Raw genomic sequence first — 144,179 nt, 5'->3', positions numbered from 1 at the left:
ATGCCCAGCTCAAGACTTGGGAGTCATGAGGGTCTTTATGGGAAAGCATTTCACAAAGTGAACATTGTGAAATATGAGATGCAACCCTCAGTGACGTTTTAGAGAAGAAAGAGAAAAGGACTGACCTAAAAATTAAAAGCTTAGGCAGAAAAAAGGCAAACGGATTATTCTGGGGAGGGAGGGAATAAACCTTGAGTGAGAGAAAAAAAACCACGTGCATCATGATGTTTGTCTGCAGCTGTGCGGCTGAAAGTCCCCGACCCGGCAGAGTGGGCAGTCAGCTGGATGGACACTGCCTGTGTGACCAAGCGTCCAGGAGGGCCAGGGCTGGGGATGAAACCAGAGCACATCTGAAACCAAGAAATAACATGGCTGCCCTCTGTGTGTGCCCAGCATCGGCACACGTGCCTTCAGGACCAACCTGGGCCAGAATGAGCATCAATAGCCCAGTGATAGTAATAGCGACGGTCACACCATATTTATAGATGGTAGCTCCTAGGACCATGAGTAGCCAGCAGGTGAAATGTGCTCAGCCAACCAAGATGCCGGTTATAACACCTCGCATTGTCTTTTTGGCTTTTTTTTTAAAAAATAATTTATTTATTAGAGGAAGAGTGAAAGCGGGGTGAGGGACAGTGGGAGAGGGAGAAGCAGACTCCCCGCTGAGCAAGGAGCCCGATGCGGGGCTCCATCCCAGGACTCCAGGATCACGACCCGAGCCGAAGGCAGATGCCTACGGACTCAGCCACCCAGGTGACCCTGGCTTTTGGTTTTTAATGTGATAATTCTTCCACCTCCGTTAAGAGTTGTAAGCCATACAGGAACTCCAGTGACAATTTAGGAATTCAAAGGGTATCTGGAAAATTCTGTATTGCCTTCCTGAGTCCCTGAGTTCAGTCATTTGGGTCTATAGTTGATCCTCCTTGGTGAGTTGGAGCAATGTGTCTGGAGCCCCCAAGGGAGGGAGCCCTGAGATCCCAGTGAGGCCAGTGGGTGCAGGGTTCCCGTAGCCCTTTCTGGAAGGGGTACCAGATGCGAGAGAGCTGGCCCCTGAGAGCATCTGTGCAGCCTAAGGCCACTGCCTGGCTCAAGTCCATCCAGATCAGCAAATCTGCATATTGTAGTTCAGTAGGGACTGCTGCTCTTGATTTAATTAATAGTTTGTTTGCATAATTTTCCTTAGGAAGGACTATTAGCACATCAAAAGGACATTAAAAGTATCCTTGGTAATAATAAATACAAACCTAGTTTATCACTTTGTCCACAAACACCACTCTGTTGTACTAACCTTGCCCATTGAGGCGCCCTGTTTAAGTCAACAGCCAGCCAAGTGGGAAAAGTGAACAGAGGCCCGGTCTGTGAACTGGTTGATGGTGAAAGCCAAAATAATTTTTATAAGGATATATTTCTTTTGAATTCCCAAATACCTGAAAAATGCCACAGGCATGTGTATGACTCTCCCCCACCCCCCGCCACCCCCTACTTAAATGCTTTTGTGGAGAACCTGCTGCGTGACAGCACTTTTCTTTGCATCTCAAGGGAACACTTTGTAAAAATGTTTTTAGAACACTCATTTTTATAACACCCCAGGGGAAGAAGGAAAGGTGGGTCATTTACATAAAATTAAGATTCCTGTACAGCCCATTTCTATCCTACCGCCAAAGAAGAGAGCAGGAGAACAGCCAATGTCCTTGAAACGTCAGCAGCCACAGGAGGTTTGACTCAAGAAAGAAAATGCCTCTGAAGGCAGAAGGTAGAGAAGCAGAGAATCTGACCAAGGCCCTCCATGGCTCAAGATACGCCAAAGTGGGCGGGGATGCGGAGAAAGGGGAACCCTCCTACACTGTTGGTGGGAATGCAAACTGGTGCAGCCACTCTGGAAAACTGTATGGAGGTTCCTCAAAAAGTTGAAAATAGAGCTACCATATGATCCAGCAATTGCACTACTGGGTATTTACCCCAAAGATACAAAAGTAGGGATCCGAAGGGGTACGTGCACCCCGATGTTTATAGCAGCAATGTCCACAATAGCCAAACTGTGGAAAGAGCCAAGATGTCCATCGACAGATGAATGGATAAAGAAGATGTGGTATATATATACAATGGAATATTATGCAGCCATCAAAAGGAATGAGATCTTGCCATTTGCAACGACGTGGATGGAACTGGAGGGTATTATGTTGAGTGAAATAAGTCAAACAGAGAAAGACATGTATCATATGATCTCACTGATATGAGGAATTCTTAATCTCAGGAAACAAACTGAGTGTTGTTGGAGTGGGGAGTGGGGTGGGAGGGATGGGGGGACTGGGTGATAGACACTGGGGAGTGTATGTGCTCTGGTAAGCGCTGTGAATTGTGCAAGACTGTTGAATCTCAGATCTGTACCTCTGAAACAAATAATGCAATATATGTTAAGGAAAAAAAAAAAGAAGAAGAAGAAGAAGAAGAAGAAGAAGAAGAAGAAGAAGGTAGCGGGAGGGGAAGAATGAAGCGGGGGAAATCGGAGGGGTAGACGAACCATGAGAGACGATGGACTCTGAAAAACAAACAGGGTTCTAGAGGGGAGGGGGGTGGGAGGATGGGTTAGCCTGGTGGTGGGTATTTAGGAGGGCACATTCTGCATGGAGCACTGGGTGTTGTGCACAAACAATGAATCATGGAACACTTCATCTAAAACTAATGTTGTAATGTAAGGGGATTAACATAAGAATAAAAAAATTAAAAAAAAAAAAAAAAAAGATACGCCAAAGTGCAGGTGAAACCAAACCACCTCATGAGGTACACCTCTGGGCGGAATCAAGGAAGCTTGGGTCTGTGTGGTAAGTCTACCCCATAAAATCTCTCCAGGCTCTCCTTGGAAACTCTGGCGGTTAAAGCCTGTGGACTATTTTCAAAAAACTAAAATTCAACTCCTTTGACTAAAAATGAAGTGTATATTTTAGTCATGTAGGTACTACACCCCACCTCATTCTCTCCAACAAAAGATACTGAACATAGTGAACTTTTTTTACAGTCATCACCTGGCATGTCCAAGCCTGATCTTACTAACTGAAAACTGGAGGAATAAGTCCAGAAATTAACAAAATCTCACCAAGGCCATGAGCGTGACATCCAAAATGGCAGGGCGGTATTGCTCTTTGCCTGCATCTGTTCCTGTTCCTCCTTGCTGCTCGGAACTCTGGCGCTGTCTGGCATTTCCCTCTTTGCCAACGAGCCCCTGGGCCTCCAGGGAAGTGGATCCAAACCCAGTTCCTCACCTCCACTCGCTCCAGGGGAGGATCTGATCTGGTCAAGGGCAATCTCAACCCACTGGCTGTGGTTGGTTCAGAAGTGAGCGTGTAATCACTTGGGCCAATGAGGAAAAGAAGAGATTTTCTGAGACCCTCTGGGGAAAATATCCTTGTTCTTCAGAGGCTGCCTTGGTGAGAGTTTCTCTGAACATGGTCGTTCGTTGGATGGGAGATCTCTGCTGCAGCTGTCCTGTGGCCAGGCTGAGGATGAAGGGGTAAGTACAAGAGGGCAGAGTTATGAGAACGACAAGAGAAGGGGCAGGAGCCACAAGACCCTGTCAACCCCAAAGCCTCAAGTACCTCTAGACTTTGGTTTTGTGAGCTGTACTTTATTTTAGCTTATAAGCCAGTTTGAGTTTCCTGTTGCTTGCAGTAAAGGAATCGTAACTACTATGAGTTGTCAAAAACTAAAAACTTCTAAGTAGTACTAATGAGAAAGACAAAACATGTTGCTTGTGTAGAGAAAAAATGTAATATTGACTAATGGATAAAAAGAAGAGAAACTCAATGTAATAGAACTGAGATAAGATGGCTGCCTCCTCCACTCAAAGGGTTTAAACTATCAATTAATTTAGCACTGAACCTAAAGCACTGTCATCACTCAGGATGGTTTGAATATGACCAGGTAAAGGGAACAATCTTAGCTACCTACCAGGGTTGTACTCAACCTCAGCATTAAGACCTGTTGTAGAGCATGAAGTAGATACAACCTAACGTAAAATTTAAAATGGCCCTCAAACACTCTGGTCAAGAGACCAGAGACTGTTCTGGAGGCTTTGATGATAACCATACAGTTCCCAGTGGAAGGGCACGGACTGGAGGAAAGTCACTTAACTTTGTGGAAGCCAAAGTCCGTTTTGTGCATAAATGAAAATGGAAGCCTTTAAGGAGGTGGAAAGAAAAATGGAAGGCTTCATGGACTTGGAGAAGTGTTCCCTCCCCATCTGAAATACACCCCCCAAATCCCTGCTGTTTGCAATTGTTACCTCAGGAGTAAAGATAGAGATAAAGGACCTCAAATGCAAATTTCCTGAGAGCATGAATATAGTACTAAAAACTTGGCCACCCAAAAGTCTGTCTCGCTAGCTCTAGAAAGGAAGCTTTTCGAGGCCAGAGATATTTTTGTCTTGTTCATTATTTTATCCCTTCTATCCCTTATAAAAGGGTGTCTAATCCACAACACATGCAAAATAAACAGTTGCGACTAAATGAATGACTGATATCTGAGTCTTACCAAGAGCAAACTTTTCTAGGAGAGGAGAAAATCTCCAGAGGTGGATTTTATTAATGACCCTCAGTTTGCTAGGAGGAACCCTACCAGTGCATTCACTTGTCACATGTTTTTGCAAAATTTGTAAAAGTTAGATAGTTTAGTCTCAACAGGTCAGACTTCTGTCTCTTTCTAATCCAACCTGCTCTCCTCCAGGTTGCATCAGTCACTGTGGGCATGGATTGGGGGAGAGGGGCAGCTAAGGCAAGTGGATTTGGAAATACTTTAGCTTTGGTGTAGCAGGATATATTTATGTGATTCCCAATCACTTGTACATATGATATTTCTAGCCTTCCTCTTGTGGGAATGGATTTCCACAGCCTACTGTGGAAACACAGCTGATGTCTTCACATAAAGTGGCAGATCTAAATGTTGTATCACAATATGATTGTGTTCTATGACCTTAGTGGAGGAAAAGAAATGTTTGAAATGGAGCCAGAAGCAAGTCTGTGGAAAATTCTTTCCAATCAATTGTAAACAAAGCATTCGGGTTTCATTGACACATAGTCAACATGAAGTTTTCTCTTATTGGGGATACACATGAAGATGCAGTGTATACTTTTGTGGTTTTGTACCATAGAATAAAATCATTTTTCCTATATTTGCAAATGATGTTAATAGAAATTATTCTGACATTTAGACATGAATTGTAACAAAAAAAAAAAAAGATGATTCCAAAAGTAGTAAATCATTAAGAGGAAGAGTTAAATTGCTAATGGAAATAATAAATAGGCTCTTAGATTATTTAATGATCCAATTAATGAAGAAGAGTGAGTTATGTGAACGTATTTGAAAAATATTTAAATTTCTTTAACGATTTGACAAGAACTTCATATTGACAAAGATAACATAACTCATGATACACCACTACAGTGAAGACATTGACAACAAATTTCTTCACAGTGAGCACCATTGACTCAAAATATTTAAGAATAGGCACCAAACAACAAAACCTGGAAATGCCCTGAAATCTTATAACTTATATATGACAAAATGTTTCCCCAAATTGACTATAAGCCTGAACATTTCTGTGATGGTACCAATAATGAGATAAGGAGCTCACAAACTTTTCTAAATCATGAATGAAAGACAAATTTGATCGACCATGTACAGGAAAGATTGATTCACACTCTCTAGGTAATAAATATCACAAAATCTTTGCCATATGAAGAGGTAATCCAGTGTACAGAGTTAAAAAAAAAAAAGAATGAAAAATCATACAGAGGTTTTAGATAGTCAAGTAACAAATATATTGTGGTAGAATAGTATATGTGTGTTGAGGATGGAATTCAGGAACCCTCTTAGAGTTTCTAAAGTGGAAAAATAAAAATGAGGGTCACTGCCCTGAGCAATGGTATCTAGTGGAAAGAAAACTGACTTTGGACTTCAAGTGTCTTGGGCTTAAATCCCAGTTCCTCCACTTAAATAGTTGTGTGACTGTGAGCCTTGATTTCTACATTTGTAAAAGTAGGCAGAATATTAAGTGTCTTTTAGAGCTTTTGTGAAAATTAAATGCTACTACTGAAATTAAATGAAGCTATAAAAATTAAATGAATAGGGCTGTCCTAAAGTCAATGTGCTCAGTAAGAGGTGTTCTATAAATGTTAGCTTCCTTCTGAAATATATAGAGGAGGATGTCAACTTATGCAAAGAATGTAAATTTGTTCTGGTCATAAATGTCAACGCATTTTCTGACAATGCCGGTGAATTTGTACAGACTATATGGATTATGTTTCACCTTTTTGCTTTATCCTGAAGCTAATACCAAATAGGGCAATGACATGTATGGGCAATTTATGAAAGAAGAAATAAGAATGTCTGGTAATATAGCAAAAATTGTTTAACATTCCCGGTCATCAAACACGATGTAAACAATCAAATACCATTTAATCACATTAGATTGGCAAAGAGTAAGAAGAATGGAAAAGCTTACCCGCGGTTGGCAAAGGAGGGGCACTCTCATAACATTAGGTGGCTGGAGTTCAAATTGGTACAATTGTTTGGAGGTCAATTTAAAAGTACAGTTGACCCTAGAACAATGTGGGGGTTAGAGGCTCAAGCCCCCACTTCCCACACAGTTGAAAATCATGTATAACTTTGGACTCCCCAAAAACCTAACTACTGGTAGCCTACTATTGACCAGAAGCCTTACCCATCACCCAAGGAGTCGATTAACACATCTTTTGTATGTTATTATGTCTCATCTACTGTGTTCTTACAATAGAGTAAGCTAGAGAAAGGAAATTTTATTAAGAAAACTATAAGGAAGAGAAAATACATTTACAGCGGACTCTACTGCAAAAAAATCTGTACACATGTGGGTCCGTGCAGTTCAAACCTGTGTTGTTCAAGTGTCAACTGTAGAGCAAAACAACAACAAACAAAACCCTTTAAAAAATATTTTCCCTGCATTTAAATCTAAACATGCCTACCCGATGATCTACTCATTCCACTTCTAGTTTGCTTTGAAATAATATGTACATATGTCCTCCAAAAGGCATGTACAGAAATATTCATGGCAACTTTATTCATAATGGTCAAAATGTCCATCAATAACAAAATGAATCAATTGTAGTATATCCAAAAATAAAATATTGCACAACAATATAAAGAGTGAATTACTGCTATACACTACAGCATGGATGACTATCACAGACGTTATGTTGAGTGAAAGAAGCCAGAAACAACAGAAGTACACACCCTGTCATTCCATTTCAATGAAGTTCAAGGACACGGAGTAGGTACCGATTAGGAAGGGGCATGAAGGAGCAGTCTGGGGAGCCGCAAATGTAATACATTGATCCTAGCTAGTGCTTACAGTTGTACACACATATGTAAAATTCAACTAGCTATATACCTAAGACTTATTCATTTGATGTATATATGTTATGCTTCCACTAAAAAGTTTTATGAAAACATACGCTTTGATTTAGCAATTATGTTTTTATCCTAAAGGAAAAATCAGAGGAATATTAAAAAAGGTTTACCTGGAAGAATGATCACCACAGCATTGTTTATAGTACCAAAAACCTAGAAAGCAGTTAATAAGGAAGTAGTTAAATTATGGTACCTTCCAACAGTAGAATGCTGTGTAGTCATTAAGTAAGATGAAATAGAATAGTTAAAAATATGGAAAGATGTTCATAATATATTGTTGGGAAAGGGTAGGTTAACCAAATGTTATTTAAAGTTTAATACTATATTCGGTTAAAATATGTGAGATAGACATATCTATATCTCTCTGTATAGAGATCTCTCTCTCTCTATATGTATATATAATAGATATTCCTATGGAAATGTATATACCCATAGAAAATGCCGTGTAGTATGCAAACCACACACTTATCTATAACGGGATTTTTTTCTTTCCCTTCCTTTAAACCATTCCCTACACTGAATATGTCTTATGTTTTGTAATCTGCAAAGAACTTTAACATTTTGAAAGGGAAAGAAAAAAGCAAGAGCGAACAAACTGTTAACCTCTCCCTATACAAGTAAACTGTTGCACACATTCTGCCTTCTAGGTGTGCCCTTAATGAAGGTGAGTTAACCTCTCCAAACCCAGTTCCTATCTGTAAAATGTGGATAATAACAGCACCTGTCTTATAGCATTGTTATCTGATTGCATTAAATAACCTACATAAAATAATCCCTATGGCCACAACGTCATAAACACATTCTCAATAATAGCCATTGCATTACTCTGGGCCATTGGCTAAGATGCCTGAGTTACCGGCACTGACTTAACTGTTCTGTTGACCTTGGGTATCTGCTGACCTGGTCATCACTTGCTCCTTTAAAGGGTAAGCAGAACGCTGCTGGCGATGGGGTGGCACGTCCCGTAGCATCCGGCCATCTGACAGGCCCCCGGGAGACCCCATCTGATCAGGGGCGTGCATTCTGACAGCCAGGCCTCAGCATTCTTGGGCAGATGCATCAAATCCCAACTGACAGGAGAGCCTAGAGCCGGAAGCCCGAGCTTGTGAGTGCCCCTCAAAGAGGCGTGGGGGCCCAGGTGCCACAGCGTTCTGAGCCCTATAAACACAAGCAGAAAGTTAGGAAAGCGCTCATTGCTTTCTGTCTGGTTTTTCTCCCCCTGCCCCCGCCCCCTGCTCCCCTACCCCTACCCCATCCCTAGGGACGGGGATTGCACGGTCAGCTTTAATTTCATTTTTTTCATCGTGTGTCCTCTTTCCCTTACTCCTGCTTTCCTTGTTTTCTGTTTCTGTTTCTACTTTTTTTTCTAAAATGCTCATTTCCCGGAGCTGCCCCTGTGTTTTCTTCTCCCCACACCAATCCGCCCCCACTTTGTCTCCTTTCTCCCCTCCTTCCTTCCCTTTCTCTCTCTTCCTTTGCGTCTCTCTTGAGACAGGTCTAGTGGCCTGGTTGCCATCTGCTGTCTTTTTTTTATGAGGTTGAGATCAGATGGCATCTAATCGATCGTCATGGTCTCCATGGTTACCAGGGTGACAGAGCACTTGGGAGAGACACATTCTCCAGCCTGGGGCTGTCAGACCATTCCTGTGAGGGGGAAAGAAAATAAAACCTCTTCCATCATATTCACACATTTACATCTTTCTCAAAGGCACCAAAACACAGACCCTGAGTATGTTTTACATGGCTACCTAGTGGCTTGAGGCCAGGGAATGCGGAGTGACTTTTTTCTATGAAAAAAACAAAAAACAATACACACAAGCACGGGACTTCACTTCCGGTAAAGATTTTTTTTTTTTTTTTTTAGCCCCAGAGTACCCCCTTACTTCCATATACACAGAGCTTCACCTTTTTTCTTTCCCCTTTTAATGTTTGGACATTAACTTACTAATTCTAATGAGTTGTTATTCTTACAATAAATCACAGAGTAGTTCAGCAACTAAGCATTGACACCTATTTGCTTTAGAGAAAAGGAACAGCAGCTACTCCTAGAAGGATCCACCACGTACTTGAACCTTTGAATAGCATCAGTGGTAACGTTCCTCGTGACTTGTTCTTTGGCCAAGAACCATTTGTAGTACAGGAAGCCATTTTTCCCACGAAGAGCAGTCACATATGATGAAATGTAAACAAAAATAACCCTTCCTAATGCAAAACAGTGCGGGGGCATGACTGTGGTCTGTAACGCTTTACTGTTCTGGGGCGGTGGAGGGAGGGGGGGGCGCGGGAGAGGCAGAGATGCTCCCGGGCCTTATTAGAATAGAATACGGTGGCGTCGACAGCCCAGGTCCGGTTGAAAAAGACAGGAGACATGTCTTGGTGGTCAGGATATATATAACTAATGGAACACGTGCTAGATTTTTGAAAAAACTCAGAAAAGAAAACAAACAATCTGCGTATCATTAAGTAACGGTAAAACCGCAAATAGAATCCTTTGATTTATTCACATACCTTGAATGTCAGGCACGGATGACTGGAGGCTATAGACTGTTTTACTTCCTCTCTTGGTAATATTTCATGCTTCATAATGATTCTTAGGAATTGTTCTTTTTTTGTCTTTGTCAGAAAAAAAAAAACTTAAAATTATGGCACAGGGAGAGGGCCTCTAATTCTTTGTCATTTAAGGAAACGTGTCACCCCAAAGATGGGCAGGGCCTCCTTTCTGCTTTCTTTCCTTTGTCTCTGACGTCCCCCTCAGACCTCCTCCACCTCCTTCTGTACAGTATCTTAGTAAGATTCAGATATATTCATCCGCAGTGCCTTTGGCTGTTAAGCAAATATCACACTGATATTTGAAATAGAAATGATGCCATCAATTGGAGGAGAGACTTTAATATAAAGGGAAAATAATTTCTCATGAACATGAACCCTCTTACTCACTTTGCACCTCTGCATCTTCACTAATGCTTGTCTCTCCCCTCCCTCCCCGCAGCTTTTCCACCCTCCCCTCTTCCCTGGGTCTCCCATCTCCATAGCAGGGCCTCTGGGAATTGCTTTGACTGCAAGTCCCACCTCCTCAGAGAAGCTCCTCCCCACCTCCTACTCCCCATCGCACAGAGGCTTGAACTCCTAATGTTCTTAAGGTCTACACCCATTCAGAACTTAGCTCTGCTACCTGTACCCTTGCTGATATATTTGTTATGTGTATCTCTTGCCTCCCATTTCCGTGTAAGCTCCAGAGGGGGAGAGACTGTGTCCCCTACTTCTGGGCTCTTCCCTGACTTTCCACCTAGTCAGCCCACACCAAATGTTCGCGAGAGGCGGTAGCAGCCCGTGGTGCCTACAGTTTGCGGGCTTTCCTACTTAAGGAGTTGGTTCTTAGCATGTCTTGACCCGCAGTGGTGTTGCTTTGTGTCAGCCAGGAAGCTTTCTCTACCTCCTTGTCTCGTCTCCCCTACTCTTGCATACAAACCTGCTTTTCAGAGAAGGTGGGTTCCACCTTGGAATGAAATGAGTCATTTGCTCCCATCAGGACAACTGCCACAGCATGGTGTCAACTCAGTCTTGCCTTTGGTAAATTGAGTTTGTCAGTGCTCAGCCACACAGCTGAGTGAAGTGTTGTGTGATGCAGGCTGTCTCCTGGGAGAGAGAAACTGGCATAAACCACATCCTAATGGGATCCAGAAACAAAGAAGCGTGAATGAAGTGTTAATTGCATTCATAAAGACATTAACAAAGGAATTAAAATGGCAGAAGCTTCAGTCCCCCTCTCAAGATTCACAGGAAAACATGTTATCCAAAGAATGTTTTAACAATAATCGTCGAAGTTTATTGCTTGCCCACTGCCAGAGCTAACTCTCAATAAATATTAACTTTTCAAAGGACAAACATTTTTGTTCATTATCTCGAGGATATTAACTAACAGACAGTTTATTTTATCCCACCTCCAGTTCTTTTCTTGCTCCTTGCTGCCTTTGTATGATTTAAGTTTCCAGAGAATCAAGAGGCATTTTCAATGCTGCTTCATTAACCATAAGGATGTCTGTTAACAGTTTGAACCTAATCAATCCTACAGTTCGTATTAGAGCAAAATGCTCATTATCTGGAAGCTTTTTTGCTTTTTGAAGTAAAATTACAGGACTGGGGGTTTATTTTACAGTCCTTCTTAAATATTCCCGAGATAATCTGCAACGTGGGCAACCTGGGGCTCCCTCCCCCTGCCCTTTGGCAGGGCCCTCAGCTGCAGACAGCAGAGCTAAGCTGGTAAAAGGTCAGAAGGCTGCATTTGACTGAAGATGGGTCACAGTGATGAATATCACGCCTGCCTAATGAAGTCAAGGCCACGGATTTGGGGCGTTTATGCTTCTTCTCATTTCACTCAATTTCACCTTCACAGACCGCACCACTAATCCCAGCCACTCATTTTGCATCTATGTGCAACCGGTGACAGAGGGACAAGAAAAAAAAAAAAAAGTCAATGAATCTCATCTGGAAAACGGTGACCGGAAATCTCTGTCCCTGCAGAATGGGAACTACAAAGTGCCTCATGTAATTCACACAGCAACTCCATGAGATACACGGAGCAGACACTCCTACCCTCATTCTGCAGATAAGAAAAGGAAAACTCCAATTAGGTCAAATGCCGGGATTAGAATTCAGGTATTTTTGATCATCCGATGGCTCTTTCTATACAGCAGGAGTCTAACTCTCTTGGGATGTCATTTGATTCTCACACGAATCCTGTGAAGTAAGGCAGGCTGTATAAACAAGTGGGTTGATTTGCCAGGAGCCAAATTCACGGAACCAGAGGAGTAGGTGCTCTCGAGCTCATGCCTGGAATTTGGCGGAAGCCGCTGGTGACCTAAAAAACCACATTTTTCAGTCTAGTCTAAACCATATTCATGGATAGTGGCAGATTTAAAAGTGACAAAATGCTGGCATGTTGTGTGTGGAGGGCTGACCAACATGGGTCAGTCAGAGGAAGGGGGCTCAGGAGTGCTTACTTCCTGTCTTCAGAATCAGACCCACTGACTCGCCAGTGGCATCTACTTCGTTGCAGATAATGGGGGCACTTTCTCCCAGACATGAGCTGTGCGTTAAATTTTGGGATATTATAAAACCTAAAATAAAAATGTTTGCATTCAATGCTGCTTTGTATTAGTTGTGCTTGGTGTCCTATATCACCGTATACTCAAGAGCTGGTTGTCTTTATTTCTTCTCATTAGAACACATCGTCAACAGTACTTGACTCCATAATGTTCAAGTAATGGCAGATTTAGCTCCAGTGTAGACGTGTCACCAAGTTGTTCAAGAGTGCAATCCAAACAAATATCTAGAAGTTATTAATATTACTTGTATCTACTATATTTCTATTTTCATAATTTTTTGTCCTGGTTAGAGGACCTTAATGTTGCTTCTAAGATGGGAGACTAGTAAATTGCAATCTTACTTGTCTATGCCTAGGCGTGGGAGGCCAAGGTGCATGATGGGGGGAAAAAAGCAAGTAGTCGGTCAGTTACATATTCAATATAGACAGCTGCGGTTAAAGCTTTACTTTTTTTTTTATCAATAGCAGAAAGGCTGAATATTTTTCCTCTGAATTCCCTTGATCAGAATGCATAACTTTCAATTTTCTATAAATGCTGACTGAAGACATGAAGAAGCCTGATGCTATAATTATCTACTGATATTCCAAACACCTAGGTAATCATGGAGGAAGAAATCTAGTCTTGTAAATTATTTTCTTTTTATCTTGATATTTGGGTATTGAGGAGACCCAGCCTGAGATGCCACCTGAATACCAGGGACATAAAATCTTTCAGACACTTATTCATTCCGCTTATGTCAAAAATAAAAGAATTAGTTCATGTTCCTAAGTCAAAACTGTGTCATTGTCATAGGGTGATCATTAATTCACTTCTATTCGTGGAAATCCAAGTGGATGAAGTCATTTCATAAGGGCCGTACTGGCCATTCTGGTCGCTACTAGCCATAGGTAGCTATTTCAATTAAAATTAATTAAAAATAAATAAAATTAAGAATTCAGTTCCACATTCCCGGTGCTCCATAGCCACAAGTGGTTAGCGCCTACTGTATCAGAGGCTGAGATTTATAGACCATTTTTGTCCTGTAGAAAGTTCTGTTGAACAGAGCTGTTCTAGAGCGAGAGATCGGAATTCACACCGACCACAGCGATACATCCCATATCCGATCATATAGTTGTCTGTAAAACAATAAAGTTTCAGTGACAGTGACTTGTGGGACCAGGCTGCTGGAGCCTGGGCACCGGGGAGGGGGTGGCCTGCAGCTTTCTTTCCGAGTGTGCACTGGCCTTCTGTGTCATAGGAGAGGATGAGCCAGATCTCTGGAGAAAGGGCAGGTGCGGATGAGCCATTTCCATTTTCTACTGCTGCACTCCCAGAACCTCGAGTCCAGACCTGCCGCCAAATCACACTTGCACAGAAGCCCAAACCAAAGCGCGTTTTGGATTAATTTTCTGGCGGTTATTTCCTTGCAAAATCTATCTTGTGCCTTTGATTAAGGACTTTCTTTCTTTTTGCCATGAATTTCAATGAATCTGAACCTAGCAGTGTTTTCCACCAGCCATGACATTTAGCATAGGCACTGACCAAAAGAAATAAGGTTTCAGACAAGCCAGAATTATAACAGAAACTGAACTATACAATCCAGAACTCCTGGACTGACCATCTTTAGGTGGATGGCATTCACTGGCTCATCATCATTGCTAGTCAGCGAGCAAACATATCCATAGACTGAAGAAAGGTCTCTTCCTAAGATGGAGAAAGTGGGAACCATCTCTAGTGTTCACTGCATTAGCCACTAGAAATTTAAAAGTACTAAATCACCAATCGTATCCTTGTCTCCCATGTATCTCACTATCTCTGCTGTGTATATTCAGAGATCAAGTCATGGTGTTTCTGTAAGATTGTTCAGTCATTTGCAGCAAGCACATGAGAAATACAATGTTATTTTATCACATAATTCATCTAATTTGGCCTTATTAGGAACATGTTTTATTTTCTTAGTAGACTGTAAGCCCCTGGAGGCTGCTGATCATACATATTTGCATCCCACAAGCACCTGATACGGTGGGAGGTGCTCAGCACTTAGGTTCAACCCCATCAATAAGTAAGTGTTGAACAAATTAATGAATGAAAGATCACTGGTAACAAATGTGCCCAGCCTGTGTTAGGGTAACCTTCAGCTGACAGCTATAGAAAAGGGGGCAGGGTGCCTGGGTGGCTCAATCAGTTAAGCGTCTGACTCTTGATATCAGCTCAGGGTGGTGAGTTCAAGCCCCACGTTGGGCTCCACCCTGGGTATGGAGCCTACTTAAAAAGGGGGCGGGACAGGAAGCAGAGATGCAAAATTTGAGAAGAAACACAGAGTGTGAGCTGATTGAAAGCGTATCACTTCAAGGTTTTCAATCTCCATAGGGATGCTGTGGGACAGAAAACATCTTTTTATGGGCAACTGTGTGTTTCAGTTGTGCATTTGGTCTGTCTTCTCCTTTACAGAACTTCTTTTCTGACATTCTGCCTGAAAGAAGGGAACTTAAAGGTATCCTATTAACTTGGATTGGATTGGATTGGTTTGTATTAATGGCTGAATGGCACAATAATGGAACTGAGGGACACTGAAAACATTGACAGAGTTGAGCCCAAACCCAGGCACTTCCAGATAAACCAAAGGAAAATGAATCCTAAAACGGAAGTGACCACAGGAACATCTTGTAATCCACCCCCATATTTCAAATCATCCCTGAAAACCAAGGTCCAACCCAATCTTCGACATTTCCAAGAACAGAGAACCAGAGTAGTATGTGTAAGGCCATAAAGAGGAGTTTTAAAAAAAATGTGTGTTCAAACCTCTTTTGGGTTTTAAAAATGCCGGTCCCTAACAAATCTTTGCGATGTAACTTTTTAGGTCATGCGTCTTTAAATCCCGACGACTCCCTATTTGTCTCTTGTTCCAACTGTTTTCTGGTGTCTCTCTTGCCGAAATGGTTTCAATTAGAGCCTGGAAAGGCTTGATATCGAACTCTTGCACAGTGCTTGCCAACATGGGAATTGGTTTTAAACATTACTGTTTTTCATCCAAAAAAAAAAAATCCCCCCTTCCTGCTTTTGAGTTAGAAGAGATTATTCTCAGACAGGCGTTTAGCTGATTTTTAATGTCAAAGAAACTTAATTTGCAAACTCGTTAGAAACTCTTCAGTAAAAGCTGCCTAGTAAAACAGATGATTAATATTAGTAAGTCTTCATTTGCATATTAATTAGTCTCCATACTCAACTAATTAAAACTGCACTGCCTGTTGGAGGACTTTTCTCTAGACTGGTGGTCTTGTTTCGATGTACAAGCGTGTCTTTTAACTAAAATAAGGGTACAAATTATGTCTGTCCTTTTCTAATGTACTCATTTCCCCCTCTGACATTTAGGTCTTCTTGAGAAGTCAGAACCTTCCAAAGCAGCCATTTCATTCGCCCAAAGATCACTTTTGTCCCAGAATTTGTGTTCCTTCAGGTTTTGATGGGAAGAAAACAGTTGGATTATCCACGACTGGTAATAATTGAAGATAAGTAAGAAAGGCACTAAATAGTGTCTCAATATTTGTTTTCTTAAATCCTGTTCTATAAAGGTAGCTTTCCAGTGTGACATTTTTTTGGCATTTAATCTTAGCTACTCTAATAATTTATTCTACTTTTTAATTTTTAATAAGCAATTATTGGGTGGGGCGGGGGGCGCCTGGGTGGCTCAGTAGGTTAAGTGTCTGACTTTCAGCTCAGGTCATGATCTCAGGGTCCTGGGATCGAGCCCAGCATTGGTTGGGTTCCCAGTTCAGAGGGGAGTTTGCTTGTCCCTCTCCTTCTGCCCCTCCCCCCACTAGTGCTCTCTGTCTCTCTCTCTCATATAAATAAATAACCTAAAAAAAAAAAAAATAGGGACGCCTGGGTGGCTTAGTTGGTTAAGCAACTGCCTTCGGCTCAGGTCATGATCCTGGAGTCCTGGGATCGAGTCCCGCATCGGGCTCCCTGCTCGGCAGGGAGTCTGCTTCTCCCTCTGACCCTCCCCCTTCTCATGCTCTCTCTCTATCTCATTCTCTCTCAAATAAACAAATAAAATCTTTAAAAAAAAAAAAAGAATTATTGGGTGGGAAAGTAGCCTAATCTGTTTTAGAAAATTATGCCTGCAGAAAGCTCAGTTATTGGAACCACAAGACTCTAGTTCTTATTGGTGAGAACATACTTCCATTGTAAGCAAAACAAAACCAACTAAACAAACAAAATACCTATGTAAATAAACAACCTTTGAGTAGAGTGCCCTCAAATGAGAGTCAGCAGAAATTGTATTAGTCCCAATAATCAAGTGACATCAGTCAAATAGCTGAACTTCTCTCTCATCTACTATAACCAAAAAATAAATATGCATTGAGTGTCTACATCAGGCATTTTCCTTTGATGCTCTGTCCCCAAACTGAGTTATGTGTCACTGCTAGGATCTTAAATAGCCCCCAGAGTTTACCCTTCAGATAGCCCATATCTTGTAGTACTATAATCATACCTTTATTTTTTTCATACCCTTTACTGGATGCTTCTCTATAGCAAGGCCTTTGTCTTGTTCATTTACATCTCCCAGTGTTTACCACAGAGTCTGTGATATATAGCATGTGCTAATTAAATCATTGCTGAATGAATGAGTAAACAAGTAGTACATAGATACAATAATAAATAAGTTATGGTTCCATATCTATTACTACATAACAAGCAGCCCCAAGGCTTAGAGACTAAAAACAATAATTTATTATTTCTTATGATTCTGTGAGTTGACTGGACCGTTCTTGCTTTTATGTGGGCCCATTCACAGTGCTGCCTTCAGTTGGGGGTCTCTAAGGGTTGGGCTCAGTTGGGATGGCAGAGGGTCTGGAATTCTCTCTCTTGCCCTCAAGTTGGCTCCTTGGATTTCCTAACATGGTGGTAGCAGTGTTCCCATGCACAAATCCTTACTGAGCTTGCATCAAGTGTGCTGACATCTCACTGGCCAAAGAAAATCATGTGGCCAAGCCCAGCGTGGGTGTGGGAGGGGACTGCACAAGGGCATGACTATTTGGGAGGCCCTGAATGTAATGATCAACTACAACATGTCCCTACCTTAAGGGAGCTCCTAATCAAGGGAACTGAGTGAGTGTATAACTTTCCCAGTGTGGTAAATGATGTACCAGAGATGCCAACATCCTGCTAAGGACATAAGCATTCGGGCCAGAAGATGTTAATTTGAATCTCTTCCCTTTTATGAACTGATACGCAACCTTCCGTGGGTATGCTCGTTAACCTCTCAAAATGCTGGCTTTACAAAAATGCCTGCTTGACATTTGGTGCAACCTCCTTCCAGTATGGCTTCCTGATCTGCAAAGCCTTAAAAAGCTAAAAACTACATTCGTTAGACTCCTGGAAGCTAAAGATCTTGATGTGACTTGGCTGCATCCCATCAGGTGTACAGCGTGCAAGCCAACTTTGGGAATCGTGGGCAAACAGGCTTGGAGGGCGTCAGCCATCACTGCTGTGATCTAACAGCTACAGCACAGCCCTGGGGCCAACAGTCCTTATTGGAGTCATGTCCCAGATGCCCGGATTTGATGGAAGGCTCTTAAGAGTCTGCAGTAGGGAGGCAGCTTCCAGACTCCTGCAGTCAAAAGAGCAGTTCCCATGGCAGGTTAGTTCGACGGTGGTGTTTGGGGAGCCATTATTCCTGGAGGTCTTGTCTGAAGCTTGCTCACTGAGGCCTTCCAGTACTTTTGTAGGTACTAAATTCCCTTTCTGTTTAAAATAGCCAGAGTAGTTTCTGTTTCCTGCACTGAACCCTGATGGGTATATCTCCTTCCAGGATTATTATGGAGTTCATGTGAGATTTTTTTTTATGTAAAAATGACTGGCACTTAGTGAGTACTTAGTAAATACTGATTTTCCTTCTCTTATAATCTATATATAAAAAAATACAGATGAAACATCCGGATGCTTGAAAGATTCTGATTAACTCTTTCTTTCTCTCTCTCTTAGTTTTCAGTTGATGAGTCAATGCAATCTTTAATCAAAAGCCTAAAGTCAGGGCACCTGTGTGGCTCAGTTGGTTGGGCAACCGACTCTTGATTTCTGCTCAGGTGGTGATCTCGGGTTCGTGGGATGGAGCCCCATGCATCAGGGCTCTGCCCTCAGCACAGAGTCTTCTTGAGAGTCTCTCTCCCTCTCCCCTTATCCCTACCCCCCACGTGCGCCCCTCTCTCTCTCTCAAATAAATATCCCCCCCAAAAAAAACACCTAGAGTCATGCCAATACACAAACATAGAAATAGAGATGCAAACTACATCCTTCTTTTACACATTCGTCTAACCAAGTCTGATTGACTATGTATTAAAATTAAGTACCTGATCTTAACCTTGAGCAAATCATTTTATCTCCTGGGGCCTCAGTTTCCTCACTTAAAAAATGAAAGATTTGGGCTACATTATTTCTAATGTTTCTTCCTTCCTTTTTTCAATATCACGTGTTCTTTGTATCATTAAGCAATCAACTCCCAGTCCTGAGCTATACACAGGGAGCCCCAGTTTGTCTCGGGACACAAGGTTTCTCTGGAGGTTTGGAATTATATGAGAAGAGTTGATATGTCTTTATATACTTACTATGTCTCAAATCGGTTAGGACAGTCACTCCCTTATCAATAATAATACATTTTCTTAACCAGATGGATTGTGGACCTGACCTTCTTAAACACAATTCCTCTTTCCCTTCCCCTTTTAAGAAAGCACTACCATCATTATCATCACTGATAACATTTATTGAACAATTATTATTTATCAGGCACTTTATATTTTCTTATACACATGATTTATTGCCCATGTAACATCCACAGTGCTCTATATACTTTTTTGATATCATGAAACTGAGGCTGACAGCAGTTAAGCAAGTTGCCTGGAGTTGCAGAACTAGTAAGTGGCAGAGCTAGATCTTGACCAGGTTTATATGAACTGAAATGTTCTTTCTTAACCCCTGCATTAGATGGCCTCTCAGTAATAATAATAATAATAATAATAATAATAATAATAATAATAGCAGTAGTAGTAGTTTTGAAAGCAGTGTTATTTTAGCTCCACTTTATTGAATATTTACTATATGCCAAGCACTCTACTCTTTTATTCATGTTCTGAATTAATTCTCATAATTTACAGCTGACATTTTTTTATAATCTAAATAATTTACAATCCTATTATAACCCCCATTTTATAGATGAAGAATGGAGGCTTATTAATTTCAACAGTCTTGACTAAAGTTGTTCAACTTGTCCTTGGTGTAGCTTGGCTGAGAGCTTAGGGACTATGGAACCAGAGTGTTCTCACATGTCATGCCTTATTGCCTCCTGTTTCCTCTAGCGATGGTATTGAGGAAAAACACCTCAATCTACCTTAATTTATGGAAAAAGAAAATTATCTACGAACTTAAAAGCCATAAGTAACAAGTAAACATGTTGCTCCCCACAACCGACTCTGCCCAAAAGTGCGCCATGACTGATGCCATGACACCATGGCTGGAAAGGGAGACTTGTGAGCACAGATGGAGGGAATGAATCAGTAATCTGTGTAAGTGAGAAGAGCTGTGGTCTGGACACATTCTCCTTTTTCTCATATTGGTATGGAAGAACCATAACAACCCTTTTCATTATCTTCCCAGAGCTGGAGTTTCTAACCCTGTTTCTATCAGGGTGGTGGTGACTATAGGACACCACTTTATATTTCTGTTTTAAACATAATTTCTAATGTTATATAGATTGTGTGTTTAAAATTTATGTTGTTTGGGAAAAGAGTATGGTCATTTTAAAATCGGAATCAATCTTATAAGTGCCTATTAGATTTAATAAGGAGAAAAATTATAAATCCAAGTAATTAATTATTAAACATCTAACAGCCAAATATAGTACCTGTGGGCAGAGAGGCCCTCTCCTTTGAGGAGGTAAAAACTAATTGCAAAAACAGAGTTGCTGAGAAGTCACACTGGGAAGCATGGGGTGCCCATAGTGGTTGTCGTTTTCTGTGTGTTGAGGCACATTAGAAGAAAGGTGGATATCTAAGAAAAAAAATTTTAAAACCCCTCTGGGAATTTATTCAATAACTACACATGAAAAAGAATAGGTGATAATGAGAGCCAATGAGGAAGGCAGTAAAGGGATGTCTACTCTGGGTTGCAGGGAGCTCTGTGAGTCCTGAGGCTTTCAGTCCCTGAAAGATCGAAGGTCTGGCACTTAGTCGGTGCTCAAAGATAAAATGAAAATAACCAGGTAATCAATGAATGGACGGATGACTTTTTTCCCCCAAGTGTGAGAAAAAAGGAACAATGTTTATATTCTTAAACATTATTGAAAATGGAGCCTGTTATGTTTATGTGCCCCGCCCCCAGGTTTGTATGTTGAAGCCCTAACCCCTATTGTGATGGTATTTGAAGATGTGGCCTTTGGGAGGTCATCAGGGTTAGAGATCATGAGCATGGGCCCCTGGTCTGATGGGATTAGTGCCCTTATAAGAAGAGACCCCAGAGCACTTGGGCTCTCTCCCCGCAAGGACACAGCCAGAAATGGGTCATCTGCAAGCCAGGACAAGCGCTCTCACCAGGGACCAGAAAGGCTACCACCTTGATTTTGGACTTCTCAGCCTCCACAACTGTTATAAAACATTGTTATGGCAACCTTAACACCCAAGTCCTTATATATCTTTAAATCTTGCTCTACTTGGGAACACATATAATTATACCATACACAGACATACCTAGATAGATAGATAGATATAGATATATACACATATAATATATATACACTGTATATTATATACTGTTTTATTTTTCATTGTATTAATGTTTTATTTTTTAATAAATTGTAAACTTTGAATGTGAAATAACTTCCTAATTGGATGAAAACCACACTATTTTCTGACTTGGAGGTCCACGTCTGAGGAGAAGTTGGTGTTTAAATCATGGGGCCCAACATGTAGGCAGCATATCAAGTAAGAAATTCAGATTTCTATAGTATGGGTGAGGCACAAATCCACACTTTGCAACTCACTTTCTCTTGTTTTCTCTCTTTTTCTTTTCTCTTTGTATTGGGCCTTTGGGATATATAATAGATAGAAAAAAACAAAAAACACAGACCAGGTGGTCCCAAGATGGAGTGTGCTGGATGCACTATGGGGCTGCCGTAACAAGAGCTTTCAGAGGAGGTTCAAAGCCCTTGGGGCCTACCTCCTGAGGTCAAGTTTCTGGAGCTAGAGAACAGCAGGAGATCTATTCCTCTCTCTCTATGTCTCTCTCTCTCTCTCTCTCAATCCTCCTCACAGTGAATGCAGACCACTTCTGAACATGACACAGACAGAGTACTAACAAACCCCCAGTTAGGAGAGCTCTCCCTTCACCTGTGGGAGCAGCTCCTTCCTTGGGTATGCATCGCCAAGAGCTGATAGCTTTTTCCAAAATTTGTTGTAAAGGTGAATATCTACCTGGGAGCATGGGGAAAAAAAAAGAGTAGCAGATTCTGGAGACTAGGGTCAGATCTAATCTGTAATTCTTATTAACTGTGATCCATAGTACATTACTCGGTCCTTCTGAGACTCTCCTTCTCTGTAAAATAGGGCAAATAATTTCTTCTCTACCTGCTTCAGTGGGTTGATCTCAGAAACAAGTGAGGTACGTTTGGGTATATGAAATCCTTTTGTGAATTCTAATATCCTACACCAGTGGATGGCAACCTCTGGCCCACAGCCAAATCCGTCCCACTGTATGTTTTTGTATGACCTGCAAACTAAGAGTGATTTTTACATTTTTAAATGGCTGAGAAAGAGAATACTATTTATGATGTGAAAATTATATATGATTCAATTTTCAGTGTCCATTCAATTGAGCGTAAATGCATATTATCTACGGCTATTTTAACACTATCATGTCAAAGTGGAGTATGGCCCACAAAGCCCCAAATATTTACTCTCTGGCCCTTTACAGGAAAAGATTGCCAAACCCTGCTGTATACAATTCAAGGGATTGTTCTCTTTTTATGAAATGGATGCACCTTTATTTACGAGGTTTTCCCAAGCAACCTGGCCTGCCCATTGTTGAAGGGTGAGAGCTGACCCTCTCCTAGCCATTAAGCTGGGCATACCCAGCAGCTCCATATCATCAGGAGAAGTGGTATCATGTAGGGGCAGGCTGAAAGACCCTAAAGATACCATAGTCACAGGAGCAGAACCTTCTCTATCGCAGGTCTTTTTCAATCCACTCCTATGGTCTTGGAAGAGTGGGGAAAGAGAGAAAGTCTTGTTGAGAGATGGCTCTGCATGATACAATGACCTCAGTGGAAGTAGATGGCACAGCATGACGGCCCTACTCGGGGTGGTCCTAAAGGACAACCAGGAAAGAAAATCACTCCAGAAGGCAGAACTTCAAGAGGGGCACCAGTGCACTTTTCTTAGAAGGAGACATGGCCTGAGGTCAGGATCTATTCTGTCTCATAGACAGTAGCCAGGGACATGGTTGAATGGTCAGGGACTAAGAAAGCACAAGATTGGAGGATTGATTGCAAGAAGGTTTTGAAGAATGGATGGTAGATCCCTGAGAATGGTCCAGAAATGTGAGGCTATCAGGGTCCCATGTAAATATTTACCCCTTCTAAAGAGGAAAATTTTAATCAGGTGGCTGAAATTACTTGCTCTGTGACTGAGTCACCCTCCTCCCCCAGGTACCATAGGACTTGTTCAACAGGCTCCTGAACAACCATCACCAGCTATGATAGTAGAATCAGAAATATTCCTAGGTTTAACATCATGAACTGCCCTTCTCTCCTGCTGTTGGCTTTTGCCGTTTCTGAGTGCCCAACTTGCTCTCCGTGTTCACCAACATGGAGTCCTAATATGGTACCATATCCTCAGGAGCCCAACTGACACATCCCTGTTCCGCCCTGGTAACATTGGACTCCAGCCTCCAAGTGTCCTCTCTGGAGTAGATCTATGCTCTGAGTTCCCTGCCCACCATGATTCTAACTCCCTTGTTAGACACAAATATGCCTGACATACTTCCATGGCATCCCACAGAGCATTGGTTCTGACCAAAAAAATTGCTGTTCTCTGAAAGATGTAAAGCAATGAGACTCACAGGATTTATTTCCCATTACCCAGAAGCAGCTGGGCTGATAGAATAGTAATGACAACTAACATTTACAGATCTTCCTTGACTTACAATGGGGTTATGTCCCAATAAACCCATCGTAAGTCAAAACGATCGTAAGTCAAAAGCGCATTTAATACATGTAACCTTCAAAACCTCACAGCTTAGCCCAGCCTACCTTAAGCATGCTCAGAACACTTATATTAGTCCTCACTTGGGCAAAATCAGCTAACACACAGCTTATTTTATAGCAAAGTGCTGTATATCTCATGTAATTTATTGGCTACTCTATTGAAAATGAGAAACAGAAGTGCTGTGTGGGACAGAATGGTTGTCAGTGTGTCAGTGGTTCACCCTCAGGATCACGTGGATGACTGGGAGCTGTGGTTGCTCAGCATCACGAGAGGATCGTAGCGTACGTCCCTAGCCCAGAAAAAGATCAAAATTCAAATTTCAAAGCATGGTCTCTCCTGAATGTGTATCACTTTTGCACCATTGTAAAGTCGAAAAATTGTTAAGTTGAACCATCATAAATCAGGGACCATCTGTGTATTCCGGGCACTGTTCTCAGAACCTCACATGTGCCGGCTCATTTAACCCTTATAACAGCCCTCCAAAGTAATTACATCATTACACCAGTTTCTAAAGATGGTTAATAAATTGCTTCTGGTCACCCGGTTAGTAAAGGGGGACTGAGATTTGAATCCAGACAGTGTAGCTGCAGAGCCTGTGTTCATAACCACTACTATATACAGCCTACAACAGAGGAGTGGAACGGGGTTGTGGAGCCTCATTGGAAGCTAAAGCAGGTTAGGTTAGCATGTGGCCTTGTGAGACCAAGTTTATTCTCTAAACCAGCAGCCAATATGTGGTGCCATGTCAGCCATGGCGAGGATAAACTTATCTGGGAATCAGGAAGGTAGAAGCAGCAGTTAGACCTCACTACCACTTGTAAAATTCCGCCTATGTTTCCCATAACTTAGGGCCCCACTGATGTAGAGAACTGAGAATCCAAAGAAGAACAGTCCTGGGGGAGAAAGCAAAAGTCCCACTGAATTAGAAGCTGAGACTGTCACCTGGCCATTTTAAGGTCCTCATGCCAATGGTGAACAGGCAAAAAAGGGAGCTCTGCTGTAGGTCAGGGTGCTTGAGCCCAACTATTTAAAGGGAATATATCAGGGTTCATTTGGCTCTAAATAGCAACGACAGCAATATACTTAAAAGTGATTTAAATCGTTAACAACCTAAATCATGGGAAGGCGGGTGGGAGGCATCCAAGGGTGGATTCAGCCGCTCTACAATGTCATCTGAGAACCAGGCTCTCCCCAGCTTGCCACTCCTCCATCCTCAGCTGCTTGGCCACGTCTCTCCTCATGGCGCCAAGATGGCTGCCACCCAGCCTGAGGGAGGAAGTGAGGGAAGCAAAGCACCAGACACCAGTAGGCAGAGCACAGGGGATTTTTAGGGCAGTGAAAATACTCTGTACGGTTCTGTAACGGTGGATACACATCATTATACATTTGTCCAAACCCGTAGAATGCACAACCCCAAGAATGAGCCCTAGGGTAAACTAGGGACTCTGGGTGATAATGGTGTGTCACTGTAGGTCATCAAGGGCAACAAATGCACCACTCTGGTGGGGGAGTGTTGATAACGGGGGAGGCTGTGGAGGTGTGTAGGTACAGGGTTGATGGGGAATCTTTGTACCTTCCTCTCAATTTTTCTGTAAACCTAAAACTTCTCTTAAAAAAAAGAAGTCTTGAAAAACAAACAAACAAACAAAAGGATAGCAGAGAATGTATTTTGCAGCTGTCCCTCACAGTTTCCAGGCCAGCAGTGCTTTGTGGCAACATCAAGGTCCAGTGCTGGCGGGGTGCTGGCCCAGGCACCCCCATTCAGCTGTGCAGGCAGTCCCCGTGGGCCTCCATTCGTTCCTGGTCATGACCCTGACTCTCCAGCTTTCCCAGTGAGTCCGTGAACTACCAGTACCTCTGCGGTGGACCTTCTTTCTGCTTCTACCTGCAAGAACCAACTTTTGTTGTTTGTAGCTAAGAAGTCTGATAACGTGGCTATTTAATCAGTTCATTGAAAATGAAGAGAGGTTTTCTCTTTTTGTTGTCATTCTTTTTGGTGTTCTCAAGGGTTTTAAAAGATGACCAGAGAATAAATATACTTTACTGAAGTGTAGACCACATAGACTTTACCAAGTCTCTATTGTCATGGCCCCTCCGCACTCAAATTCAGGCCAAAAAGATGTCCTCGGGAAAGGGGTATGGCTGCTGACAAACAACATTTACTGAGCACTGAATATGAGTCAGGTACTACGAAAAGTACCTTAGTACATAAAAGTACTTTACTTGTTGGGTACCTGGGTGGCTCAGTCGGTTAAGTGTCTGCCTTTGACTCAGATCATGAACAAGTCCCAGGTCAAGCTCCTGGCTCAGCGGAGGAGTCTGCTTCTCTGCCGCTCCCCTGGCTCATGTGCATTCTCTCTCTCTCTCTCTCTTTCTCACCCTCTTTCTCTCTCAAATAAATAAATAAAATCATTTTTTAAAAAAGTACTTCTTAAGAAAAGTACTCCTAATAGCCCCATGAAGTTTAAAATAGTACTATGCTATCTATGCTTGCAGATAAGAAAGCTGGTTTGGAGACTGGTCTCACTTGGTGCACGTGACAAATGACCCGGGTGTGCCTGACCGAAAAGGCCCCGGGCTCTCTCCGGTGTACCAGACCATTAATTTCATCTCTTTATGCTATCAGAGGGTAAAACAACAGATTTTCCCCTACCGATCTTCATAAGACTGCTCAGCCATAATACCAAAAGCATCTATCTTGGAGTCCATCCAAAGGATTTTGTTCTGGAAGGACCATAAAGACACTGATCACCGTTTAATGCAGAGGGAGGTCAGCAACACAGATACTGAGGTTACCGTGAATGTGTGGCTGCAGGCAGTGTGCTCATTTTAACTCACTTCACCTGCCTTGTCCTGCCCTGGCTCATGGAGCATGTCCGCCCACACACCCTGTAAGAGAAACTTCCCACCCCCATCTGTCCCTGCAGCCCAGGCAGACGCATTTAATACTAATCGCCGCCGCTGATGGACGATGGCCAACTGGCCCAAAGGCCACCAGTTCTGAGACAGACTAGCCTGTGGCTTATGCAGCCTGTCTTGAAAAGATGCACCTCTCAGAGAGCTCTCCTAGGAATTAAGAACCGGGAAACGGGAAGAGTGAGTGAGTTAGCAGCGGAGATGAAGTGAAGGGTGCTTGATGCCAAACAGATGAGAAAAATCACACAAAAGCTGATGTTATGAGGAGGTAGAGTCTATACTCTGGGAAATAGAGGGCAGGGGATTTGGTTGGTGGAGAGAAGATGACTGAGCCGATGGGCAGAGGGACACACAGAAGTTCGAGAGAGGACAAGGAAGGGGCAGAGAGGGAGGAAAGCAGAGATGTCAAAAGAGAGACCTGGCCCCAGGATTCTGGGATTTTCGGCATCACCCAGGAAACTTTGGTGGAGATCTGTTGCTCACAATCACATGATCCTGTTCAAAACTCTCATTCTATCTACTTTTAAAAAGGAAGCTCGCAAACGAATTTGTCTTTCCTCATTTTGGTTTTACCCCTTTCTTCCCCCTGTGACTTGACTAATGGTTCCAAAGGCCGGAACCCTGAGAGAAGCAAAATTGAAGCAAGCCATGGGGATCCTCGACAGATCTCAGAAGCAGACTCTGAGGGGGAAGAACCTGATTATGTGGCTGAGACCGGGGCTTTGATAACCCCTCTGCTCCCCTCGGGGGATAAAGGCAGAGCTAAGAGCATTTTTCATTCTATATATTCTAAAAGCAGAAGCAAAATGGAATTCTTTCTCTTTCCATTTCAGGACGATGAACTCAACACATAGGCCCATTTCCTTATAAAAGGTATCTTTTTTCTGCTTTAACAACCTGCTGTACTCAGACGAAGGTGGTCCAGACGCACACGTCTGGATCGTACCTCTGCAATGCCAGGCAGGTGGTGGGTGAGAAAAGGTGCAGCAAGCATTTGCTATATTTGTTCCCTGAAAGACTAACATGTTCCTCTTTCACATGAATTTGCTTCAGCCTAGAGGTATCAGCTAACAAAGACTGGGGGCTTCTCTCACTCGCGGAGCCCACGATACTGATCCCTTCCCTGGACCAGCTCAGGAGTTGACAGAGACACAGAGGGTAGTTCCATCTCAGGCTGTGTGGCTTCCAAAGCTTCTTCAACCAGTCCACAGAGCCAGGTCTCTTGGCTCCTCCCTGTTTCTATCCCCTCTTATATGCTGTTGTCTTACTTTGCCCGCCATAGCACAGAACATGAGTTAGCAAAGAAGGAAATTGGTGCAGCGCTTAAGCCCCTGGACTCTGGACACAGACTTCTCGTGTTAAAATCTTGCCTGTGCCACTTACAAATAGATCTCTCTGAACCTCAGTCTCTTCATCTGGAAGATGTTGATGATATTATTAGTTTCCACTGTAAGAGAGAGTTCATATTTGTAAGGGGTCTGGATAGTGCCTAGTACATAGTACACCATAGAAACGCTTGCTAAGGGCGCCTGGGTGGCTCAGTCGTTGAGCGTCTGCCTTCAGCTCAGGTCATGATCTCAGGGTCCTGGGATCGAGTCCCACATGGGGCTCCCGGCTCGGCAGGAAGCCTGCTTCTCCCTCTCCCACTCCTCCTGCTTGTGTTCCTGCTCTCGCTATCTCTCTCTCTCTCAAATAAATAAATAAAATCTTTAAAAAAAAAGAAAAAAGAAAAAAAAAAAAAAAAAGAAACGCTTGCTAAATCAGTCAACAAACCTGCTCCAAGGAAAGGAGACTCCTCCCCAACAGAAGAGCCAGGCTGGTAGAAACAGAACTTGGCTTCAAAAGAACTGAACTGTGTTTCTTATTATTGAGTGATTTTTTTTTCCCCTTGTAGGAAATTTCCATTTGCTAATTAATCTTCACTAGGTCAGTGAATATTCTGAAGTGAGAGAGTGAGTGTTTCAAATTATTGGTGGTGACTTGTTTTTAAGAAAAAAGGAAATTAAATACAGAAACGCACCATTTAGGTCGAGGTTAATTAATTGGCAATTTAGAGCATGGCAATCAGGGCCGATGCAAAAGAATGGAGGACTTGAGGGAGTTGTGCCAGAAGACCTGGGCTGAATCCCAGCTCTTCAACCTTTCAGGGGACATTTGGCAAGGCCCTTTCCCTCCCTGAGCTTCAGCGTCTGCAGAATGGGGACACTTTGACCCAACTCACAGTGTGGTCCCGAGGATGAAGTAAGAAACGCAGCACAGTGCAGGCCACGGTGTATGGGGCTTCCTGACTCAACCGTTTCGGGAATTAAATTTGAAAATGGTTTCCACCGAGCTCAGACGCGCAGCCCTTTGGTGTTTGGCTCAGGACCTGTCACTTCTTTAGGTTCTCTCCTAGCAAGCCGGGCCATCTCATTCCCCAGCCACAACCGACTCATGAGGTGGACAGCTCAAGAAGACTGCTGGGGAGGAAACACCCTGACAAGTGATAAAGGAGACAAGGCTCAAAGATACGGTCAATACACAAAGAAGGAGAAGACGGAACATTTTATAAAAATAAGACAAAACAATTCCAAAGTAGAGTGGTCTGGTTTTTAGTGTAGGCAAAAATAGCCCGCTGGGATGATTGACGGTCACATTGTCTCAAGCCTGTTGGTGTACACAAAGATACATAAAGGATCTCTCTGGAAGATCCTGTGAGGGCTGAATGTGCCCGCACCCCAGGGCAGAGGAACCCGGAGGAGGCAATCACCATATTGTCTCGGGTTATTTGAAAACGAACCTTGAGAAGACTAGGAAAGAGGCTGCTTGAAGTCCCAGCACCTCACCACAGGACCTTACAAATTTGAAAGGCTGGCCTAAGAGGATACACTTTCCCTAATTAGGTAGAAGAATCACTCAGAGGCTAGTTAAGTTGTGCTCCTATCTGCTAGACAGGAAACTGTTTCCCCTTGAAGAGGAAAAGAAGTCCCATAACAGAAAGGATGAGCTGGGAAAGGGGGGGCGGGGACGGTCAGCCTCACAGGGCAAGCAGCCCCTTATCATAAGTGGTTCAGTGCTCGGCTGCTGGAGCCAGATTCCTGGGTTGAAACCCAGCCCTGACTCTCATTGTTAGCATGACCTCTGGCTTGATCCGACTCAACCTCTTCTGTGTTAAATAAACACTTTATAACGTTGTTGTGAAGATCATTGTGTTAATACACTTGAGGCACTTAAAACACGGTCCAGGACACTGCCATCATTTGGCCAGTGTTAGTTGTTGTCAAACACATCCCTCCCATACCCTTTACTTTCCTGTGCTTCTAGAAACGGATGGTTGGGTTGCCTCAAATCCACTTACCAAAAACCATGTTGTGATGAACACCTTCAAACTTTCACTCAACATGCATTTATTGCTGAGCAATATTTCATCTTGGTTGTGGGCAAGAGTTTCCCAGAGGCATATACCCAGGAATGGGTTGCTTACCTGAATGTTGACCCCCTGCGCACACGAGGGCTTTTGTTTCCTCACACTTTTGTCAACACTCAGTGTTGGCAGACTTTGAATTTTTGCCAGTCTAATAGGCGAAAAGTCATATCTTAATTTTCATCTCTGCGTAAAGTGAGCTTGAATGTGTCTTCATATACTTGTTAACTATTCCGATGTCCCCTTCTGAGAATTGTCTAGACATACGTTTTGCCCATTTTTCTGTTGGGCTTCCTGTCTTTTGTTGTTGTTGTTGTTGATTCAGAGTTGTTTCTAGTCTATTTTAGATGTGGTGGACATTGGAAATACCTTCTCCCAATTTATCACCTTTTCATTACCTTTGCTTAGATTTTCTTTATTGAACAGAAATCTTGTGCTGTACTGAAGGTACCAAACTCAGCTCAACTCCCGGCTATATTTACTTAACCCTCCATCTCTAGGGACAGTCAGAAAAAAAGCATCTGTTATCTCAGTTTTGACTGTGTTTTTACATACAATGACCAGTATTCAACCAAAAATTATAAGACATTCAAATATCAAAGGGTAATAACGTTATCAAGACAAAGCAATCAAAGATCCTGACTCAGAGATGACCCAGATGGTCCAGTTATCAGGCAAGGATCCTAAAGAACTACAATTAATACACAAGTTGGAAAGGAGAACAAGAAGTAGGAGGGAATTTCAGCAGAGGTAGAAACCATAATAAAGAGTCAAAAGTCACAAACATTCTATCTTTATTCTTCTGGTTATTTTCTTAAATTATTAAGACTTTTTCTTATGTTTATTTTTTTTCTCCTTTCTCAATATTTTTGTTTGTTTTGTTTCTCTCTTAATTTGTTTTGACAGTGTGGCCAGTTTGTCAACCTCTCTCTCACTTCTTTGGCTTCCCTAGGACTGAGACTGAGAGATGAAACAAAGTTTACCTTTTTGTCAGGAATCGGAAACCTCCCATGCCTCAGCTGTGGTCTTCAAGCTCTGAGAAAAGTGGTTTCAGTGAAAATATCAAGAAATTGCCCCAGAGCTTAAATGGAGGACCTATATGATTTTATGAAAAGGGTTAATTTTTTTTTTATTCCAGTAGATTATCTCATTCTCCGGTAGGGCCACAAAATGGAATATTGCCTACATTTAGAATAATACTACTAATAGGCAGTCAGATTATAAAACAAAACAATTAAAGCAGCTCATCAGCCAATGATTATTTGTCCTATAATTAGGTCCATTTTTTTTCTCTCAGTTATATCAAAGTCACTATTTTTTATGTCCACAGCCACGTACCCTGAAATATTCAGATTTGGATCAGATATTTTAATGTTTACTGAGCTTTGGTTCTATTGCAATTTTTACATAGCTCATATTTCCCTTCATTCATTCACAGATGGTTTATATCCTAGATTAATTCTTTTTATATTCTAACTGCAAGGTAGGAATTCTTTGAGGCTAAAGAAAGATTGCCAGAGGAAATGGAGGGTTGGGCACATTGGCCAGTTCTGCTTCATCTTGTTCCATCGCCGGAAATCAAGAAAATTGGACCCTTGGAGACAGGACACTGAGACACCTTCCCCTAGGTTATTTATCCATCAGGTACTGAAGGCATGGTGCCATCAGCCTCTGAGTTTTTAAGGACTTTCAGAAATGTTTGAGATCTGAAAAAATTGTCTCTCCAATACCAAGAGAAACTTGTATGTTTTATAAGCCATAGGATGGGGTAATTCCAAAGGAAAAGTGCTTAGACCCTTTGCAAGTCCTAAGGCAGCCTTGAACCTTCATAGGAATGATCCCCCACCTACTTTGTTGTTTGTCTGCTTTGTTCTTTTTCTTGTTGGTTGAGAGCATTGGCTGATAGAGTACAGTGGAGAATAACAGAGAATTCGAATGTTTAATGCTGAAAGCTATAGTGGAGACCATCTAGCCAGAGTTTCAAACTGTGCCTCAGATGCAAAGGGATGGTTGAGGCAGGGGGCTCTGGTCCGTCCTGCTCCTGTTTGTACCCCATCTCCTTCTGCTCTCTGTTCTTCCTGCCATCAGACTAGCTCCCCTTGGATTGATTGATTGATTTTATTTTATTTTTTTTAAAGATTTTATTTATTTGACAGAGAGAGACACAGCGAGAGAGGGAACACAAGCAGGGGCAGTGGGAGAGGGAGAAGTAGACTTCCTGCCGAGCAGAGAGCCCGATGTGGGACTCGATCCCAGGACCCTGGAATCATGACCTGAGCCAAAGGCAGACACTTAACAACTGAGCCACCCAGGCACCCTCCCCTTGGATATATTTAATGTATTGAGATTTTCCGTAAAGTTTTGTTTGGAAACAGAGTTCAGGGGCGCCTGGGTGGCTCAGTTGGTTAAGCGTCCGACTGTTGATTTCAGCTCAGGTCTTGACCTCAGGGTTGTGAGTTCAATCCCCACATTGGGCCCCACCTGGGGTGTAGAGCCTACTAAGAAAAAAAAAAAAAAAATAGACTTCTGGAAACAGAGTTCACTGCTTAGCGTGAAAAAAACCACTGACCTATCTGACTTCATCATTTTACTGATGAGTGCTCTGAGGCTCAGAGAATTTAAGTAACTTACCCAAGGTCTCCCAACCAGCTATTAAAGCCAGGTTTCCTGAATCCCAGTTCAGGACTATTTCTTTAGGCAGAGCAAGTTTGTTCCAGAATCTGGTCTGTTTTGAGAAGGTGTGACTTCTGCCTTGGGAGGCATGTGGGTTTTGCTAGAGTCCTCGAGAGGTGGTTCTATCACTCTCTCAGCACCCATGTGCTGTCTTTCGGGCCTAGATCACATTCTGGACATTTTATCTCTTTTTTAGTACATGGGTTATTCTCCAACCTCTGCCCCTTAGGGGAAAATTCCCATTTCCCCACTGAAGAAAATAAAAACCAAGACTTACAGCTAATAAGAAATCCAATAAGCAAATACACAACAAAACCAGAAAGCATAAAAGAGTAAAGGAGTGCATCCATAATGGTGCTGTGCAACTATTGACCAAGTAAAGTTTTATTAGTCACCCCAAAAGGCCAACACTGTAGCCACTAGCCGCATGTGGCTTACCAAGCCCTCGAAATGTGGCTGGACCAAACTGAGATGCACTGGAGGCGTAAAATAACACACCAGAATCACGATTTACTATGAAAACATTTAAAAAGAATGTACAAATCCCTCAATAATTATTTTATGGATTCATGTTGAAATAATGTTTTGGGTATATTCAATTAAACTATCATTAAATTTAATTTCACTTGTTCTTTTTACCCTAATATTAAATATTTTATTTATTTATTTGTTAGAGAGAGAGAGAGAGAGCATGAGCACAAGTGAGGGGGGAGGGCAGAGGAGAGGGAGAAGCAGGCTCCCCCGTGAGCAGGGAGCTCCATGCCGGACTCTATCCCAAGACCCTGGGATCATGACCTGAGCTGAACCAACTGAGCCACCCAGGAGTCCCTCCTTTTGCTTTTTTAATGTGGTGACAGGAAAAATTTAAATTCTGTATTTAAATATACCGCTTACGTCATACTCCTATTGCAAGGCACTGAACGTCCAGAACATCTGTCCATTGCAACTCAGCTGAGAAGGCTGGGGTTCTTTCTAGGAGCAGCTTCCTCTCTGTGGGCCTGAGACTAGGGTCTCCTTCGAAGACCAACTCTAGGCTTCCCAACTCATGCTCTCTCGAATTATGTGCCCTCAGGGAGTGATCATTAAAGTTAAGAAAAGGGGCGCCTGGGTGGCTCAGTTGTTAAGTGTCTGCCTTCGGCTCAGGTCATAATCCCGGGGTCCTGGGATCAAGCCCCCTCATCAGGCTCCCTGCTCAGCAGGGAGTCTGCTTCTCCCTCTCCCACTCCCCCTGCTTGTGTTCCCTCTCTTGCTGTGTCTCTCTCTGTCAAATAAATAAATAAAATCTTTAAAAAAAAATAAAGTTAAGAATAATTTGACTTTCACCTGGGGATATGTAGTTTAGCAGGTTTTCACGGGCTGGAGATAATGGCCTCAAGGGCCATCCCATTTCAGTTGATTTTCAAGCACCAGTTCCGTCAAGTCAACGTAGGAAACACAAGACCCCCAGCAGTGAATTTCTCACTCACCTAGGAGGGACGGAGGGGACTGGGTCTGCTAAGATCAGAAACACGAAAACATGTCACTCAGCACTTTGCTGAGTGACCAGAAATCTCTGGGTGTTTTATTTTCTGACATCTCTAAAACAGATTTTTAATCAGATAAATATTTACTTTAGTTTCACTTGAGGTGCCTTTCCAAAGAGATGCCTGATGTAAAACAAGACTCTTGTGTTGTTGGCTTATGATACATTTGCTCTTCCTTATAAAAATAAAGTTTTGGTGAATGAGAAATGAGAGGCAAAGTTTGATTAGCATTGAAAATTGCTGGAGCTCTGAAGAATAAAACCAGTAAAAAGAACCTGTTGAGTTGTAAAAATAAACCCCACGCCAAGCAAATAGAGCACCTGCTTTTTTAAAGAGGCAGTAGGCTAGAGATTCAAATTTGAGATGAACCCACGGTAGCCTGATTGATGGCCCTCAAAGATACATATCTACACCCTAATCCTTGGAACCTGTGAATGCTTCCTTATATCAAAAAAGGCAGGGGCGCCTGGGTGGCTCAGTCATTAAGCGTCTGCCTTCAGCTCAGGTCATGGTCCCAGGGTCCTGGGATCGAGTCCCACATCGGACTCCCCGCTCTGCGGGAAACCTGCTTCTCCCTCTCCCACTCCCCCTGCTTGTGTTCCTGCTCTCGCTATGTCTCTCTCTGTCAAATAAATAAAATCTTAAAAAAAAAAAAAGACAGATACTCTAATAAAAAAAAAGGGGGCACTTTGCAGGGGCACCTGGGTGGTTCAGTCGTTGGGCATCTGCCTTCGGCTCAGGTCATGATCCCAGGGTCCTGGGATGGAGCCCCGCGTCGGGCTTCCTGCTCAGCAGGAGGCCTGCTTCTCCCTCTCCCACTCGCCCCTAATGTGTTCCCTCTCTTGCTGTCTCTCTCTCTGTCAAATAAATAAAAAATCTTAAAAAAAAAAAAGAAAAAGGCACTTTGCAGATGCGATTGAATTAATGATCCTGAGAGAGAAAGATTATCTGTGGTATAGGAAGAGGATCCCGGTTTGTCCAGGTAGGCCCTAAATGTGACCACACATGACCTGGCAAAAGGGAGGCCGAGGGAGACTTGACCACAGACGAGAAGGCAAAGTGAACAGGAAGCAGAGATTGGAGTGATGTATCACAAGCCAAGTACTGTGGCAGCCACAGCGAGCCGGAAGGGGCCAGGAACAGATTCTCCCCCGGAGCCTCCAAGGAGGTTGCTGACCCTTGAGTTTAGCCCCATAAGACTCTTCCAGACTTCTGGCCTCTAGGACTGTAAGGGAGTAAATTGCTGTTGTTTTCAGCCACTGCATTGGTAATTTGTATAGCGGCGATAGGAAACTAAAATAGGACCCCAGTGACTTCACAAAATTAACCCAGAGGCTGAATATTTTTTCCCTTCAATCACATTAGTTTTTGCAGGCTTAAAGCATGGAAAATAGAAATCTCTAAGGGAAGGGTCTTGGGACAACACAAATCAAAGGCTAAATGCTCCAAATGGCATTTTCTCCCTCAGTTTTCCTATCATCCCCATTCTCCAGCCCTGGGCTCTCCAGCCCTTGCCCTCCCCCTCCCAGTACCCTCCACCCCTACTTCCAGCGAACCATCCAGATGCACCTTCAGGTTACATCTGACTTGCCAAACCTCCACAGTTTAACAAAAACATCCCGATGTTCCTCGTGAAGCTATGTATGGCATGACAGTCAATAACTGTCTGTCAGCTCATGGTTTATTATCCATATCAGTTCTTTTATTCAACAAATACTTACCGAGTGCCCACTATGCCCGGGGCGCTATGCTAGATCCTGGCAGAACAACACCAAGCAAGGTCCACGTGCTCCCTGCCTTCACTCACAGATTATGGGTTGGAACAAGTAAATACACAAATGCGTAAAATTACCACCTGCAGTCAAATGCTATGGCAGAGACAGAGAGCGCGGCGACAGGGACAGCAGAGCTGGCCTCTCTTAGGAAGCCACACTGGTGTATTCAAGGAGCTCCCCTCCTAAAGAGCGAGGTGGGGAAGAGCTTAGTGTGTTTCGGGAACAGAAATGAAACCCCTCTGGGCGGAGCACTGTGGGGGGGGGGCGGTTAGGGAGGCAGGTGGACGAGGACCTAGGGGTTCAGGGGTGATGGCAGAGTTCCGGCTGCCTTTTCTCCTAGTGAACAGCTGCCTGGAAGTGTCAGGAGCTGAGAAGTGGCTACCTAAGCAATACTCCATGTGTCTCCCTTCTGCTCTAAGCAATACGCCAAGAGTCGAGGCTTTTCCAAGAGAGACAGCCTCCTTTAAATTCATCAGAATATCCTCTAGACCAGCACTTGAACACATTATCCGTTAATGCTTTGGTGTGAATTAGCTTTCTGGACTCCTTTCCTTCATCCAGCATTTCTTGCAATCCTTCTTGTGCCGGACTGCCCTGCTTGGGGTGCAGTGTGTGCCCTGGGTATGGAGGGTCGGAGACCCCGGCCCTGCCCTCGTGGAGCAGAGTGGCGGTCAAGCACAATGAGGTAAAGTGGCAGGGAGCAAATGCGAGGGGCTCGAGGAGCCCCCAGACTGATCGGGGCAAAGGAGGAAGGCTTCCAGAAAGAGTGGCCCCAGAGCCAGGAACTGAAGGATGGGGTATGTGTGCAGGGCACCCAGGAGACACGTTCCAGGCCTATGGAATTAGCGCCCTAGAGGAGCTGGGAGAAGTCCAGTGCTTGAGAAGGAAGGAGGGGCCCCCGAGGGGTAACTGGCAAGACAGTGCCAGGCCTCAAAGACCCCAGTAAATGGATACGGACTCCACTCTAAGAACAAAGAGAAGCTGTTAGGGTTCTAAGCAGAGGAGTGGTAGGATTAGGTTTGCACACCAAAAAGATCACTCCTATTTTGGGGAAAGAGGAAAGCAAGAATTTAGGTGAGAGAATATTAAGGAGGTGATTATCGGCATTCAGGCAAGAGATGACAATGGCTTAGGTGAGGATGGTGGCCGTGAGGATTGCCTGATTGCAGAGCCTACTTCATCTTTGCATTTATACTTATTCACAGTTTAAGGCAAACAGCAAGTCTTCGTCTGTGACGTTGTTCATATACTGGGTATGATTTTTATTCCTTTGCGAAGAAGGAGAATATTATTTGGCATATATATGTGAAGTTAATTTCAGTGTCAAGCTGTCATTCTTCTGGAAGTTGGGAATCTGATTTCAGTCAGTTTGGGGGTCTTTCCACCTCCTTGGTATTGATCTGAATTTGGGGAAGAAGGTATGCTGAGATCTTGTACAAGGTGGCTATAGGGCATAGGGTGAACAATCTGGTCTCCTTGATCATGTCTTACTGGGAAGCCCTTGGTCCCATTTGACCTATGGTCAGAGGTTCACCCGGCCTTCCGCTGCACCCTCTTTGTCCCATCTTGAAACCTCCTCTCATCCCCTCTTCCCTCTACCATGTCTAATCTGTTCTCCACAGGTATAGAAAATGTTCTGCTTCTTCCAAAACAATCTGGCTGTGGACAACACTCTGAGGCCATTTCAACCCTGCCATATGAATACTCCATGTGTCTCCCTTCTGCTCTAGAATCACACTTGGTGTGCAGGCCAACAGATTCTTGTTGGGTCTTGGAGACAGATTCAACAGATATCTAGAAGGAAAAAAAATGATTGTATTTGATAGCCATATACATCAAGGGCGAAGCTACAGGAATGACTCGGATTTTTTTTTTTTTTTTTTTTTTTTGCATGAGAAACTGGGTAGTGCCTTTTCATGAGAGAGAATGTTGGAAGAGAAGCAGGTGTAGGGCAGTGGGCTGGAATTATGAGGTCACTTTAGTACGTGATGTGTTTGAAATGTTCAAGAAGAGATACTGAAGATGGGGCTGGTAATGGGGAGTATGAAGGGTGGAAAAAGTCCAGGATTGAGAGCATACACCCACACACACACACCTACACACACACACCCACACACCCTGAGTTTTTTCCCTGTAAGCTAGATGGGTGTGGAGGCCATGGTGTGGCATGAGATCCCCCAGAGAAAGAGAGAGTGTAGAATGAAATGGAAAGGGGGCTTCAGGGAAACACTGAGGAATATTGAAAGATTAGGTAGAAAGAGCACCAGCAAAATTGCCACGGAGGTAAGAGCAGAACAAGGAAAATGGCATGGAACCAAAGTCTCAAGAAAAGAGTGTTTTAAGAAGGTGGGAGTGGTTAACAGGATTCAGTGCCACTACCAAGAGATCAAGTAAGATGAAAACTGAAAAGTCTCCTTTGGACGCCAGAGTTACTGGTGTTCCCATAAAGAGCAATCGCAGGATAGAGAAAAGGCAAAAGCCAAATTGGTGTGAAGCGACTACAATGAACACCTGGGGTAGGACTAGACACTTCAGAGGAGTCATGCTTTTGTTGGAGGACTAAATTAGCCCTGCAGTAAAGGCTACTCCAAACCCACTCCAAGAAAGCTTAAGAAAAAGCTTCAAAAGGTCAAGCTGATGCACAAATAGATTAACTGCCTGCTAGAATAAAATCTAATACGCTTTAACTCAGACGAACTCTAGTGCTCAATGACCAAAATTCACAATTTCCAGCATTCAATAGAAAAAAAAATTATATACGAGAAGCAGGAAATTGGGACCTATAATCTGGAGAAAAATCAGTCAATACAAACACACCCACAAAGGAAGAGATAACAGAATTGGCAGATTAGCAGACAAGGACTTCAAAAGTTATTATAAATATGCCCTTGTACTTAAAGGAAAACATACATATAATGAGAAGTGGAAGCTATAAAAAATGAAAATATAAGCAATCATATCAAGATTTGTTTTTCAGTGAACTTCTGTCTCCCCCCCACCTCCACAGCTATAACTAGCCGGGCAACTCCTATGAAAGATATTGTTTCATGTAAGTTTCTCCTTTTGTTTCCCTGTATGGAAGAATGTTTAAGTGATCTTGGGGGAACATATCATATACAATCCTGAAGGAATAAAATGAAGCCGGGAGATGGGTACGACTGCCATAGAGTTCCAATGCACTCCTGCCCAGAACTGACATTGTTTGCAGCAAATTCAGGACTTCCGGGCCTCTGAGCACAGAGCAGTTGGCTAGGGCGGAAGGCACCACCAGGTTGCTCGTGTCTCTGCTGCACCTGCCTCGTGGCCCATCTGAACCTGAGGTCTACCAGTCCTGAGCCTATTACAGAAGAGTTCTCTCTCTCTCTCTTTTTAAAGATTTATTTATTTGGGGGGGGGGGGAAGGGACAGAGGAAGAGAGAGAGGAAGAGAAGCAGACTCTGCTGAGCATAGAGCCCGACACGGGGCTTGATCTCAGGACCCTGAGATCATGACCTGAGCCGAAATCAAGAGTCCATCTCTTAACCGACTGAGCCACCCAGGCACCTCCAGAGCTCTCTTTAATTGCTGGCTATATTATCTTCTTTTCCTTATTTGTTTTCCCTCCTTTTAACTATCCTTTCAGAGCTTTAAGGGCATTTTTTTAAGGTACCCTTAAAATTAAAAAAATAAATATTAATGAAAGGGAAAGCATTAACATTTAAGAGCTCATTTGAAATATTTGTGAGTCTTTAGCATGGCTATGCTGATTCTAGGTCAAATCAGTCAATTTAGGGTAAAAGGAGAAGGGCTGAATCTTCTCGCTTAGCTCTGCATCCCCATCAAGGTGATGTAGGTCTCCCAGAAGGATATTCATCGCATAAACACTGCCCTCAAAGCTGAATTTTCAAATGTGAAATCTCTCATATCATCAGCCTTTTCAAGTTTGTTCCTAGGGTAGAGAATGCATGGGGCCCACATGACTTTGGTTCATAGATCACTCAGTTCCTAAAACACAACTACCAAGCGTCAACTTGAAAATTGTAACCGTTTGGACATATTTTTATTTAGAATCTTTAACTGAAAGCTCATTTATTTCTGTACTGCCCCACGCTAGTAAGGGAATTAGAGATCGTGTTTTTGGCTATTCCCTGGATGGAGGAAAATAGAAACGTGGGTCTCAGTTGAGTGCACCAAGCTGTCATGCTTATATTTGGTGCCAGCTGGTCACCTGTTGGCAGGGCCAGAAGAGAGCCCCAGGATGAAATCCATCCTTGCCTTCTGCATCCAGCGTCCAATAGAACATCTCCATCAGAATGCCTCTTCCCTTTGCAAGCCACTCCACTGAAGAGGAAACCTCTCTGCCTAAGTGATGTCTAGTTATCAGCTTGTATTTTAATAGCCCACAAATTAAAAACTAAATGAGCTTTGAGGAATTATCTTTCCATTGTATGTTGTTTGAAGAGACACCCATCTCCTTGCAACCGAGCACGTTTTTTTGTCTCACAGACATACAGCTAGAAAAAAGCAGGGATAAAAATAAAGACATAGACTCCAAAGGACTCAGGGATCTTTATTCAAATATCTTTGTTATCATTTGTGTTGGTTTATTTTATGCCCTAGCCATTGTGCTCCTAAAATCCTGCCTTCTTTCACCTATCTTAGTTCTTCCTTTGACCCTCCATGGACAGGCGTGGGAGGAAGATGGAGAGGAGAGGGAAAGCTGGTCACCAGGACACTGTCGTGACAATGACGCATCATTAGGAACACAGCCATTTAACAGACCAGGCTGAGAAGACATCATCGACAACTCAGACAGAAGATCATTACCCCCCATCATCACCTGAAATTAAAAAGTACCTCCAAAAGAACCAGTTGCTGCTTTGTCTGCAAGAGGTGCTCCGAACAGTAAACCAAAGAGACAAACAGTCTTTAGTGGATTGTAGAGGGCTTAAGGAGGTATGAATCGCAATTAGCCATATGCTAGACATTCACAGCCCAACAGGAAATATGCCTGATGGTGCAGGATCTCTGTGGCCCAGTTTTATCAGGTCAAAAGCAGAATGGCTGTTGAGTGAGGAATAATCCTCAAAGGAAAGCTACAACACGATTCCATTCTTCGGCTTCAGACACAACAGATGGGAGCTCGTCCTGTGTTTGTGATTGCAGTCGCATTGCTGAGTTATTACATATGCCCAGCTAGAGTCTCTGGCTTGGGAGACAGGCAGGGAAAGCCCTATTCAGCCCTCAGCCTCAACTTCAGTGTGGATTTGGGGGCACATTTACTCTGTTTACAAAGGAATCAGAGTGCAAATGTGTTACAAAGATAATATTGTTCTATATTCATATTTCCACGTGAGAAAAAGTTGCTCAGAGATGGGGCCTATAACCTGAGAGTGGTCTCCGGTAGTTTTAAAAAACAAAAAGGCACAAACTTTTGAGAACTTGGGTTTTCTTGTACTTCTCTACCAACTGTGTGACTTTCTCGACGTTCCTTAATCATTCTAAACATATCTAACTGCCTGAAATTCATCATTTCTATCATGTCAGGGTTGGACTCCATGATTTTTAAAAAATAGTATCCAAAATATGTGTGTGAGTGCGCCCTCTTCTGCACTCTCCTTTTCCTGAGAAAATCCATCCGCTTGCATTAGATTTGCAAAAGGCCACGTGACTAAAAAAAAGGTGACAGAAGCATCTCAGCCCTGGTAGGAGTGCAAAATGAAACTGAGACTATTCAAAATCTTGTGCTAGAATAGAAAATTGACAGGAGGATCTGATTGGTTCTGTCTGGCTGTGAATAAGACACTCCTCTCACGCAAATGAAGACTGATGAAGAGGAGTTTATATTGTTTAAAATGCATTATGATCTTTTGGCTCAAATAGCTGTATGCTAGTAAACGAGGGATTCTTTTGGCTCTGAAGATCCTGCAGATTCTTTTTGTGAATTTGTGCATTATTGTAACTTTCTACTAAGTGACTTTCATTACCGGGAGATAACGATGTTTGGCTACATTCTTCTTAAGGCAGATGAACACAGGGACAAGAGCCGTTAGACTGCAGATGGTTGACTGGATTGCAAAGCCCCCTTAATGATTTACTTGGTCCACGTCGTTAAGTTTAGATTTGGGGTTGATTTCATGATCAGATAATAGAGCAAGCGTGCAATTTACGTAGTCGCCAACTCCTCCTCCTCCACTCAGGCCATCCAGAATTGCAGCCAAGAAGGAAGTCTTCACTGGAATGCAAGGGCCCAGTATTCCTCACACCCAGAACATCCTCCGGGACGGAGGCGTTGCTCAGCGAGGGTTTGTCGAATGAATTTAATAGTTGCATTTTCAGAATAATTTAGGATTGGCGACCTCTCCTTTCTGAGATTGAGATCACACTTGATTCTCTGAAATCTACTTTGGCTGCCTATTTTCTGAGAGCAATGTCAATTGTTGGTTTTAACTGGAAGGCCCAGTTGTGGTTAAAACTCTCCATATGCAGGTTATCATCAGCTTTGAGCAACACTCAACAGCTAAGGTGGTGGAGGCAGTTCCAGCAGCATCCAGATTTTAATCTGGGGCAACTTGGAAGCGCTTGTCCTTGTATAGGGTACATGTTCACCCATCCTACTGCACTGTAGTCCCAGTTTATTGACCCCATGAGTAAAGCAAATTCATCATTTTGGGCTGTATTCCCTTGTTGGATAACTCCCAGGTAAGAAATAGTAGCAGCAACCACAGGAACAACAACACGGACATTTTCATTAAAGTTGAGCTTGTTGAATTAAATGAATGTCCTATTATCTAAGCTCAGTGCCTCTTGGGACAGCATGTAAAACTGGACTCTCAGCAAGCAAAACACTCTACTATCTAAATTCAAGTACAATTAATGGCTGATTTCCCTCATATTTCATATCCCTCTACCATAACCTCCTGAATTTTAGACTTAACTCTATTCATTCTTTTTTGTTTTCTGTTTTTTGGTTTGTTTGTTTTTTTTAATTTAAATTCAATTAGCCAACATGTAGTACATCATTAGTTTCAGATGTAGAGTTCAATAAATCATCAGTCGCATAGAACACTCAGTGCTCATCATATCACGTGCCCTCTTTAATGCCCATCCTCTTTTCCTTTATTGCTAAGGTTTAAGACATGGGAATGGTCAATTTCTCCCCATTAATTTAGATTTGTTTTAGTATATGAATGACAGCTGTTGGTTTGGGAGGCTGGTTGATGGAGACACGTTCATCTCCCTGCCAATTCCATCTGCTTTTTGCTTCTCCTCCCTCAGTCTTCTTGCTCCTTCCTCCTGGGAGGGAGCTTCCTTGTGATCTGGTTATTCTCATCGTATTTGCTTTGTTTATATCAACTTAATATTGACAGAGGTATTTGTACTTCGGTCATCTTTATTAAGGTGTGTTGCTGCGAAATATTAACAATGAAAGGTTATCACAGCATGGAGGTTTATGAAGAAGGAAAAATGTTCTTCAGGTTTTTAAAGAAGATAGTAATTCTTGGTACATTTAGGTGGGTCTATGACACTGATTTCTGAGGACTTGAAACAACACCTGACACGCGTGAAGTCTTGTTATCTTGCACACCAAATTTCAGTAGCCTTCTGGGACACCAAATTACCAATAGAGCAGAAGACATGATAGAGTGGTTAGGTGTGCACCTTTCAGAATCATAATTTAGAAAGATTATAATGACTGAGTCTATTTGCCTCAAAGCCTTATATAATTTACCAGATAAAGCTTACCGTTTTTCTTCTCAGATCCCCAAAAGTATGTATTTGACAGACACCCTATTCTAAACATTATTTTAATTTTTTGTTTAAAAAAAAAAAACAAAACAAAACCCGCAATGCTCATTACTCCTGAGTGATAAAGGAAAGATTCAGGTACTATAAAATTATGGTAGGAAAGGGCTTAAGAAAAAGAAAAATGAGAAAAGAATAGTCAGATGGGGAAAATACGCTCTGAAAATGGAACTCTTTGCTAAGAGCCACAGATGCAATACCTTGAACCTCAGGAGAGCTTTAATTAGTCCAGCTCTTTCTTCAGAGCATGCTCTGAAGCTCTGGTGCTGACTGTAAATTAGGGCAAGGAAATCCAGCAGGGGCCTGGGTGGGTTAAGGGGGAAGGGCAGGATCTTAAAGGGGCAATGACCATTTAAAAGAGCAATGCTGGTCTGTGCCACCATTCCTGTCCTAGGCCCTGCAACCCACCACTACCAAGCTACTCCACCCTCTGTGTTCCCTACCTTAGTTAATAGTACCTCCATTTTCCCAGTCATCAAGGTCAGAAACATAGGAGTCATTCCTGATTTCTCTCTCTTTTGCCTGTGCAGAATGCAGTTACTATCAATTTTTGAAATTTTACTTTAAATTTGACTTCACTTCTCCATCTTTATTATTACTGTTCCGGTTTAAGCTCTCAGGTCCTCATTGGTTCTTGCCTGGGCCATTAGAGCAGTGTTTCAACTGGTGTTACATGCTTTTAACACTGCTGTCAAGTCATCTTTTAAAAATCATACCAACTCTAGCTTAAAACACTTCAGTGGTTCCCTATCACCTGGAGGCGAAAGTTTAAGCTCCTTAGCACTGCATCCCTGGCCTCTATCAACCCATCAGATCTCATTTCTGACAGATTGCACTTTCTGTTCTCACACTAGCCAGCTGCTTTAAGCATATATGTCCATATATGTCTAATACAAGATGAATTAATATACAAACTTTTAAGAAGATGAAATAACCCAATTTCTACTTAACAATTTATTGAGTTAGCCATATCATATGAATATTAACTTATAGTTTTTAAATTCCCCATACATCATGATGTCAAAGAAGTTAAAACCATGACTTTCTTACCAATAGAGAATGAACCCATGTCAAAAATTTTATTTTAATTGATGAAAGAACCAGTACTCTGGAAAAGCTGGTGCTAAGAACAGTTGAGGAACTGGTAATTTCCAAAAAAAAAAAAAAAAAAGTTAAAATAGGATTTCTAGATTTGTACAAAACAAGTGAATGTTTTATACAGTAATGAAGTGATAGGTTATCTTATCTATTGAACATAGTCGTTTACATCTCTACCAAAAAAAATCTACAAATTTACATGGAACTGCACAGTATCTGGACTCTAATTTGTAGTAAATACAAAAGTTAAACACAGGCAAATTCTCTTAGAGAATTAAGTAATCCTAGAGTGGACCTGTTAAACAATGCTTCATTACTACATTGAAAGGACACACAGTCCTCTTCTTGCTTTCTTATTATTTCCAAGTGCAGGCTAATTTTTCTTAACAATAGAAGTTTTTTAATAAAACACTTCACACGAATCTTCTCCATCAATGTTTTAGCACCACAACAGTAACTTCTTGAGTCACCTAACAAAGTCTTCCGGAATATAACATCTTTATGCCCTCCAGTGTTTTCTCAGATAAAACGTTCTTGGAATTGTTGGGGAGAAAACATTTTCATTTCACCATTCTAGGTTCTTTGGCTGGTCTAATAATAACATAAAATGGCTTAACAGGAGAAAACATTTAATTTCATCCATACAGGGAATATGAATATGAGATCCAAGGACAAGGAGGGCACTTGAGGCTTATATGCTATCCTGAACTAAGGTATGGGATAGGGGCCTGGAGCTTCAGAAGGGTAAAGGGTGATTCATAGGACAGTAAGAAGAGCAGATGTTTGGTAATTAGATGTTTGTCCTGCCACACAGGTAAGACTTTCAGATAGAAGAAGTTCTCTCTTAGTAATCATTCTCTTTCTGGGATAGGCCTCCTATCTAGATTCTTTTACATAGTTTAAAGGAGAGGAAAATTTTCCTTGAGTCTGCTGTGCCTCCATTGCCTTCTGCTAAAAATAGTCAACATGCTAAAGTGACAAATTTTGGGGAGACTTGTTCTGCATCCCTTCAGAATCTTGTGTAGTTTCCTGTGAGTTTGAAAAGAGAATAGATGTATTAAATAACTAGGAACATTATAGAAGAGTATATGGTTATATAAATGTTAAAAATATAAGCGTAACTACCAAAATAATAATAATAATAATAATTAATAATGATAATGCAATCTGTAGGTCCCCAAAAAGCAAAAAGAGAGAAGGGCAGGATGAAAATGGCTTTTAGACTCCAACAGATGGCAAAGAAGGGGGGGGGAAAAGATGATGGCAAACAGAAAATGAAATGGTAGAAATCATCCCAAATATATTGCTCACAATAAATATAAATGGATTTAATTCACATGTTAAAAGACAAAGACTATCAAATTGGATGGACAAAAAGATCCTCCTTCCATAAACATGCCTAGAACATAATGAACACAAAAGGATGAAAATAAAGATTATAAGGAAAATAATACCCAAAAAACCCCCTGATGCAGCAATATTAACATTAGACAAAATTAAAATCAAGACAAAAAGCATTAAAAGAGAAAAAAGCTATTTTATCATGATAAAAGGAATTGAATAAGTGGTACTTTTATGAACCTACAGAAATAAAAGGAACTTGATAAAAACTCAAAAATGATACACATTTTGGAAGATTTTGACACATTTATTAAAAATTGGTATATCCAGTGGCAATACACATTACTTGAATACAATTAACAAGCTTGATCTAATATATAGAGAAACTTACACCCAAACAAATGGAGAATATTTTCAATCCACTCAAGTCTATTTTTCTAAAATGACTGCATACTTGGTCACAAGAAACCTCTAACAATTTCCAAGATTTGTATCATCTCTGTTCAAAAAGCAGTTAAATACTTAAATTAGTAACCAACAATAAAAGGATAGTTTAAAAATAGCAATAACATTTACTTGTAAACTAAAAAAAAAAAAAAAAGAAAAAGCCTTAACAAATAGTTCATTGGTTTAAAGAGGACATTAGGATGTCATGGAATGGAATATTCCAAACTAAAGGCAAAAAACCACATGACAAAACTTGTAGGTCAGAGCAAAGAGAAATGCATAGCCTGAAATATAATTATTCTTAAAAAAGTAAAACTAAAAGTAAATAAGCTAAACTTTCAAGTCATGTAGCTAATAAAAGAATTACACAGTCACAGAAGTAAGGAGGAAAAGAATTCACATAATCCACAAAATAGAAAACAAAGAAATACAGGAAGAAAAACCACAAAATAAAAATTGGGCCTTTAAAAAAAAGAGAGAGAAACCTCTAGCATGACTGGTAAGAATGAAAAATAAATAATAAACGATATTAACAATGAAAAATAGGGCACAAATAGAGCCAGAGCATGATTTTATAAAACCCTAAGGGAACAAGAAGAGCAAGTTTATTACAAAACCAACAAAAGTCGATAAAATAGAAACATTTTTAGAAAAAAAAAGTAATTTAAAAGCAGAAAGCCATTAAAATGTATGTAATCTATCTATCTATCTATCTATCTATCTATCTATCTATCTATCTAATAAAGGGGATCGCCCTGCAAAACAAGCCAATCCAGATGGTTTAAAGGAGAGTTTTACCAAACACTTCCAACTCCTTTTAGGAAGCTGCTGTGAGCTTACTGCCAAACGCAGACGGGGACAGTAGGAAGAAAACTACAGGCCTATCTCATTCCCTTAGATGTGAAAGCCTAAATAAAACATTAGTTGGTCACTTCTTCCGTCCACATTGTATTGGGGGTCATGGCCTGGACGAGGGAACCGTAGGCAGCTGTTGAAACCAAGCTCAGGAGGTGCGGGAATGAGGGGACTCAAGGCCGGCGACCCCTCACTCGGCCCTGCCTCATCCTCCTCCGCACCTTTCCCGCCTGGCAAATGCTGCTGATCCTTCGAACACCTTGGCATCCATCACCTCCCGTCCCACACCTTCACCTTCGCTCTTCGGCATTTCCTTTCTACCTCCTGCATATTTCTGTTTGCAAATGAAGCTCGCGGCTTTACGAGAATTCGTTTACCTGTGACCCCTACAAAGCTAGCACGGAGTAGGACTGCAAAGCAAGCCTGAGCAGCATTCTGCTCCGAAGGCTCCACAACGCCCCCAGCACCCCCCACCCCGATTTGTGCAAAAGGACAAACAATGCTGAGCCCCCACCGGGCCGCCCAGTTATCGCGCCCCCGCCCCAAGCAGGGCCCGGGCGCCGACCGGCCGCGGCTTCCGTGCTTCCCCATCCGCGAGCATGCCTCAGCCCGAGCCCACTTCCTCTTCCCTCGCCCCGTGAGCCGCGCGCTCGCGGACCCGGAGCCCCAGCAGGAAGCCCCGCGGCCCCGGCGCCCCGCCCGCGCACACGCGCCGCCCCGCCCCCCGCCCCTCCCCCGTCCCGGCCCCCGCCCCCGCTCCCGCTCCGCGCCGCCCGGCCGAGCTGGGGCCGCCGGGCCAGGCCCGCCATGGAGGTGGAAGAGGCGTTCCAGGCGGTGGGGGAGATGGGCATCTACCAGAGGTACTTGTGCTTCCTGCTGGCCGTGCTGCTGCAGGTGAGTCCCCCGCCGCCCCCCCCTCCAGCGCCCCGCTTCTCCGCCTCCCGCGGACCATTCCTCCCCTCGCTGGCCCCCCCCCCCGCCCCGCCGCGAAGCCCGGCCCGCCGCCGCGTCTCCACAAACCCCGAGGGGCCGGCCGCGAGCCCCCCACCCCGCGCGAGGGCCGGCCTGGGTGGGCCGCAGCACGCCAAGGTCGCCGGCGGGCCGGGCCTGCGGTGCCCGCCCAAGCCTCAGAGCCTGCCCCCTTGGGCGGTTCCGCCGGGCCCCCCCACCCCGCCACCTCGAGTGGGAGAAGGAGTGGGAGAAAGGGGGGGGGGGTGTACTTCAGCCCTTGAGCTGGTGAATAAACGATGCCCAGTTCCGCGGTTACCTGGACTACACCGTGAAAGCACCAGGGAGTTGTTTCTCACCTGTGGCTACGTCACCTTGGAATCTGGAGCCCAGAGAGAGCCCTGATCGCCAGCTCACGAAGGTCCGATCTGGAGCGCGGCCTCCTGCAGTTCTGGGCATCTGCTTACCATCTTTTCCCGATTCGAGGGGGCTTCCTGGGCTAGATGCTTTCCGTGCAGAGGCTTTATTTCTCTCCGGTTGAAGTTCTGCTGGGTCATTCTGCCCAGAGGCCAGCGTCGGGCGGAGACTCGTATAAGTTGAATAATGCCATCTACGAAGTGTGCTTATACGCTAGAATCGTTTCTTCCTCGTACAGAACTCTCAGACTGCTTGCCCACCCAGCCTAAAAATGTGGGTTTAGTATGCTCAAGGTCACTATAGATACACTTTGCCAGGCAAGAGTTACTCCTTTGCCCTTCTGAATGGCCCATTTAACATCAATTACTGCTCCCAATATTCTAAAGGCGGTTCATTCACAATTCTTTAGTAGTATTTACTGTGAGTGGGTCGTTGTACTACTTCAGTCAACACATATTTAGTGAGTGCCTATTATGTGCTTGGCAGGGGCTACAACGGTGGAAAAATCAAAGCCCCTTTCCGGTGAAGTTTGCCTTCTAGTTGGGGTGGGGTGAGGCAGGCAGACAGGTAGGTAAGGACAGTGACCATGACCATGCGATGATAATTTTCCTAAGGAAAGTACAGGGAAGTCCTGAGTCTAACCACCACTCCGCCAGTTGCTTAAACCTGGCATAAGGCAGCTGCTCAGCCAGCAGAAGGGGGTGTGGGGGAAGGTAAGGGTTGTCTTACTGATTCTGTTTTCCATTAAAATGTTTGCAAGTTCAGTTGATTATATCACCAGCCAGAAGAGCTGTTCAAATGATGGACACATAGATGATGTCAGTCCTTTTTCTGGCAAAGCAAGTTCTCAGTTCACAAATATGCAGTATTCTGAGGTTCCTTTAAGTTCGTTCTTTCAGCTTTAAATGTAATTTTCCTGTGGAGGGAAAGGTATTTCCTAAATCACAAAAGAGTATTTCATACAGAGAAAATAGAATTGTGTCCATGATGCCTGATGTTCATTTATAATACTTTTTCTTTGAGAAAATTCTTTTTCTTTCCTCTTCTAACCAAGAATTCCAGGCACATGACTCCTCTTCTGAACAATGCCACCCTGCCCCCCACCCCTATACTCCCCCTGCTGTCATCTTGCAGGCCTAGCCAGGTATCCACCCACAGGGGATAAGTTTATCTTGAGGGTGTGCAGCACTAAAAAAGCCACTGATCTGGGTTCAGGACCTGCTGTTTCCGTCACTTAACTTTTCTTTATGGCTGACCCAGTTGGTGAGAGTTTAGTACCAAAGAGCTCTAAGCCTGAAACCATGACTGTTGACTGATGCCTGCCTGACATGTGGTCAGTCTTTGCCATCAAAGAACCAGGTCTTAAGAGTGTTGGGAATGCGCGACTTTATCTTTAGGTGTGGGCTGGGAAGTGCCTGTGCAGGGGACCCCTGGGAGCCCCATTACACGGTTGTAACACGATGCTTCCATCATCTTGTGGGGTTTGCTTCTTCCAACAGAGGAAAAAGTTAAGAAGCCCTTTTCAGAGTAGGCTTAGATGGGAGGTTGATGTTTGCCTTAAAACCCAAAGCCCTGGGGTGCCTGACTGACTCAGTTGGTGGAACGTTGATCTTGGTGTTGTGAGTTCGAGCCCCATGTTGGGTGTCGAGATGACTTCAAAAAATAAAATCGAAAGAAAAAAATAAATAAATAAAAATAAAAACCAAAGCCCTGGTCTCCCGTTGCCCAAGGAACGTGGAGACCACCTGCGCAGCAGCCCTGCCAGGGAGAGGGAACCCTGCCAGAGAGCACTGCACATTGTGGATGGGACTGCCAGGGAGAGGGACAGCCAGACAGGGAGCCTTTTCTGCATCTGCGGTTTGGTAATGGCCATCCCCAGCTGAGAAACACAGCACTAGGGGGACAGAGATAGGAAGTTTATATCCTTTTGCGTTTTCTTCCTTCTGGGGCCATTAGTATTATTTCTAATGGTTTTAACTCCCTTTTCAAACACATCCAAGTTCAAACTAAAAGGACAAAACCACATTACAAAGCCAACTGTAAGGGTCTTTAGGTTAACTGTTTTCTTGGATTATTGATAACCATCACATAGCTCATCAAAAGTTACCTCAAGGGGCGCCTGGGTGGCTCAGTCGGTTGAGCGGCTGCCTTCGGCTCGGGTCATGATCCCGGGGTCCTGGGATTGAGCCCCGTGTCGGGCTCCCTGCTCATCTGGGAGCCTGCTTCTCCCTCTCCCACTCTCCCTGCTTGTGTTCCCTCTCTCGCTGTGTCTCTCTCTGTCAAATAAATAAAATCTTAAAAAAAAAAAAAAAGTTACCTCAATATCCAGTTTCCTTTAGCTAGGAGACTTATCTTCACACTCTTTGCAAACACAATCTTTGGAATCTCTATAGTGGTCACCTTTCAGGTGTGAAAAGAACAGATGCAGATTTTGTAGATTTCTCTTCGCATGATAAGATGCAGATGCCCCTCATAATAGTGCTATGTGGTTTGAAAGTACATAAGCCAAAAGCTTAAAGGAAAAAAATATTTGCCTTATGTAAAAATAGTTGTCTTATGAACAAGCAGTAATATTTCATTTTGCAGTTAGAGAAATTCTTACTCTCCAGATATATGTGCCCTCCCTTGGGTAAGAGCTATTTGTGGTATGTAAATATGAATAATTCTGTGTACTTTATTTCTGTTTCTGTTTCCTGACAGTGATTCAGACTTGACGCCATCATCATTATTTGGTGTTTGCGTCTGTGTATGTTTGTTTGCCAGGCTGTCTGGAGGAGGAGTGTTGGAATACAATTCTTTGTTTTTGGATCCCTTTAGACACAAAGTAAAAATGGATCCTACTTCTTTGTTCTAAGCCATAGACTCCAGCTCCTTCATTTTCCTGGGGATCACGGATCACAGATTGTAGTATAATTTGAACAAGATTTAAAACATCCATTAGCCAACGTGTAACCTGTAACAAGCATTAGTTTCACCAGCAAAATTGTGATGACATTGTGGACCCGAGCTTGAGGTACGATCCTCTGGTGTTCTGGAATGCATTATTTTAATGTAAACTCTTAATAACCCCAACTTTATTTATCAGCTCCTGGAACTAACAGTGCATTCAAATCATTCACACAATAAATGTCTTTTCGTGGTGCCTTGAAAAGTGGAACGACTGGCCAGGCAGTGTTGCAGAAGAGGAAAGTGCATCAGTCAACTCATGAAAAGATGTTTACCTCCAGTGGTCATTTGGGACAGGCATATTAAAATGACTATGAAATATCATTTCACACTTATTAGATTAGCAAACATTAAAAGATTAGCAAACATTAAATCACAGTACAGGTGTGATGAAAATGAGGAGAAGTGGGAAATTCCGGTTTAGAGACCTATTTGGCCCTGTCTAGTACAATTAAAACCTAGCATTGGACTCCTAGGTGTGTGTCCTCCCAATTTCTCTTGAACATGTGCATAAGGAGGTATGTCTAGGATGTTTATTGCAGCACTGTTTGTAATAATAAAAATGAGTAGCCACCTAAATGACTCGTAAAGAGGGACCGGATAATTAAAATGCGGTATAAATTTGATAGAATATAACAGTTGAAGTGAATGGAGCAGATCTATAAACAGCTACAGGAATGAATTTCTAAAACACAATGTTAAATGAAAAAAATAGCCAGCATGATGTATACAGTGTGACACATAACTTCATAAAAATTTGTAAAAACTGGGGCGCCTGGGTGGCTCAGTTGGTTAAGCGTCTGCCTTCGGCTCAGGTCATGATCCCGGGGTCCTGGGATCGAGCCCCGCATCGGGCGGGCTCCCTGCTCAGCGGGAAGCCTGCTTCTCCCTCTCCCACTCCCCCTGCTTGTGTTCTCTCTCTTGCTGTCTCTCTCTCTGTCAAATAAATAAATAAAATCTTTAAAAAAAAATTTGTGAAAACAGGAAACAATACCATATTTGGTTTATGAATATGGACAATGTAAAAGTATAAACATATGGAGTAGAAGACTCCACACCCAATTCAGGAGATTGATTACCTCCAGGGGATGAAGGGACGAGTGGGAATGGGAGGGCTACAAAGGAGATTTGCTCTGTATTCATCATACTGTATTTTTGAAATCTGAAGCAAATATAATAAAATGAAACTAGTTAGTTGTGATGGCGGGTTCATGAATTTTTTTTGCTTCTCTGTGTTAAATTTTGAAAAAACTACAAATGTGGTGTAGATAAGATGTGCGTACTTAGAAGACAATGCTACAGTTCACTGTATGAGATTAACCGTCCACTTTCCCTATTGCTGTTCCTTTATCCTGTTAGCGCTGTGAGTCGTGGTCTGTGAATTTAACATTTAGGAGCGTGAGGTAGAGGGAGTTTTGTTCAGGGTGCTTTATTAAACTCTGTATAGAACATTGTCACAACGAACGTCTCCCACCTGCTTGCATTTGCCTCCATGTCTTAATCTCCCCAGGAGATTCATGGAAAGGCTTCTTTTGGTAAGGTATCTCTGGGGTGGTTCTAACCTCTCAACCATCAGCAAGTAATGAAGTTCCTTCCGTACATATTGGTGAAGACCTCACTGGGTTAGTCGTTAAGACCAGCCCTTGTGCCTCAGGGGCTTGTCACCACCACCAGGGGTTCAGCCATGATGAGAACATAGGGCATTAGTAAGAGCTGCTCTCTCATGACTCCAGAACACAGGAGCATCCACCAGTGTTCTCTGCTCGTTTGAGCAAGTGTTATGCTGCCCTTACCCTCAGATTTAGTTCTGCTGCCCTCAGACAGTGGCCGTGAGTTTCGGTGATAATCTGGAGAACCTTGGCTGGTGTTCTTCCATCACTTTAGGTGAGTGGGGCACCATAGTTCAGAGAGACCAGAGCTACACTGCCCCCAAGTCTGGCCTCAGGAAAGCTGTTGTCTATAGACAGACACTGCCCCCTGGCGTAAAGCAGATGAAGTTGCAAATTGATCAGACCAGATTTCCATCCAGGGCCGTTATGGACATACAGGGAGTCCCGGGGAGGTTTAGAGAGCTCCTCTGAGCCTCGGGCATCTCAAGAATTGGAATGTGCCTTGGAAAGCAACCAGCTCAACACCTCTACAGCACCCAGATCCCCAGCGGCATGCCTGCCAGGGCCTTCCACAGCACAGCTGCTTAGCATGTGCCCTGACAGAGAAGGTATTCCCTTAATAAGACAGTACACACACACACACACGTCATTAAAAGTGTGAAGACAAACAATGTGTGACAGAAAGAATGCTAGACTTGAATGCTGTGACCCTTTGCTGTGAGATGGCTGAGTGAGTTTATGCAGGTGACTCCTTGGTCGTTACTGTGCTCTGGGAAATGGCTGGATCATGAAAGTTTAATTAATTTGTTTTGCAAGTTCAGAATTTCTTAAAGTTGCCCAATGCCCGGCAGTTGGTTGGCATTGTGTCAATGTCACCTTGAGGTTTGCAGAATAGGAGCTTGGTTCATCACCACGGTCCGAGGCTGCCTTAGGAGGGAGAGCCAGCAAATCCCAAGACACACGCAGCTCAGGAATCTCACCTCTGGTTTCCTTAACCAAATGCTCAGACAGAAATAGACACCTGCACTCAAGGGAGTCATTTGATGCTCACCAAGTAGTATATGGTGATTGTACAAAAAAGAGGAAATATAGAAAAAAGAAAAAAAACCACCAGAACTCGACCACCCAGACATGAAACATGCTCACATTTTGGTGGATTGCCTTCCAGACTTCTTATTATACAAATGTGTACATTTGCCTTTTTTGCATAAATTTGTATCTTAGCCAGATTTTTGCCTCTCAACAGTATCATGAATGCCTTGCTGTGCTCATAAGTGAACAATCACCTATTTTCTAATGGCTGCGTTTAGTGTTCCAACGTACGGCTGTACCATAATTTGCCTATTCCGTGCTCTCTTGTTGCAGATGTAGGCTGGTTGGTTCCTGTTTTCCACGGTTCTGAAACCCATGCTCCTGGGCTGTTGTCTGGCTCTGGCCTGCACTTCTCCTACTTGGCTGTTGACCACGCTTCCTAAGCTCCAATTTCTCCTGACTCCATTGCTCGCTTTCTCCCTAGACGTTCTTTGTTCCAACTTTATGGGTGGACTAGAAATGTAAACTTCCTAAACATCCCTTCCTTTTACTTCAGAATTAATTTTGATCCTCACCTATCATTATATTTCTCCACAGTGTCCGAGAGACATCTCTCCCCTCCTTCCAGAGATATCCTCTCACCTTTGTTCTTGATTCTCTATTACTCCATCAGTCATTTCTAATCTTTTCTTTTTAACCTATTTTGTTAGTGAACATGCAGTGCAGTTTTGGTTTCTGGAGTAGAATTCAGTGATTCTTCACTTTAAATATACAACACCTGCTTATCACAACAAGCGCTCTCTTGTCATTTCTGATCTTCAATCTTTCTGCATTCTCTGATGTCCCAAAGAATGGCTTGCATGGTAGATTTAGGTAGTATATGGAAATAGTATTAAATAGCATCGGCTTATAAAGTGAGAGGGTTGTTTCCTCTTCCGTTCTGCCTTAATCCGTCTTTTATCTAAGAAGAAAATCTCGTGTCGTGCTAGCACTTCCCAAAACATTTGCAAATATTTCTGTTTTAACAAAGGGAATGAGCTAGAAGTAAGAACTATAGAAGGGGCCAGACTTGGGCAGAAAACATTGCCTAGTTGGAATGTAGTGACATTTTTCTGTTTTCATTGTATTTATTATTCCTTTTCTTTTAAAACTTCTTTTTAAATTATGAAACATTCCCAGTGAAATACAGGAAATAATATCACAAACACACATGTACCTACTTCCAGATTTGGTAAGTGCTAATATTGTGCAATATTTGTTCAAGGTAGTGTCAGTCACAGTTCAACCAGAGAGGCAGGAAGCAGAACTCCTGGGATGGAGACCCACGTATGTGTGTGTATGTGTGTGTGTAGCATATTTATTTATATGTATATGATTATACATGTAGTCAATGAGTAATTTATTACAGGGATTTGACCATATACAATTGTGGGAGCTGGCCAAGCAGTCCCCGTAAGGCTGTTGTCTTTGTGTCTGCTCTTGGAGCTTAAAGTCTGCAGGAAAGTCTGGAAGGGAAACTATGACCTGGAAGCCATCAGAATTGACTGGAATCTGTCATTCTCACTGCTTCCAGTCTTGATGAAGCAACTGCCTTCCATCACGGAACTAAACGCACACCTGGCCAGGAGTCAGAGATGCTGAAAGAGGGTCCAGGGGAACGTGGCTCAGTTGTAGGCCCAGCTGCCTGCTGCACCAACAAAGTGAGCCAGCAAAGAAGTGGCATGTATGTGAGGCACCAAAGCACCTGCCCCGGGCTTCTGAGCATAAAAACAAGATGGCTGCTCCTTTGCTTTCATCCCTCCCCCCCTCCAAATCCTGCTTGAAAATCTCTCTTGTGAGATTAACAAGTCAGGAAATGACAGATGTTGGCGGGGATGCAGAGAAAGGGGAGCCCTCCTACACTGTTGGTGGGAATGCAAGCTGGTGCAGCCACTCTGGAAAACAGTATGGAGGTTCCCTAAGAAGTTGAAAATAGAGCTACCATATGATCCAGCAATTGCACTACTGGGTATTTACCCCAAAGATACAAATGTAGGGATCCGAAGGGGTATGTGCACCCCAATGTTTATAGCAGCAATGTCCACAATAGCCAAACTGTGGAAAGAGCCAAGATGTCCATCGACAGATGAATGGATAAAGAAGATGTGGTATGTATATACAATGGAATATTATGCAGCCATCAAAAGGAATGAGATCTTGCCATTTGCAACGACGTGGATGGAACTGGAGGGTATTATGCTGAGCGAAATAAGTCAATCAGAGAAAGACATGTATCATATGACCTCACTGATATGAGGAATTCTTAATCTCAGGAAACAAACTGAGGGTTGCTGGAGTGGTGGGGGGTGGGAGGGATGGGGAGGCTGGGTGATAGACACTGGGGAGGGTATGTGCTCTGGTAAGCGCTGTGAATTGTGCAAGACTGTTGAATCTCAGATCTGTACCTCTGAAACAAATAATGCAATATATGTTAAAAAAAAAAAAAGAAGAAGATAGCAGGAGGGGAAGAATGAAGGGGGGAGGAATCAGAGGGGGAGACGAACCATGAGAGACGATGGACTCTGAGAAACACACTGAGGGTTCTAGAGGGGAGGGGGGTGGGAGGATGGGTTAGCCTGGTGATGGGTATTAAAGAGGGCACACTCTACATGAAGCACTGGGTGTTATGCACAAACAATGAATCATGGAACACTACATCAAAAACTAATGATGTAATGTATGGTGATTAACATAACAATAAAAAATTTTTAAAAAAAGAAAATCTCTCTTGTGGCCCACCCTAAATAAAAACATACTAACCAACACTTGGCATTATGACATGCTGTTTATTTTTATAGTTTCTATCTGGCTGGCCATATCTCTATTGATATAAAATTGTATTTCTCTGCAAATTTACTTAAGTTAAAAATTTTGAATCGAATTTGCAAATGACATATCTGATAAAGGGCTAGTATCCAAAATATATAAAGAACTAAAACTCAACACCCCCAAAAATGAATAATCCAACTAAAAAATGGGCAGAAGACATGAATAGACGTTTTTCCAAAGAAGACATACAAATGGCCAACAGACACATGAAAAGATGCTCAGCATCACTCATCATCAGGAAAATGCAAATCAAAACCACAATGAAATACCACCTCTCACCTGTCAGAATGGCTAAAATCAATGACACAAGAAATAACAGGTATTGGCGAGGATATGGAGAAAGGGCAACCCTCTTGCACTATTGATGGGAATGCAAACCGGTGCAGCCACTCTGGAAAACAGTGTGGACCTTCCTCAAAGAGTTAAAAATAGAACTACCCTACGATACAGCAATTGCACTAGTAGGTGTTTACCTGAAGAATAAAAAAATGCTAATTCAAAGAGATACATGTACCTCGATGTTTATAGCAGCATTATCTACATTAGCCAAACGTGGAAACAGCTCAAGGGTCCATCAGTTGATGAATGGATAAAGAAGATGTGGTATATATATACAATGGAATATTACTCAGCCATAAAAAGAATGGAATCTTGCCATTTGCAATGACATGGATGGAGCTAGAGAGTATTAAGTGAAATAAATCAGAGAAAGACAAGTACCATATAATTTCACTCATATGTGAAATTTAAGAAACAAAACCATTGAGCAAAAGGAAAAAACAAGGCAAACCAAACAACGGACTCTTAACTCTAGGGAACATACTGATGGTTACTAGAGGGGAGGTGGGTGGGGGGATGGGTGAAATAGGTGATGGGGATTAAGGAGTGCACTTGTGATGAGCACCAGGTGATATATGGAAGTGTTGAATCACTATATTGTATACCTGAAACTAATTTTACACTGTATGTTAACTGGAATTTAAATAAAGACTTAAAGAAAAAATTTGAATCTATTTAAAAGACTATTAATAGTAGAAAACAGAAAATGAGCACATAAAACTCTTGCAGGGGGTATCCAGGTGACCAAAGTTTGGGAAAAGCTGAGCTAGCCCTGTAATATTTCTTCAGAGAACACTAAAAATATGTTCTTTGCTTTCCTGACTCTGATTGGCCTGGTTTTGGGTTTGTTTTTTTTTTTTTGGCCTAAAAATTTTGGTTTTGATTAACCCACTACCGGCCTTTCACTGCCTCACTCAGGTATCACATTTGCAACCTTTTCCTTATTCTCCCAGTTGGAATTCCCATCCACTTTCTTTGTGTTCTCGTTAATCTCATATCTACCCTGGCTAATACTGCATTTGTCAAAATCGGCCTTGTGTTTGTAGCTTTGTGTATATTTGTTGTCCTCACCTGAATATATTTGCCTAGAAGGAAGTAATTGTTTCTTATCTATCCTTATTATCGCCTGAGGCTCATAATACGTGTTGCAAAGTGTTGGTACTCGCTCAAATTGGAGAATGAAGCTGAAGTAACAGAAGGAAGTGGTCAGGTGGTGGTATTACCATTTTATTCAGGAGAAAGATTGAGAGAGAGGGGGAAACAGATGCAGGTTAAATCACTGTTTACCCAAATGCTTAATTTGTCCAAAGTCTTAATTAGTGGTTGGAACCAGGATTAGGTCCTGGAATTACTGGGTTGTCATCCATCATCATCTTTTTTTTTTTTTCCCCTACACCATTCTGCAAGGAATTGGTTAACAAAATATATCATAGGCTGTTACATATACGGTGGTGTGTTGGGTTTACTTGGAAGGATATAGAAATGTAAATTCGGGTTTCTTTCCTTCAGGAGAGAATCATTAACAAATCAGAATTTCACCATATCTACCCTGTTAAATAATTATACAGAATAGCATTTTCGCGGTAATAGTGTCGCCACCGAATAGATGCTTTGGATGTTAAGAAGGGAGCCCTCAGTGTGGTCTGGAGTGGTTTGTTGAAGACTTCAGAAGGGCTGAGCTTGAGCTGAACTTGGGAGCTTGGGTCTAAAGAGAAGTGGGAAGGTCATTTCACATGGGAAACCATAAAGGTGGGAAAAAACATGTAGAAGAGAGAACAGCCTGTAGCCTTGTACAACAAGTGTGACCCAGAGCAGTAGCCTTGAGCTCACGAGAGCGTGCTAGAGATGTGTGGGACCAGGTCTCCCCCAGGCTGTAGGATCAGACCCTGCTCAGTAATGTTTGGGAAGCGCCGATAGATACCATTTGTATGGGGCTGTACAGTTTAGGGTTGGCTGAAGAAGCATCCTATTTGACCCTCAGAATAGGTTAATTAGATACAAATGAATTAGATAAAGAGGGGGACTACCAGTGTCCAGTCTCACTGAAAGAAAACGTGAAGTTTGGAGAGGTTTTGATTTGCTGAGAGTTTACTTAGAGCTGAGGTTCTAACTCAGGCATATAGATTTCGTATGCTTTTCACACCACGTGATGAGAAGTCATGTTTGGGGATTTAAGTAGGCTAGTACAGAAAGCTTGAATGTGGATTAGGTAGCAGTTGGGCCATACAGTGGAGATCTGGAATACTAGGACATTTATTACTTATCCACTAATACGTTTTGGCCAGAAGAGCTTCATGAGGAGCTTCTCAGGGAGACCTATCTGGCGGCATTACGTGGATGAATTAGAGTTGGGAAGAAACAGGACTCGAGACACCAGTTATTCAGAGCACAATAACTAAATATTTTAAATAAATAAATAAAATAAGTGGTATCGGTAAGTCACCTAACAAATAGTTATTGAATACCCAATTTGTGCTGGGCGCTAGGCATTTGGTCCTGCTGTCCGTGATATGCTTGCTTAGGTCATGCTACTGGTTGAGTCAATTAACATAACGGAGTCCTAAGTGCAGAAAAGACTAACAGTAATGATAACAATAAAGTCATCTTTGAATGTTCCTGGTTTGTTTGTTTTTTCCTCTGAGGAGCTCTGGCCTCAAAGTTCCGTGACTCCCATTCTCATCCTGGTTTCGCTATTAGTGTCATACATGACCTTGAATGATTCACTTAATTGCTCTGTTGCCCATTTTTCCTACTTAAAACATCAGCGTCATACTTACCATGACTTCACAGCACAAGATATTGTGATGAGATCATTAATGGGGGACATTTTTGGTTTCCGGAGTATTATAAAAGCTTATAATGCTGTCGATATAAATTCATTTTTTAAAACCTTCACTTTTTGCAACTTCAAAAATTTCAGTCCCCTGGTGCATGTTGGTCACTTTTCTAATTATAATGACATTGAAAGGGGGGAAAAAGTGCAGCCATCTGGGGCACTTGTTCTTCCCTAGAGGTAGCGTTGGAGAAGATAATGGTCTGTTTGCGATGTGGTGGGCCCCATTCCGAATGCACATGGATGGTGGTTTCTGATTGTGGCTTTAAGGCTCATCTGCTGATGGGTGCCATCATTAGACAAGAAGATGTGGGTGAATGTGTGCGCGGTTGTTGTGGAGTAATAGCAGAGACACGATCGAGAGAATATTTGGACTCTGGGGGAGAGAAGTAGGTGACACCGTCCTAGAGTTCTGAGCTGCATATGCCGGACCCTTCTGGTGTCATAAAGCCATGGCGCTGGGTGTGCGGTTGAGGTCCCTGGGTGTACGAGTGTGTGTTCAGGGGCGGGGTGGGCACTGGAAACATTGTGAGGGGTGGGAGGAGGACAGAGATGAGAAGGTGAAAGTGCTTATTGAGGCGACAGGTTGCTAGGGATAATACTGATGAACTAAGTTTCACTGGTCCCTTCCATGAATTAGGATATGTATCAGCACCAGCTCTTTGTATCTGAACTGCTTTCTTTTTTTCATTTTTAAATTTAAATTTTTAATTCCACTATAGTTCACATACAGTGTAATATTAGTTTCAGGTATACAGTATAGTGATTCAACACTTCCATATATCACCTGGTGCTCATCACAAGTGCCCTCCTTAATCCCCATCACCTGTTTCACCCATCTCCCCCACCCCCCTCCCCTCTGGTAACCATCAGTGTGTTCTCTGCAGTTAGAGTCTGTTTCTTGGTTTGTCTCCCTCTCTTTTTTTTTCTTTACTCGTTTGTTTTCTTTCTTAAATTCCACATGTGAGTGACATACAGTATTTGTCTTTCTCTGATTTATGTTGCTTAGCATTATACTCTCTAGCTCCATCCATGTTATTGCAAATGGCCAGATTTCATTCTTTTTTATGGCTGAGTAATATTCGTGTGTGTGTGTGTGTGTGTGTGTGTGTGTGTGTACACATACCACCTCTTCTTTATCCATTCATCTGTCAGTGGACACTTGGGCTGCTTCCACAGTTTGGCCAAGGTAGATGATGCTGCTATAAACATCAGGGTGCATGTAGTTTCTGAACTTTCTGCACATCATAGCTATTGCTGAGAATGGTGGTTTCCATGAGAAAACACACCTCAGCTTAGAGGACCCTTTGAGCATTTCCTCTCTTACCTAGAATAAGAAATATGATGTGCGAACATATTTCCGGCAAAGACCTTAGAACAGTTCCTGGCACCTAATTAGCCTTAAAGAACTGTTTGCTGTTGTTACTAGCGTTCCTGGTCATTTATTCATTCATTCATTCACTTGAGTGTGTGCTATCACGTATCGAGGCCCCGAGGTGTTTGCTGTGGAAGCCCAGGGCTGGATCACACAAAGATCCTGTCCTCAGAGATGGAATGTTCTGCTAGGAAAATAAGATGAGCAAACACATAAATATAATGGAGTGAAGAAAGGGATACGTGTCTAACAAAGGTCTAGCATGGAGCTTTTGGGGGGTAGGCAGAAGCTGGAGAGGGCTTCCAGAGGGTTGGAGAGGAAAGCGAGGTGGGCGGGGGTGGTACCTGAGTTGCATCTGGGAGGATGGGAAACGTTCAGACTCTGCTGAACCTCGTGAATTGCTTTCCAGGTGAAGGGAATGGTAGGACCAAAAGCAGAAAATAGCGTATTTAGAGAGAAAATATAACTAGTTTGCTTTGCCCAATTGAAGGCTGTGTTTTGAACATGTGTTCTGCCTCATCTCCAGAGTTCCCTTGCCCCATATTTTTTCATTTCTTTACCCATCAATTAAGTCCAGCAGATTGTAATAAGGAGGGGCAGTTACTAAAATGATGCAAACGGATTTGGTAATTATAGCGGCTGCTAAATGTGTAATCTCTCTGTTCTTGTAATTATTAAGGTTTTTATTTTTATAAACTGATTGCCTCTTGTTCTAAAACGTCCTTAATAGTATGCAAATAGGGACCAGGAAGCAGTAGAAATCTAGAAACATGATTTCCTTTGCATTCCACAATAAATCACCCACGCAGACTGACCGGTGGTGGCTTGGTACATCTCGAGAGGCCCACTGTCACTCGCCTCAAAATAGATTGGGGCTAGATCCGGGCTGCCTTCTGTCCTCGCAGCCTTTCCCAGAGTGCAAAAATCACACCTTGGGTTTTACATTAGCTTTCTGCTATGACACACACAGTGTCATGACTTCTTTTCTCTTTCCTTGACAGTAATTCCATCATGTGCTTGTGATAAATCACTCTGCCTTTGGCGGTTTAGCTTATCCACTTAACAGCTGAATATGCCCCTACAGAGTGGTGTGGAAGAAGCTCCAGGGTTCCCTGGTGGATGGAGCTGAAGCTGTTGGCAAGTCTCCACCTCTTTGTGCCTCAGTCAGCGCATCCATCCATTGGGGGTGTTACTGTATGCTGTGGAGAAATCACAGCCTTGTATTTTGGGAACACTTGTTCTGCTTAAAGGTATTTCAAGATAACCAGGTTCTAAGTTAATAGGGGTAATTTCTTAAAATAAGATTGTCTCACTTAGGGAGATCTCGCTGGAACAGACGAATTCTGTTTTCCTAATTTATTTGAAGCTTGAAATAATCATCCAACAACGAGAACTAATATAAATGGAAATTCATAGCATAAAAAGGCTGCATAGGGCTCAACAGCTTATAAACCCAATTGTGAATAGCTATAAGGCCCAGAACAATCAGAGACAAATGGCTTATATGCTCAATAAATATTTCTAGAATGAATTTTTTTTTCCTTGGGAGAACAACTATGTTTAGATTAAACAGTAATTTAAGTAGGGCTAAGGGTTATAAAGTGAGTATCTCTTACTGGGATTTTGAATTTCTTTACATCTTATAAGTTGTGTACTATGTTTTAAAATAGTACCTATTCAAGTACGTATTATGATTACCTGTTTTAATAAAGTATTTTTGCTGGTGCTCACTCTCTATATTATCAAATGTATACTCTATTTATATATTTTTTCTGTGTATATACTCTCTATACTCTGTTCTTTCCTTATATACACATTGTACATAGTCTATATGATTATATACTCTATGTGTATATACTCTGTATATTCTTTTACTATGTATATAAATATATTCTCTCTCTTTATATGCCGTTTTCTGAGACATTTGACTATGCCACAAAGGGTTTAGATTGTGAATCCAAGGCCAAGATACTGGGGGGCCCTGATGCCTGCTTACCTGAACAGAGGGTGTAGTGTCGAGGGAAGATAGCTGGAATGTCAGTCTCCCAAATCAGAGCCAGTAATACCCCCCCCCCACCTTCGCCAGTGTTGAACCATCGGTGTGCCGTTTCCCGAGCATCAGAGGTATCTCAAATGTAGAAGGAGATCCCCCTGGAAAAAGCCCTAGGGTGCTTTACAAGGGGGATCGCCGACGACTCTGTCGGTGGTAGATCGGGAGGAAGCTTCCTTTTCCCGTTTCTGTCCTTCGCTTGGAGGTGCCTAGTTTTCCGAAAAGCCCGACACCGATCTTGTGAGGCCTTTACGCCTGCTGATTGCAATTCCAACACAGACGGGTTTGTGTGTTTGCTCCTTCAGCTCTACGTGGCCACGGAGGCCATCCTCATCGCCCTGGTGGGGGCCACGCCCGCGTTCCGCTGGGACCTGGCGGGGCTCCTGCCCAATCGGAGCCTCGGCAACCGGTCAGCGGGGGACGATCGCGCGCTCGGGGACTGGCTGCGGACCGCCAACGGCAGCGAGGTCCGCAAGCACGTGCACTTCAGCGGCAGCTTCACCTCCATCGCGTCCGAGGTAAGGCCGCCGGGGGGGGGGGGGGGGGGGGGGGGGGGGGGGGGGGGGGGGGGGCAGCCGGGTCTGACCGCGGGATGAGCGTGCCTCCCGTCCTCGCGGACCCGCTCGCCTGTCTGCTTGGTTTCAGGGTCGGCCCCGTCTTCAGTTAGCTGGCTAGTCACTTGGGAGTTAAAGGAGACCATCCTAGGGAAACACGTTCCTTTTCCTTCTTGCTACAAAGGGCAAGAGCGGGAGCCTTCCCAAACTGGTCAGTCGAAGATGGAAACTCCAGAAGAGCCGCATTGCACTTAGCGTGCCCTTCGAAAAAGTGAATGCAAACTCTTTTTTTTTTTCCTTTATATATTGCTGAATTCTATTTGCTAATGTTTTGTTAAGGATTTTTGCTTCTGTATGCATGAGGGGTATTGATCTGTCGTGTTCTTTTTTTTTTTTTTTGTCTGGTTTTGGTATCAGGGTGATACTAGCTTCATAAACTGAACTGGGAAGTATTCCACGCTTTTCTGTTTTCCAGAAGTGATTGGGTAAAATTGGTGTTCTTTAAGTATTTGGTAGAACCTTCCAGTAAAATCATCTGGGATTTTTTGTTTTTTGTTTTAGATTTCTTTTTGGGGAGTTTTAAAATTATGAAGTCAGGGCGCCTGGGTGGCTCAGATGGTTAAGCGTCTGCCTTCGCCTCAGGTCATGATCTCAGGGTCCTGGGATCGAGTCCCGCATCGGGCTTCCTGCTCCTTGGGAGCCTGCTTCTCCCTCTGCCTCTCTCTCTCTCTCTCTCTGTCTCTCATGAATAAATAAATAAAATCTTCAAAAAAAAAATAAATAAATAAAAAATAAAATAAAATTATGAAGTCAATTTTCTTAAAGGTTATAGGGATATTTAAATGATTGTGAGTTGTGATTTAAATGATTTTGAATTGTGAGTTGTGGCAGTTGGTGCTTTTCAAGGAATTAGTCCATTTCATCTAAGATTTATGTGTGTAGAGTCGCTCACTGTATTATCTTATTATCCTTTTGATGTCTGCAGATTCTGAAATGAAATCTCTCTTATGTCCTGATACTGGTAATTTGTGTCTTCTATCTGATTTAATTACTTGTCAGTCATACAGGTTTGTGTCTTTTTAAAGAACCAGCATTTTGTTCATTGATTTTTTTGCCCTATTATTTTTCTTTTTTTAATTGTATTGATTTCTGCTCTTACCTTTATTATTTCCTTTCTTCTGCTTGCTTTGGGTTTCTTTTTCTTTTTTTCTTTTTTAGGTTATAGACTTGATAGCCTGTATTTTTAATGAGTCTTCCTCTTTGCAAATGTAAGTATTTTAGTGCTATAAATTTTCCTCTCAGGACTGCTTTAGCTGTGACCCACAAATTTTGATATGCCCTATTTTTATTTTCATTTAGCTCAGTGTATTTTATTTCTTCTTATGACTTCCTCTTTGACCCAGCGATTATTTAGAAGTCTCTTGTTTAATTATCTAGTACTTAGAGATTTTCCTGTTAGCTTTCTGTTTTTGCTTTCTAGTTTGATTTCATTATGGTCAGAGGACACTCTGTCTGATTTCAGTTCTTTTAGATTTGTTGAGGTTTCTTTTATGACTCAGGATGTGGTCTCTCTTGGTGTATGTTCCATTGACACTTGAACCAACTACTGCTGTTGGGTAGAGTGTTTTATAAATATTGTTTAGATCCTGTTGGTTGATCGTATTGTTGACTTCTTCTGTATCCTTGCTGATTTTCTCCCTAGTTATTCTAGAGATTGTTGAGAGAGGGGTGTTTATGTCTTCAGTTCCAAGTTTATTGATTCTTTCATCTGTCCCTTTCATTCTGCTGTTGAACCTACTCATTGTATTTTTCTTTTAGTTCTAAATTTTTCATTTTGTTCTTCATATATTTTATAGCTCTGTTGTTTAGTCTGTACATATTGGTGATTGCTATGTCTTCTTGGTGGATTTACTTTTTTTAAAATCATCTTATAATATACCTCTATGTCCCTGGTAATTTTCTATGTTCTGAAATGTGGTTTAACACTAATCTAGCCACTCCTGCTTTCTTCAATTAATGGTAGCATGATATGTATTTTTGCCCTTTTTACTTTCAACTTGCCTATATCATTATGTGTGAAGTTAGTTTCCTGTAGACAGCATAGAATTGGGTCAAATTTTTTTTTTTTAAGATTTTATTTATTTGAGAGAGAGCACAGAGGGAGACTGAGAGGGAGAAGCAGACTCCCCGCTGAGCAGAGAGCCCACTGTGGGACTTGATCCCAGGATCCTGAGATCATGACCTGAGCCAAAGGCAGAAGCTCAACTGACTGAGCCACCCAGGTGCCCGAGTTGGGTTAAAATTTTAAATCCACACCATCAATGTCTGTCTTTATTTGTGTTTTTAGATAATTTACATTTGATATATTATATGCTAGAACTTACGTCTTCCAGTTCATTATTTTTTGTTGTTTTCTATTCTCTGTTCTTTAATTTTTCCTATTTTTCTGTAGGTTACTTTATCATTTTTTAGTATTTTATTTCGACTTAACAGTTTTTTTTTTTCAAGATTTTATTTATTTGACAGAGAGAGACACAGAGAGGGAACACAAGCAGGGGGAGTGGGAGAGGGAGAAGCAGGCTTCCCGCTGAGCAGGGAGCCCGATGCGGGGATCAGTCCCAGGACCCTGGGATCATGACCTGAGCGGAAGGCAGACGCTCAATGACTGAGCCACCCAGGCACCCCTTGGCTTACAGTATTTTTTGAGTGTATCTCTTTGTATAGCTTTTTTAGTGATTGCTCTTGGCATTGCATTATATATACATAACTTACCACAGTCTACTGATATTGTCAGATCTCCAGTTTGAGTGACATACAGAAATTCTACCTCACTTTACATTCCTTTGCCCTCTTCTGTTTATAATATAATTGTCCTAAATATGGTCCCACATACTCTTGGAATCACATTACACAGTGTTCTGTTTGCTTCAACCATCAAACATCATTTAGAAAACTCAAGAGAAGCAAAGTTTGTTGTATTTACCCCAACTTTTTCTTACAGTGTTCTTTTTCCCTTACTGATGTTCCAAGATCCCTTTTTTATGTTTTCTTTCTTTTTTAGAGAACTTCTATTAGCCACTGTTTTAGGGTAGTTGTGATGGTGACACATTTTCTTAGTTTTCCTTCATCTGAGAATATCTTGATTTCTCCTTCATTTCTTGTTTTCACTGGTAATAAAATTCTTGGTTGACAGTTCATTTCCTTCAGCATTTAAAAACTCCTGTGCCACTTTCTTCTGGTCTCCATGGTTTCTGATGAGAAATATGCTATTATTTGAATTGTCTTTTTCCTATAGTGAAAGTGTCATTTCCTTCTTGCTACTTCCAAGATTTTTTAGTGTTTTAATCGCTAGTGTTTAGAAGTTAGATTATGATGTTTCTTGGTGTGGATTTCTTCAAGTTTATCTTCTTTGGGATTTACTGAGCTGCTTGGATCTGTAGGTTTATGGCTCTTGACAAATTGAGAAATTTTCAGCTATTATTTATTCAAGTACTCTTTTTTTAGCCTATCCCCCTTTCTGCTTTCTTTCTAGAACTCCAAGACAGAAATATCAGTTCTTTTGTTATAGCCCCATAGCTTTGCTCATTTTCTTCTGTCTAGTTTATTTTTGTCTTCATATTGGATATTTTCTATTGTTTTATTTCCAAGTTTATTGATTCTTTCATCTGTCCCTTTCATTCTGCTCTTGAACCTATTCATTGTATTTTTTTTTTTTTTAGTTCTAAATTTTTCATTTTGTTCTTTTTAAAATACATTCTCTTTATTTGGTGAGACTTTCTGTATTTTCACCGAGTCTGTTTTGTCATCAGTTTCGAGCATGTTTGCAGGTGCTCATTGAAGCATGGTTGTTATGGCAGCTTTAACATCTTTCTCAGATAGTTCTAATATCTCTATCATCTCAGCAGTCTTTTTTTCATTCTACTTTGAGATTTTCTGGTTGTTAGCATCACGAATTATTTTTGTTTGAAACCTGAAGTTTCGGGGATTATGTTAAGAGGTTCTGGGTCTTAAATCTTCCGTATTAGCTGACTTTCTCAGACTCAGCTCTGACACAGAAAGAGGGGAGGGGTGCCTCATTACTACCTCGTGGTGGTGGAAATCCAGTCTCCCCGTGTGCTCACACTGACATCAGTGATGGTGGTAGTGATGGTGATGGTATGGAGAGCTCCTCAATGCAGGCGGCAGCAATGAAAGTGCTGGCTCCCTGCTTGTCTTTTTCTGACACATCCAAATGGAGTGAAGTGGGATGACTTATGACTGCCCAGCCGGGGAGGGGGAGATATTTAGGTTCCCCACTTAGCCTTTGTTCCTGTGAATGGGGTTAGAGCCATAGCTTTTGTTTTTGTTTTTGTTTTTGTTTTGTGGTGGTGAATGGCTGGAATAAAGCAGTTCTTGTCTAAAAATGTCCTGTCCTGCTGGGCTGCCCCTTTCCTGGGCCTTTGGCTGGAGAGAGCAGGCTTGGTTGGGGCTTCTTTTGTCATTCCTCTTGGCATTTCTGAGTTGCTCCCTGCTCCAGCACCCAGTGTCGGGTATGTGAGGCAAAGAGAAACCCAGGGACTCACCACCGGGTCATTCCTTGGGTCCCCGGGTCCTCGCTGGTCTTCTCTCCACCTTTCAGAGTTGTCTTATGTTTGTTTCGTACATGATGCCCAGGGTTTTTAGTTGTACATAGTGGGAAAAACAGGGAAAAGTACACTTACTCCATTTGCCTGGAGCTGAAAGTCCTCCTGTGTCCTTTTGACGTGCCCATCACTTTGGGGTTTTTTTGAGCACTTAAAAAATTTGGGGCATAACAAGATATTCCAGATTCATCTTTCACCTCCCCCTATTCCAACTGTGAAATTAGCCATTTCTCCAAAAGGCCCTTGTTCTGTTTATTGCCCCCATAGGATTTTGCAGTGGGTGAGAGCCATAAGTCTGCACTCCCAACAAATCCATTACCACATTACAATGAAAGTGGATCTCAGACCAAATTCTGCCACATGTCAAAACATTTATTAACTCAATTCTTATTATCAGAAAAACACAGAATAAAATATCTTGCAGGCTTGAGAAGTCCTAGCTCTGTGGTTTTATTGGTGTTCTGAATACTGTTTACACAAAAGGTCACTACAGAAAAACTCCCACTTTTCCATAGGGAGGGTACTGACACTTCCCCTCCCCACCAGCCTCAAGCAGGCAGAATCTTCCAGAATTCATACTGTCTCAGGACCAAGGAGGGATTTTAACCTAGGGCATCACTCCTATATAAAGAATACAGAGCACCCTGGATTATCTCACAAATTCACAGAAGGGCAATGAATGTCTCTAAAATATATTGAGCTAATTCATGTACCTTGGGTGTCTTTAATTTCACCAGAGATAGCCCATTTTTTTAGTAGTCATCATTGCTAGTCAGCAGGCCACTATTTTAATCAGATAGAAGCAAAGTAAGCATTGCTGAAGACACCGTGATGACTGAAGTCCTTGTAGGAGCTCCCTCTGGAGAATGGGCTTTCTGAAGAGAAGGCCAGCTGACCAGCGCTGGACAGCGCAGCCTCGACGAGAATGCTCCTATACCAGCGTGGGAGCTAAGTAATGTTTATGCCGAATATCCCACAGCATGTGCTTCGTACCGGAAGGTAAATCGGATCCCATAGCAACACTGTGCTTCAGCACAGCAGACCTCAGTGCATTTCAGTGGAACTGAATTAAATTAATACTAATGAAATCCGTAATTGGGAGCCCTTTTACATATCACCAGAGGGACACCATTATTAGCAAATATTCCTTGAGCAACTACTGCTCGCCTGATTCTAGAGAAAGCCTTCATAGCCAGCTAAGGAGGGAGAGCGCCCTCAGACCCTACGCTCCAGGACAGCGGGAAGGGGCGCCCTGGTCACCAGCGCACCTCCTGTGCTGGCACCCCAGGGGCTCACCCTTCACAGGGCTCGACTGGAGGCTGAATATGGACACAAGGGAGCACGGAGAGCTACTGCTCCCCAGATAAAGAGTTGGTAGATGCAGGAGAAGTGGGATGGAATAGCTTCCCCAGCAAGGGCTGGCGATGTTTAAAGCAGCTCTGAGAAAAAAAAGACGATGGGCTAAGATGGCCTCGCCTTACCCACCTGTCATGTCTCCCTGACCACGGCTGGGGCGCATCTGTGAGTCACTGTCCTTCTTGCCATCTGCTTTTGTCATCACACCATGACTGTGTGTCTGTCTCCCTCCCTCCTCTCCTCTCCCGTGCTCTCTCTTTTTCTTTCTCCCGCTCCCTATCATTTTGCCTTTCGGCACCTGTGTCTCTCTCTTTGCACCTCTCCCCATCTGAGTTTCTCTGCCTTTCTCTTCTGCCTCCTATTTCTTTCTCTCTCCCTTTCTCTGTGTCTCTGTCTCACTGGCTGCCTCTGTCTTGCCTTTCTCTCTGTCTCTTTCTCCCACGTTTTTGCCTCATTCTCTCTGCCTGTGTCTCCCTGGTTTTCTCTTTGTGGCTCACTCTTTCTTCCCCACCCCCCTCCCTCCTCCTGTTACTCACCCGTCCTTTCTCATTCCCAAGATGCACAAAGACTTGGATATATATGCTGCTATCCATCTGGATTATACGTCTACCATTATAGATTTATAGGTGCCTGCTACATTCCTCCCCTGGTAGAGAGGCACACATCAGATTCCCATCCCGTCGGGAGGTCAGGCGGTTATCTACCTCAGGGGAGGATCTCAAGGCAGATATTCTCTGTGCAGACAATGATCCTTGTCTCTAGCAGGTGCTCCAAGATGTGTCCAGAATGGCGGGTGGGGGTGGGGTCGTCCAGCTGCACAGTTGGGGATATCAATGCACCACTGCTCTGTGGGATCTCCAGGGGATGTTCCACAGGGATGCCGGTGTCATGATTTGGGATGAATTATCTTTGGAGCATCCGGGATGCTACACCGGCTGCTTCCGGCCTGAGTGGGTTCATAATGCTTTGCAACGGTGGCCGTGGCCTGCCCACTCTGTGGATGGAGGAGTACAGACAGAGGCCCACAGTCCCCGTGGGATCCTCAGCTGCAATGAGACCATTCCATACCAAGAGCTTGTGGCTGCAGATGAGTTTCATAAGGTTTGGTAGGTAGAGGACAGTGAAGAGGCCGATAACTGTGACTACCTTTTCATTTGCTCTTGTGTGAGCGGCTCTCTCTCAGAGACCTTCCCCATGTGCCGCTTAGTTAGCCCTGCCAGTAGCCCTGAGCTATAGATGGAACAACTGGCATGTAGAGAGTTTAGAGAATTTGCCCGAAATCACACATTTAATAAGTTGCTGGTCTGGGTTCAGTGAGCTCCTATTCTTTCCACTACCCCAGTGATTTTCAAAAAAAAATTTTTTTTGAGAACTAACAGAAGCCTTTAGGTTTAATGGTATCTCAGTATTTAGAAGAGCTAGGTGCTTTGCTCCTGTCAGTGAAGAGGAGCGGGCTCCAGGGTCCCAGTGCCTCCCCAGTCGTTGCCAGCCATCCTCGGCAGCTCAGAGCACTTCCGCACAGAACAGGGGGAGGAGCTGGGCTCCGCCTGGGAAGAGTGGGTGCAAGTATGGGTGGGTGGATTGGTGGGAACGAAGGTGGGCTAAGTGACCATAGCACAATGGCACATGAGCGAAGTAAATACCTGCCCCGGGCTGCCCATCACCTGCTTGGATTTGCCTCTGACAGTGAATTCTAAGGAGGAAGGGCAGACAGTCATAGTGTTTGTACTGTGGCTCGTAAATGAAAAATACCAGAATGTGGGGGCTCAGAGTAGCTGGCGACTTACTCAAGGTCACACAGTAAATGGTGGAGCCTGGCCACAGATTCCTGTGGCATGTGACCGAAGCAGAAGGAAAGAGGGAATCAGCCTACCTGCGAATCTGTCACTCCGCAGATAGCTTGCCTTCCCCAAGGTGATCATGCAACTCTCAGGATATTTGTGTCCATCTCGTGGGGATCCTGGCTAGCAGTTCCCCCCACCCCAACCCTCCAAAAAAAACCAAAACCCGAAAAACACACAAGTACTACCAAAGTAGTAACGATTCAGTTAAGCTTTAATAATTGTCAAGCCCAAAGAAACTTAGCGGTTTACTGATATAACCAAAAGTAGCCAGGGAGAATGAGGTCCAACAAGCAGCAGCCCCCGAGCTCCACGGAGGTTTGCCTGCATCAGGCTCTTCAACCAGCTGCCCTCCGTGACGGGGCCACCCACGTCTCTCCTCCGAATATATTCAGGCAGACCCAAGAGGATGCTCGTCTGCTTTCCATTTTTAGTGCAGATCTCATGTTTTCCCTGAAGTCATTTCATTTTATTTCAGGGTACAAATAAAGCATCCAGCTCGTGTACCCTCATGCCCAGCACGCAGGGTGTGCAAGTCCCGTGTGAATTCCCGCACTCTCCTTCCGCCTTGGACACCGGAGCCCTGTGTGGGTGGTGTTTGGGTCCTGGAGTGGTTCGAAGCAGGTGGTATGGGTGGTTTCCAAGTTTCCTGCAGCCGCTACCAAAATGACAGGCAGCAGAGAAGCCACGGCAGAGGGAAGAGTAACGAGAATGAGGATCAAGGAGCTGCCACTGGGGCCAGCAATGCTGGGTGGGATGGGAATTGCAGTCACTCCTTAGCCAGCCCCTTTTTAAGGGCTGCTCATCTCTGCGCCCCCAGTTGAGCTCATCTTTGTTTCGGTGCATGCGGTCCCCAACCAAACCCTTCATGAATTTCTCAGCATTAATTCAATTTTAATTACCTCTGTAGTTTCTCGGTTGCTCCTCCAAATCTACAAAGTGGTGGCATTGAAACTGGTCCCGGAACTTGTCAGGTAACTTATCCATTAGTTGGTAAATATTCTTAATATATAGATTTGTGGTATATAGATACGATATGGTTTTTATTGAAATAATTTGGTATAAAATGAGAGTTAAAAAAAAAAAAGCAAGTATAAAGCCCGTTGACCTCACATAAAACCCCTGAAAATAAATATCAAGGTAGAGCCCGTAGAATCCTATAGTTTAAGCAGATTGTATTTAAAAATGCATATTTTAAACCCCCCACCCCCTGCACCTTATTACATTCAGGTCAGGGCTTGCAGAAGTTATTCATGGAGGGTTTGGGGAAGGGTGAATAAAAGGTTATGTAGATGTGATTAACTTGGTATTAATGCAAAAAAGAACCCCTCTAATCTAGAAGTATTGACTATTTTAAAATGAGCTAGTAGCCATTGGGGTGAATTTATGTAGCAAATTGCTGTCTGCTGTATTCAAATTATTCCCCGAGCTCTGACTCATTCAGAAAGTACCAAATATCACGGAGGCACACAATTATCATGCTTAATTAATGTTTGCACCAAAAAGAGTAAGGTTGGAATCTTTAATATCATCGTCGATATTGAAGAACTGAAATTGACTGATTATTCTCTTGAGATTAATATATTTTCCCCAAGACATACCCTGGGGTCAAAAGACTGAGTATTAAAACTATGTGAAAAATTCACTGCAATAATTGCTTTAGGGGCTCATTTTTTTTAATGTCTTGCTTCCTTATGCGGGTACCACTGATTGTTATAGCCTGCACACTTCACCCATTAAGTGGTAATTCACAGTGACAACTACATTGAAACGAAGCAAGTTAGTTAATTACCATGAAACCATCCCTGAAATACCCTGTCCGAGTGCTCCCGAGTCACAGGAGGCCTCTGCTTACCTGATTTTCTCCTGAAGTGAGATCTTCCTGCACAAAGCAGTGAACATGTTTATGGGGCTACAGGACGGTGGAGGGCTGCAGCTTGGTTGGGCTGGTTACTGAGAATCTTTGAGGGAGCCGAACCCGGCTTGCTGCTGACCCTGTGGGGATTCCTTGAGGATTGTCCTGCAGGTGCATGGGGGACCCTGTTGCTGTTCCAGTCCTGCAGCCTCGAAATACAGACACGCTGAGGGTCTGGGTCGGGCTCTGGCCCTTGTCCTATGACCTGGTTTTCACCAAAACAGGACTGGGGGTGAGCAAGAGCTCTGTCAGTAAGCACGTGCCCAGTGCTGTCTGCCCATTTTGGCTGTCCTGTCTGGACTGCTGCGGGAAGCTTCCTTTGTCTTCCTTTTTCTTGGTCATCAAGTAGGCTGTGCCATTGGGTCCATTCCCCCCCATAGGGAGGTCCGAGTTGGGACTAGTGATGTACCCCGGGACTAGTGATGTACCCCGGGCTCGTACATAAAAGTTCACCTTTAGAAGAGACACGGCAGCCATGTGAGGGGCTTGGGTGCCCCTCAGAGACCTGCCATGGCCCCCGCCTGGCTTGCTGCCCCCACCCCTGTGTTCTGTGGGCTGTTCACGGCAGTGTTCCTCCTCCTCCCTGCTACTCCCAGTGGGGCTCTCTGTGGGCCAGTGAAAGTGCTTTCAGGGGCCACACTGCTTCTGTCACTCAGGCTTTTGGAAGTATGTTTCAGTGGCACAGATTTTGCCTCTCTAGCCAGAAAACTGCAATGGTTTTGTTGGGGGGAGGGGGGTGTTTCTCCATAGTTTTCTTTCTCATTGATGTAGAGGCTAAAGATAAAGCCAAAGGATTCTACATGTCATATGGAAGACAGAAACCCCTCTGATTCCAGATCTGCCTCGTTCTTCCTGTTGCAGGAACGCCCCTCAGTGGCTCCTGAGTGACGAGGAAGGCAGTTCCTGCCCTGCCTATCCATAAGCTCACAACTTGGTCCTCGAGGTCGTGACATTGAGATGTTGTGTGTGAAGATGCCTATAAACCATAACACTCACTCTTGTTACATAAAGAATTCAGCAAATATTTCATTAAGTGCCGGTCCTGTCACATAAGCACTTAGACACCAGTATGTCCTTAAGAAGCTCACAGCACTGTACGCGAGAGACAAGTCAACGTGTAGTTCACCGAACATCATTTTTGAAGCAAAAATAGGGAGAGAGCAGAATGGAGAACGTGGTCAGCTCCAGCGGATCAGGCAGGGCCGTGGAGGGTGAACAGGAGCTCACCAGGGACGAGGTGGGGCTGGAGTGAGCGTGGGAGGACAGGGCACTGCCTGAGCCGAGAGCAGTCAGTTCCTGGAGGTGCCAGGCTTCACATGAAAGTGGGGTGATGGATGTTTGCTTTCCGTGGGGAGCCATGCCCTCCCCGGGGCTCTGCATGCCAGTAGCCCTCCGTTATTCACTTGTGAGTGAGGCGTTATTCACATTCACCCGCTGTGGGTCCAAACAAGGAGGACAGGCACGCACAGCCTCCTCAGGGAAGGGAGAGGACCCACTGCTTGGATAGCTTAGGGTGCATGGTTTTAATTTACCATGCACTGTCTGTTCTGTTACAGTGGTCTGTGGCTACAGCGTGTTTCTCAACTCTTATTCCATGAAATGTCACCATACATGGCGGGGGAGGGGGGAACGGACAGTTCAGGTCACAGGAAAAAACTGAAGCAGAGACAGACAAATTTGTGACATTGACAGAGCTGGTGAGAAGTAGCGCAGGGCAGAGACCGGATATGTGTCTGAATTCTCAGAGTTCATTTAAGAAGGGTTCCTCTTGCTTTTTCACCTTATTCACGACCAATTTAATAAGCATCTTGTAATCTGTGTTCCAGTGCCATAGGGAAGGGATAGCATCGTGCTGTTCAGCAGAGGGAAAAAAAAAAAAAAGCAAACAAGCTGGGGGTGCGTTTTTGTGTCATGTGGGTATATGAGGATATCAATAGTACATAAAAGTTCAATTAAAAATACAGAAATTTTAGGGGCGCCTGGGTGGCTCAGTCACTTGAATGTCTGACTCTCAGTTTTGGCTCAGGTCATGATCTTATGGGTCATGGGCTGGAGCCTGGCATCTGGCTCTCTGCTGAGTGGGGAGTCTGCTTGAGATTCTCTCTCTCTGCCCCTCCCCCCAACTCGTGCGTGTGCACGCACGTGATCCCTCTCTCTCTCCCTCTCTCTCTGAAATAAATAAATCAATCCTAAAAAAATACAGAAATTTTAGGTATTTGTATTTAAAACATATACCGTGGAATGTGATAAATCCCTCCTTGCCCCAAATAAAACACTTTGGAAGTTGATTTTTAAGTACATTATTCTGTTCTCTGCACTCCCAGCCTTCTCATGTTCCCAAGCACAAGGCCTACATGATTTAACTAATTCAAGCATACAGTACTCAAAGAAGGTGGTGTTGAGACCAATGCCAGCATCGGGTGCAGGCTCCCTGGTTTACTCTAGGGTGATCGTGTCTGAGCTACAGCTGCATCATCTATAAAATGGGAATAATAATAATAATAATACCTGTTATAAAAGGTGTTTGTTGGGATTAGGGGAGAATATTATGTGAGAGTTGGTTGGTTTTTAGCTATCTGGTTGTAAGGTGCTGAGCCTTCCCATTTGATATGTCTTTGATACATAGTTTTCATCACTTGGACATTAATTTTGTTTTTAGGATTGTATAAGCATGCAGTCCACTTTAAAGCAATAATTAATTTTTTTAGATTATCCTATTTCTGCCATGTCAGAAAAATGACTGTTTTGACTTGTGACATTTCCATAAAGCTGAAGGTTTGATGATTTCAAGGGAGATGCTAAAAACACATTTTGTTATTTCCTTTAAAACTTATCTTCAAGCGGGCACCTGGGTGGCTCAGTTGGTTAAGCGACTGCCTTCGGCTCAGGTCATGATCCTGGAGTCCTAGGATCGAGTCCCGCATTGGACTCCCCACTCGGCAGGGATTCTGCTTCTCCCTCTGACCCTCTCCCCTCTCATGCTCTCTATCTCATTCTCTCTCTCAAATAAATAAATAAAATCTTTAAAAAAAAACACAAAACTTCAAGCTTCACTCAATCTGTGATTGATCTATTTGGCATCATACAATAGCTATTCATGGATGGCTCAACCCAAGTCTCTATTTCCAGCTTGAATCCATTCTCTTCTCTAATCCCCCACCCCATCCAGGCTGGTTTGGATCACCGTAATGACCTTTGACAGGTCTATTCCACTCTCTGTGTTGCAGCTAGAGCACCTTCTCTTGACATCCACAATACTTTACCCCTTTATGGGAGGGGCCATCTTATTCTTAGCCTCGGAGCAGTAAGAATCCAAATATGAGAAAGCCTCCTGGATGCTTCACTCCTACCCAGTGTTGTCAATAGTCAACATTCTTCACTTCTGCTTGCGTGCCTTTTTTTCATCCTTAAGAGCTAGATGGCTCTGCATGGCACCTGGCTCTGTACTCAAAACCAGCATTCACCGTATTTATGTTCCTTTCATCTTTTATTTGTGAGGCACCTGCTGCTGGTGCCTGATTTTCCTGCAGGCCTACTTTCTTTTGATGAGTAAATGCCAGTGCCTTTAGTGCTGGCCCGCTCAAATCCTTTTTGAAAATACAGTATAATACATGCCCGGCTTATGAACTCAATGATTGTGATAATCATATGATCAAAAATACAGATGTTGGCGCCAAAGGCAAGGGAAGCAAGGACAAAAATGAACTATTGGGACTTCATCAAGATTAAAAATCTTCTGCACAGCAAAAGAAACAGTCAACAAAACCAAAAGACAACCGACAGAATGGGAGAAGATATTTGCAAATGACATATCAAATAAAGGGCTAGTATCCAAAATCTATAAAGAACTTATCCAACTCAATACCCAAAGAACAAATAATCCAATCAAGAAATGGGCAGAGGACATGAAGAGACATTTTTCCAAAGAAGACATCCAAATGGCCAACAGACACATGAAAAAGTGCTCAACATCACTCAGCATCAGGGAAATCTACATCAAAACCTCAGTGAGATACCACCTCACACCAGTCGGAATGGCTAAAATTAACAAGTCAGGAAACGGCAGATGTTGGCAAGGATGCGGAGAAAGGGGAACCCTCCTACACTGTTGGTGGGAATGCAAGCTGGTGCAACCACTCTGGAAAACAGTATGGAGGTTCCTCAAAAAGTTGAAAATAGAGCTACCATATGATCCAGCAATTGCACTACTGGGTATTTACCCCAAAGATACAAAAGTAGGGATCCGAAGGGGTACGTGCACCCCGATGTTTATAGCAGCAATGTCCACAATAGCCAAACTGTGGAAAGAGCCAAGATGTCCATCGACAGATGAATGGATAAAGAAGAAGTGGTATGTATATATAATGGAATATTATGCAGCCATCAAAAGGAATGAGATCTTGCCATTTGCAACGACGTGGATGGAACTGGAGGGTATTATGTTGAGCGAAATAAGTCAAACAGAGAAAGACATGTATCATATGACCTCACTGATATGAGGAATTCTTAATCTCAGGAAACAAACTGAGGGTTGCTGGAGTAGGGGTGGGTGGGAGGGATGGGGTGGCTGGGTGATAGACACTGGGGAGGGTATGTGCTCTGGTGAGTGCTGTGAATTGTGCAAGACTGTTGAATCACAGATTTGTACTTCTGAAACAAATAATGCAATATATGTTAAAAAGAAAAAAAAGAAGATAGCAGGAGGGGAAGAATGAAGGGGGGGGAATCGGAGGGGGAGACAAACCATGAGAGACGATGGACTCTGAAAAACAAACTGAGGGTTCTAGAGGGGAGGGGGGTGCGAGGATGGGTTAGCCTGGTAGTGGGTATTAAAGAGGCACGTTCTGCACGGAGCACTGGGTGTTATGCACAAACAATGAGTCATGGAACACTACATCAAAAACTAATGATGTAATGTATGGTGATTAACATAACAATAATTTTTTTTTAAAATACAGATGTTGTTTACAAGACGAAAATAGATTTAGCTAGGTCATCCTGAAAGACTGAAAATACCTTGTCTTTATATTCTTCCTTTTCTGTTAATGTATGGGGGAAAAAAGATTTCCAGCTTTTTCAATTTGCGAGTGATTTTTCAATTTGAAGTGAATTAGTATAAAAAGAACATTCTAGTTTTAGAATTTGGCTTGTCATTTAAAAAAATAATAGAGTCATCCCTTTAATAATCTCTAGCCAATTACGGGTTTGAGTGACTTATAAATTTATGAATTTTACAATTTAGAGCCTCATAAAAAGCACATTTTTCAAGACTGTAACAGTTGTCACATGTAGTTTTATTATAGTTTAGGTTCCAATGTCCTGGTGATATCCTGGTTTGGATTTTACCTTGGTACTAAGTATTGACCAAAGGGACAAGAAAATGTGCTAGCAATTGAGTCTAGTCTGGCAGGTGACCTCTTTCCAAAACTTTAAAAATAAGTTACAGCAGTACATCTTCTCAAATACTACCGGGACCACTGTCCTAGTGTATCTTGTCTGAACCTTGACAACATAAAACTCTTTAGATCACATGATAGGTATGTGATAAATATATAAAGTATATTTGAAAAGTTTTAAAAGTTGGAAACAAAACATTTAAACCAAAATCTCACATGTTGGGGGATGGTGCATGTGGAAAGCTGGTTGTAAACATATTGTCCTAAGTCTTTGAGTTGACGTTTCTGAATCCACCATACCCAGTTTACCTAGATTTGTCAGGGAGTTCTGCATTTCAGCTTTGCATGCTTTAATTTGCTTTTTTAAAATTTGACAATACCTTTTGATTTTTCTATCCATTCCTGAATGTACTCCAGGAGAAATAAGGAAGTGCTTTACCCCAATCAGCACTGACATGATGAAGAATTACTGGAAATTAATTTGACACATGAAACTGGCAGCCTAAGAATCAGAATTTGGAATTTGCTGGTCAAACATCTCATGGGCTACTTCTTCCTAAAACTGCCATCCAAGTTGACAGCTTTCAAGTTGTTGGAAGGGTGACTATTATGGCCTTTTTGGTGGATTTGAGAAGTTCTGCAAATGTGGTCAACAGAACAGTTGATTATTGACAAGACACATTAGCCACTTTTTATTAATTAAGCAGAAAACAGATCAGTATTAGCTTAAACATCTTGGCCATATAAACAGACTAGGAAAAATTGACGTGCAGGATAATCAAAGCTAGAGGTGCTGGCTACATTTTAAAGGCATGAAAACACCAAAGCAAACACTAACACCATGAAAAACATAAAAAGAAATTGTTTAAACTTCAGTTTATTAAAAATGAGTACAATGAGGCCTTTTTTAATTGGCCATTGTAGGAGAAGGAATATCCCTGTGACAAATACAATCATCCATTTTCTAGGCCAACCAGATATCTAAGATTTGATTTATTTTTTAACCTGAAAAATGTCACCATAGACATTTCTCATGAGTTGAAAATTCTATCACAGAACTACCTATAATCCAAAATAATTAATTTTTCACAAAATAGAATTTCTCCTTCAAATTCCAGAACTCTTCTAATCTCTTTTATGTGAAATTTTACAATATATTTTACCCTTTTCTTTACACATTCTTAAATCTTCTTACCATGATTTAATCTTTTTGGCTGACTCAGGCCATACTTACTATAGAGTGTGGTGACCAGGGGTCTTGAACAGGCTCAAGAATATTAGTAGTAGGGTACTGGGGGAAGTGAGTTGGAAGAGTAGGGGATGGGAGGACAGCGAGTAGGATATTCACAATCAAGATTTCAGAGATGATACAGCTATTGAGGATGACCAGGTCTAAGACAGGGGTTCTTAACCTGATTACCTATGAGAATCATCTGGAGAACTTAAAAAATATGCCAATACCTGGGTCCTACCCCATTGTTCTCAGGGACCCAGGCTCCTTCAGCTTTTAACTTCACCATCCCTAAGATGTGGCCCTCTTCATCATGGCCCCAGATAAAGCTCCAGCTTTCATATGGACATACTAAGCACTAGGATAGAAAGGAAGAAGGGGCAAAGGGTAAATCAGCTGTCTCTTAACACAAAGCACCTGCCACATGGTGCTTCTGTTTGCGTTCATTGTGCAGAACTTGATAATGTGTCATACCTAATTGTGAGAGAGATTGGGACATTAGTCTTCAATCTGGGTAGCCATATGCCCAGCAAACATACTATTACTATGGAAGAGAGGAAGAGTGGTTATTTTAAAACAAGCTAGCATCTCTATCAGCTCTAGAAGGGTAGTGGATTACACCGTCTGGTAATGTGATTTTTAGACGATTTGATGATTTTGAAGCTTGGTTGTCTTCTCCCATCCCAGGCTCTCAGGTCCATGGGTGTAAAAGGAAAAGCAGTCTCCAGTTGAGAAGGATCCAGTTCACTGAATGATTTCTGCAAGGGATCACCAAGTTTCAATTAGGGCAAGAATGGGAAGTACAGGAAAGTTAATGGTGTAGGGGATTTTTCTGATGATGACATTATTTCTCTACCCACCATCCCCATATGTCTGCCTTTTCTCCTTAAATAGCATATATTCCATTATTACAATAATCACTCCTTTGCAAATCCCCATAATGTCCTGGTGCCTCTCTCGCTTTGTAGTACTTCCTGGAAGTCCCCAGCTCTATGTAAGCTTAACTCCCAACATCCTCCTCACAAAATTAGTAACCACAAAGCTTTAATGTCTGTTCACCATGGCCTGGCAATCCCACAACATTTCCCTTGAATAGGTCATGTCTCACTCCTGAGAGGAGTCTGTCTGTCATATTCCTCCTGAAACCTGAAATGCCCCCTCCACTTCTCTCCTTCAGCTGGTGACCTCACTTGATACTTCAGTGAAAAAGAAATGAAGTAATCGGGTGGGAGTTTCTTCACTCCCTGCTTCTGAGCCCACCTTCTGCCTTCCTCTCTTGCTCGCTTTACTTTGCAGTGACATCTCCCAACTTCTGTGAGAGGCTAAGCTCTCTACACTGTAACTTAGGAGTTTTCTATAATGGGTCTTTTCTACTCAGCCTCTGAACATGGCAGTGTCCCGGGCCCCAGTCTTGAACCTCTTCCCTCTCTGTAGGTTCATAAGCCCTCATAACGTCTCCCTGGAGCTCAAGACTCATGTCCAGGTATCTGCTTGGCATCGCCACTTGGGTGTTTTATAGATCCTAACCTCTGCAAGTCCAAACAAAGCTCTTTCTTTCCCACCACATACGTGATCCCTGCTTGCCACCTTCTTCATCTCAATAAAGGTCATCCACCGAGTGGCCAAAGTTAACAACTTAGGTGAAACCCTTGATTCTCTGTCCCCCACCATATGTCATTCATCAGCAAGTCCTGCCAGTTCTGCCTTCAACATCCATCCTAAGTCCTCATAATCCTCCATCCCCATTGCTTCCACCCTCATCCAAGCTGCCATGGTCTCCTGAGTTAGTACAGTAGCCTCCCTGCTCCCACTTTTCTCTGTTGTAATGCATTCTCTAAGAGTGGCCAGAGTGATCTTTAGAATCTTAAGTCCAGTAATGCAGCACCTTCCCTTTGCACTGGAATAACACCTCAGCTCACTGTGGCCCAGGGCCCAGTGTGATCTGACGCCTGTGTACCTCTTGGCCTCATCATATCACCCCCGCTGGGGGCGCACTGGGGGCGCTTTACCTTAGGGTAAGGCACTTATTCTCATGTTCTCTCAACAGCTTTCCAGGGTGGTCACCTCCCCAGAGAAGCCTTCCCTCAATCCCTTATTTGAAGAGGTTCCCTCCCAGTCTCTCCCTCTGTGTTTATTCTCCTGGCACTTACCCTCCCTGAGGGAGGGGACCATGTCCAGCTCATTCACATCTGTATTTCCAGTGTTTAGTATAGTCATTAACCTTCAGTAGAAACGAATCAATTTATTGAATACCCAAATGAAAAACTGTCTGGGACATATCTCAGATTTTTGTCACATCGCTTCCATCCCTCTTATTTGTACCATGAGTGCCACCAGGATCAGTAACTTCCTGATTACTATTTCTAAAAGCAGTGACACCCTAGTTGACGATTTCTCATCCGAGAGGGGCTGGGAAAACCAGTTAACTAACCTGGTTAAGAACTGCATGTAAAGAACAGGGGACTTTAGAAGTCAAGTCCAGCATTAGTGAAGGGGCCTTATTCTTGTTTATTTTCCAGTGAATATTATTGCCCTAGCGTCATGAATTTTGTTATTGTTGTTGCCGCATAGAGATGCCCAGAAGCTGTCTGGTCAGGATCTTCACCGTCACAGTCTTACAGGAAATACAAGAGAAGAAGTCAGATGTGCTCTGAGCCTTGATGGAGCCAGGGAAGGGAGGTCCAGGAGGTGAAGGACAGCCAAGGCCGGGGGGCGGGGGGTGCCTCCTTGCGCATTGGGGCTCTTCCTAAGCCTGTCTTCACGGACTCCAGTAGAGGGGGCTGTGAAGGGGAAAGATGAGCATTCCCTGGTTGTCTGTCTCTGTGTGGCAGCTTCACTTATAAACCTTTACAACCAAAGATCTCCTTAACACGCCACCAGATGGGGTTTTAGGTAATAGCATTTTAAACAGGGGATGACTGCTTTCTCTTTAAGTTCCTGAGTTTCCTTAAAGTAGAATAGTACTTAAGGGATTGTGGGGTTTTTTTATTGTGGTAAAATATACATAACATAAAATGTAACACTTTTAGCCATCTTAAGGGTACAGTGGCATTAAGTATATTCATGTCATGCAACCATCACTGCTGTCCATCTCTAGAACTTTTTTATCATCCTAAACTGAAAATCTGTACCCGTGAAGCAATTAACTCCCCATTCCCCCAGCCCCTGGGAACCCTTCTGACACCTTCTATCCGGAGGTAGCTTCAGATCCCACCTGTTTCAGGGCTCTGGCCCACGAGGCTGACCCCGCCCCCGCCTTCAGATGACAGTTGCAAGTCCACATTGTTTCCTGTGCTTCTGAGCGACCAGAGATCAGAGGTTCCTGCAATCTCCTCCTCGGGATAGATTAATTTGCTAGAGCGGCTCACAGAACTCAGGGAAACCTCTTACTCACTAGATCACTGGTTTATCATGAAGGATAACTCAGGAATGGACAGATGGAAGACACACAGGACAAGGCATGTGGGAAGGGGTGCAGGCTTCCAGGCCCTCCCTGGGCCCCACTCTCCTAGCACCTCCACGTGTTCACCAACTGGGAAGCTTCTCGAACCCCTGTCCCTTTGTGTTTTAGGGAGGCTTCGTTACATAGGCATCATTGATTAAATAATTGGCCATTGACAGTTAGTTCAACTTCCAGTCCCTCTTCCCCTCCCCGAAGGGCGGGGCAGGTGGGAGGGAGGGGCTGAAAGTTATAACCCTCTAACCATGAGGGTTGGTTCCCCTGGCAACCAGCCCCCATCTAAGGGCCTTTCCAAACGTCATCTTATTAAATAAACTCAGGTGTGGTTGAAAGAGGCTTGTTATAAATAACAAAGGACACCCATTTCTCCTTTATTGCTCTGAAGTTTTTTTCAGGAACTGGGATCAAAACTGAGTATCATAACCAAAGATGCCCCTATGGCTCTTCTGTAGGAAATTTCAGGAACTATGTGCCAGGAACAGTGGATGGACACCATCTTACTATAACAGTGGATGGACACCATTCTTACTATAAATCACAATATCCCCGTCATAAATAGATTCATACCATATTTGTCTTTTGTTGTCTGCTTATTTCTGTCAGCATAAGGTTAAGGTTTTCTATGATCTAGCTTGTCAAAAATCTCATTCCTTTTCAAGGCGGCAGAGAAATGGGAATGGGTGGGTCATGGCTCCTTCTCTCAAGAAATACAAGGACTGTGGAGGAGGGACCTATTTTATGCATCACAGATGCATGAATAAAATTAGCTATTATATACTATATTTAGTGCTGTAATAAGATGTGTATAGAGTATTATGGGAGCACATTATAATAATCATGATGTCTAGTGTTTCTGAAGACAAAACCTCCTTGGATGTTATCCAAGATAGATGATCTACCACATTTTGATTAGTAGTGGGTAATGCGGTAGAGAATTTCCAATGTACAAGTTTTGGTTGTACATTTGTTTTTTTTAATAGCTAACAGTCCATCCACCTTTTCTGTGATCTAAATGTCTCTTCTGCTTTTTTCTTCCTTTAGTGGTTTTTAATTGCCAACAGATCTTACAAAGTCAGTGCAGCAAGCTCTTTCTTCTTCAGTGGTGTGTTTGTGGGAGTTATTTCCTTTGGTCAGCTTTCAGATCGCTTCGGAAGGAAAAAAGTCTATCTCACAGGTAATCAGTTAAGAGTGTTCATTGACTGAATAGGAGGACTTACTTCCTTAACGTTCTCAGGGAATTGCCATGTGGATACAGAACTGATTTTTATTGCACTGGCAAGAGGCCACACTGCAGCTAGAGTTGATTCTGGCCAAGCGTTTTAAAGGGACCAGCAGCATACCTGGTGAAGGCCACGTATTGCATCTAAGCTTTTCATGATGATGGTGCTTTTGGCAACCCCTGAATTCTAACTTATGCCACGTTTCTAAAGAGAACAGAGACTGACCCAGTGTACTAGATCCATTTCCTTGTATCTTGTTCGTTTGTTCATTTCAAATATGCTCTATAAGACCCAGCATAGTTCTTTTGACAAGCTGAGCATGAGCTGGGATTTTTCCATTTCCCACACTGTTGTGAAAATTGAAAACTGTGCATGATTGACAGATATCAACTTGTAACAAAGAAAGAGAAACCTTAGTTTTTCTTTATAGTTTTTAAGAGAAAAGTTTTTTTAAAAGCATAGCTTAGAAAACTTAACAAAGGTGTACCTTTACAAACGTAAAATAAGTATAATTTATTACTTTGATCAAATGCTGTTTTACATCCGGATTATTGACTGCTGTTCCTGTCATTCTAGGTTTTGCTCTTGACATCTTATTTGCTATTGCAAATGGGTTTTCCCCCTCCTATGAGTTCTTCGCAGTAACTCGCTTCCTGGTGGGCGTGATGAACGGAGGAATGTCGCTGGTGGCCTTCGTCCTGCTGAACGAATGTGTGGGCACCGCCTACTGGGCACTCGCAGGTACTGCTCACTCCGTGCAGATGACGGACATGGTGAGCTGCCCCAGAAAACCTCGCAGGGAACCAGCTGAACCCCAGAATCTAAAAATGCACTTGGACTTGAGGCACTCTACCTCACCATTAGATTTGCTTTCCGGGGTTTGTTCTGTATGACCTTGAATAAGTCATTTTATTCATATCCCTCTGTAGAAAGTCTCCCTAGGACCTGCCTCATAGATGGTGAGCTTGCCTCCAGATTATTCCAAGAGTGTCAGTTTCCTCGGGAAGGCATTAACCGTTTACACCTTAAACTGAAAAATAGTGCAGACATAAGAAAGCCTAGACACTCCTTTCCCAGCACTTTCTTATTGTATTTTTATTAAATATTTATCTCCTAGGCAGGGGAGGGACAAGTTGGAGGGACCAGATGATGTAGGGCCTGTGCTAGGCCAAATGAGGAATTTGTTTTTATTTGAAGTGCAGTAAGAAGCCAGTGGGCGAATTAAATAGTGGAGTGATAGGATCCAATAGGATACAGAAAGACGACTGGGGCAGAGGTGTGGAGAATGGACCATGGGTGGAGAGAGAGCAATTGGAGGAGAAATTGAGGGGTCATTCAGGAGGTGATTGTGGTTGGCCCGTGAAACATGACGGGGGCTTGCTTAGACACAGTGGGAGGAGAGGAGCAGGGAAGACGGCCATGGGAGCTGGATTTTGATGGGACAGTGACTTGCTGAAGGATCGGAGTGGGGAGAGCTGTTCTGAGCAATGACAGAAAGTGTTATCCTTGGAAGCCAGGTGCTATCTGATGCACCCTAATGAAACTGTAATAGCTATTGATTATCTTAAATTTCCAGGGAAATCATAGCGTCCCCACTCCCTTACTTATCGGACCACATGTTTGGATTTGGTGTCCTGAACATGCTTCCACTTCAGCTGTCCCTTCTGCTCCCCCCCTTTTCCTCACTAGGGCAGAGTAGACACGTCATTATGGCTAGAGAACTGATCATCTCTGGGCAAGAAAACAAGAACACAGTCCTCTTACAGAATTCTTGTAGAAAGTTCTTGTAGCAAGATCAAAAAGGTCCTGTCACTGTGGGTTGCCCACAGAAGCCTGCCTCTCCCTAGGAGGGTGGAGAGAGAGGACTGGGACAGCACGCAGGCTCCGCAGTCAGGCAGACGAGGTAGGGTCCCAGCCGTCCTGCACGCAGCTCCATGTCCTAGACAGCGGCCCCTGACCTCTCGGTGCGGTTTCCTCTCTGTGTAGGGCTCGGATGGCACCTGCTTTATAGGACAATGTATGTAAAAGGCTGCGCGGTAAATAGTACTGAGGACTACTATTCACTGTGATGGTAGCAGTTACAGAAGGTGTGTCAGAGGTATAAATTCACATGTATATTGGGCAAGCCAGTGGACTTAATACCCATCTCAGCATTTATTTTGAAAAGCATAGTCTTTTTCACAATTCCATGGTTGATTTTTTTCCCTATCAGCGTGCTGGCAAAAATCCACGCTTCATGTAGACAGACAAGAAACAGAGCTAGGGGTGCCTGGGTGGCTCAGTTGTTAAGCGTCTACCTTCGGCTCAGGTCATGGTCCCAGGGACCTGGGATCAAGACCCGCATCGGGCTCCCTGCACCATGGGAAGCCTGCTTCTCCCTCTCCCACTCCCCCTGCTTGTGTTCCCTCTCTCGCTGTGTCTCTCTCTGTCAAATAAATAAGTAAAATCTTTAAAAAAAAAAAAGAAAGAAAGAAACAGAGAGCTATAAAATGTCCTGTATCTGGTGCTGATACACCAAATGGGGAAGGGCAAGAGGGAGAAATGAAGAGTAGCCTGTGATTTAAGATGAGGATTTGAGGCACAACCTTTGTAATAAGATGAGGTCTCAGTATTGCAATAATCTGATGACCTAAAACCCGTATTGCCAGCCAGCAAGGCATCCTTCCAAGCTTCAGCTGATGTGCAGGCGGATGTCAGCACAGCCTGCAGTGCAGAAAGCACTAGGGCAGACCCTTAAAATTCTTCTTGACCACATGTGGTTTGTTTTCTTTGCCTGTGCTTCCTCCTTTTCCGCCCACTCGCTAGCCTCTCTGCCACTTTTCTCATCTGTCAATACTCATGTAGGCTTTTCTTTCCTGCTGACACCTCCCAAAGAAGGCGTTGGTTCTGTGACTGGGGTTGGTAAGGGTGGTGTGGATGGTGCTTTCTCCAGTAACAGGTGTCTTTTCCCTGAATTAGGATCGATCGGTGGCCTCTTCTTCGCGGTTGGCATTGCCCAGTATGCCCTGTTGGGATACTTCATCCGCTCCTGGAGGACCCTCGCCGTTCTGGTTAACCTACAGGGAACGGTGGTCTTTCTCCTGTCATTGTGAGTAGTTTTTCCTCTTAGAGGTTTAATTTAATATGCAGAAGGAATGTCTTAAGAGGATGCGGGTCAATGAGCAGCGTTATTCCCTTTCAGGAGTTTGCCTGAACTGACTTTGGTGAAGAGCTAAATCCCACAAGCGGTCCAATGCTTGGCAGCTGCTGGGAAGAGAGATGCTTAATTAATTCAGAATGCAGGTATCCCTTGTTTCAAGTAACGTCTCCATAGATTGCATTTTAACCTTCAAGTTGTTGACCCAGGGTGCCAGTTTCTTTTGTAACCTAATGCCTCAAGCCTGAAGATCTTCAGGCTGGATCAGGTCAGGTGCTTGGCATCTGACTCAGGTACAATGTTGCAAATATCACAGTCCATTCATACCCAATATGTAGCGGCAACTATCTGTCCTACAGGTGACCCTTATTTCAGGGCCTCTAAATGTGGACGTGGGAAGACTCTCAGATATGGGAGAAATCCTTAGGGTAGATGGCTCAAAGCGGTAAAAGGGTGATTCCCTGGTCAGGGCAGGATGCTCCCAACAACTTGCTCAGATGTCACACCATGGCGCCCTGAATGCTGTAAGGCGAGCCCCCAACTTAGAGCTCTTTTACAAGTTCTTTCTTCCCATAGCAAATACTTTATTAATAATGTCATTAATAGTGTTTGTTATATAATACATATTACATAATATATAATAGAATAATATTATTTATTAATATTCTTCCCTAAATAGCCTCAGGCTCTGGTAACAGTAAAACAAATATTTAAGAGACATTTACAGAGTTCTCCATAAAATTAACATTACTGACTATCTTGTTGGGGCTTAGAAACCAGTTTCACTCATAAATACTGTGTCACAAAGAAGTAATACTATTCCATTTCTTATTTCATCATTTTAATGATGTGCTTAAGAAGTTTGACAATTGAGGGGCACCTGGGTGGCTCAGTCAGTTAAGCATCTGCCTCCAGCTCAGGTCATGATCCCAGGGTGCTGGGATCGAGTCCCAGGTCGGGCTCCCTGCTCAGCGGGGAGTCTGCTTCTCCCTCTGCCTCTGCCCCCACTCATGCGCTCTCTCTCTCTCTCAAATAAATAAAATCTGGAAAAAAAAAGAAGTTTGAGTTTTTAGTTTTATTTCACCAGAAGTTTTAATGTGCTTGTGAAAGGCTTTCTCCTGAGATATCAGACCTGTAATTTGAATCATTAAAATCTTTGGAATAAATAAAATTTTCGGCCAGTGGAGTGAGCGATATCTGTGGCAGAATTTTCCTTCAGATGCATATTTAATGTAGTCGTTCTTTTTTCAAGTTCTACTAATTGAGATTTGCTGGATTGAGGATTGAACTGAAATCTGTTTTTTTGTTTTGTTTTTTGTTTTTAAAGATTTTATTTATTTATTTGAGAGAGAGAGAATGAGAGATAGCACATGAGAGGTGTTAGGGTCAGAGGGAGAAGCAGACTCCCCGCCGAGCAGGGAGCCCAATGCGGGGCTCGATCCTGGGACTCTCCAGGATCATGACCTGAGCCGAAGGCAGTCGCTTAACCAACTGAGCCACCCTGGCACCCGAACTGAAATCTGTTTTTGTATTCTCTTTGAAATAAGAGAATTAAGTGCAAAAATGAATATAACAGTGGGGTGCCTGGCTGGCTCAGTCGGAAGAGCATGGGACTCTTGATCTCGGGGTTGTGAGTTCGAGCCCCACATTGGGTGTAGAGATTACTTAAAAATAAATAGATAAACTTTAAAGAATGAATAAAATAGAAATAGTTTACCTATACTTAAACAAGCAAAATGTATTAAATGTACTTAGTTATGTGAATTGGAATGAGATAATCCTACCAGAAAGGGAAACTAACAACATTTCATTAGTTCGTGTATTATACATTTTTGGAATAAATGGGTACCTAGTGTCATCCTTGAACTAATAAGCAGTCATGTAAATGTGGGTAGATAAATGAATTTTCTTTTTAAATAGCCAATAAGTCTTTAGAGCGACTTTGACGGCCGGAATGAGCTGTTCTGCCTGTCTTTTCTGAATGTGGTCTGAGTTTGTTACGGTCCTAGTGCTAGGTGGGGCCGTCCACACCCTGGGAGATGAATTCAGGTCGGGAAACAATAGGAAACAGAGAGAAAAGAGCATGTAAACCCAAAATATATAATTATTCCATTAGGCCTTCCCACGGTCAGCCTGCAGTTTATCTTTTCTGATCGTCTCCCAGCCCATTTCCCATATCCTGTGTGCCAGGCACAGCAAGCTGCTTGTAGTTTCTGGCGTCATCTTGTGCCGTCCTGCTTCCGGGACCCCTGCTGGATGCTGCCCCTGCCCTTCCCACGCCCTGCTCTCCAGTTCTTCCTAGTTAACTCCTGGCCTCCCGGGTTTGCTCAAATGCTACCCCCTCCAGACTTGTCCCCATCACACCTCCAGCTACCAGTCATTTGCTTTGGCTTCTGAATTCTCCAGCACTTACCCCGTGCCCTACGAGTGTTCTATTTCCACCTCACGCTGGAGCCCGTCTCTTTCTGCTTCAGGAGCTTCCTCCTGACAGCTCCAGGTGCTGGGCTTGGTCACACGTCCCCCAGCACCAAAGCCCAGGGCCTTCCGCACAGATGATCCTTCAGATCCATTGGATAGGTGTGGGCACAAAAAATATGTGGAAATAGCCTTCAGAATTAGCTGTCGGGGCGCCTGGGTGGCTCAGTTGGTTAAGCGACTGCCTTCGGCTCAGGTCATGATCCTGGAGTCCCTGGATCGAGTCCCGCATCGGGCTCCCTGCTCACCAAGGAGCCTGCTTCTCCCTCTAACCCTACCCCCTCTCATGTACTCTCTCTCTCTCATTCTCGCTCTCTCAAATAAATAAATCTTTAAAAAAAAAGAATTAGCTGTTAGCAATGTAAGAAAAAGTCACATTATTTTAGAGTCATACCTTGTTTTTTTTGTTTTACTAGAAACATTAGTGTGTAGTTTAAAAATTCCTCATTTTCACAGTATGTGGATTTGAACAGTTTTACTCTAAAAATCAGCGCCTCCATACTTTACAAAGATATTCCACCTCCTAAGAAATTCACAGGACATATTTTGAGCAGAGACAACATTGTTAAATTAGCACTGTAGCTTCTGAAGGTGGCCCCAGCACTGTGTAGAGGGCAGCATGTTCAAAGACTGCTTTTTCTTTTAAAAACACGTCTTGCTGTTTGATATGCAAAATCTGCATGTATTGGAATTTATATTCCCGAGTCCATCCGTTGGCAGCGAGGTGAGCCTTTGTGTAAGTAAGCGTACTGGCTTCTGCAAATGTGGGGACAGTCAGGTCCTCGGTTTGTGTACAAGACAGACCCTTCCCCACGCAGAAATAGTTTAGTAACTCAAATTTCCAAAGCTTGAATATCTCTCAAGTATAAAAAGGATTTATAAACATTTAGCAGTAATGTAAACATTTTAACAGTGACTAATGCTTATCAACCATTCTGAAAACAGGGAAGTTTGAGGGAAAGGGGACAGTGACCTAAATGACCCAAAGATAGTGACTGTTAGTATTTCAGTCCCCCTTGGTTTTAATTTTTATTACAACAGATTTCTGGTGTCTCACTTACTTTTCCCTCCCAGCGGTACTCTCCATCTTCATCGTAGGCTTTGTTTATGTTCTTTATATTTGCATTTAGAGTCAATCAGGTGGTTTACATGGTAGCTCGTAAGCCACCTGGTTGTTAGGGCCAGTGGGTCTGCTTGATGATCGGCAGACCTAACTCCCAGCAGAACAATATTTTGCTTGATTATCTGCTTGTGTATTAGTGATAATAATCGCATGGTAATGATGCTGTAAATCAAGGGATTTTTCAGGCTGTTGTAGGAGGCCTGAGTCCCTGCTTTTGTTGATGACCAAATGTGCACAAATATTCTCTCCCCAGTAGCAAAGCTCTGCGAGAATTTCTGCCTTCTTGTTTCCTCTGAGCACCTGCTACATCGCTCGATACAAAATGAAAGTGCTCAACAAGTGGTTATTGATGGACTACTGTCCACGAAGTTCCAGATTCCATGGTATTTGTTGCCACTTCACTATCCTTACGGAAAGGCACGGAGAATTCTAAAAGGCATCTTCAATAGCCAGTGGTACTTATAGGTAGAAGTTTCATTTTAAGCAAATCATGTCACATTAGATCAAAAGGTACTGGATGCTATATTTACTAAACAAGGTGTCCCTGTTCCTGTCCCAGTTTGTCTTTGACAAGTCCTCTAGCTGTGCACACAGAAGTGTGAAGAGGGAAAAGACACATTAGAGAGCTAAGTCTTAAAACTATTGGAAAATATCAGTGGCAATATAACTGTTCAGTACTTTGTAGTTACAGCAGAAAATAATTACTTGGTACCTGGAAGTTAACCAGAAAATGACTTTTATTCTTTAAGGTCTTGGGGGGCAGGAAATATCCTGAGGACATAGTAAAGCGAGTGTGTCGACTGATTCGAGTATTGTGAAGCAGGAAATGCTTGAAAGTAGTTGAGATGTGATGAGCCCTATTTGATTTTTATGTAGAGTCTTAATCTCTGCCTTCTTAATAATGTATCACTATGTTAAAAACATGTTTTAAAATTTATTTTTTCTGATGAGACAATAGAAATTATCTCCTTTGTGAGGCTTTGTCAGAACTTAAACACCTGCTATCTCTGTAGTATTATTCTCACACTTGGCTAGGGTTTAGAATGCTCTCTCTGACTTGTGCTTGATGAAAAATTTTTATCACTCAGTATTCTAGGCTTAATTTAGCATTATCTATTAAAATTTGTTTAAAAGTAAATGCCTACGGCTTACCTTCTTTTTTTTTTTAACTGCTGTTTTGGAAGTATGTTCTTGGTTTCCATTCATAAAGCCACCACCTTTTAACCCTTGCACGCCGTTGAAAGTGGTCCCCTCTCTCTTTCACCTGTCATTGGGAGAGAGAGTTTTAATCCTCACACGGAATCCGGTTGTGGTGAGGGAATCCACATACTCCTAGGTGAATTGTCTCCTTCGTGTGCCCGTGTACCTATATGAATATACAGCCTTTAATGACGTCTCTTTCAGATTCATTCCTGAATCACCTCGTTGGTTATACTCCCAGGGTCGACTGAGTGAGGCTGAAGCGGCTCTGTACCTCATTGCCAAGAGGAACCGCAAGTTCAAGTGTACGTTCTCCCTAACATATCCAGCCAGCAGGAGCCACAGGGAGACGGGAAGTTTCCTGGATCTATTCCGTTACCGGATCCTCTTGGGGAACACGCTGACCCTGATGTTCATCTGGTAATTATACCTAAGGGGTGTTGTCTTGATCTTCAACTCAGGTTGCTAATGGGCTGTTGATAATGTGTTCCTTCTGCAGGGTTACAGAAAACCTTACCTGATTTGTCAGCTTGAAGTGGTTTTCACAAGAACAAGTCCTCTGTCTCTTTTTTTTGAAGATTTTATTTTTTTTTTATTTATTTGAGAGAGAGAATGAGAGAGAGAGAGAGCATGAGAGGGGGGAGGGTCAGAGGGAGAAGCAGACTCCCTGCCGAGCAGGGAGCCTGATGCGGGACTCGATTCTGGGAGTCCAGGATCATGACCTGAGCCGAAGGCAGTCGCTTAACCAACTGAGCCACCCAGGTGCCCAGTCCTATGTCTCTTAATGCCCATGTTGCGCTCATCCCTGCTTTCGCAGCACCCTCCAGTCAAGGAGGAACCCGCAGTTTATGGATGGCAGGTTTACCGAACTTGAGTAAATAGACAGCAGAAACACATCTTTGCTCCTGAGCTCTTTCCTGTAAATACTCAAGTACCCCCAACAACCTCCACTAAGGGGGGGGGTGGGAAGCAAGCATATTAGAAGAGTTTCTAAGAAGGGGTTTAAAGTCCCTACCTTTGGTGTTAGCATCAAGTTGTTCAGAGAGCATGCTTTAGTTGTAGCGCCCTGTCCTGTACTCTGTGTGACATTCTCACTCGCTTGCTCGCGCACTCCCGGGGGGTGGGCAGTGTTGTTCCTTGCACAAGTGGAGGCCTGGGAGTGTGAAATGATGGACTCGAAGCCACGTGTGCAAATCAGCGCATGAACAGATAGGCATTCTCTGAATCTGATTTTCTCGCTTAGCTTATTCCTACCCGCCACCCAACATGCTGTCAGCATTCATGTGCATCGCACCAAATGATTCAAGATGGCTCCGCTTAAAGAATGAAGCGGAAAGGGGAGAAGTGGACGGGCGGTGCGTACAGGGTGTGAACTGCACCCGTGTTGTAGTATTGTATGGGCGCTCCACGTTTTACTGTACTTCTCAGAGATTGTGTGTTTTATGGTTGAAGGTTTGTGGGCAACCCTGCATCAAGCAAGTCTACTGGCACCATTTTCCAATAGCGTTTCCTCACTTCGTGACTCTGTGTCACATTTTGTTAATTCTCACAGTATTTCAAATTTTTTCGTTAGTATTAGATTTGTCATGGTGATCTGTGATCAGTGATCCTTGGTGTTACTGTTATAATTGTTTGGGGGCACCACGAACCACATCTGTATATGACAGTGAACTTAATAAATGTTGTGTGTGTTCTGACTGTTCCACTGACTGGCCATTCCCCCATGTCTCTCCCTCTCTTGGGCCTCTATTCCTGGAGACACAACAATATTGGACTTAGGCCAGTTAATTAGGCCTACCGTGGTCTCTATGTGTTCGAGTGAAAAGAAGAGTCACATGTCTCTCACTTCAAATCAAAAGCTAGAAATGACTCAGCTTAGCAAGGAAGTCACGTTGAAAGCCAAAGATAGGCTGAAAGCTAGGCTTCTTCACCAAACAGTTGGCCAAGTTGTGAATAAAGGAAAAGTTCTTAAAGGAAATTAGAAGTGCTACTCCAGTGAACACGTGGATGATTAAAAGCAAAACAGCCTTATTGCTGATATGGAGAAAGTTCTAGTGTTCTGGACAAAAGATCAAACCAGCCACAACATTCCCTTAAGCCAGAGCCTGATCCAGAGCAAGACCCTAACTCTCTTCAATTCTCTGAAGGCTGAGAGAGGTGGGAAAGCTGCAGAAGGAAAGTCTGAAGCTAACAGAGGTTGATCCATGAGGTTTAAGGAAAGCAGCCGTCTCCACAATATAAAAGCACAAGATGAAGCAGCAAGTGCTGATGCAGAAGCTGCAGCAAGTTCTCCAGAAGATCTAGCTAAGACAACTTATGAAGGTGGCTACACTAAACAATAGATTTCCACATAGATGAAACAGCCTTCTTTTGGAAGAAGATGCCATTTAGGACTTCTGTAGCAAGAGAAGGGAAGTCAGTACCTGGACATGCTGACTCTTGATAGGGGCTAATGCAGCTGGTGACTTAAAGTGGAAGACAGTGCTCACTGACCATTCTGAGAATCCTAGGGCCCTTAAGAACTACACTAAATCTACTCTGCCCATCTCTAAAGGGAGCAACAAAGCCTGGATGACAGCACATCTGTTTACAAATATTTTCAGCCCACTATTGAGACCTACTGCTCAGAAAAAAAAAAAAAAAGATTCCTTTCAAAATATTACTGCTCACTCACAATATACCTGGGGGCCCAAGAGCTCTGATGGAGACATGAGATCAATATTGTTTTCATGCCTGCCAACACATCTATTCTGCAGCCCATGGATCAAGGAGTCATTTCAACTTTCAAATCTTCCTAATTAAGACATACATTTCATAACAATATTGGTGCCGTAGATAGTGATTCCTTTCATCGAGCTGGGGAGAGTTCATTGGAAACCTTCTGGAAAAGATTCATCATTCTTGAAGACGTTAAGAACATTCATGATTCATAGGAAGAGGTCAAAATACTAACATTAACAAGAGTTTGGAATAAGTTGATTCCAACACTCATAGATGACCTTGAGGGGTTCAAGACTTCAGTGGAGACAGTAACTGCAGGTGTGGTGGAAATAGCAAGAGAAAGAGAATGAGAAGTAGAGCCTGAAGATGGGACTGAATTGCTGCTATCTCATGATCAAACTTGAACAGGTGAAGAGTCACTTTCTTATGGGATGAGCAAAGAAAGTGGTTTCTTGAGATGGAATCGACTCCTGGTGAAGATGCTATGAAGATTGTTGAAATGGCAACAAAAGATTGAGAATATTACATAAACTTCGTTGATACAGCAGCAGCAGGGTTTGAGAGAATTGACTCCAATTCTGAAAGAAGTCCTACTGTGGATAGAATGCTATCAAACAGCATCACATGCTACAGAGAAATTGCTCATGAAAGGAAGAATCAATTGATGCGGCCAACTTCAGTGTTGTATTATTTTAAGAAATTGCCTCAACCACCCCAGCCTGCAGCAGTGACCACCCTGCTCCGTCAGCAGCCATCAACATCAAGGCAAGACCTTCCACCAGCAAAGAGATGAGGACTCGCTGAAAGGTCAGATGATGATTAGCATTTTTTAGTAATAAAATATTTTAAATTAAGGTATCTACATTGTTTTTTTAGATGCAATGCTTTTGCACGCTTAACAGACCACAATATAGTGTAAACATAACTTTCCTGTGCACTGGGAAACCGAAAAATTCATCTGACTTGCTTTACTGCAATACTCACTTTATTGCAGTGGTCTAGAACCTGCAGTATCTCCTAGGTATGCCTGTCCATTCTGCTAAGGTGCCATAGACTGGGTCCAGGATTGGGTGTGGAACAGCATAGTTACTGGCTCGAAGGACTTTTGTACTGTGGTTGGAATATATTTGCCATGAAGCCTGCATAGAAACCTACATTTTCATGTGGGGATTAAGGAGAATAATTTTATATGAAAGTGATCTTAGATATAAAGCTGTAAAGAACAGCAGATTGAGGGGAAGAAGCTGTGCATATTTTTTCTATATCATGATTCTCTTTTTCTACCCAGCCAAGCACTGGCTGCCACCTGTATGGTTAGGGGCCAGGGCATATCCACTGCCGCCTTCCCCACAGACCCAGCACCGTGCAGGAATATCACAGATGCAGAGTAAATGTGGAACAGGGGACGCAAGCTTGGAGACATGGAGATTAAGGGAACTTTGAAAAGCCAGAGCTGACGACCCAGCCCAGGAGCTACTCATCTGGGTTCTGCCTATTGCAGACATTTACAAAATACGTTCAGGTGCTTCAGCCTCCATAAAACTCCACATTTGCATGTCATAGAGACAGTCAAACTCTCTGCCTGCTTCTTGAGGATAATTTACTTCTTGTGTTTAGGTTTTTGGGGGTTTTTTTGAGGCAGATTAACTTTTGGATTCTGGCCTTCAGGGGATAAAAAACAGACGAACAAACAAACAAAGTAGCCTGGGAGCCAGGGAGAATGTCCCTGTTTCTTTTCTTACCTTACACAGCCAAAGGAGTTCTTCTTGAATAAACCTCTTCCCCCTGGGCTCCGAATGCTGAAATACGCAACAATAGAGACAGTGTCATTCCACCAAACTGCTGTTGTTTCTGAAGATGCCGTAAAATTCTGAAGTCTTTTCTGTGGGTCTGTCATTGAAGAAAGCCCTTACCGGGGAGCAAAACAATACCTCTGTGGTTCACATCTGTTCCTTTGGTTATTTCCCACACTAGTTTCTTTTTAAATAGTTCTTTGATGCCCTAAATATACTGTTAAATACTATGCAAGCATTCTAAATTTTGCTTGGGGCCCATAAAGAGGATTGAAATGATTTTAATAGCTGTAATTACGCATCCCAATGACCAACTTGCCATTAAGGAACCTCGCAAGCAGAGTCCCCACCGTGGGACCATAGGCCCTCCTTGCGCATGCTCTCCCCGTGCTCACCCACCACCAGCGGCTTCTGCATGCCTCTCGTGTCTGATCTGGCCTTGTTTATTTATGCCTGACTTGCTACCATCCCGACTGGGTTTAAATATGTGTGTTTCCACGGTTGGAATTATTTCACTGGGATTTCTATTTGATTGATTGATTGATCGAGTGTGTGTGAGAGTGAGCTTGGAAGGGGGGTGGATGGAGAGGCAGGGAGAGAGAGAGATAGAGAATCCCAAGATGCAGGGCTCGATCTCACGACCCTGAGATCATGACCTGAGCTGAAATCAAGAGTTGGACGCTTGGGCGCCTGGGTGGCTCAGTTGGTTAAGCGACTGCCTTCGGCTCAGGTCATGATCCTGGAGTCCCAGGATCGAGTCCCGCAACGGGCTCCCTGCTCGGCAGGGAGTCTGCTTCTCCCTCTGACCCTCTTCCCTCTCGTGCTCTCTGTCTCTCATTCTCTCTCTCTCAAATAAATAAATAAAATCTTTAAAAAAAAAAAAAAGAGTTGGACGCTTAACCGACTGAGCCCCACAGGCGCCCCGGGATTTCTATTTTAAGTGCAAAGTAGACACACGCTGATGCATACAACACATGGCAGAGGAGGGTGCCTCCTGATGCATGGGTTTAAATTTGTTTAGCTGCATGGGTTTAAATTTGTTTAGCTTACTCCTTGCAGACAGGGTGCTAGGGGACAGGGAAAACAGGCAGCTCGGTGTCACTTTGCATCCTTACAAATGACGTCCTGGCTCCGACACTGCTCATCATCCTTAGTACGTGAGTGACAGCTCCATCCAGTGAGCTGTAATAGGAAGTAGCTGCTGCCACTGGCTCATTTGCCAGGGAGGGATGCCCCACTAAGCATCCAGCTCTAGACGTCTCTCTCCCCTCCTCCCATCCCTCTCCTGTTCACTGCTGCCCCTTCTTAATAGCCCAGGGCACTTGGCCCACTTCGCTGTTTTGGCAGAGATGGAGAGAAAGCTTTCCTTCTCCTGTTTGATCTCATCATAGTCACAGCTTATCGGACTTTTTCTAAGGGAAACAAACAGAAACTTCCCTGTAATAAACACCCGTCAAAGCAAATTGCAAAAATGTAAAAACTGATGGACTTCCAAAGCCTGTAGTACATTTTATAGAAATGTTTGGTTTCCAAAATATATCCATAGACCAGTAAAGCCTAGTTTTAGGGTTTTGTTTCTGTTCGTTCTGTTCTGTTTCGTTTTGTTTTCATAATTCAGTTTCCTTAGGCACAGGAAACTTCACTCTGTTTGATAAAACCCCACCTTGGAGCTTCAGGATGGCACTTTGGGCTCCTCCGTTCCTGGCTCATAGGAGGTGAGCTCAGTGCCTGGCCCAGTGCCTGCCGCCCAGGAGCCTCTCCCCAAGTGCAGAAATAAACCAATGGCTTCTCAAAGGGTCCTTCCTCAGCTGACCCTCCTGGAGGATCCTGCCTCCGCTGGGCTCCTGGTCTTCTCTTACCTGTCTGGGTGGGTCGAGAACCTGGTCAGGGGGTTGGAGGGCCAGTCACTTCTGGCCTGCAGATGACCCACCGATCATCCAGCCACTTCTCAGTGCGCCTTCTCAACACCATCCCCTGTTGGCTTTCCCCTCGGGAGCTCTTTCCTAGAGCCGTTTATCGCCTACTGCAAGTATTCATAAACTGCTGGATTAAATAAAGCAAGAATAGGCATTGTCTTCTATTAAATGCAGATATGCTTGATGAAAGGACAGACGATGTCTTTGCTCTTTCAGGAGCTGACCACTCATCTGCTTTAGAGAGCATCTAGGCGTAGCTCAGTAACTTCCAAGGCCCCTTTCATTTGTATTTTTTCCTAGTGTATATTTAGATTGGGATAGGAACGCTCAGTGGGAATGTCAAGCTGATTGCTTAAGACAGATGACATCATACAGAACCAGTGATTGGATCTTCTCTGGCAGATTCTCATGTGCTTTCTCGTTTGGCCTTCTTGTCTCTTACCCCAATTGCAGGTTTGTGTGCAGCTTCGTGTACTATGGCCTCACTCTGAGCACAGGGGATCTAGGCGGAAATATTTATGCCAACCTGGCCCTGTCCGGCCTCATAGAGATTCCATCTTACCCTATCTGCATCTACTTGATTAACCAAAAATGGTGAGTATAGTTGAATTTGAAGTGCCCCACATAGGATCCTGCTCTTGTATCCATAAATACCTAAATATTATTGTCTTTGTCCATAGGCAGTATCTGCTCAGTACTCCAGGGTGATTAGAATTCTTTTTAGACCAAATACAGTTGGAATTCATTTTTTAGTGTGGTATTGCTTGGGTTTCATGTTTATGAGTTTTTCCATAGGTTTTCAATCCAGTATTAAAATGCACTACCACCGGAAGGGTTTTGGATAGTCCGTGTGTAGTTTGTTAGCCCCAAGAGATAGGATTATTGGCTCTGTGTAGATAGAGCTCCTTCGACCCAGCCCCTATCATGTAGAGGTTCTTACACAAGGCATAGAATTGGAGGACCTGGAAAGACTTTTCTTACCTCTTAAGACCCACTTGACTTTGTGGAGGGGAGAAATACACCCTGCTTTTGCTACTTGTTAGTGGGGAGTTTTACAGTACTTTTTAAACAGAGCGCCATGTCCTCAGTTTCTCTATTAGGTCGCTTCTGCTACTGAGCCCTGACCAGAGCAACTGAAAATCCCATTCAGTGTGAACCAGCCAGATTGTGCCGTTTCCCATTATCCAGAAATCATCATTTTAACCCAAACAGCATTCCTTTTGCACTATACTTGGTGCTGTTGTTGTGGATGGTGGGTTCAGTGCATCTTGAAGGGCAGGTTTGGATTCTGTTCATTTGAAGGCTTTTCTCTGGGGATGGTCCTGGTTGTCTCTGCTGACCCCTCTGTTAGGGACTGAGCTTGCTGTCACCGTGGTCCAAGAACCGAGTCAGGCTGTCTATTCAGAAATCGGTCCCCATCACCTCCAGTGAGCCAGATACCCCTCCTTTGTGCTGTCATAGATTCCATGCTCACCTCGGATGACCACCTGTGGTTTTAGAAGGATGCTGTCCCAGGGAGTAGCCTGTATGGCTTTGTGTCCCCACTGCCTGCCTAGCGTGGCACCTGTCCGTTGAAAGGCACTCAGTACTATGTTAAATGAGGCACAATGACCTGGAGACCCACGTGTCATCCTGTCTTCCAGCCACTACCACTGAGTTCAAATCTAGTCTCAGCCACATGTTACTTTGATGGCTTTGACAGGTGATGGCTTTGACAAGTAAAGCTTCCATGTACTTATCCTTAAACTAGGGCTTATAAAATTCCCTGGCAGAATTGTTATAAAGGACAAGTACTATGGAAGTTCTACAGGGGACCTAGCAAGTCATAGGCCCCTAGTGGACGGTAGGCTTGTTAATGCCAGTGCCTTTCATCCAAGCCTCCAGCAATTCTTTGAAAATTAGTTCCCTTAATAAAGTGTGCAATACATGTCACTTAATTCTGACATACTAACAAATTTTTTTCAGTTTGTATTTTTAGGAGAGAAAGCCTTGTTTTACAGGGTTTAAAATTTGCAACAACGTGGATGGAACTAGAGGGTATTACGCGAAATGAAATAAGTCGGAGAAAGACAGCATATGATTTCACTCATATGTGGAATTTAAGAAACAAAACATGAACATAGGGGAAGGGAAGGAAAAATGAAACAAGACGAAATCAGAGAGGGAGACAAACCATAAAAGACCCTTAATCATAGGAAACAAACTGAGGGTTGCTGGAGGGAAGTGGGTGGGGGGATGGGGTAACTGGGTGAGGGACGTTAAGGAGGGCATGTGATGCAATGAGCACTGGGTGTTATTTGCAACTGATAAATCACTGACCTCTACCTCTGAAACTGTTAATACACTATATGTGAATTAATTGATTTTAAATAAAATTTAAAAAAGGAACTGCTAAAGATTCATGTAACGAGAAGAGGAAGTGAGCTAAAGACTCCGTTCTCCATGGTTCATTTCCATTCTCTGGAAGATGGAGAGCACAGTGCATGCCTTACAGATTTATTGTGAGGACTAAGTAAGATACTCGATGGAAAGCATTCAGCACTGCCTGGAACATGGTGAACCCTCACAGAAATCAATAGAATGATTCTCTGTTCTTTTCCTGCACACGTCATTCAGTCCTGAAATTGGCCAGTTTTCTCTTGTTCTGTGATGGTTACGTATTTTATGTCCTGGTCAGTCACATCTGCCACCCATTCCTTAAGCAACGATGAACATATATAATGAAACTGGGGACATTTCAGATAGAAGTTTCGGGAGACGAAGCAGATGAATTTATAAGATCCTCAAGAGAAATGTGTAATGTCTTTCTGTTGTTTAGGTTTGGTCGGAAGCGGACCTTAGCGGCATTTCTGTGCCTAGGAGGACTGGCTTGTCTTATTATAATGTTTCTTCCAGAGAAGAAAGGTATGCCTTTCAGATTTCTACACATAAGGGTTTGAACAGCACTTTTATTACAATGAATCTCAATATAGTAGAGAGATTACCATATGCCATGCTTCATTTTTATGATTGCATATTATTTAGCGATTGTGTGGGGTATAATGGGCCAGATTCTTCCCATTGCCTAAACTATTCTCTGGGTGAATAATGTGCTCAGAGGTGCACTATTAATTCTTTCAGGCGATTAAGCTACCATCTGGGGTGTCTGGGTTGCAGTAGTGGTGACGTTAGAGTTGTTTATTTGATGATGGGGAGGACCGCTTAGCTCTGCAGAGAGAGAAACTCCACCCAGGGCTACGGATCTGTACTCCCCATTCCAGACAGTCACAGAGCAGAGTCACTGGTTCCCAAAGGCAGCTTTGGTGCCCTCTGCATATCCATCCGTGCTTCCAGGGCCCCCTGGTCATAACAGCACCACAGTAAGAGTGCTGTTCACTGCTGGTGACAACGGATGTTTTCCCAGTCTTATATAAAGTGTGAACAAATCATCTTTAGGAAACTTTGGTATTTTTATATATTTGCGGCTTTGCTGTGCATCCCTATCTAACTTGATTTCTGCCCTTCTACAGAAGTTATGTTAGAGAGCGATGGTTCTCAGCCTTTTTTTTTTTTTCTTTTTTTGCACTAACACACCTGATGCACGCTAGCTGTCTTGTCAAAACTGATTTGGGCAGTGCTTTCCAACATGCGGGCTGGGCCATAGCAAACACTGGACTGCTGGGGCATATGGTACCACAAAAGCCCTGTTTGGGGGGCTTTGGGATCTCAATAGGTCTCCATCCTGGAGCTTTTGCTTCCGGTGGGAATCACTGTGAGGTGGTTAACATAAGGTTTGACACTGCTCGGAACGCAGCTGAAGAACTTACTTCCAGACCCAACATGTCACGTAGGAAACCCTCCTTTGGTCGCTGCTTCTCCTTGAGGTTCGGTTATGGCAGTGTCTCGCCCGAGACCTCGAGACCACGTATTCTAGTTCTCTAACCCCCGGGACACCTGCTGTGCTGCTGGGCACCACCTCGAATTCTATGCCCTGAATCCAGGGGACAGTTGTTCACTACTGTGGATGTGACCCGTATGTAGCACAACCTTGTAGTGATTTTCATGGAATCACAGAAACTAGAGGATTCAATAAGATTACCTATTTTTTTTTTAATTTTTTATTTATTTATTTGAGAGAGAGAGAGAGAAACAGCATGAGAGGGGATAGGGTCAGAGGGAGAAGCAGGCTCCCCGCTGAGCAGGGAGCCCAATGTGGGACTCGATCCCAGGACCCCGGGATCATGACCTGAGCCGAAGGCAGTCGCTTAACCAACTGAGCCACCCAGGCGCCCAAGATTACCTATTTCTTACTCTCTAAGGAAACTGTTACCTCTGCTAGTGCCGGAGAAGGGAGAGTCCTCAGCTCTTGGCTTGCTTGTAGAACCAAGCGCCTGGTTCTGTTTGTCTGGGACAGACAGTAGTGGGCTTCAACTCATCATAGCTCTATTTTTTTTTAATATTTTTATTTATTTATTTGGTAGAGAGACAGAGAAAGCATGAGCAGGGGTGCGGGGGGAAGGGCAGAGGCAGAGGGAGAAGCAGGCTCCCCACTGAGCAGGGAGCCCAACGCAGGGCTCAATCCCAGGACCCCGGGATCACGACCTGAGCCGAAGGCAGATGCTCAACCCAGGCGCCCCAAGATCATCGTAGCTTTAGATTCAGGTTTTGTTTTTCATAGACAGCTTGGCAATCCCATTGTTTTCTATCTACCAGAGGCCAGTGTTCTAGTTGTTGCCTTGTAAAGAAAACTTTCTCCTTGTTGCCGTGAGCACCCCTGTAACCTGTCACACCTCTCCCAGCCAGGCCCCCTCCCACATAGCTGTGCCCTCCGGGGAACCAGCCCACAGCCCAGCACTCTGCATGTGGCTCTTTCAAAGTGAAAGCAGATGTGTGGTCTCCAGCCAGACCCGGCCTCACTCTCTGCTCACTTGTGGAAGTTTTAAGAGAGAAGCTTGAGCCCTTTGTCGATGGCGCCCCTGGGTGGACACAGAGTAAGGAGCACTCCAGGACTGTGCCTCAGCAATGTGGTACCTCTGTTATACTTAGAAAAGTGGACGTCTAGTCTGTTTTTGAAGATTTCCAGGAAAAGAAATCTCACTACATCCCTTAGAAAATTGTGTAGCCATGAGAACTGGCCTCTTCCACCACAACTGAGCCTATTCCCTTTCATTTTATTCATCACTAGAGATAGAGTAGAGATGACCACCCCTCCTTTTTTTTTTTTTTTTTTTGCATAATCCTTTCTATATTTGCTGGGAGTCACCTACTCCTGAATCTTCTCTTCCTTGAGCTGAAAAAATTTGTTCCTTAAACTTTCTTTGAACCTTTCATATTTACTCCTTAAAGCATTTCGATGGCTCTCTTTTATTTATTTTTTTAGATTTTATTTATTTTTTTGACAGAGACACAGCAAGAGAGGGAACACAAGCAGGGGGAGTGAGAGAGGGAGAAGCAGGCTTCCCACTGTGAGCAAAGAGCTCGATGCGGGGCTCGATGCAGGGCTCGATCCCAGGACATTGGGATTGTGACCTGAGCCAAAGGCAGATGCTTAACGACTGAGCCACCCAGGCGCCCCTCGATGGCTGTCTTTTAAACCTCAGTTTGTTCAGGGGCGCCTGGGTGGCTCAGTCGTTAAGCGTCTGCCTTCGGCTCAGGTCATGATCCCAGGGTCCTGGGATCGAGCCCCACATCGGGCTTCCTGCTCAGCGGGAAGCCTGCTTCTCCCTCTCCCACTCCCCCTGCTTGTGTTCCCTCTCTCGCTGTGTCTCTCTCTGTCAAAAAAATAAAATAAAAATCTTTAAAAATAAACAAGTAAATCTCAGTTTGTTCAAAGGTCTGAGCCTTAAGCTACTTCTTACAAAAGTTCTGATAAGTATGTTAAGAAAGAGACCTAGTAGTTTGAAAAATTCTATTAGCGTCTTGTGTGAGCTTGGAGACCACTCATCTTCTCATGCTTTTTGTGCCCATTTTCCCTCACTTTTCCCCACCAAACACACCTTCACTCTCTTCTTTCTGCCAACATAGGTGTCCCAGTACCTACCAGCTTTTTTTTTGGTATGCGCGTGTGATTGCAGTTCTCTGTGTCTGAGGCGCAGACAGACAGACATACTTACAGGTACACGTCCAGAAGAAACCACCCGTCTGCTAGAAAACAGATCGTTTGGCATTCCTCAGCTTGCGGTTTGTAATTATTAGGCAAAGCGTCCTGCCCAGTGCATATTCGCACATTGGTTGGCCTCCAAGTAAATGTTCTCTCTGGAGGTAGTGTTACCAGGTGGCCACTGATATTTTTGTCCAGATTTCTCATCATTCATTTTAGCTGATTTCTATCCTTGCTTAAAGGATCCTAATTAAACCTACAATACTGATTATCATTTATGAAGGGTTGACTATATACGGGGTTCTCTTCATATATAGAAGATACTACATATTATCCCCATTTGATAAGGAAACTAAAGTTCAGATAGGTCAAGCAACTTGTCTGAGTTGGCACAGCAAGGAGGCAGCACACTTAGGATTCAGATTTCAGGTCTTTCGGACTCTAAAGTCAGTGCTGTTTGGGGAATGCTGTTTTGCCCTCTTGAGAGTTTTATAGCAAAGTATTCATTACACATGGTGAGGTTGTTGTCTTAGAGAATTAATGCTGCCTACTTAGAGCCAGTTCTTAACTCTTTAGTAGACGGGTCTGATGGGAATTGGCCAGGGTTCAAGAACTTGGGTTGTCAGAGTGACACTGGGCTCTTGTTGGCAAGGATGTTCCTGGTAGTTGTGGTCCGGTCAGAGTCTGAATACTAGGGAATCACAGCCCACGACCAGATAAACGAGTTTCACAGTTGAAAGACTGTCCTCAGACTACTCTGAGCACCTTTATATCTCATTTCTTTTATCAACCTTGGTCTGCCCATTCTTTAGTCACTTGACTTCTCTAGTGCTTGCTATATGCAGGATATTATTCATAAACAAGACCTAGTCCCTGGACTCAAAGAGCTTACAGTCTGGTGAAGAAAATGAGTGATTAGAGAAAAATAACAACAATAAAAGTCAGAAGGTACCGTATGAGAATTGACAACAAAATGCTATGGGGACTTTAACTTCGGACCACGATCATAATGGAGACCCGCTATCCTCCTGCGTTAAACAACTCTAAAACCAGACAAAATATAAGAAGCACTGATTATCAGACCCTGGACAATAGGCTGCACAGGACAGGCAGTAATCCCCAAGTGGAAGGAAACAAAGTGCTTCCTAACTGTGACCTAGCTCAGGGTCTCTAAGCCACGGTGCAAGGAATGAGGAGCCCAGCAAATCCTGGTACTTTACTGAATTCAGAAGACAGTAGCATTAAAACTTGGGGAGGCTAAGATTTCTAGAGTTTGCTAGAAAATATACTGGAGAGGGATAAGATACACAGAGGAAGAACTTCAGAGATTTGCAGAACGGGCCTCCAAGTCTTTGGCTGCTTACTGATCCGTGCGTGTGTTTGAGGAAGCTACTGAGGCCAGAGAGAGGCCCACCAGGAAGCAGCATTCGGGACAATTCTTGGAACCCAAGGCCGTGCCCAGTTTGTGTTCTTTTCAGCCAGATGTGCCGTGCTGGGTAGAGACCTCCTGGGTCAGAGAAGCCCTACATTAAAGGCTGTTCTTTGCTTGCCCTCAAAGTGCCTTAAAAATCTCAGAAGAATGAAGTGATCTCAAGTAACTTAACTGCATCCCAGAACAAAGAGCAACAGTATGTAAAGGAATACAGTAAAATCCAGCACCTAACAAGGTAACACCTACAGTATATGGCATCCAGCCAATATTACAAGGCAGGAAAATACCACTTATAACCAACCAGGAGACCTATCAATAGAAACAAAACCAGAAATGACCCAGACGATAGAAGGAGGAGAAAAGAACTTTAATAAAACAGCTATTATCAATTTGTTCCACATGTTTAAGAAGATAGAGGAAAGCATGATGATCATGAACACAATAATGGAGGCTATAAAAGACATATGTGTAACATCTAGAGTTGAAGCATACATTATATGAAAAAAAATTGCAGTGAATAAGATTAACTACAGAAGATCAGTGAAAGACATAACAAAAGAAAGTATGTAAGGGGCACCTGGGTGGCTCAGATGGTTAAGGATCTGCCTTTAGCTCGGGTCATGATCTCCTGGTCCTGGGATTGAGCCCCATATCGGGCTCCCAGCTTAGCAGGGAGTCTGCTTCTCCCTCTCCCTCTGCCTCTCCCCTTACTTGTGCTCTCTGTCTCTCTCTCTTTCTCAAATGAATAAATAAAGTCTTTAAGGAAAAAAAAAAGTGTGCAAAATGAAGCAGAAAAAAGTAATTGAATGAAAAGTTAACAAAGCATCAGTGAGTTGTAGTACAACACCAAGCCTAAGGTATTTGTACTTGGAATCAAAGAAGGGGGAAGTAAAGAAAAAATGATTTGCAGAAAAGGTGGTCAGATCCTTTCCACATTTGATGAAAGCTATAAACACATAACAAGAAAGTCCTGTTCATCAAGAGGATGTAACAGTATTGATTGTGTAACATCTAGTAACAGATTCAAAATACATGAAAACTGGATAGAACTGAAAGAATAAATAGGTAAATCCAGAATTACAGTTAGATACTTCAGTACCCCTCAACGATTAATAGAAAAATCAGACAGCAAGTAACTATGGATATGGAGACTTGAACATAACCTAACTGCCGTTTGTCAGACGCCCTCCCCTAAAACAGCAGAACGTGCACTCCATCTAAAGCACACATGAAACATTTACCAAGAAGGGCCACATTCGAGCCATAAAACAAGTTTCGGTAAATTGAGGATTGAAATCTGCCAAAAATAGTTGTTTGATGAGAATGGAATTAAGCTAGAAATCAGTAGCTGAAAAACATCAGGAAAATCCTCAGATATTTAGATTTTAAAAACCACTCTTCTAAAAACCCATGGGTCAAAGAAGAAAGGAAATTAGAAAAAAAATGTATTTTTTTAAAGATTTTATTTATTTATTTGACAGAGAGAGTACGAGCAGAGGGAGTAGCTGAGGGAGAGGGAGAAGTATGCTCCCCGCTGAGCAGAAAGCCCAATGTAGGGCTCGATCCCAGGACCCCAGGATCATGACCTGAGCCAAAGGCAGCAGCTTAACTGACTGAGCCACCCAGGTGCACCAAAAATATTTTTAATTAAACAATAATTAAAGTACAACATATCAAAGTTTGTGGGATGCAATAAAGCAGTGCTTAGAGAAAAATTTAACTGAAAACGTGTCAGAAAAAGGTGTTTTCAAATTAATGATCTCAGCTTCTTTCCTAAGAAAATAGAAGACAAACTTAAGAAAAATGACAAATTAAGCACAAAGCAAGGACAAGGAAGCAAATAATAAGAGCAAAAATCAATGAAATAAAATAGCAAAATACTAGGGGAAAAACCAATGAAACCAAAAGCTGGCTGTTGAGATCAATAAAATCAATAAACCACTCACCAAATTAATATAGGAAAAAGAGAAAAGACACACATTACCAATATCAGGAATCAAAGAGGGGAATCTGTAGAACCTGTCAGCATTTATAAGAGAATATTGTGAACATTTTTATGCCAGTAAATTCAGCTTGGGCAAATGGTTCAATTCCTTGAAAGATACAAGCTGCCAAAGTATACTAAAAAATGCAGATAACCTGGCCTTGCAGACACCACCGCCCCAGAGTCGCCTTTGCCGCCCAGCCGTGGTCAACCCCACCTTGTTCTTCGACATCGCTGTGGACAGCGAGCCCTTGGGCCACGTCTCCTTCCAGCTGTTTGCAGACAAAGTTCCAAAGACAGCAGAGAACTTCCATGCCCTGAGCACTGGGGAGAAAGGATTTGGTTTTAAAAGTTCCTGCTTTCACAGGATTATTCCGGGATTTATGTGCCAGGACGGGGGGTGGGGGGAGGGACTTCACACGCCATAACGGCACTGGAGGCAAGTCCATCTATGGGGAGAAGTTTGATGATGAGAATTTCATCCTGAAGCACACGGGTCCTGGCATCCTGTCCATGGCCAACACTGGACCCAACATGAACGGTTCCCAGTTCTTCATCTGCACTGCCAAGACCGAGTGGTTGGATGGCAAGCATGTGGTCTTCCGCAAGGTCAAAGAAGGCATGAACATCATAGAGGCCATGCAGCGCTTTGGGTCCAGGAACGGCAAGACCAGCAAGAAGATCACCATTGCTGACTGTGGACAGATCTAATAAATCTGACTTGTGTTTTATCTTAACTACCAGACCATTCCTTCTGTAGCTTGGGAGAGCACCCCTCCATCCCCACCTGCTTGAAATACCCCAGAAACTCTCTGCTCTTGCTGCAGTTCTGCGGGCTCCATGGTTCCTTATCCCCAGGTCTAGCTGGATTGCAGAGTTCAGTTTATGATGATGAAATAAAACCCAAACCACAAAAAAAAAAAAAAAAAAAAAAAAAAAAAATGCAGATAACCTGAATAGACCTATACATTCAAGAAATTTAATCTGTCGGTAAAAACATCCTTACAAGAGAATTCCAGGCCCAGATAGCTTCACTGGTGAATTCCCCCAAACACTTAAGAAAGAAATAACAGCCATTCTATACATTCTTCCAGAAAACGCAAGAAGAAGGAATACTCTCCTAACCTCATTTGTGAGGCCAGCAATTACCCTGATACTAAAACCAAACAAAGACTTTACACGAAAACTACAGATCAGTATAGATGCAAAAATCCTGAACTAAATATTAGCAAATTGACCAAGCAGGGTGTATGCTACCAATGTAGGATTAGTCTGACATTCAAAAGCTAATCGGTGTTATTCACCATTTTAAAAAGCCAAAAGGAAAAAAAATCATATGATCATTTCAGTACAAGTCAAAAAAGCACTTGTGAGAATTCAATATCCCTTCATTACAAAAACCATCAGCAACTAGAAGTAGTTGATAAAGGGCACCAAGGGGAAACTGACAGCTAACATCACATTTAATGGTAAAAAATTAAATACTTGCTCCCTAAGATCAGGACAAAGGCAAGGATGTCCATTCTTACCACTTCTATGGAGCAGCGTACAGAAATTACTAGTGAAAAGGATAAGGCAATACAAAGAAATTAAAGGGATCCAAATTGGAAAGGAAGAAGTAAAACTGTCTTTATTCACGAGACTACTTGCTTGTGTCCATAGCAAATCCTAGGGAATATACAAAAAAATCTACTAAATTAATAAATGAGTTTCACAGAGTCATATGACACAATTTTATTTCTATATATTAGCAACAATTTAAAATTGAAAGGAAGTAATACCATTTGTAATAAAATTAAAATGTGATATATTTAGGGATAAATTTTACAGAATATGTTTTAAGACCTGTAGAAAACTATAAAATATAAAACATTGATGAGAGAAAATCAAAGAAGAGACTAAATAAAGGAATTGGTGGTAATAATAATAATAAAATAAATGAAGAGGTTACCATGCTCAGGGTAAAAGATCTTATTTAAGGCATCAGTTCTCCCCCAAATCAGTCTCCCTTCAGCACACTCAATCCCAGTAAAATTTCCAACAGACTTTTTTTTTGTGGACAGATATTGACAAGTTAATACCAAAATTTTTATGGAGATGTAAAGGATCTAGAATATCCAAAATAACTTTTATCAAGAAAAATAAAGTTGGAGGACTTACCTGATTTTAAAACTTACTACAAAGTTACATTAATCAGGATAGTATGATATTGGCAGATAGGAATGGATATATAGATAATAGAATAGAATTTAGTATGAAATAAACCCACACATATGGTCAGTTGATTTTTATTTTATTTTTTGAGGGGGCCTGAGATTTTGATCACCTTTTAAAAATGTTTTATATTATAGTATACATAGAGAAAAATGCACACAGTCAATTGATGTTTAGCAAAGATGACAAGTCAGCTCAATGAGGAAAAGATAATCTTTCAACAGTTGGTGCTGGGATAATTGGATGTCCGTGTGCAAACAATTTAACTTCAACTTGCATGTCGTGTCATATGTAGTCATTAGCTCGAAATGAATGGGAGACTCAGTTGTAAAGGCTAAAACTATAGAAGCTCTATAGGAAAATGTAAGAGAAAAATCTTAGTGATTTCGGTTTAGGCAAAGATTTCTTAAACAGGACACAAAAAAGCACAAAGCGAAAAAAATTCATTACTTAGCCTTCAAAATTAAAAACGTTTGCTTTTTGAAAGACATAATTAAAGAAATGAAAAGCAAGGCACAGACTGAGAAAAATAATTGCAAAACATATACCTGATAAAGGATTTGTACCCAGAATATAGAATGGACTCTTGCAGCTTAATAATGAGAAAAAAAACATGGGCAGAAGATTTGAACAGACACTTCTCCAAAGGGATAAAAAAATGGTCAATAAGCATGGGAGAAGATGTTCAATTATTTAACATTAGGGAAATGGAAATCAAAACCACAGTGGAGATAGACCATTGTGCACCTATTAGAATGGCTAAAATTAGGGTGCCTGGGTGGCTCAGGCAGTTAAGTGCCTGCCTTGGGCTCAGGTCATGATCCCGGGGTCCTGGGATCAAGTCCCGTGTCGGGCTCCCTGCTCAGTGGAGAGTCTGCTTCTCCCTCTGTCCTTTCTCCCTGCTCGTGCTCTCTTTCTCTCTCTCAAATACATAAAGTCTAAAAAAAAAAATAGAATGGCTGAAATTAAAAAGACCAACCATATCATCATTGGCAATGATAAGGAAGAACGGGAACTCTTATATCCCACTGATAGAAATGTAAAATGGTACAGACCCTTTGAAAAACATTAGCAGCTTATTTAAAAGGGAGACATACACTTGCCATATGACTCACCTTTACCCAAGGGAAGCAGGAACACGGATGTACACAAAGACTTTGATGCACATGTTCATAGTAGCTTTATTAATAATAGCCCAAAACTGGAAGGAACCCAAATATCCATCGGCTGAGGAATGGATAAACAAATTGTGACATATTCGTACAATGAAATATTGCTCAACAACAACAACAAAAAAAGGATTGAACTGTGATCTGCTGATAACCCACAATAACATGGATAAATTTCAAAAGCATTCATGCTAACTAAAAGAAGCCAGAGACAAAAGTCTACAAACTGAATTATATCATTCATGTGAAATTTTGGAAATGGTGAAACTATAGTGACAGAACTTTGTGCATACATGGTATTTTTCTTTAAAAAAGGGGGGGGGAAGCAAATGAATGGTAGGTTTTTTTGCCCACCTGTGTATCACAGCAGAGGGCTGTATTAAAAGTGCATGAGAAATCAAAAATTTGCCATAATCACCCAGTGAATGAAGTAGTTGATTAAGTTGAATTTTTACTATTTGGGGTCAGTGAAATGTGACTATAACATACTGAGATTTTTTGTTCTGGCACCCTCAGATGGGCTCTGAGAAAACTTCTAGATAGCTAGTACCAAAAATGATGTCCTTACAGCTTCATCATTGGAATAAACTTATAACCTCTTGAATTTAGTCCTTTAAGGGTACAAGTGTTTTGAGAATTATCTTTTTTTTTCCCCTCAAAGATAATTGAGTTTAGTTTTCCTTTTTTTTTTTAAGATTTTAGTTTATTTATTTATTTATTCATTTGATGGGGGGCAGAGCACAAGAAGGCAGAGCGGCAGGCAGAGGAAGAGAGCACAGATTGGTGAGGTGGGGGGCAGAGGGAGAAGCAGACTCCCCACTGAGCAGAGAACCTGAAACAGGGCTGAATCCCAGGACCCTGGGATTATGACCTAAGCCGAAGGCAGACCCTCAACCTAATGAGCCACCCAGGCGCCCCTAGTTTTCCTTTTTAAATTACTTTTTTTTTTAAACAGTCACTTCGGACTTTTGCTGGTAATAGCCAGTAATATCTGATTTTATTTTCAGATAAAGAGCCAAAGTCAGGAATCAAAGGAACCAGCCCAGTGGCTGCAAAGCACTCCTGAACATTGACTCAGGATGACCAACAGCCCAACAGCTCCCCAGGCAGGAGCCCCAGAAAGGATAAGAAATAATTTTCTAATAAACAGAACTGTCTGAATTGACATGGACTACTTGGGGATAGGTGAATTCCACAAGGTTCAAGTGGTGACTGCAGACTCCATTGTCAGGAATGCAGGGGAGAAGTTTCAAGCATCTGATGAGGTGTTAGGCCGATGGGAGTGCTCTGTGGGTACACGGCTGGAGCCTCGCTCCCGAAAGGGCTTCCAGCTGGAACCGTCCTGAGCTTCACGTGAAAGGCTTCTTCCAGCTTTGGATCTTGTGGATGTTTGGATAAAAGCCTTCTGTGGCGTGCCATTTGAATTCAGTTTTCAGGACAGCAATCCCCTAACCTGTTGTTAAAGATGTTATAGAGCGTCACTATACAGTTCTGAAAGATACCATCCTGTACGGGTTGAAAACAGCCCCAGAGATCATCTGCAGTAAAGCAAATGTGCATATTCCTGTTTGCTTCGAGGCTACCGAATACCTTTTCCTGACACACCGAGTTTTCTGGAAAATAATTGAAGAATTGCCCTTGTTACTGGTTTAATGGAAGAGATTGCTAGATCTCAAGTGCAGACATATATCTTGGGGTAAACGCCAAAAGGCAGAGTTCTTTTTCCGGAAGCACTCATGGCTTAAAATAATATATTCAGTACTTAAGAGAGCTAGCGTCTTCTTCCAAATAGCCTGGCAGAAGAGGAGAAAGCCCCAGATGGTCGGGTTTGGCAGTGCCTGGGCCATTGTGTTTGGGACACCATCTTTAAAGTAGAAGATTTATTTCATAGTCAAGCAGGGAAGGTGAAGCATACTTTAGGATGGAGTATTTAAATGCCCCCCTCCTTAGAAGTTGAGAGAGCATTAACACCGATTCTTTTCACTAAATTAATCCCTATTGTAGTCCTTCTACTTATTTGTTCAACAAATATTTAGCAAGCACCGCGGAGGATTGTCCTGTGGGAGATGCTGTGAGGGGCACAGATACAAACGGGATACCAGCCTTAGCCTGAAGTAACTCGAAATGTATTTGGGGCAGACGATAGAAAAGGAAGCAGCTCCAGGAGTGTGTCTGAAGCATGCCAGTTGAATGGATTAGGGAATAGGCACAGTGGAGGTCAAAGGAAGGAAAGGATATTGCTTTTGAGTTATTTAAGGGAAGAGTGGTTTCTATGAGCCAAGCAAGCAGCCGCAAGGAAGGGAACAAGCGTATTCTATTTGGCAGAAATGTCAAGGAGAATGAGAGGCAATTACTTTGGCGATTAGGATCTCGCTGTTGACCTTCAAGAGTAGGACTTTGAGGAGAACATGCTATCAGAAGCCAGATTGTAGTGAGCTACAGGGCAGGTGTATTTGGGGAAATGGAGGATTGGTCCCTCATTGAAGATATCTGCTAGTCAAGGGGGAAAGTACCACAGAGTCAATGAGATTTTTTTCCTTAGAAGGAGAAATTATTATTTTGAAAGCAGAGTCGAGTGGGTTATTGAAGGGAGAGGTTAAATATGTCTGAAAGGGAGTAATTGCATTGCAAGATCCCAGGGAGAAAAATGTTAATAAAGGAAAGAACCACGGGATAATTGATAGTATTTTTGATAGGGAAATGAACTGCCATAATCTGTATTTTTGCATTTTATGTAAAGACATAACATTAAGAAACTGAAATATCATTAGTGCTTAGTAGTTCAAGTAAGAAGTTGGGCAGGAAGAAAGATTAAAAGTAGTTCCATATTTAGAGTCTCGTTCTTTAAAGAACATTAATGATTTATACCCTCTGGTAGTCATTTAGCGGGATTATTCCTTATCTTCCAGTGGAACACTAAGAAACGCACACTGAAGAGAGTCGTTTTCCTGGACCTCCCCTCTGCCTCTTACATCCGTCAGACTTACTGCCCGAACGCGCCAGAGCTTGTCATGCTAACCACCATTTCACATCACTGGTTGTTGAATGAGGTTGGGAAGGAGAGGCCCCATGGTGGATGAGACTTACCATCCCCATGAAGCTTGCTTTACTACAGGACAGTTTTCCAAGAGCTCTGTCACTGAGGAGGAAGCGAGTTTAATCACCCACAATGACCAGCACTGTGGAAGATGTTGGAGGGCTCGCCAAGACACCGGGAGAATATTTGTGTGGGTGCGTTGTGTGTGCTCACTGAACCTTCTGAATGTGTATTCCATGACACTACCTCCTCACCATTTGAGATCACTGTTCATGCCTCTGGCTCCTTCAGAATTCAGTGAGTCATTTAAAGGTGTTTTTCTCCCTAAAGGACCTCACAGTGTTACCTTTGTCCTCCTCAGACACAGGTGTGTTTGCCGTGGTGAACAGCCATTCCTTGTCTCTGCTCGGGAAGCTGACGATCAGCGCGGCCTTTAACGTGGTGTACATCTACACCTCTGAGCTGTACCCCACAGTCATCAGGTGCGCCTCACACATCCTGCATGTTTTGCTGTAGACGCTTGCAGCGGCAGAGGGATGGTTCTCGTTTCACCGGGACCATAGTTAGCATGGGCCAGCAGCGATTCAGCAAGCAGTCCTAAGCCCAGAAACTGCCTGTGTAGACCACACTCGGCCCACTTGGCTGAGGAAAACGTAGCTGTATTTTGGGCTGAACTCCCTTGTGTAAATCATGAGGGAAGTCCTCTACACTGAACACATCCCATCACCCAAAGAGTGCTCGGATGCCATCTTGATTTCAGCGGATTGGATTTATTCAGTCACCCATCCTGTGTCAGGCACATGTCAGGCAAGGGGACTAGAGGACCTACATTTTCATTCAGAATATACACATTGTTAAAAAGATAATTACACTTAGAAGTGATGATGAGGTTTCCATATTAGTTGTTAAATGTGGTTTCTAATGAGGAGGACATGCTCCTATCAAAAAGAACATACTCTGAAGTTTCCCCTCATAAAATAAGTCTGAAAACAAGATGGGAAGGGCAGGGATGTAGCTCAGTCTTCTTAGAACTGCCTCTGAGGGCCGGGCAGGAGCTCCCTGGCTCAGCACTTCCCCAGGCTTTTCAGAGATCATTCCAAATGTTTCCCTCATCCGTGCGAACTGAATGATTCTTTCTGCCTATTAATTTTAAGTCCCTTTCCCTCCAGTTTTTCCCAGGCTGTCTGTGATTGGCTGGTCATTTCCTAATTATTCCTCTGACCTGTTTTCTCTGGCTGCGAGCTGTGATGCTAGGATGACCATTTTGCCATTGCTAACAATTAGGCTGGGGTGAGAGGGCGCTGCGTGGCCACCCCACCTCACCCCACCTGTAACCACTCTCATTCCCGCCCCCTCTCACCTCTTGCATGTCCATACTCCTCACGAAGGTCACGTTCCTGGTCTCCTGAGAATATGTGCTCAATTCCTAGTCATACGCCTGACCCTTGAATCATCAATTTGTTGAATTTAAATAAATGGGCAGACTTCTCAGATCATAAAGGCCTGGCTCTTCATGGGTATATCAATTCATAGGAAACCTCACACAAAAACCCGTAAGAATATTTGACAAGAAACATTCGCATGGTCATTTCTACAACCGTCCTCCATAATAACTGCACTGTCCAGTATGGGAGTTACTAGCCTCATGTGGCTATTTAAATTTAAACTAATTAAAATGAAGCAAATGAAAAACCCAGTTCCTCGTTCTCACTAGCCGCATTTCGAGTGCGAATAGCTGTCTAGAGGCTTCCATATTGGACAGTGCGGTTATAGGACATTTCCAGGAGCTCAGAATGTTCTAGCAGGCAGCACTGCTCGTGCTTCCTCCACCTTGGGATTTATTATTACAGGCCCATTGTCCCACAGGGTCTTTACACTCCCCCCCTCCCCCACCCCTGCCAGAACTTACTGATTTTTTCCCCCCTTTTTATGCCTTTCAGGAACGTTGGGCTTGGAACTTGTTCTATGTTCTCCCGAGTTGGTGGGATTATTGCCCCCTTCATTCCCTCACTGGTTGGTTTGTACCTCCTAGTTTTGTTTTTCTGGATTCTCTGCTTTGGAAATGCTTGTGCCTTTGAGTAGAAGGTGGTAATGAACAGTTGCCACTTAAGATCCCCCTGCCTCGCATGGGAACCTTGTATCTTTTAGATTACATATCCCTCAGGGCAGATGGGCTTGGATCCAGGATGCTCTTACCCCCAGGCTCCGCGTGTTTGCTTATCTGCATTCATTGGAGAGTTAGCTAATGCCAGTGTGCCCCTTCCTATCTCCATTCATCAGTTAGCCAGTCAGTGAATATTTATTAAGCTTCTGCGGTGTGTTGAGCACTTCGACACATATCATCTCGAGTAAGCTTCACAAGAACCATGTGAGGCGGGCATGGTTGTTGCCCTCTATTAAAGATGAGAAATCAGCAGAAGCAGGTTAGGTAACTTGCCCAAAGACACACCACTTACGCAAGAAAATTAGAAGAGAAACATGCCTAGCAGTGTGTCTATTAAAAGTTTTTAGCGTTTCCTAAATGTCGTAGTCAAAAGAAAGGGGGTAGACCTAATGGCAGCCCTGAAAATCCTTCCAGTCTTGAAATGTTCCAGTTCTGTGACGGATTAATCCCTGGAGCCCCTGCTCATGTCTCTGCTGAGCAGACCTATTGCCCTCCCAGCCAGCACTCAACGAGGGGTGCCTGGATGTGCTGTGTAGACAACTGTTCTCCCCACTAGCGATACACCCAGGGGGTTCCCACAGGACCAGCCAGGAGGGTCCTTGGCTTCACGCAGCATGGAAATCAAATGTGAGCCAGCAGGAGGTGAAAGTTTATTGAAGATCTAGAGAGAGCAGATACAGATGGAGTGACTGTCTGGGAGGCTCAGAAAGGAAAGGAAGGAGTCTCATCTTTGTCCATGGGGTTGGGAGTGGTCTGGTGTATGTGTCCTCTCAGGCATCCAGGCATCCAGGAACCGGTTAGGACAAAGACAAGGGCCCCGGTGTTATTCCTTGGAGCCAAGGTGTCTTGGCGTGGAGATGTCTAGAATGTCTCCAGTGGTCTGGAATGCACATATGATAGCTTCACCTGGTTATTGTCACCTGGTCCTTCCTTAGATGTTATCTATTCTAGAGAAATCATTAAGTCCTGGCCTCTTACAAGAAGGACCTCTATGCGATTTGCGTTACAAAGCATGTGTAAAGTGGGCTGGGAGTGCAAGTTCTAGCAAGAGGAGAAGCAGGAAAAGCAGCAAAGGGAAAACCAGCTTTTTCTCTCATAGCATCCCTTTGCTTTCCCTGTCTCACTAGTACAGGAGGATGTCTCTGAAATACCACTGTGGCCTTTTCTTTCTTTCTTTCTTTTTCTTTCTTCCTTCCTTCCTTCCTTCCTTCCTTCCTTCCTTCCTTCCTTCCTTCCTTCCTTCCCCTTTCCTTTCCTTTCTTTTCCTTCCTTTTCTTCCTTCCTTCCTTCCTTCCGTCCGTCCGTCTTTGACTTGCAGTATACTTCCTTTTCATGAGTATCTCTTTCCATGTTTCGTGCTTAATTTTACACTATAAGACCATTTCTCTAATATAAATTAGTTCCATTCTGCAAAGTGTGTGGACATTAGGGGTTTATCTCTAAAGATCTCCGAATCTGGATGGCTCTCCTAGAACATTAGAATACCTAGCACTGTGCCTCTGTTCCTGCTCAGTTGAGAAGAGATGAGAGTGTTGTGTCCCCCTTGATCCAGCAGCACACCCACAGTGTTGGACTTGTGTTTGCATGTGGGCTCCAGAAGTGAGATTCTCCCCTCCCACCTCCATCCCTCGCCCCACTTTGTCCATCTTTTTACTTCTGAAAAATCAGGCAGAGGATATCCTAACTAGGAGTGGTTCTATCCACACAATTTGGAAGTCCCAAAGAGAAAAGCATAAAGCTAAGCAACTCCTATACAGGAATTCAAGAATGTTGATCAGCTCAGAAAGGCCCCAGAGTAACACCCCAGTGGCTCGAGAACAACACAGTTTTCTATGTCATTATCTTTGAGCCAGTTTGTTTTTCAAGAAACTGTAAATTTTCCTGAGAATGTCTGTCGGATCTCTGAAGCAAAGCTGTATCACCGTGTTCAGGTAGTTTCCAAATCACACGGATGTGCTAGGGTTCTTTAGGGTTTTCTTTTTCTTTTTGGGGTGTTCGTAATTTTAACACCGTCCTCTGGGCATGTTGCTGAAGCGGAAGAGCGAGGTTCTCGTCTCATGGAGTTAAAGAATGAATCTCCCGGACAAAGGAGAGTGAGGAAAGGGATAGAGTTTTTATTAAGCAAGGATACAATAAAAAAGCTCTCAGCAGTGAGAGGGGCCCCAACAGGTTTGCCCCTGAGGGCTTTTAGGATTGGTCTTTTATTGAAAGCTAACCAGGGAACTTAAATCTTTTTAATTCCTCTACTGATAGCACTTTTGTGTAAGGACTAGTGATAACATCTTTAATGGCTTACTTTTTTTAGGGTCTGGTTATTCTCTGTTGGTCCCAGGTGACTGTCATAAAAAAAGACCCCCCTCCTCCGACACCTAGGGCAGGGTGGTCCGGTGTGTTCCCTTATCTCTGGTTTCCTTACACCTCCACATTTTGGGGATTTCTGTGAGCCTGATCACGGGAGCCCCCTCCCTATCTCTCCCTACTAGCCCTGCCTGTCCCCTCACTCGGTGCTAAGTGAATCAGCGAGCATACTGATTGGCTGATTCCAGTGTGGAGAACTTTAAAGTTTATGGTGAGCGAGTATTTGAGGTGTCTCCCAAGCGAAGAGTATGTGGAGATCCCTGTGTTCTAAGCGAGTTGCCTGCAGTGAAAGCAGTACCCACCCCCCTGCTTCTGATCCGATCCACACCTCTGCCACCTCTCTGTGTACTCGCTCCCGCTGCTGCGTGCCCGAGCAACCACTCCATGATTTTCCAGGGTAACTCTCCATGGGGAAGGAAGTGGCTTATTGTGTATGCTAGTGGGAATAGTAAACATGGCCATGCCTCGGTCATAAGCCTGCTGATGTCACGTGCTGGGAAATGGATACCGAGTTTTCGTATGTTTTTGTTCTACTCCCTGCCCCCACAGAGATACGTGCAGTGGTCTTTACCCTTCATTGTCTTTGGAGTCACCGGCCTGACTTCGGGCCTCCTGAGTTTATTATTGCCGGAAACCCTTAACAGCCCATTGCTAGAGACATTTTCCGACCTTCAGGTGTATTCATATCGGAGGCTGGGGGAGGAAGCATTATCTTTACAGACCTTGGATCCGACACAGGTATGGCACAGTCTTCATAGTCTTCTTTTTCTTTTTTTAAGATTTTATTTATTTATTTGACAGAGAGACACAGCCAGAGAGGGAACACGAGCAGGGGGAGTGGGAGAGGGAGAAGCAGGCCTCCTGTGGAGCAGGGAGCCCGATGCGGGACTCGATCCCAGGATTGGAATCATGACCTGAGCCGAAGGCAGACGTCCAACGACTGAGCCACCCAGGCGCCCCAGTCTTCATAGTCTTCTTAATCTTTCAGATGTACCTCTTGGGATGATGATAGTTTGGGGGGGCGGCAGAAGAATGTTCTGGTTAGATTTAATAAAACCAAGCAAAACTGTTGGAAAACAGAGGTGTGAGATTAATAGCAACTGGTTTTTTAGAGAAATGAAGGTGGCTGGTGATTCATTCACTTTCGTAGAACACTTTAGGGTGAAATCTAGGGGAGATGTCATAAAAATGCATTTGTGGGTTGAGTGCTAGCTAATAATGTTCATTTTAGAAATGTCATGGCGTCATGTGACCACTCTGGTTCTCCTTTCCCCTTTCAGTCTGCAGACAAGGACAACACTTTAGGCAGTGAGAGTGAGGAAGAGGAGTTTTTCGATGCAGATGAAGAAACCCAGATGATTAAGTGAAGAGCCCCGGCTCCCCCCTCACAAGCAGATGATCTCCTTGCCTCTGGCAAAGGCAGGCTTTTCCAGGAAACATAAGAGTTGTAGAAGCACAGGCTTGAACATGCATGGAAGGTCCTCAGCATGGGCTCATTTTTTTTTCAGGCACAAAGGACGGTGGAGAAGAGATTTCATGAGTGAGGACATCACGGTACTGAGGGAACAGTCATTCCTTAGTCCACAATTCAGGTTTATTTCCGAACCATGGCTTCTGGCCAGATAGCTCAAATCCGCACGCCAGAGTGGAAAGCTAATTTGTTTCTGGAAGTCTGACTGTGTTGCTTATCCTTGATCATGACCTAAAGGCAGACATGTAAAATTCCTTCTCACCTCGTTAGTGGGATAAGATAACCCATCCTTAAGATTTCATTCTAATACCATATTTGACGTCTACCCCCATCATCTGTGCCTCACCAGGAATCTCTTGAGGCCGGCTGTTGTTCGCATTCCAGTTTTTTGCCAGAGGAAAAGCACTGAGAGGTGATTGTATGTGGCCCAAGGCCTCCAGCTTTACCCTAACTGTCCACCCCTTGCTTCCCAAGCTCAGGGTTGGCTTGAGCTCCTCGTGCCTTGAGTCCCACAGACGATCGCCTAGGAAAAGCCAACTGTACTGAAGCGATTTTCTGAGAGCCCGAGGTGTGGCTGCAGTTCCCTGTCCACTCCCTTTGACAGTTCAGACCTGTGTGCGTCTCCAGAAACTGGTCCATCTCAGATTCCAGTACCAGCACTCACTTCAGAACCGTGCTCGGTAAGGGATGAAGCTTTGTGAAGGTGGAGGGCAGTTGCAGAGTGACAGTCATGTTGGCACTTGAAAGGGGGCAGCTTTATAAGGAAGAAAAGAAAATGATCTGTCACGGGTTTTTGTTTGTTCTGTTTTCGGCATTGTGCAACGAGGCACTTGGGCAACCATTAACTTGAACACTTCTGATCCCAGATCAGTCCCTGCCTCTGTAATCAGAGTGAAAAGCAAGTAATTTCATAGGAAATGTGGCTTTTTTCATGAAGTACTGCCAACTTTCAAATAAGTCTGTCATACTTAAGTTTTCTAAAATCATATGCTGGAAATACCTGTTTCCCTTGAAACTTGAATGCTATCTCAAGTAGGAGTATTACCCTGGAATCAACAAGTTTGTGCAATATGGCCTAAGGCTGCTTTCCCAACAAGGAACATTTCTGTGTCTTCAGAATTTCCGTTTTACTAACTCTGGGAGAAAGAGAAGTTGCATTGGAGGTAAAGAGAAGACGTCATGGGGCCTGCTTCTGGAAATCTTAGAGGCATCACCCCCACTTGGCTCTGACACTTTCCCGTCCTCTTCCATGCTAACCTCTTGGTTTGCACTCGTATCAGTACCTTTGTATTTGTTAAAGTATTTTTATGTCTTTTATGCCCTTGATGATATTTTGAGCTCTTCATAAATAAGGGCCATCTCTCCTGCTGTTTGTTTCTCCCTGCTATGCCCAGAAGAATATGGGCCTAGACACAATAAGGATTTAATAAATATTACTGTTTCTAACCATCAAGAAAACTGTGGAACTCCTTACAGTATCATTTTTATAAATCCCAGGCAAATGCAACCCAAACCCCCAAACTGTGGAATCCTGCTTGTCCATCTCTGGCAGATGGAGACCCTGCCCCCGACCAGGAGAGGAAGAGAGGAGGAACTTACAAGGACACTTAGAAGGTCTTCTTAGTGGTTGGGCATTAAAAATAAAACACTGAACTAGCATATATGTGCTCTTTGGTCAGTTGGAGCGCTCTTTGCATTATGAGAGTAATACGTCCCATTATAGAAAATTTGGAAACTAGAAGTTAAAAAATCTATCACCCATAGGCCCAACACCCAGAGGCAACCAGTGTGATGGCTTCTTTCTAACTGAAGACCAGTTGGGAATCCATCTCTCTGTTGGCACTGGGGTTCCCTCTGCCTCTGGCTAAATAAATGAGGATTCCATTAGTTCTATCCCTGGGTCTCCTGCTTCCCCAGCTGTGGGGTGGAAAAAGGGAAGGGGGTTATACATGTTGCCTAATAAGGCCAGGCAGGCTACCAACTGCTCGAGTCAGTGTGTCACTCACTGATAAGGTCGTCGTTTCTTTCTAGATGGTCCTTTGGTGAAGTTTAATATTTACTGTTTTTTCAATCTACCACCTTTTATAAAGAGATTTTTTTCCTTTTGATATTAAATGTTGAAGAATAGTGATTATAGAGAATGTGTACCTGTGTATATTTGCACTGATTAAATGACTGGAAAGCTTTTAATTTACAGGGAACATAATTTGTACAAATGATTTGTAAAAAGCATCTTTTTTTATTCAAAATTAAATTTCTCCTCAAAAACAGCAAGAAAAATGTAAGACACATAAGAAACCCCCAGTTTCTAGGGTCAAAGGTCTTAGAATAGCTTGTCCAGAACCTTGGTACCAATATGTTAAAAGAAACAGTGTTGTAGTTTCCTGATTTGGTGAGTTAAAACCAGTGCCCATTGAAAATGCAATATTTGTCATTTGGCTGCTTTCCAGCAATATAGATATTCTTTAGTATTTAAAAATAAGCAAATAAAATACAACAAATAAGAAGCAAATGAAAGTTTCTGAGGCACTGCTTAAGTGAATATAATCTGGGCAGGTATTTTTGTGGAGGTCAAATTGATGAAGGTACCGTTAGTAGATTTATATTCTTTTTTTTTCTAAGATTTTATTTATTTGACAGAGTGAGAAAGCACAAGCAGGGGGAGCAGCAGAGGGAGAGGGAGAGGCAGGCTCCCCACTGAGCTGGGAGCCTGATGTGAGACTCAATCCGGGAACCCGGGATCATGACCTGAACCGAAGGCAGACGCTTAACCGACTGAGCCACCCAGGCACCCAGTAGATTTATATTCTTAACAAAAACACTGAAGCAATTGTCACTAGCATATCAGAATTATTATCTTTTTCAAGATTTTATTTATCTACTTGAGAGAGAGCACACAAAAGCAAGCGGTGAGGGGACAGGGGAGGGGCAGAGGGAGAGGGAGAAGCAGACTCCCTGCTGAGCGTGGAGCCCAATGGGGGCTCAATCCCATGACCTGAGCTGAAGGGAGACGCTTAATCAACTGAGCCACCCAGGCACCTGCATATCAGAATTAAAATACAGCTTTCCAATAGGACTTACTCTTCCATTACAAATTCTTATTAGATCATTGGTTCTGAGATTGGAAAGTTATCTATAGAGAATTTTTTAATTAAATAAAGTGCAGATATTTTGGCTTCTTATTAATTTAATAAAGAACCACAAAGCATAGACATTTGTTGTTCTTAAAGAATGTGTTAGGATGTATAGAAGCATCTTTGACAAACTGGGCAAATATAGAATCTGCTAGAAATTATGGATGGTATGTGGGACAGGGGCTGTAGCAAAGTTGGGGAGTCATGGCACAATAGGTAACTATAAAAATATTTTTAGAGGGGCGCCTGGGTGGCTCAGTCGTTAAGTGTCTGCCTTCGGCTCAGGTCATGATCCCAGGGCCCTGGGTTCAAGCCCCACATCGGGCTCCCTGCTCGGTGAGAAGCCTGCTTCTCCCTCTCCCACTCCCCCTGCTTGTGTTCCCTCTCTCGCTGTGTCTCTGTCAAATAAAAAAAAATAAAATCTTTCAAAAAAAAATATTTTTAGAGAAAAATGCAAAGATGATGCATTGTTGGAAATTCATCTGTGTATTATATTAAAGGAGAAAGAACTTACAATTACCTCAATATATATATAAATATTATTGGGCAAAATTCACCTATTCAAAATAAAAGCCATTAGCAGATGAAACTTCCTTAGCAAAATAAGGGATATTGTACTACATGTGGTGAATTAGCACATAGGGTCTCTGCACCTTCCTGGGACCTTGGCCTTCAAACTTTCTTGATCATGACCCATAATAAGAAATGTTTTCTTTTTTGTATATATTCTCTCTTTCTCCCTCTTATTCTCACTTTCTCTTTCTCTCAACCCTTATTTATATAATGTTTAAAATATTTTATGTGTAGGGCGCCTGGGTGGCTCAGTTGTTTAAGCGACTGCCTTCGGCTCAGGTCATGATCCTGGAGTCCAGGATTGAGCTCCCTGCTCGGCGGGGAGTCTGCTTCTCCCTCTGACCCTCCCCCCTCTCATGTGCTTTCTCTCTCTCATTCTCTCTCTCTCAAATAAATAAATAAAATCTTTAAAAATATATATATATTTTATGTGTATAAATATGTGTGTATATATATAAGAATAAGTATTGTTTTGGGGTCCCTGGCTGGCTTAGTTGGTAGGGCATGCAACTCTTGATCTCAGGGTTGTAAGTTCAAGTCACACTTTGGTTTGTTTGTTTGTTTTTGTTTTTTAAGATTTTTATTTATTTGACAGAGACACAGCGAGAGAGGGAACACCAGCAGGGGGAGTGGGAGAGGGAGAGGCAGGCTTCCTGCCAAGGGCCCAATGCAGGGCTCGATCCCAGGACCCCGAGATCATGACCTGAGCCGAAGGCAGATGCTTAACGACTGAGCCACCCAGGCGCCCCTCAAGTTGCACTTTGGGTGGAAAGACTACTTAAAAAAAAAGAATAAGGGGGCGCCTGGGTGGCTCAGATGGTTGAGCGTCTGCCTTCGGCTCGGGTCATGATCTCAGGGTCCTGGGATCGAGTCCCGCATCTGGCTCCCTGCTCCTTGGGAGCCTGCTTCTCCCTCTGCCTCTCTCTCTCTGTCTCTAATGAATGAATAAATAAATAAAATCTTTAAAAAAAAAAAAAAAAGAATAAGGGCGCCTCTCTCAAATAAATAAATAAAATCTAAAAAAAAAAAAGAATAAGTATTGTTTCATCGAAGTTTTATATATATATTTATGAATATATATAAATATAAATAAAATTTTACAAATATATAAAACTATATATATATAAAACTTCTTTGAAACAATACTTATTCTTGCTAGGCACACTGATAACTTATATTCTGTTCTATTTCATTTTTTTAAATACCATTTGTAACCCACTAATACCCCTACTGTGAAGTCCATTGTTCACTACTCTGTACTGCAAAGTCTTTAAAGCTAAAATGTACATTTCCCAAAGTCTCCTGCAGCTAGGCTTCTAGGTGTGATTCAGTGTCCTATCAGTCAGATACAGCTGGAATTTGGAAGGTGGGAGTGATGTGGATGCCATACTTGTGATGTGTCGGTTTTTTTCAGCTGGGGTCCACGCTGACGGAGGCATTTGGTTTTGCTGAGGCAGTTTCAGCAGCAACATTGACAGGGGCAACATCGATTAAAATCTTAACAAGATTTTAGGTAGAACGTAGATTGAACAAGATAGAACCTAGATAGAACAAGATTTTAACATAGAACCTAGCAAAATAATTCTAGTATTCATATGGAAAAGTAAAGATCCAAAAAAATTCAAGACAATCCTGAAAATTAAGAGCAAGCAGAGGGACTTGACTTTCCAGATACCGGAACTTATAAAGAATCTATAGTATTGGTGCAGCAATAGACAAGTAGAACAAATTGAACATAATAGAGATCCCAGAACAAGACCAAGCATATAAACAATTTGGCACTTTTCAAAGATGGCATCACAAATCAGTAGGAAAAGAACGAACTATTCAATTACTGATGTGAAAACTACTGGGTTTCCATATAAAAGAAAATAAAATTAGGTCCTTTCTTTTCACCATAACAAAAATAAATTCCAAGTGAATTAAAGACCTAAATGGAAAAAAGTAAAACTTCAAAACTATTAGAAAGTGATATAGGAGAGAGGTGCCTGGGTGGCTCAGTCAGTTGAGCATCCGACTCTTGGTTTCAGCTGGGGTCGTGATCTCCAGGGAATCAAACCCCTCATTGGGCCCTGCGCTCAGCGTGGAGTCTGCTTGAGATTTTTTCCTCCTCCTTCTCCCTACCCCTCCGCTCTTCTCCCCACACACACGTGCACACATGTCCTCTTTCTCTCTAAAATAAATAAAATCTTTAAAAAAAAAAAAGTGATAGAGAAGAATATTCTTATGACTGACTTTGTGGGATAGATGGATTTCTCAGACAAAAAGTGAAAATCACAAGTCATTAAAAAATTGATATGCTTGATTTATCTAAATTTAAAATTTCCTTCTGTATGACTAAACATACCACAAAGTTCAAAGAAAAGCAGTAAGTTAGGAAAAAGTATTTGCAACTTCTGTAAGAGATAAGGATTAATACTCAGAATGTATCAAAAATAAGTGCAGCAAATTACCAACATCAAGAATAAAAGCATAGACATCACTAAGATCCTATAGGTTATAGAACATTATTATGAACAACTTTATTCCAGTAAATTTTACAATTTAGATGAAATGGAGAAGTATTTTGAAAGACACAAACTATGAGCTCACCCAAGGAGAAATATGTAATCTAAATAGCCTTTATCTTTGAAAAAAATTGAAGTCATAGTTACAAACCTTTTCACAGAGAAAGCTCCAGGCCCAGGTGGCTTTACTTGTGAATTCTACCAAGTATTCAAGGGAGTAATGTTACCAATTCTACACAGTCTTTCAGAAAATAGAGGAGAGGGAACATCTCCCACCTCATAGAAAGATCTAAAAAATTTACAAAAACACTACTACAGCTAAAAAGTTGTACAAGGTAGGTATCTGGATGGCTTAGCTGGTTAAGCGTCTGACTCTTGATTTTGGCTCAGGTCATGATCTCAGGGTTGTGAGATCAAGCCCCATGTCCGGCTCTGCGCTCAGCAGGGAGTCTGCTGGAAATTCTCTCCCTCTCTCTCTCCCTCTGCTCCTCCCCCCGCCACTCTCTCTCCAAAATAAATAAATCTAAAAAAAAAAAAGTATAGGTGTAGAAAGTTAAGCAAGGTGATAGGATATAGTCTATATGTAAAAATCAGTTGTATTTCTGTGTCCTAGCAACAAATAATTGGAAATTAAAATAAAAATGTACCTTATTTAGTGGATTACAAGCAAAACAGTAAGAACTTTATAATTAGATTGCCTGGGTATAAATCAGAACCCTGTCATTTACTAGATGTGTGACCTTTAATAACATTTAAGATTTTTCTTAAAAAATGCAAATCAGAAAGGAAAGTAATACGAAGTTTACAAAAATATTGTTAGGCAATTCACAGATGAAAAGATGCTCCATGGCGTACCTGGGTGGCTCAGTCAGTTAAGCGCCTGCCTTCGGCTCAGGTCATGATCCTGGGGTCCTGGGATCGAGTCCTCCATCAGGCTCCCTGCTCAGCGGGAAGCCTGCTTCTCTCTCACCCTCTCCCTCTGCCTGCCACTTCCCCTGCTTCTGTTTGCACGCTCTCTCTCTCAAATAAATAAAATCTTAAAAAAAAAAAAAGATGCTCCACTTCACTGGAGGGTCAGAGAAATGTAAATTGAAACAAAATTAAGATATAATTTAAAATACATTAGATTGAGGGGGAAGTTATAAAATCGAATTTTAAAGTTATGAAGAAAAAGGAATTCGCTTACATCGTCATAGAAGCAGAAGTTTATTCATCAACTGGCTTGTTAATAGGTTGAAAATGTGCATATTCTATGACACAGAAACGGCTTCTATGTATTTATCACAGAATAGTTTTCAGATATTTTGACTCTAACCCATTATAAGTAAAATGTTTTACACTGTGACGTATATGGTACACACATCTGCATACATATCCATTAATATAAAAAAAAAGTATTTTTAAGATTTTATTTATTTGTGAGAGATAGTGACAGAGAGAGTGAGAGAGATCACAAGCGGGGAGGAGAGGGAGAAGCAAGCTCCTGCTGAGCAGGAACCTGATGCGGGGCTCGATCCCAGGACCCTGGCATCACGACCTGAGCCGAAGGCAGATGCTTAACGACTGAGCCACCCAGGTGCCCCAAAAAACAAAGTTTTGTAAGATAATCCTTACCCTTTGTATATACACTGCTTTGTATTTTCTATCTTATTTCACTTGAAAATGAAAAGAATGCTGGTAAAGACACAAAAAAGTGATTTCACAATTCATAAGCAGGTCAAAACGTGGAACTTAAAGAGTGAAACTTGATAAGCTCAGTTTTGGCCTTAATACTTGCCAAGTGTATGTATGCAAGGAGATGTGTATAAAATGCCCATTGTAGTTGTAGTAAAACAATGAAATTAAATACCTTTAGTAGGGGAATGTATAGGTACAATTTTATACTCAGAGAATGGAAGGAAACAGGAGTTTTATGTATTGAGGTGGGCAGAGCTCCACATTCTTGAACAAAATAGTGTTGGCAAGTTTTTGCTACATCAGAGTCGTTTCATGGTTAAATTCTTTAGTGAGCGACTGGAGTACTTGCTAATTATAGAGATTCAAATGTTTTTTATGCCATATTTACAGTCGAGACTATTGAAACTCTGTGGCAAAAAAATAGAGAAATCTCATTGTTATTCTCATTTATCCCTCCTCTCTATAGGGTGAAATTTCTTTTGAAAATGAGCTTTGCCTCTGTGGAAACATTTAGACATCTTCTCAGCTGAGACCCTAGAGCTCTGTCATATAAAGTTTAGAAGAAATTACTTATTTATTGAAAAATGTCAAAGGCAGATGTAGCCAAATTAGTATTAAAATAACTTCAGTCTAGACCCCACAGAACAATTGATTTTGAAGAGAATAGATTCTGATGGAATTGCTTTCCTTCAAAATATAACTTCAAGAAATTGAATGAAATGATTGTGTAAGATGGGCAAAAAATACACACTCAACTCAGAGGAGAGTTTAATAAATGAATGATTTACCAAGATGTGAGCAGAGCTTGCAGAAACCACAGAAGAGTCGTCAGAAAGAAAGCCCGTTGATAACAGTGGACACAGGTCAGCCTTCTGGGGCTCAGCGCAGGTGAGGAGTAGATCCAGAGAGTCAGGAGTTACTCAGCACTGGGAGGCACTGGAGCGTTGGTGAATACCCATCACATCAGATCATTAGGGTTTTAAAATCATGGAAGCTAAGCTTTTCTTGCAGGTGATAATACAACAGATTCATTTGCTTCCTAGAGACACTTTAATGATTATAGATGCATTTCATATTACAGGATGCTTGCTTTCCTATTTGCTATTGCAGGTGGCCTGCATCCATTTAATTGTGCAGCACAATCGAGTTATATGTTTATGGATGTAAATGTTTATGTAAAAGAAGAGACTGGAACATGTCCTACACTGTCTACAACTGGAGTGTGATCTGCCTCTCTTCCCTCCCTTCCCCACACTAATTCTTTCAGTGGGCACTGAAGACATATCGGTAACATCAAGGACGGCATTTCACCACATTTCTGATCCTTTTTGAGGCAATTAAGATTGATTGTCATCAGCAAATAATTTAAAGCCTCATGTCTTCCCCCCCCCCATACACACACACACACACACTAATCTCAATAATAACAAATAGAAAAACAGTAATCTGAAATGAACCATTATGTCTATAACATGCCTGCCTCTAGCACAGCATAGATTGGAGAGTATAATTCTCAAGTTTATAAGGAAGAAAACTGGCAGAGAGCAGTAGTTCACTTTCAAGTAATCTTTCTGTATTACTTATTGTAATTAATCCTTCCATTATGGTTTCCTCTGAATGGACACTATAATGAAGGGAGAGGAGGAGAATGAAGAGTATTTTGCTTTTATGGGAAAAAATGGCAACAGAAAAGACCAGTGGTAAGGAAATGCCAGTCGCATTAACTTTTCCGTAAAGACTCCCGAGGTCCTTTTTTGTTGACATAAGTAATAAGGTGTTGTATTACTTTCCTGTTGCTCTAACAAGTTACCACAAACTTAGTGGCTTAGACAACACAAGTTTATCCTATTACAGTTCTGGAGGTCAGATCACAAAATGAGTCTTCAGGGGCTGAAGTGAAGATGTCGGCAGGGCTGGTTTCTTCTGAATTCTCCAGGGACAACTCCATGCTTTGTCTCTCGCAGCTGCCGTGGTCCTGGCCTCATCACTCCAATGTCTGCTTCTGTGGCCACGTAAGCCTTCTACTTCTGATCTTCTGCTTCTGTCTTATAAGGACCTTGGGCCCACCTAGATAATTCAGACTAATTTCTCCATGTCGAGATCCTTACCTTAATCCCATCTGTAGAGTCTCTTTTGCCATGAAGGGTAACATTCACAGGTTCTGGGGATTAGAATGTGGATGTCTGGGGGCAATTGTGTAGCTTATCACAGGAGTTTTAAGTGTGCATTGTCAAGGAATCCCAAGTAGTCAGACAGGACCTGCTGGCTCATTAGTGTATACTTTTAAGTTTTATGGAATAACCTCATCATCATTGAAGAAGCCAGACCCAGACCATGGGTAATAGCTTCAAATGTATATTTATTGTTGATCTTATTGACCCAGTTGGCTAAGCCTGGAATCTTTAACTTACAGTTTGAAAGAATGGACTGCTAACAAAAGAATTTAAAGCTACTAAAACTTTGTTTCTTTTATTTGTTGCTGTGTCTTCACAGTTTCCAGCAGTCTCTTATCAAAATCAGTTCTATTATTACCTCTACCTTGGTTGTGCGCTCTTGGGCGTCCTATACTTTTCCATTATAGTACTTACTGTATAATTTAATAAATGATGATGTCTTCCCTTGGCCGCTCATGGGCCATAAGCTCTATGAAAACCAGGTACCTGGCTTTCTTTTGTTTTTACTAAATGCTAGCTCATTACGCTGGACCCCATCCTAGGCATTCAAATACATTTGAAGGAATTCATGAATATCTCACCACTCCTCCACATCAACTCTGTTGCTACACTGCATTCAAAAGCAAACAAGGACTGTATCGTATTCATCTTAGTAACTAAGAACTAGCACAGTATTTGTGACACGGTAGGAATTTAACATTTTAAATGAATGCCCAGACATAAGACAGTCAAGATTAGCTTAACTGGTCTATCAAGTAATGTACTCCAAACGGATATTCTTCCCCAAAATTAACTTGAGAAGGGTCTATGGATTGCTTAGCTAAAAAAGCTACTTGTAGATAACCAGAAAGACCATCATTCCACTTTAACCTTCTTGCTACCTAATCTCACCATTTTGTACAAAATTAGAATTAGGAATAGAATACATTCCAAAAAAAAAAAAAAAAAAGTAATAGAATACATTCCAGAGAGAAAATGATCCCCTTTAACAAGAGATGTCTATTTTGAAAATGGAAGTAATCAAAGAAGGGTTGACTATTAAATAATCTTGTCCACAAAATAACAAGAAATAACAAATGTTGGCAAGGCTGTGGAGAAAAAGGAACCCTCGTGCACTGTTGGGAATGCAAATGGGTGCAGCCACTGTGGAAAACTGTATAGAGATTCCTCAAAAAATTAAAAATAGAAATATGATATGATCCAGTAATTTCACTACTGAGAATTTACCTAAAAAAAATGAAAACACTAACTCAAAAAGATATATGTACCCCATTTTTATTGGAGCATTATTTTTAAAAAAGATTATTTAATTGAGAGAGAGAGAGAGAGAGCAGAGGGAGGGGAAGAAAGAGAATTCTGAAGCAGACTCCCCGCTGAGTGAGGAGCCAGACACAGGGCTTGATCCCAGGACACTGAAATCATGACCTGAGCAGAAATCAAGAGTCAGCTGCTTAACTGACTGAACCACCCAGGCACTCGGAACATTATTTACAATAGCCAAGATATAGGAGCAACCTAACTGGCCATCCATAGATGAATGGATAAAGAAGATGTGGCGTGTGTGTGTGTGTGTGTGTGTGTGTATACACACACAATGGAATATTACTCAGCCATAAAAAGAATAAAATCTTGTCAATTGCAACAACATGGATAGACCTAGAGGGTATTTTGATAATTGAAATAAATCAGAGAAAAACAAATACCATCTGATTTTACTTATATGTGGAATCTAGAAAAAGAACAAAAAGCAAAAACAGACCCTGTAATACAGAGAACAAATTGATGGTTGACAGAGGGGAGGGAGTAGAGGGATGGGTAAAATGGGGGAAGGAGAATGGGAGTTACAGGCTTCTAGTTATGGAATGAATAAGTCATGGGGATGAAAGTACAGCATAGAGAATATAGTCTATGGTATTGTAAAAAAACATAATCTTGTCCATGTATTTATAGACTTATTACTGAAATACCATTCATCCTACTGAGTTACAGAATAAATGAGTTTGGTGATTTTTCTTAACTGGGACATTCCCCTGCCCCCATAGAGAGGCAATGTATTATCTTAATTCCTAAATTAAGGAATTTTTGGTAAAACCATCAGTGTTATAACATTCAAGTCTCCTAAAAAATTTAGAAATGGTGTCAGTTTGATTCCTGGCATTTGAAGGATCAGTACATTCAGAAAAAAAAAATCATTAGGAATTGAATCAATGTCTAGATTTTTCTGTTTGCTAGGTAACTGAGAAGCTGACTCTCATATGTTGACTAATATATAGGTCACCCTTGATTTATCAGAGGAATGCTTTGTCAGAGGAATGAATACATACCTGAAAACAACTGGGAGTAAAGCCTAAAGGGGAGGTTGGACAATAAATGGTTGTCTTTATTTCTCCAGTCTGCCACATCCCAGAAGGAGCTATTCATTAACTTGTAAATAGCTTCCCAAACATCTTCAAGCAAAGACAAATTTCTCACAGTGAAAGAATTTATAATCTTCCCAATCCAGTCCATCTGGAGAGGGATGAGGCTTGATAAGGAGTCAGCTGATAAGGAGAAGGGGGATAGATCTAGGGAGGCAGCTGAGAATTTGGGGGAAAATTTTTTCAAGGAGTGAAGTTTGTATTGGTTTGGTCTTGTGGAACAAAGTATTTGAGTTAAGTATAAGAATAGAATCAAGTTTAGTTGACAAGGTGTCATAAAATGGCATCCAGTGAGAAACGGAGTGGCCACCCAAGCTTTGTGTGTCTCAGTTTCCTTTCAAGCATTTCAAACCACCCCAGATAGCTTCAAGTTTATCCTAGGAAGATGTGCACAAAACATCTAAAGATTTCCTTAACTAGTTTCTAGAATTCCAGGGATTATTTCAGGAGGAAAAAAAAATCACATTTATTTATTCATCAAATATTTTGAGTATCTACTGCATGCTGCATTCTATTCTAGGTTCTAAGTTAAAAGAGATAACACGTATTGAGCATTGTTCTAAAAATTTATATTCCTTGGCAAATCTAATCCTCAGAAAAAAAGTATGGAGTGTATGCTATTGATTCCATTTTATGGATGAGAAAACTGAGGCTCCAGTCAGTAACTTTCCCAAGTCATGCAACTAATAATTGGCAAAGCCTGGATCATCTGACTTCATTTCTTTTTTTTTTTTTTTTAAGATTTTATTTATTTATTTTTTAGAGAGCGAGTGAGAGAAAAACAGCATGAGAGGGGAGAGGGTCAGAGGGAGAAGCAGGCTCCCCGCTGAGCCGGGAGCCCGATGTGGGACTCGATCCCAGGACCCTGGGATCATGACCTGAGCCGAAGGCAGACGCTTAACCATCTGAGCCACCCAGGCGCCCCTGACTTCATTTCTTAAGGGACTGCTATACTACCATGATTCTTGCAGGGTTCTTGATTTTAGCCAGGCCTTATGTTTCCGTGGGCTATTTGCTGATAATGTTGGCAGTGGGGATGGCAACCTTCGTGCATCAAGTGCCATGCGCCATGTCACCATGTTAAATACATTCTATGGTTATCTCAGAACAGCTCTCTTAGGGAGGTTTATATTCCCTCCTCTGTTGATGAAGATAATGTACTTGGAGTCATTCAGTAAGTTTCTCAAGGGCACAGCTAATAGGTGGCTGTGCAAGGTCTAGATCTCCTTTTGTCTCTTGCCAAGACCCATGCACTTAATTACCCCTCCTGGCCTGCCTCCTGTGAAAGAGTTAATTCAAGGGAAAGGGGACACTTCTCTTCCAAAGACTGTTTCAGGACAAGCTTCAGGGCAAGAACAGTAAGTTGAGAACAGACTCTGGCAGAATCGTTATGAAACCAAGACTCAGACTTTTGTGTGTGTGGGTGAGTGTAGTTGACATACAATGTTACATTAGTTTCAGGTGTAAAATTTAGTGATTTGACGAGTTTATACATTATGCTGTGTTCATCACAAGTACAGCTACCATCTGTCCCATTACATTGCTATTACAGTATCACTGAATGTATTCCTTAGACTCTGCTTTTTATTCCTGTGATTTCTCGTTCTGTTACTGGGGGCCTGTATCTCCCTTTTCCTTTCCCCCATTTGGCCCAACCCTCTGGCAATCATCAGTTTGTTCTGTGTATTTATAGTTCTGATTCTGCTTTTTGTTTTTCTATTCATTATTTTTACTTTTTTATTTTATTTATTTTTTTGAGAAAGAGAGAGAGCACAAGCAGAGGACAGAGAGCGGAAGAGAGAGAATCCCAAGAACGCTTCATGCTCAGCACAAAGCTGGACAAGGGGCTCAATCTCAAGATCCCGAGATCATGACCTGAGCTGAAATCAAGAGTCTGATGCTTAACCAACTAAGCCACCTAGGCTTATTCATTATTTTTTTAGATTACATTTATGAGTGAATCATATGGTATTTGTCTTTCTAGTCTGATTTATTTCATGTAACATAATACCCTCTAGGTCCATCCATGTCTCAAATGGACACTTAGGTTGCTTCCATACAATAGCTAAGGTTACAATCTTAGCTATTGTAAATAATGTAAATAATGCTGCAGTGAACATAGGGGTGCATATATCTTTTTGAATTAGTGTTTTGTTTTCCCTGGGTAAATACCCAATAGTGGAATTATTGGATCAGATAGTACTTCTATTTTTTAGTTTTTGGAGGAACTTCCTTACTGTTTTCCACAGTGGCTGCACCAGTTTGGATTCCCACCAACAGTCAAGGCTTCCCTTTCTCCACATCCTCACCAACACCTGTTGTTTCTTGTCTTCTTGATTTTAGACAAAGGCTCAGACATTTTGATTGGGCTCCTTCTGCAGGCAGACCATTTTAAGAAAGATTCTAATTAGTTATTGTATTTTAGAACCATTGAGATTTTTCTCTCCAGAATTAAATGAGTGGAGGAATACATTTGTCAGTCAATAATATGGATTGAGAAGCTTGTCAAGATTCAGACTCCTCATTAATGGGCCAAATCCAGTTATGATCTCATAGAAGAGATGGAAAAGTTTTCCTTGTCTCTAGGGTGCCCTTTGGGATTACTTTTGTTATTCACTCTAGGGCTACTATTAACCTGCCATTCCACCAAGTACATTCAAGAAAGAATTACTGTGGCCTACTGTGTGCCTATAATAGGCTTGGCATTATCAAAAATCAGTGAGGGAGCCCCTGGGTGCCTCAGTCGGTTAAGTGTCTGCCTTCAGCTCAGGTCATGATCCCAGGGTCCTGGGATCAAGCCCCACATGAGGTTCCTTGCTCAGCGGGGAGCCTACTTCTCCCTCTCCCTCTGCCTGCAGCTCCGCCTGCTTGTGCTGTCTCTGTCGAATAAATAAAATCTTAAAAAAAAAAAAAAATCAGTGAGTGTTGCTGAAGCAGTGAGTCTTCCCAGAGTCTTTGATCTACATGGCATGTGGGAGGGGTTGAAGTACAGCAAAGGTGAAAAGGCCTGGGCGGGGGAGGGGGGGAAGGAGGCTCAGAATCTCTGGGATCCAAGTTTGGGAAACTGGTTAGTAATAGAAATGGATTTCTTTTTCAAGGAAGAATTTCTTGAGAAGTGAGATCTGAGGCTGAGACTTCTACTAGTGATTTCAAGGGAAGTCTAAGTCATATAGCTTCTAAGCTATCCCTCAACGTATGCCTTTAATTATGCCAATAATTAAAATTAATTAACAGGCTAAAACCTGACATCTGGGAAGAAGAAGCTTGCTGCTAACAGCAAAAGGAAACATAAACATTTTCTCTTACAAATACTCTCTCCCCTTATCAGATTAGCCACAATTCAAAGCCCAGAGCAAACCAACCAGGCCTTCCCAACTGCCACCACTTTCCCCCCCACATTTGTCATTAAACATCTTTATTTAGTGTTTAATAAATTTTAGCTTTGGAGTAATTCAAAATATTCCCAAAAGATATTTCAAGTACATTTTATAGCCTTCACAATATCACATGAATATGGTTTTATAATCAGGGAGATTTATTTTCTTCTTCTTTAACACAAAATGTTAATAATATGGTCTCACTGATACAAGGAATTCTTAATCTCAGGAAACAAACTGAGGGTTGCTGGAATGATGGGGGGTGGGAGGGATGGGGTGGCTGGGTGATGGACACTGGGGAGGGTATGTGCTATGGTGAGCACTGTGAATAGTGTAAGACTGAAGAATCACAGACCTGTACCCCTGAAACAAATAATACATTATATGTTAAAAAAAAAAAAAAAAAAAGATAGTAGGAAGGGAAAAATGAAGGGGGGGGGAATTGGAAGGGGAGACAAAAAGCTTCAGTGGAGTTTTGATAACTAAAACCATATGTCAGTGAATTGAGAAATAATTATTAATCACGAAAATAGAGTTGACATGTATCATCTATATTTGGCTGAGAAAGAGGTACTGACTCAAGGTCAGAAGAGGATTATTTGTTAATCATGTGTGTGTGTGTGTGTGTGTGTGTGTGTGTAAAGAAGGAAAGAGACCAGGGCATGCTTATAGTATAAGGGCAAAGATCCAATGGGGAGAGAGAGAGAAAAAGGAAGTAATTTGTGAAGGAGATCAAATCCAAAGCATTGGCCTTGAGCAGGGGAAGGGCTCTTTCTCTCCAAAAACAGAGAAAAAGATGCGTACTCTTATAAATACCTGTATGAGGTGGTAAATCCATTTGGACACTGATTACTTTTATTTTCTTGATAAACTAGGAGACACAACCAACATTTGGTAAGGGTTAGGGATCGACCTTGAAGAGAAAGGTGAAGACCAGACATGTTTGCTACATTGAGGGAAAGCTTTAAAGGCCAAAGAAGAATTGAGGAAAACAGGTGCTGAGGTAGATAAATCTGTTGTGAAATCTGAGGTAATTAAAATGAACAAACTACTGCAAGGTTAAGAAAATGAATGGGGGGAAATCGGAGGGGGAGACGAACCATGAGAGACGATGGACTCTGAGAAACAAACTGAGGGTTCTAGAGGGGAGAGGGGTGGGGGGATGGGTTAGGCTGGTGATGGGTATTAAAGAGGGCATGTATTGAATGGAGCACTGGGTGTTATAGGCAAACAATGAATCATGGAACGCTACATCAAATAAATAAATAAATAAATAAATAAATAAATAAATAAATAAATAAATAAATAAATAAATAAATAAATAACATCTTTATTATAAGTCTGTTGTGCTGATTACTACACACTATGTATGTAAAATTCCAACTGCCAAGTAGGAGGGCTTCAATAAATGGTACCACTTAGAAACTGCCAAAGACTTTAAAACAAGGACTTAATACACACATTTTAAAAAGCGATGAAAAAAAAAGTGAACTCTCATGGTGCCATACTTTTTCCAAAAACGTAGCTGATACAGAACGTTTCAAGAAAACATATCTTCATCTGATCCACTTTATTTGCCAAGTAATCACTTAGCTGAGGAGATAAGACTTTTGTCAAACTACTTCCCTCTTCCTTACTGAAAATCTGCCCAATGAGGAATGCCTGGAAGCTGCCTCCCTTTTTTCTCCCTCCCACTTTTCTGAGGAGTCCTGGGTTGGGAGGAGGTGGTAGCCTCTGGGTGGGGTGGGAGGGGTAGAAGGTTTATAAAAAAAATCACTTCCTCTAACCCTGCTCAATAGATCTTCTCTCTTCCCCTTTTGGAACAAGCTTGGAGGGATAAATGTGAGAGAGGTCATTGGGAAGGGTGTGTGTGTGTGTGTGTGTTTTGTTTCGTCTAGACTTCTACAGGGGAACTGGGGAGAGGTATGATCTTCATTTAAATCATAAAAACTCAAGGAAGCCTTAGATAATTGACCAGGAAAGCAAATTCAATTACATATTATATGCACTACCCTTCAGGTTGATGGACAGGTCTCACAGTTGTTTTTTTTTTTTTTAGATTTTATTTATTTATTCATGAGAGATAGAGAGAGAGAGGCAGAGGCAGAGGGAGAAGCAGGCTCCCCGCGGAGCAGGGAGCCCGATGCGGGACTCGATCCCAGGACCCTGGGATCATGACCTGAGCTGAAGGCAGACGCTTAACCGACTGAGCCACCCAGGCGTCCCAGGTCTCACAGTTTTAAGGACCAAACAATACTACCAGACTCACTCTTATCTAGTTGTTCCTCTGGGTCCTATCCTTTGCCCTTTGCCCTTTCCACTTGATACACTCCCTGAGCTATCTCAATATCATCTGCTCTGGATATTGAGTTTGATTATCTGCATATTTTATCTTTTTTCTGATTAAAAAATAGCAATATGTTAATTATAAAAAAGGTTACAATGAAAAAAAAAGCTAATATGAAAATAAAAATTAGATATAATCACATCACCAGGAGAAAATGATTCCTAACCTCCACATATGGGTAGTGTTTCACGACCTGCTTCTTTCCCATTTGTCAATACATTACTAACATTTTTATGTTACTAAATATTCTTCTATGTAATTTTTAAAGGTTGCAAAGTCTCCCATCAGATGTATTATAACTTATAGCCAATGTGCGATTACTAGATATATAGTTTATGTTCATTTTTCCTATTATAAATGAGGCATACAGAGAGTTAACATACCTGTCATATTTCCTTCAGATAAATTTTAAGATGTAAACTCATTGGGTTAGTGGCCATGAGTTTTACATTTTAATGAAAATTGCCGTATCAGTTTGATGTGGTTTGGAATATAGGTGAGGTTCGGTGGGGTGAGGTCTGTAGTCGATGACCAAGAAAGAATTCTTGAGATGTCTTTGGTGCAAAACGGTGGTTTTATTAAAGCACACTGACAGGACCAATGGGCAGAAATACCTGCTGCACCAGTTTGTGAGGTGTGGCTGATTATATACTACGGGGTTGGGGGAGGTAAGGGAAAAGGGAGGTTTCGAAAGAACTTTCATATGCTGAAGAGGACCTACAAGATAATGGAGGCCTTCCCATTGTCAAGTTAAGGTTGTTTACCCCTCTGGTAAGGCATTAATATGAAGAGAGTTGGGAGCTTCCTGGAGGAACATTACACTGCCTGCTTCAATTATCTGTCAATGGGCTGCAGGTTATAATGACATTTACTTGTATCTACATATCCTTCTGGAAGCTAGGCCATTGATAGAAATGCTTTGTTCTTGTAGATTGCTAAGACATTTGTAAACTGAGGGAGACTCACGCCTTGCAGGATTGTGATCTCTACAAGTTAACTATTTGTTTTTCCTTTCCTTAGCTTTAGGGCAGCCAGGAGTGCCTGAGGAATGTCACATATATTCCATGGCGGGGGGAGGGGGGAGTTGTGGGGTGTCAGCTTGTGCTTTGTCCTCAGTTCCCTCACCAAGTTTATACTGCAATTGTTAATATGAGGGCAGACTCCCCACAGCGTCTAAAGCACTATTATCTTTTTCTGATTTTTGCCAAATTATCAAATTGGTGTGGAGATGAAGGGTTTATCTCATTGTTAGCACTGAATTTGCATGTTTTCGGTAACTAGAGATGTAGTGGTTTTTGTGTTTATTAATCATTTCTTTTGTGGATTGACTGTAGGTTCTCTGTTTATTCTATACTGCGAAATTATGTTTTCTAATTTCGAAGTTTTGAAACTTCAGTTAAAATTTTCTACACCTTCAGCATGTATTCCTCATACACACAAGCTTAGATAAATGTTCATCTCCTTTTTTTTCTGCTTCCTTTTATGATTTGTTTTTATATTTAATTCCTTCATTTACTTGGAATTTGTTTTGGTGTATGGAGGAATATAAAGACCGGGCTTTATTTGCCTCTGAAGAGGTGAGCATGTTCCTTTCCATCATTTGATCAGTAGTTTATCTTGTCTTCACTGATTAAAAATACCACCTTGATCTCAGAGCCTGTAAGCATCCAGAGCTCAGGAGTGGACAAGGTTGTTTGGGTGGAAGAAGGGAAGTGGGTGGGAGGGAATGGGACTTGGGAAAGGCAGTAAGGAAGGAGACTTCAACCTTATGAGTAGCATTTTGTCAATTATATATTTTTTAAAAGATCAGCAGCAAAAATGAAGTGTTTTCATTTGTAAAGCCTGGATGTATGCCAAGGAGTATTTTCTGTTTTTCTGGTGCTCTATAAAAAAATGTATGGGAACTCTATATTCCCTGGAAGTGTAAAAGAATTACCAGTGGGCACCTGGGTGGCTCACTTGGTTAGCGACTGCCTTTGGCTCAGGTCATGATCCTGGAGTCCTGGAATCGAGTCCTGCATCGGGCTCCCCGCTCAGCAGGAGCTTGCTTCTCCCTCTCCCACTCCCCCCTCTTGTGCGTGCCCTCTCTCTCTCTCAAATAAATAAATAAATAAATAAAATCTTTAAAAAAGAAAAGAAAAGAATTACCAGTAAATTGAGCCCTGGACCTTCTTAACAATGTTATCATTTCTTCTGTAGTAGTTTCCCTTGAAATGTTCTTACTTCTTTTGAGTCAATTTTCCTAATTAATTTTTTTCTAAAACATCATCCGCTTTATTCAGATTTTAAATTGATTAGCCTATGGTTTAGCAGAGTAATCTCTCCATATTCTGTGCCTGTATCTTTCTGATTTCTATTTTGTATGTTGTAATTTTCTTTTTGCTTGATGAGATTAGCTAAAGTGTCTTGAGTGTCTCTGTTGTTTTTAATTATTTAAAAAATATTTCCAAGTGGTTGGAATTGTTTTGTATATAATCACTATTTTTGTTGTTGTTGTTTTTCAGTGGTAAAAGATGTAGCCAGTACAATTTCTTTTCAGAATATTTAAGATTCTCTTTGCCATGATTTTACACAATTTTTTTAAACATTTTTTTTTTAAAGATTTTATTTATTTATTTGAGAGAGAGAGAATGAGAGACAGAGAGCGTGAGAGGGAGGAGGGTCAGAGGGAGAAGCAGACTCCCCGCTGAGCAGGGAGCCCCATGCGGGACTCGATCCCGGGGCTCCAGGATCATGACCCGAGCCGAAGGCAGTCACCCAACCAACTGAGCCACCCAGGCGCCCCTAAACATTTTATTTTTAAGTAATCTCTTCACCCAACATGGGGCTCGAACTCACAACCCCGAGATCAAGAGTCACACGCTCTATGGACTGAGCCAGCCAGGTGCCCTTACACAATTTTTATGAGCATTTGATAAAATTGCCCATGTTTCTGTTTTATTTTTTGCCTTGTTGATCTGCCAAAGACTGAAAGAAGCATGTTAAAACTTCTACCAACATTGTGTTTTTGCCAACATTTTTTTTGTACTTCTTAGTAGTGTATGTTTCATATGATTATTCTTTTTTTATTATTTTTTATTTTTTTATTTTTTTAAGATTTTATTTATTTATTTGAGAGAGAGAGAGAGAATGAGAGAGAGCACATGAGAGGGGGGAGGGTCAGAGGGAGAAGCAGACTCCCTGCTGAGCAGGGAGCCCGATGCGGGACTCGATCCCGGGACTCCAGGATCATGACCTGAGCCGAAGGCAGTCGCTTAACCAACTGAGCCACCCAGGCGCCCTCATACGATTATTCTTAATGTTAGTACTGGTACATAAGGATTCTTGTTTGACTATTACATCTTCATAGTGTCTACTAAAAAGGGCAGAAAATTGAGATCCTTGCTTTGCAAGTGGGAGTTTTTAAGGGAGTTTAACCCACTAACATTTATTGTCATAATTGATATTTTGAGCTTCTGTCATCTTATTTTTCTGGCTTGTATATTTCCTTATATTATGTATATTCTATATTTTTCTATACGGACTATGCTTTTTATGTGATAAAATATACATAACATAAAATTCACCATTTTAACAATTTTTAGGTGTACAGTTGTGTGACATTAAATACATTGACATCATTATACAACAATCACCACCCATCCATCTCAAGAACTTTTTTATCTTCCCAAACTGAAACTCTATTCATTAAACACTAAATCCCCATTCTTTTTCTCCCTAGCCTCTGGGAACTACTGTTCTACTTTTTGACTCTATGAATTTGACTACTTTAGGTACCTCATAGAAGTGGAATCATACAGTATTTGTGCTTTTGTGACTGGCTTATTTCATTCAACATAATGTCCTCAAGATTCATCCCTTTCGTAGCATTAGCACGTTGTCAGAATTTTCTTCCTTTTAAGACTGCATCTGTTCCATTGTATTGTACATCACATTTTGTTGATTCATTCATATGTTTATAAACACTTGGATTGCTTCTACTTTTTGGCAATTGTGAATAATGCCTCTATGAATATAAGTTTACAATATCTGAGTTTCTGCTTCGATTTCTTTGGAGTATTCAGAAGTGAATTGCTATCTCATGGTAATTATA

At 42.5% G+C, this 144,179-nt stretch overlaps 1 protein-coding gene and 1 pseudogene across 2 annotated transcripts; both read left to right on the top strand.

Moving 5' to 3' along the window:
* Positions 1-48,359: 48,359 nt before the first annotated feature.
* Positions 48,360-125,269, top strand: SLC22A15 (solute carrier family 22 member 15). 2 transcript variants are annotated; one of them, XM_034990217.1, is made up of 12 exons: positions 48,360-48,489; positions 64,319-64,531; positions 85,430-85,562; positions 86,185-86,349; positions 88,567-88,696; positions 93,747-93,962; positions 100,426-100,566; positions 102,791-102,876; positions 116,249-116,369; positions 117,828-117,900; positions 120,959-121,147; positions 121,690-125,269. In XM_034990217.1, exons 1-12 carry the CDS (start codon positions 48,403-48,405, stop codon positions 121,774-121,776), a joined length of 1,641 nt encoding a protein of 546 aa, XP_034846108.1. In that variant the 5' UTR covers positions 48,360-48,402; the 3' UTR covers positions 121,777-125,269. The 2 variants fall into 2 exon arrangements, with proteins under 2 accessions (XP_034846108.1, XP_034846109.1); XM_034990218.1 differs by lacking the exon at positions 121,690-125,269 and having other exon boundaries at positions 120,961-121,137.
* LOC118000534 lies at positions 107,061-110,409 on the top strand (annotated as a pseudogene).
* Positions 125,270-144,179: the final 18,910 nt, after the last annotated feature.

Source organism: Mirounga leonina, unplaced genomic scaffold (genome assembly GCF_011800145.1).
Source record: "Mirounga leonina isolate KUSES-001 unplaced genomic scaffold, KU_Mleo_1.0 Mir_507, whole genome shotgun sequence".
NCBI classification, from domain to species: Eukaryota; Metazoa; Chordata; class Mammalia; order Carnivora; family Phocidae; genus Mirounga; species Mirounga leonina.
The sequence above is the reverse complement of the archived record's forward strand: the minus strand, read 5'-3'. Positions and strand labels throughout refer to the sequence as shown.

What these genes read in the sequence shown, in the direction of transcription:
- SLC22A15 (XM_034990217.1), top strand. Translation starts at nt 48,403, where the DNA reads ATGGAGGTGGAAGAGGCGTTCCAGGCGGTGGGGGAGATGGGCATCTAC. An exon ending in CGCCTACTGGGCACTCGCAG is followed by an intron (nt 86,350 to 88,566) that starts GTACTGCTCACT and finishes TCCCTGAATTAG; the next exon opens with GATCGATCGGTGGCCTCTTC. An exon ending in GTTTCTTCCAGAGAAGAAAG is followed by an intron (nt 102,877 to 116,248) that starts GTATGCCTTTCA and finishes TGTCCTCCTCAG; the next exon opens with ACACAGGTGTGTTTGCCGTG.